This window comes from Halichoerus grypus, chromosome 10 (genome assembly GCF_964656455.1).
Source record: "Halichoerus grypus chromosome 10, mHalGry1.hap1.1, whole genome shotgun sequence".
NCBI lineage: Eukaryota > Metazoa > Chordata > Mammalia > Carnivora > Phocidae > Halichoerus > Halichoerus grypus.
Window position 1 is genome coordinate 133,310,373 of NC_135721.1, and position 122,501 is coordinate 133,432,873.

The 122,501-nt window shown below is 52.4% G+C and overlaps 1 protein-coding gene across 2 annotated transcripts; it reads right to left on the reverse strand.

The window, feature by feature from the left end:
- Positions 1–29,837: 29,837 nt before the first annotated feature.
- BMP7 (bone morphogenetic protein 7) lies at positions 29,838–121,325 on the reverse strand. Of its 2 annotated transcripts, XM_078057322.1 has the most exons (7): positions 120,386–121,325; positions 88,173–88,365; positions 60,088–60,236; positions 45,403–45,600; positions 36,781–36,857; positions 35,210–35,320; positions 29,838–31,914 (listed from the first exon to the last, which is right to left on the reverse strand). In XM_078057322.1, the coding sequence occupies exons 1-7, from the start codon at positions 120,801–120,803 to the stop codon at positions 31,765–31,767; spliced, it is 1,296 nt and encodes a 431-aa protein (XP_077913448.1). In that variant the 5' UTR covers positions 120,804–121,325; the 3' UTR covers positions 29,838–31,764. The 2 variants fall into 2 exon arrangements, with proteins under 2 accessions (XP_077913448.1, XP_077913449.1); XM_078057323.1 differs by lacking the exon at positions 45,403–45,600.
- Between the last annotated feature and the right edge of the window lie 1,176 nt (positions 121,326–122,501).

A 122,501-nucleotide genomic window follows, 5' to 3' on the forward strand; every position in this document is an offset into this window, starting at 1 on the left:
ACTGAGGGGAAGGAGGAGGACTGGGCAGGTGCCCGGAACACCTGGGGACAGCCTGGACCAGATACCCCAGGCACGTCCGAGGCTGCGTGATCTCCCCAAGCAGCACTCCAGAGAAAGGAGGAGCCCAAATCCCTAAAGTCAGGTTTCTGCCACCTGGCACAGGGGGCTTGGAAGAGACATTAACTTCGGTTGGAGCTACAGCCCCTGCTTACCAGAGACAGAAGACCGAAGTTCACCGTCACTACAGACAGAGACCTGATTTAGTCCCTGGGCAAGGTGGCCAGCTTGCTTCAATTTTGTGTCTCCGTTCCCATTGGGCTAGACCAGGGTTGGCAAACTAGGGCCTGTGGACCAAATCCAACCTACTACCTGTTTATGTAAATAAAGTTTTATCGGAACAGCCTTGCCCGTTTGTTTACATACCGTCCAGGGCTACAAAGGCAGGACTGAGTAGATGCAAAGCTGAAAATGTTTATTATCTGCCCTTTGCAGAAAAGGGTTGTTAAGCCCGGCATCAAAACATCCCTGTCTTTCTTACCAGCTCCAAATTTGAAATCCCCGTCTACTGAACTCGGCTGCCATTACAGTAAACTCAGCAGAGGCTTGGGAATGATGCACAGCATTAACAGGAATAAAACTGGCTTTATAAAAGGAAACCAAACCCTTCAGTGGGCCAGGGAGCTATTTCCCACATACCACAAAATTCTTCAGACTTCCCCCTCCAATTAGCCAACGGGATGTGTCAGGGGCCTGCCTGGATCACACCGTGCTTATACCCACTCCTGTCCAAGAAAAATGACTTTTCCTCTCACTGTTCGCACCCCACCCCCTCCCCAGCGCTCCTCACGGTCCTTCCTCACCCCAGTGTTCTGAGGGAGAGGCCGAAATGAGAAGTCCCAGGGTTTGAGCTGCTCTGGCCTGACTCCACCCAGCCCTGTGGATGCCAGCAGAAATGCGAGGTTTGTCTCTATTCATCACAGGCAGAATCTGCAACTTGAGCCCCCATGCACCAGAAATGAATGGAAAAAGTGCAACCTGACCACAAAAGTATTATTTTATAAATAAGGCCCTTCAGTAGTGGCTAATTGGATACACATTTTGTAAGATTTGGGGAACATTAAAACTATCATACTTGCATTGACTGGCTGGGTTCGTATTACAGCAGTGACCATTTTCCACGCAATGTCAGGTCCCAGGTTGCAAATTCTAGCTCAGAGACGTTATTTTTCCCTCAAGGATGTCACTTCTCCACCCCCACCCTTCCAAAAAAAAAAAAAGGCAAGCAGACTGACTTAGTGTATATTTAACAGCTCCATAAATCACTCAACATGCTTGAATCTCATCAAAATTCTGCCAGAAATGATTTCCCTGCAGCAGATGGCCTGTTTGGGAAACTAATTTGGCATAATTTTATTTCCACCAAATTTCGATGAGCTCCTACTGTGGGTCAGCCTACACCTAGCCTGGAAGGAACCCAGGGGAGCTGTGTCCAATTCATGGCTCTGTATCCCAGAGGAAGCGAACCTGGCACACGCCTGAGGTAGAAGCTATTTAAGGAGACAGGCACCAAGCTACGAAGATCATGAGATGCAGGTCACACTCCCATTTATTCTGAGGCCATTGAAAATTCACACACTTCTCATGGGGACAGAAGATCAAATCCAAGCCAGGCATTGAGTGCCATCTGCCCTGTGCGAATTAGTGCTCTGTGGGTAGCACGAGGACAGTGAAGGGACTCGGGTTCACCTACAGGGCATGGACTGGAAGGAGCGGTGGCTTGCTGGGGAGGCCAGAAATGGCACCCGAATTGTCTCGTTGATTCCTCAGAATGACTCCACAAGGTAGGCACAGTTATGATATCCAGTTCACAGATGAGAAGACCAAGTCTCTTGGGTTTCTCAACGTTTCCATCACAATGCTCCTGATAGTGCAGGAAAAGGAATACAGAAGCTGGGGATCTGGAGGGGTTTCCCAAATCCACCTACTGCAAAAGTGGCATTTCTTTGAGTTTCTGGGGGTTTTTTTGTTTGTTTGATTTGATTTTTACATTCTGCTCTGTAATATAGTTTAATATAAAAATGGTTTTAGTTGTCTATCCGTGAAATCCCACAAACTTTCTTTCAAAAGAACTTCTAAAGCAATTAACTTTCCCAGAGGACATTCCTCGTTTCTTCTGAGTTTTTCTGACTCCTTCACCCACTGACTGTACCTGGAGGCTAAACATGTTCCAGTTTAAGAAGCTCGGCTGGAGAACAGGGCTTGTAAACCAGTGGCCTTTGGGCCCTTTGGTTTTGTTTGGCTTATGTAGTATTTTTAGGTTTTTGTCAAAATAAATAAATAATCCAGATTTCCAGGTTCTCTTGAAAAATGGTCCTCAAACAGCCATTGTATGGCCCTGAGTAGTGGCAGCCCCTTCTGGCTGGGCATGGGTTCCGCAGTGTGCCTCAGTCCCCACCACTCCCTAGTGTCTTATATCTAGACTATGTCACTGGTTTATATGCTCATTTGGATCCTGGAGGCACTGAGGATGCGTTTTTGTCTTGGAATGACTGGTATTTGGGGTACAAAGTGCTGACCCTCCCTGGGGAGGCAGAGAGGGCCACAACAGGAAGAGAGCCAAGTCCATTCACAAAGAGCCTTGCAGGGGCATGTCAACATAGATGGAGGAGGAAAAAAGCCCAAATGATGCTCAATGAAGCCTTTTTATTTTCCACTCAACCTCTGATGCTGCTTGAAGTGATGGATTAGGGAAGCTCATTTCCTTTGGTTGCAAAAAAAAAAAAAAAAGACGGAAGAAAGAAAGAAAACCAGAATGCAAAAGAAAAAGGCAGTGTTTAATAAAACACGGAGGAATGACGCAACGGTGCTCGGAACCCTCGGGGTGGAGCTGTTAATTGCTTCCTTCCCCGGGATGCTGGTTAGCCCTTCTCTGGTGGACTTGGATGTGTTTGTCAAAGAAAGTATCAACCCCCCATAACTCTCCGAAATGATACAATACATCACTTGAAAGTAAGCTAGGATCAACACTTTGTTAACTGTTTGATCTCACAAGTCAGAATTAATGATAGGTATTTTGCACAAAGAGAAAAAAATGAATGTTAAAAGCCTATTTATGTTAACTAAAGACATCCCTGCAGCATCGGGGTTGAGTTGGAGGCGATTTCCTGCAGCACAGCTGTTCCACGTTTGTTAGTCTGCGGGTGGGTGGCAGCAACCGTAATGAGAGCCAGATTGAGGGTGCAGGAGCTGAAATCAAGGGGGGACATGGATCTTCAAATAGTTAAGTCCCAGTGACCACCTGGAAAAAGGGGGACCCGCATTAGAATTCAGAGCAAACCCTTTCAGAACTTTGGGGAGAGTAGGGGATCAGTTTCTTTACCTGAAAAACTGACTTCATTCATTCATTCTGAAAATACCTAAAGAGCCTGGGCTGTGCACGGGGATCCAGCGGGGGGCAGACCAGGTCCCTATCCTCGTAGACCTTACATTAACCAATAAGGAAACAGATTACCAAATAAGAAAACTCCCAAGTCATGATGAACAGAGGAAGATGTGCCCAAAACGGATGAAGATGACTGGTCAGGGAAGGTCTCTCTGAAGAGGTGACGCTGGGGTTGAGCCCTGAATGAAGTAAAGATGGGGTGAGCTAGGCAAACACTCTAGAACAGGATGTTCCAGCAGAGGCCGAAGCTCATGCAAAGGCCAGGAGGCAGGAATGGGCATCGGGGTGTTCAAGCTACTGCCAAGTGGCTCATGTGCTGGAACTAAGGGAGGGAGGAGGGGGATAGAGAAACAGGGACAACAGTGTGAGGCTCCAGAGGCAGAGTCTAGCTGCTGTTCTGAGGGTGAAGGTCCCATTGGAAGAGTTTGGACAGAAGACTAATGAGATCCGATTTTCATTTAAAAAATCTCTGGGGCTCTGGGTAGAGAATGGGTTGCCGGGACTGGGGTGTGGGGACGATGCAATCAGGGGGACCCGGTACAGGTAGGGGCATTGTCCAGGCCGGGAGGAGGACTGCATGAACTGGGGCAGGCAGCCCAGGACCAGCACACACGGAGCCAGGCTCGAAGAAGGGGGAGGCACGCGAGGTACCCACATCTCCAGTGCCAGGTTTAAGATGGCGGAGAGCGACTGCCAAAAATCTGAGGAGTCAAGATGAATAAAGACATGCTCGGTATTATTGATTTTTGTTTCTGCCTTAGGTTCTGGGATGGGTTGGCACAGCCCTGTGACTGATCTTGTCTTTATTTAAAGTTTTGATATTTTGTTCATCGTGGATTTTTTTTTACATTACTTTTGATTTTATTTTTTAAACACAGCATCAAAACATCGTTTATCTGGATGAGCGCAGTTGCGGTGCCCCCTCAGCCCTAACTGCACCCCTGCACTAAGCAGTCAACAAATGTGAGCAATCGCCGTCCTTGCTGTGGTTACTTGCTTATAAGCAAGTATGCAAAAGCTCACTTGGCTACCGGGAGAGGCAGATGCACAGTGGCTTCTGGAAGCTTCCATGCTCCTCAGCCCCTCCAAGTTTATGACTGAGGTGGAAACGAGCAAAGCCTTTAGAACCAGGTTGGTCAGGAGTCCCTGGGCTGCGAGCAGCGGAAGGCACTCAACCGGAGCTCAGGTGGAGGGGAGATCTGTGGGAGCGAAACTGTCGGGCAGCTGGACCTGTGCTGGCCGCACATGAATCCTCACCTGGGGAGCTTCCCAGTTATTCAGGTGCTCGGGCCACACCCCAGACCTATCAGTGAGAACCCCGGGGCCCTAGTAATTCCAACTTCCAATCAGGTCGAGAAGGTAAGTCTGAGCAGTGAGGCCTTCATGGGGACCTCCACTCTTCTACTTCCATTCAGGAAAGATTCAAGGGGTGTCTTGGGGGTACGAGGGCCTGCCCAGGCTTGGTGGGGGGAGATACAGCTAGGAGGAGGGACAGACGCATCACGGGGACCTTTAGGAAGGCTTTCAGCTCTAGCTTCCCGGCTCTGGGTCGCTCAGTTCAAACTGCAGAGAGCGAGCCTCTGATTGGACCAGTGGGGGGGTCACATGTTGCCCGTGAGCCAATCAGCTGTGGCTACCCAGGCTGGCTCTGCGGCACAAACATGGCTGCCACGGGGGCGGCCACCCTATTGGGTGGGAGTTCTCTGAAAAGAGAGATGTGGTTTGGGGAAGGGGGGTGCTCCGAATGTCTGTTTTTACAGCAGCATTCCCTGCTTTCCGGGGAGCTGGAGATTAGGATTTAGGAAAGGCTGGGGAAGTTTAGAAAAAGCCGTATCTGAGAGGTGAAGGGAGAAGCTGAAGCATCTCTGAGCCGCAACATCCCCCAAGGAGTCGCCTTCTTGGATGAGCGAGCCCGCTTCTCCTGTGCTCCTTCCTCCCAGGGACTACGAGGGCCTTGCTCGGAGCACCTGTAATCTCCTGGACTCAGCTGATTTGCGGGGCCTTTCTGGAGAGCCCCGGGAAGCTTGAGAGGGCTTCCCAGCCGGTCTGTCCACCCAACAGCCCTCAGGTGCTGAGCCGCAGCGGGCCGAGACAGACGGAGGGCGATGAGAAATCTGCATCCCAAGTCATACCTATGGTGATGAAGAGCCAGGACCAAAATGCTGGATTTTTTAAACTCTTGGTTCAAAAGTCTTGTCACCGCCACCAAACTGAGAAGTCATCTGTCACCCTAAAATGTGATTTTTACAAACTCACCCCAATATAGTGTTTCTCAACACTTCTCTAGAAGCAGAGGGAAAAAAAGAAAAACCCAATAAAGTGTGATGACTGTCACTTTGTTCCCATTTTTCCTTCTATAACAGTGTTTCTCTGGGGCGCCTGGGTGGCTCAGTTGGTTAAGCGACTGCCTTCGGCTCAGGTCATGATCCTGGAGTCCCAGGATCGAGTCCCGCATCGGGCTCCCTGCTCAGCAGGGAGCCTGCTTCGCCCTCTGACCCTCCCCCCTCTCATGCTCTCTCTCTCTATCTCATTCTCTCTCTCAAATAAATAAATAAAAAATAAAAAAATCTTTATAACAGTGTTTCTCAACCAGGGGTGATTTGGCTCCCAGGGAACATTTGTGGTTGCCGCGAATGAGGGTGGGGTGAGGTGAGCAAGGTGTGGATAGAGGCCTGGGGGGCTGCATAACATCCTACCACGCACAGGACAGACCTCACAACAAAGGACTCAGCCCCAAATGTCAATCGTGCCAAGATTAAGAAGCCCCGATGCCTCATCTCTCTTCACAAAATCAAATCTCAGACGGAAGGATTAGAAATCTGCCTCTCTGTTCCATTCCTGAAGTTTGCCCAGAAATTAACTTTTTTTTGGCTAAAAAATAGAGAAAAATATGATATGAATGGCAATCATATAATCTTGTCTTTAATAAGAGCTAACGGTTACAGAGCCTTCATGTTGTGCCAGACACTGGGCCCGAGACGCTGCAGGTGAGCTTCACACCCGCCTGCTCAGGGAGGTGCAGAGGAGGCGTCTGAAGGAGGCCCCACAGCCCCTGCCTGGGACGCAGCATCTGACCCAGGGCAGTCGGTGCTCTCCACTCCACTGTTACCCCAAACAGCACGTAGCCTAAATTGTAAGATTATATATTTTCTATGGGACACACTTTAGTGATTTTCATTATTAAACGGGGAAAAATGCCACACAAAAGCTTTTATTTTTCCTGAGTTGGTCTTCATGAAGAAAGAGGACACACCGCTGTTCCAGATTATTCCCTTTATTGCGGTTACTTCCCCTGCAATTTCCCCGTTTGGCCTCAATTTCCTTTTAGTCCTCAAGTGCCACGTAAACTAGATCGGAGGGGTTCGCAGAGAGGGCTTCTATTCCAGGACACATTGTCAGCCTTTCTGAGTGAGATTCTCAGGTTTGATGGCGTGAAGAAAAGAGATCTAGAACCATGCAAGTCAAGCATTTTCCTCCAGGGAACTGAATTCAGGGAGTCCTTATTATAGGCCGGGTACTGTGCAAACACTTCACAGGTGTGTCTTCATGTCAGACCCAGCTCTTTGGGGGTGCATATTGTTTGTTTTGGGGTTTTATTGAGGTGAAATTCATATAACAAAATTCAGCACTTTCACCATTATGAACTGTGCGATTTGGTGGCTTTTCATGCGTTCATGATTTTGTCAATCAGCACTATCTCATTCCAGAACATTCTCATCACTCCCCAAAAAAGAAGCCTCATGCCCACTAAGCAGTTGCTCCCCATTTTCCCTCCCCCAGCCCCTGGCAACAGTGAATCCACTTATTATCTCTAGGGACTTGCCAGTTCTGGACATTTCCTATCAATGGAATCATATAATCTGTGGCCTTTTGTGTCTGGTTTCTTTCACTTAGCGTCATGTTTTCAAGGTTTATCCATGTTGTAGCAGGTGTCAATCCTTCCCACATTTTTGTGGCTGAATAATATTCCACTGCACGGATAGAACACAGTTTGCTTATCCATTCGTCTGTTGATGGGTGTTTCCGTTGTTTTCACTGTTTCGTTATTGTGGATAATGCTGCTATAAACCTTCATGTATAAGTTCTTGTTTGAACACTTGCTTTCAGTTCTCCTGGGTATATTGTCTAGGAGCAGAATTTCTGGGTCATCGGCAACTCTGCGTTAGATACGGCGGCCAGCCCGCTCTAGAGAGGAACAATCTGAGTCATGGTGTACACTTGCCCGATGTCTCAGTAGTAAGCGTTAGGGCTGGGATTTGAACATAGGCCACAGGGCCATAACCTCTGGCCTCCCCTGCCTGTCACAAATGAGGCTTGGGAGAAACTACAGATGAATCGCATGACACAAATCCTTATTTGTTTCTTTTAACTTTTATATTTTTCAGTGTAATTTTATTTCATTGTAAAAGTCGTGTGTGCTCATTGCAGCATTCCAAATGATTTTTAAAAGCAAGTATATTAAAAAAATACATGCTTGATGGTCCGCAGGCTTTAAGCACCTCTCACATTTGAGCTTCTTTCTATCATCCGTAAATGCTGTATGATGCAATATGCCGACAGAGTGACACTCAGGTTTCATCGTTTTATTTATTTTTATTTTTTAAAGATTTTATTTATTTATTAGAGAGAGAGAGGGGGGAGGGAGCATAAGTAGGGGGAGTGGCAGGCAGAGGGAGAGGGAGAAGCATGCTCTCCCTTGAGCAGGGAGCCCGATGTGGGGCTCGATCCCAGGACCCTGGCATCATGAGCTGAGCCGAAGGCAGATGCTTAACCAACGAGCCACCCAGGCGCCCCCAGGTTTAATCATTTTAACCTCTGGGAAGGAGGGACTGATCCTCAGCGGCCAAGGGCTATCCCATTCCCATAGATATGAGTGGTGGGGACCGTCAGGGTCTGAGCCAAGCCACCCGGGGAAGCTCTGTGCCCTCCGCAGCCACTGAGGCCCGACCAACAGCACTGGCGAGCCTCTGTGGGAGCACCAGCGCCCATGTTAGGGCAACACCATCCCACCTCCATTTCATTTTCGGGAAAATGGCTCTTTCCCTCCCGTTTTTCAGATGAGGAGACAGAACCTCAGACATGTGCGAGTCCAATCCAGCTCTTCCTGACCTGGAAGGCAGAGAGGCGTATTTAGTGTATACTCTCTGCCTTTAGATGCATTAGCATATTTGATTCACACCCGTCCCAAGAGCAGATACTTTCATTACCCCCATTTTGTAGACAGGGAAACTGAGGCTCAGAGAAAAGGAGTGATTTAACTGAGATCATTTGGTTAAAGATAGAGCCGGGCTTGAACTCTGATGCCAGATCTGAGTCTCTTTTTATTATAAGAAAGAGTTTTCTCGCAATTCAGGTGTTTATGAAATGCCTCTTTGGCATTCCATCTCAGTGTTAAAAGCTTCTAGGTTTCCACCTTGATTAGCTGGGTGGGCTTTGGTGTCACACAGATGGGGCTTGGTTTCAAACGCCGGCTCTGGGCAAGTTGCTTAATGAGAAGTCAAACGAAAGAAATTAAGGTGTATATATTCCATGGAGAAATGATAAAGAAATAACCAACTTGTCCAAAGAGCTTATTGTGTGCCAAAAAATGGGCAAAGCCCTTTCTGTGTATCAATTAATTCTCACAATGACCCTTTGATCTAGGTTCTGTAATTATTCCTATTTCATAGATGTGGAAGCTGAGGCACAGAGAGGTTAAGTGACTTGCCTGAGGTCCCCCAGCTCCCTGCCAAGGCTAGAATTTGCAATCTAAGCAGCTTGGCTCCAGAGCCTGTGTTCTCAGCCACCATGGCTTAAAATCATGCTGGGAAACTACATCCACCACCACGGAAAACTCCATGAGTTCAGCTTAAAAAGTAGGTCACAGATCAGTACGGATGGGCCTGTTTATTTTAAATTTATATGTAACGCTATGTTTTCTGGGTGCGGACTATATGCTGGGTGCTGAGGCCAGCACTTGGACTGTATCGTTTAGCTTAATCTCCAAGCAGCCCTTCGAGGAGGGCACTCCTCTGGACATACTCAGATGCAAACTTGAAGACTCAGAGAGGTTCAGTCACTCAGCAATGGTCACACAGCCCTGAGAGTAGAAGCCAGGATTCAAACCCAGACGCTTGGGCCTCCAGGATGCACCCACATGGACGCATCACTGACTGAGGGGCGTACAGCCCACTGCCAGGAGCTCTGCGCTCCTTCTCCACCGGCCTGTGGCCGGCGGCTCTGATCTGTGGGTGTGCGTTGTGGTCCTGCACTATCTTTGAATTCCCATATAGATTTTAGAATCAGAATCTTAGTTTGACCTTAAAATCCTGCTGGCATTGGTTGACCCTATAGATTTAAAGGTAGAGTTTCCCTTTTAACACTACTAAGTCTTTCATTCAATGAACATGGTATATCACTCCATTAGTGATATACTTCTGCAAGGTGCTTTTCAAAATATTTAACAACACACAGTTGGAGGGTGGTGCTGGCCGTCCTCACGTGCTGATGGTGCTTCTTTGGACAATGAACTGGAGGGGAAGGGGGGGTCTGGGTTCATGGGAGGGGCACTCGGGGGGCTCAAAGCAATGCTTTTTGCCAACTTGCAGCTTTTTGCTGCAGCCCTGTTGAACGCTGGCCCCCTTCTTTTCCCTCGAGAGCCGGCTGGGTGCCAGGGCTTCCTGTGTCTTCCCAGGAGCTGCCTCCGGGCCCTGACTCCACAGCCCCTCTGCAGGGAGAGCCCCAAGCTGGAATCCAGAACATGGAAGATGTTGGGCCCATGAACGGCTCTGGAGAAGTGGCAGAGGAGACACGGAGCAGGGACAGGCCCAGATGCCCACCCCTCCATGTGTAGGCCAGATGCAGGACGGGAAGCCGAAACCACATCAAAGTGACAGGCGCCCAGGCTGGAGTGGGAGGGGACCAACGAAGTGTACAGCATGGTGATAAAAACCCGAGCCCTCACGGCCACCACCATCTGCAGGCACGGAGCTGGGGCCAGCAGAGGAGGCCCGGGTCAGCCTTGATCCACAATGACACTGAGACTTGGGGCTCCCTGGGTCGCGGAGCTGAGAACATGGGCTGGTTTGCCAGCAAGACCAGCGAACGGGTGGGGCCCGGCCCAGCAGAGTTTCGGAGCCCTGGCTGTGGACCCAGAGGGTATGGGTAAGAATCCCAGCTTGACTGATCGCTAGGATTATAACCTTACAACAGTTATTTAGCCTCTCTGGGCCTCAGTTTTCCCATCTATAAAATGGGCAGAATACCTTAACTACCTTATGGGGTCGTGGAGAGGATTCAATGTGTTTCGCACAACACGTGGCACGTAAGCAGGGCTCTGGGAGTCAGCGCCCCCAGGGGAGTAGCCCTCAGCTAGGATGGATTGAACTGGTGGGTAAATACCCTAGTTTCCACATGGCTCTGAAGTGCAAGCTCCACACTGTCCCCTGGAGTCCCCAGCAAGATAAAAGCTCGGCTGCCCACAGCCATAAGCTGTCCCTGTGTTGGCTGCCTCCCCTCCCTGCCTGACTTCCCCAGGCTCCCACACACCACTGCTTGCCTCACAGGGTCAATGCCATCACCGTCTCAGGGTGGGCTCTGGGGAGAACTAAGTGCACGACATGGACCACGGCCAATGTCACCAACTCTCCATGCTGTGAGGCCTCAGTTCAAATCCTGCACTGCCCCTTGCACGCCGAGACCTGGGACAAGCGATGCGGGGTCTCTGAGCCACCACTTCGCATCTTTAAAATGCACACCATGATGGCATTTCCCCTCTGGGTTAGTTTTAAGACTTGGGACGTTCTGCAGGTCATGTGTCTGGCATAGGCACATCGTCACCACTCAATAAATGTTAGCAGCGAATATTATAATCAGGGAGACATGAGGCAGCTCTCTGGGCAAGAGAGCTATGTGTCACAAGGTCCCTGTCTGGTTTAAGGCTCTGTTTGTCACCGTCTTGAAATCCACAATGATTTTTGAACAAAGCATTCTGTTTTGTGCATTGGACCCTGCAAACGAGGTAGCCATCCCTGGGGGTCCTTGTCGGGCCTCAGTTTCCTCATCTGTAAGGTGGGGGTGACAACAGAGTGAACCCTACTCTGCAAGCAGTGATGTGGGACAGAAGTGTGGGTCTACAGAAGTGCTTTGCTAATAACAGACAAATAACCCCACTGGAACAGTGGCAAAGGATCTGAAAAGATATTTCTTCAACGAAGTCGTGTAAATGGCCAAAGGCCCCTGAAAAGATGCTCCACATCCCTAGTCATCAGGGAAATGCAAATCAAACCCACAGGCAGATAGCACTTCACACCCATTGCAAAGGCTAGAATCAGAGACAGACGAAAGCAGGTGTCGACGAGGGTGTGGGGAAATCGGGACCCTTATGTGTGGCCGGTGGGGATGTCTAATGGTGTGGCCGCTCTGGAAACCAGTCTGGCAGTTCCTCAAGAGTTAAAACATAGAGTTATCATGACCCAGCGATTCCACTCAGGGGATAGCCAAGAGAAATGAAAACATGTCCACCTAAAAACTTGCACATGGATATTTATGACAGCATTAGTGGAAACAACCCAGTTACCCATCGACTAATGAGTAGGGGAACTGCAGTCTATCCCACAATGGAACATTGTTCAGCCATAAAAGTGAGGGAAGTGGGGGTACTTTGCTTCAGGGTGGATGAGCCCTGAAACCGTGACGTGTGGGGAAAGAAGCCAGACACAGACCGCATACTGTGATTGCACTTATGAGAAATGTCCAGAAGAGGAGGACTCCGTAGACACGGAGGCACATTCATGGTTGCCAGGGGCCGGGGCTGAGGGGGTAGGGAGACAGAACCGGCGAGTGGCTGCTGATGAGTCTGAGGTTTCTCTTGGGGGTGAGGAAAACACGCCCAGAACCGCTGTGATGGGTGCACGGATGCGAATACACTAGAAACACTGACCTGTGTGTCACAAGTGGCTAAGTTGTCTGAATGGTATATTTTGGTATATTTTTGCCAATTCCAGAGTGCTGGACAATGGCTGTTGTGATGATCACAGCGCAGTGCCCCTGCCTCCACGCACGTGCGCACGCTCGCTTGCACGCCCGCGGTCCTAGCTGTCTGTGTGCCAGGCCTGCACCACTCCCCTGCTGTGTTCTCTGTGTTTATTCTTCCTCTTTAGGAAAATACATTCACTGCCAAGTCCTCCGGGGAGAGGCCTCGAATAAATATACCAACCAGGAGGAATCCCTCCTTCCTGCTGCTTACTCCATTCGGCATTCCGAAGCAGAAACTGAGGTCACAGAGAGTCGCTGGTGGGACATGTGATGTGGGCCCTCCAGACCCTCCTTAGCACTTTCTGACCTTGCCAAGGAGGTGAAGAGCCCCCTCGCCTTGTTTCTGGCTGCGGATGGCAGAAGGCTCAGGACAGTGGTACCCAGATGGGGGGCCCCCAGAGCAGTCAGCATTCAAATGAGGTTGTGCTGACTCATGTGGCGTTGTCTCCCCTCTTCCTCTCCCTCTCTCGCTCTCTCTTTCCCTCCTTTGCCTTCTCTCTCCCTACAGTGCTTGTGTGTGTGTCCCTCTCTGACCGTCTGATTCTCTCCCTGTCTCCCCCCGTTTCTCCCTTCATCTTCATGTTTTTCGCCTCATAGCTGCAAGATGGCAGCTGAGCCTCCAGACATCACACCGATGTTCCAGGCAGGAAGAAAAGGCAGAAGGAACATTCATCAGTGCCTCAAAGTATTTTACCAGGTGTTTGTGACATACCTTCAAATCGGTGAATGTTTGAATGCTCCTTCTTTTACCTAAGTACCCCAGAATCACCACCACTAAAAGGAATTTTATATTTCGCTTGCTCAATGTTCTCCTCTGTTCCATGCTCTAAACACAGCCCAGGTTGTTCCTGGGCTTTTGTGAAATGGAAGTGAGGGACTGACAGGGCCAGGGGGACTAGGAGGCAGGAGGCACAGGAGGGAGGGGGAGGGACTTGCTTAGTTTGGGAAGTCTTAGCAGTTGTGTGGGTTCTGGTGCTCAGCCTTGTGGACTCCCACCACACCTGTGCTTACCCCAACCATAGCAAATCTTTTAGTTCATCGTTCATTCTTTCTCCCACTCCCTCATTGACCCCCTCCCTCATTTCCACGAGAACTGTGGGCCTGACAGCCTGTGTCAGTCTCCACCTGAGGCTGTGAGCTTGAGTTCCTCTAGGACCAGGGCCAGGGGGGTGGGTGCTCCGCATGCTGCATGTTTATCAGACAAATGAAGGGATGTGGGGACTGTGCCACGGTGCATCCAGAGAGGGACGCAGGCTGGGAAGAGCTCAAGTGATCAGAAATCTCTGAGCCAGAGGAGATGGAGAGAATGAACGTGTCTGATCACCTTTCTCCATGACCCCTTGATGTTGGACTCTTGCTGTGATGCCCTGGTCAGTCTGGCTCGCCTCCGCAGTGACCCACACAGCTTGAGCGGACCTCCCTTTAGTGCCTGTGCTCTTGCAGAGCCTGGAGCATCACTTCCAGTGACGGAGGCAGGTGGAGATGCTTCCGGGAGATTGGCTGGGCTCCACCCTCTGTCAGGACCTGCCGGGCAGGTCCTCGCTTGTTCTGCACTGGTTGTGGGGTATAGACACGTCAGTGCCAGGAGAAGCAGGATCTGGGTAAATGGGCAGGCTGCTTCGTTGAATTCCAATTAATCATGGTCTCACTTAGCTGAGGCTGGCTTAAGATCTGCTCTTTCCCGTGCCCTCTGTCTCAGGTGGTGGCAACCTACAGTGGGGTGGGGATAATTTCCACTGGCAGAGTCAGGTGGGTCCCTCGAAGAATGGCAAAATAAGCCTGATAATTATAGTAACACTGATAGTAACACCAGTCATTGTGCGCTTATGATGTTCCATAGTATCATAATATGCCAAGCACATGCTGTTGTTTTTCTTTTTAATCTTCACAGCAGCCCTATGAAGTAGATGCTGTAATTATACCCATTTTGCTGATAAGCAAACCGAGGCTCAAGGAGGCCAAAGAACACAGCCAGCAAGGGGGTGGAGCTGGGACTGAACTGCAGGGGCTCCACCATCAGGGTGCACACCTTGGTCTTCCTTCCCCCAGCTCCTCTCTGCTGCCACCCTCCCACTTGCCCTCTAGCAACTGCCTTGTACTGAGCTTCCTTCCCTCTTTGTGTAAATTAATTTCCTCTAAGGTGTGAGTGGCTGCTGAGCTCGACTCAGCATAGCAATATTTGCCTTTTTATTTTAAGTGCTAGTTCTTCCAAATGCACGTTTAGTCAGAATTTAGAGAAGCCTCAACCAAGTAAAAGGGCCCCTCCCATATGCCTGTTCCTGTGGGGCAGGCTGGGGGTGCTGAGGGACACCTGCTGCCCCTTCCCTCTACAAACCCTATTGCAGCAGAGGCAGTGAGAACATCACCTCCAGCCCTGCCCTTGGCCGTGAGTAAGTCTTTCCAGGCTCTTCCACGGCGGCTGTTAACCTCCAGCCCTCACGACCAGACTGTGCTCTGTACTTCCAGGTCTTGTTTGGACTGGAACAATTTAAAATGCTTTCTTCTAATTACAGAGGTAGAGCAGGCGGGGGCTGCACCGCCGGGAGGCCAGTGGACTTGCACGTCTCGGCTGTAGCTGGCAATTTCAGTAATGATAGTCATGCATGCCGGTTATCTTTGGGGTTTCCAGAAATACAGGGACTTTTCCAGACACCCATGAGTGTCTGTGATATGAGTGATGCGGTCTGCATCATTCTCTGAGGCTGTGAGGCCTCACTCCCTGGATGAGCAGGGACACTGTTCGTGGCTGTTCGGGGAACGCTGAACTCAGATGGGTGCAGACAATCCATGGGATGGAAGACACTCAGAAGCTACAGCTGGAGAAGGACGGTGTCTCAGGATGGAGGGATCTCCTGGGATGTAGGATTTTGAGTTTCAAAACCAAGAATGTCTTGGGCAAATCAGGGCAAAGTTAGTCACCTCATTCCCAGTGAACTCAGGGAACCGAACACGTGTGTTTTCCTTTGTTCCATCCGGAGCCCCGGCTACAAAGGTAACACATTTTTAAATAAAGGTATAAACCTAAGGAACAATAGGGATAGAAAGAGGGACAACAGCAGATAAAGGACACCCACAAAGGTCTCAGAAATGGAAACCAAATGAATGAAGACAACCCGCTCAGCCCAGCAGGAAAGCTGCCCTCTGAGACGCAAGGGGTGGGGGGAAGGCAGGCAATGACAAGAGGCCCAGAGAATTAGCCTCCTGGATCTAGCCCCTCTCTGGAAGGAGATGGGAAGTCTACCCCATAGAGACACGAAACACGGGACTCTCCACAACCAGGGATGCCAGAAGGGAGAAGACGGGGTGACCCTGTGGTGAAAACAGGGCACTTAAGTGCAAGTCCATGTGGGGAATGGGGAGGCCTCCCCCTTCACCTGCCACAGGGACTGCCTCTATATCAGACCCAGAAACCAAAACACACACGTAGAAAACAACTGAACATGCAGGAAACAAAGACAATGCAGAGAGAAGAAATGCTCTTGAGAAGAACACCAAAAAGCTCGGTTGATATTCTCACAGGGATAAAAGATTGAATTTGTACAAGAAATGCGATTTAAAAAAAAAAAACAAACAACTTTTGGAGAAGCAAGAATGTCCTCTTGTAAAACTGTAATGAGAGAGTCAGTACAATAATTGAGGGATAAAAGTAAAAAAAAAAGTATCCCAAAACTTGGCGTAAAAACCTGGAGATGGAAAAGTAGAAATCAGAGGCTCCATGGTGGGACCTGGCTCACAACTAGTAAGAATTCTAGAAAGAGGAGATAGGATGGAGGGAGAAATTATCATAGCATTAACAATTCTTGGAAAACTGGAGATAAAAAGGACATTCCAAGTTTTCCCAGACAAAGAGGGGAAAGTTCATATACAAATAAACAGAAATCAGAATAGCCCCAAACTTCTTAACAGCAATCCTGGAAATGTTGCAACTCTGAAGAGCATGAGCCAAGCCCTACTAGGCCTTCAAAAGTCTGGAGGAAAATTATTCTTAAATGAGACGTTTTATATTGAGCTAAATTATCAAAGTGTGAGATAGAACAATGTTTTCAGATACTAGAAGTTTCAAAAAATTGCCTCCCATGTATCTCATCCCAGCAGCTTCTGGAGGACTTGTTCCAAACATACAACAGCATAAACTGTGAAAGACGAGGGCATGGGATCCAGGAACTGTGGGCTCAGCACAGAGGGGAGATGAAAGCTCATCCCCAGGTGGTGTGAGGGGAAGTTCCAGCCTTGTAGCAGGCCTGGAAGCCACTGAGAGAGAGCCAGGAATAACTGAAAAACCAAAACAAAAAGAAAGTCACCCAATAGATTATCTGATGTGTTTGTGTTGAAAAAAATTTAGAATTCTTTCGAAGAGTTTGAGAAAGACATAGTTAAAAGCACAAAGAAAACTGAGCAGATTATTTTCTAGAGGCAATCATAAACTTCAGGAAAAACAAACGGTTGTGCAGGAAAGGAAACAATGCCTAATATACTACATGGCATCGAGGTAAACAGTGTTTCCATGGCCATAGTTATGTAAACGCTAAATGTTTATTTCACCAAAAATTGGGATCAATAGATCAACAGGATGTGGTAGAGAAGTCTATATATGGAGATAGTGTAAGGTGTTCAGTCCTCATGTTCTGTATGAGAGGTCAGTGAATAATGTTTAAAATAAGAAATCAAGAAAGAACAGTATGAACCTATTTTGTAGAAATACAAAGGTATATGAGAATAAAGAGTCAAAAGAGTAAAAAAAAAAGTGCTTTCTTCTAGAAGGCACTAATGTCCACATTGCAAGTGCTCATCAGGTGCCCAGTGCAATAAAGTTCAGAATGGTGGATACCCTTCTGTATCCCTTTCTGAGAGTAGGAGTCAGTGCCGGAGCAGAGGCTAGACTACAGATGCTCTTTATTATAAATTTGTATTCAGTTTAATTTTTTATTTACCTCTGCATAAATAGAGATTAAATGTAAAAAGTGACAAAGGCCCAGTTTTCTATGGGAAGAACAAGTAATACGAGGAATTCATTGGCGTACACATCTGCAAAGCAGGGGTGGGGGTGGCCTGCTTTCAAGTACAGCTGGATTTGGCAGCTCACGTGGTGGTACCAAGGGCTGGGGTGGCGGACTCAAGTCAGTTCGCCTGGGACTTTCTCAGTTACAGTACCAAAATTCCCACCCTCTGAGGAAACCGGTCAGTCCTGGGCAAAACCAGGACGGCTGGTCACTCTAGCGAGGGCCCAGTGTTTCTGTTTCTCTGGTCTGCCTTCCATGGGGTCAGCGTCATGCTCACCTCCCACGGGGTGGCCCCTCGAATATTTGTGTGGTCGTCCCATCCCAGGTGCCAGGGCCATTATCTTCACCAACCGCTACTCCAATTTTATTTTTAATCTTCCTATTTTTCATATGTTTAAGCTTTTTGTTAAGCCTCCCACAAAACCTTTTTTTTGGGAAGCAGTCCATCTATAAATCCTAAATAAATAAACACATCACTCTCCTTTCCACAGCTGTCCTGGCAAGAGCGGCGTTCCCAGTGGACCTGCCAGGCTTCCCGTGGGTGGGGGCTGCCGCAACAAAGTGAATTCTTTCGCCTGAATTATCAGGTTTGCTCATCTAGAGTGGTCAGTGAGCAGGAGCCCTGCCAAAACCCCTCTTCATGCTGTGCTTGGTAGATGACCAGTGAGGTCACTTGTTTTTGTTTTAATTCATCCACATACAGGTTTGGGCAAGAAGCCGTTTCCCTGGATTCTGGTTCATGTTCTCGGATGGGGGGCTCCCGCATTGGTGATGTTCAAAGCCGGAAAAAGGTGGGAGGTCAGAGCAGGATTTAAAGTGCGACAGACCTGGGTTCAAACCCCGTTCCTGGCTGTGTGACTACAGCAAGTGACTTGCTCTCTCTGGGTCCGATTCCTTTTCCCTGGGGCCATTTCTAACCCTGCCAAGCGCCTCTGTGTGAGTAGGGATGAGGGGGGCCTCCTTGGTAGATGTGGCCCTCCACACATTCTTGGGGGACAGTCACAGCATCTCTCTTGCGGGGTGGACTGGGACAGTGAGTGTAAATGCCCCAACCAGCACCTGGCCACGGCGCACGGGGCAGCAAAGAGGAGATCTCCCCCTCTCGTAGCAGCAGCTCCTCCTTCAGCAGAAGCTGTAAGCTGCCACGTGCCCACCAGCAGAAGAATGGGTAAAGGAATTTGCTACATTCACATAATGGAACAGGACAGAGCAGTGAAAATGAACAGATGACAACTAAACACAACATTACCAACATAATGTTCAGGAAAAGAGGCCGGACACACGAGAACAGGTATCATTCTATTTTGTTTGCGTAACTTTCTCTGACAGGCAGAACCAATTTTGGGGGTGGAGTGAGAATCGGGGCAGTGGTTACCCTGGGAGGCGGGGCTCTCTTGGAAGAGGCCTCTTGGGGCCATGATGCTATTTCTTGATTTATTCCCAGTGCAGAGACCATTGCTCGGGGTTCACTTGGTGAATATCCATGCTTGCAAGTTTGTGCCCTCTTCTGCATGGATGTCATCTTTCAGTAGAAAACCCAGAATAAATGCAATGATATGACCTTGACTGTGTTTCCCTTGTCCAGGGGGTGGCGGAGGCCTGGGCTGATGGGAACTCCCCTTGGCGTCCTGTCTCAGCTGAAATGTCACCTTCTCAGAGGAGTCGTCTCTGAAAACCTGTCCTAACTCGGCCACAGTAACCGCCATACCCCCCCCCCCGATTGTCCCTTTGTCCCCAGCCGCTGTTTCTCCTGTGAGCCACTTTCCGTGGTTGGTGGGCTGCCCCTCGCTGGTGTGGGGCATCAGAGGATGGTGTCTTCTGTGGGTCACTGCCCAGCCTGCTGGCGTGTCTTCCCCGCTGCGTGCTCGTTTTCTGGGCCGGTGCCGGGCGCGGAGGCAGAGAGAAGTCCCTGCGGGTGTCGGGTGTGTTGAATGGACGAGTCAGACATTTATCAACAGATCAGAGGAACGGAAATGTGCGTAGCGTTTTATGTCCAGTGAGAGGAGAAGGTTGGATATCTATGCGATGTTTTACCTCTTCCGGTGAGCTGCTGTTTATTTCCAAGTCTAAGACGAGGAGTCATCCGTGTTCAGCGCAGGAGCATTCTGACGCCGCGCCGTAGGCAGCCAGACTAAGGTTTCAGGCTGATGCTGAAGGTCACAGCTGGGCAAAGGCGGGAAGAAATGCCGTCCAGGGTGAGTCCACCGAGCATCCCCGGCGCCCAGCGGCCCCACTCTGGCTCAGGACACGTGGTGAGGAACAGTGGCAGGTCTCTCTGCACGCGTGACCCCGAGGGTGTCACGGACCCCGTGGGCCAGACTCTGCACCAATGTCACGCCCGCACCAGCAGGCCTCCAGCCCCCTGGGCTATTTATATCCCTGGAATGTCACCAGGCTGGCTGGGAAGCGAAGACCCTTGAGGTGCATTAAGCCCACAACCACCCCATCTCAGTCTGGGACTTCTGAGAAGACCCGCTCAGCGTTATCAGCAGGCCCACTCCGAAGATAAGGAGCCTCCGCTTGGCCCCACTAATGGTATTATTTTAGGGACCACTCGGAAGGACAGGATGGGATGGGGCACAGGCATCTGTCATCCTGTCCTTCATCAACACGCTACACAAGAGTAGAACAAAGACCGGTGCTTGTTTGGAGAAACCATCCTCCCCGAAGGCAGCTGGGGGAGAAATGTGCTCAGAGTGATTATTTCCATCCCCTTCCTAGCACCTTTGGGCAACCCACCCGCCCCCAGGCCCAGGCGGGGCACAGGGTGGGGGTTGGTTGGGGGTGGGTGGGCAAAACCTCTGCTCTTCAGCTCCGGACTAGATGGAATGTGTCAGAGGACTTCTGCTAAAACCTCCTAAAACAGAGAGATCCGGGATCTGGATTCGGTTAGAGGGTCAGAGCTCAAATATGTAATTTTTCTGTTGGCTTTAACAATCAAAACCATTTTTATTCAGCATTTCTATAACTTAATTAAGTTGGATATACACCACTGAGGGTCAAGTACAAAGGTGCAGGCCTCTGAGCAAATTGTGGTCCACGTGTCCTTCCCCCAGTCCCCCGCCCACTTCCACCTTGGTCACCACCGTTCCCCCCACCCCCACCCGACACACGCACAAACTGTTCTTGGGAAGAGAGCAAGGTCAGATGCATCGTTCCCAATTCCCCAGCCACTCTCTGTCACAGAGCAGGAAAAGCAGAGAAGACAGCCGCGGGGCTGGGATGGAAATCTGCGAGAAGGTCCACTGCTCCGTTGGTGCGCCTGGGCACACCTGAGAAACTTCTTACTGATGATCCCAAAATGGGGCCAAAGGTGCCCATCAGGTGAGGCTGACTGAGAGACCCCTGGCCCTAGCCTTGATCTGAAAGGGAGGGACGCAGAGGGCCAGGGTTAAGGCCTCCCCAAGTTCGTGCAGCTACGAGGGGCAGACCCCGTTTGATTCCAAGCCTGTGAATGACAGTAATGACATGTATTCCTCAAACAAGTCAAGGGAGCTCTGCTATGTGCCAAGCTCTGGGCCGGGCCCTGGGGACAACACAGCGACCAAAACAGACTAAAGTCCTTGCCGTGAGTAGGGCTGCTCCTACACCAGGTGACCTGGGGCAAAGAACTGATGCAGAGTAGGGAACAGCCTGCCGCTGTCTGGAGGAAGGGCATTCCTGGCACGGGGCTGGAACCAGTGCAAAGGCCCTGAGGCAGGGCACGCCTAGGGTGTTGAGAAGGGCAAGGAGGGTGTGCAGCTGTAGTAGAGTATGTACAGGGAGAGGAGATGGGGTGAGGTGCGGGAGCCTGAATAATGTCCCCTCAACTCTGTCCACATCCTAATCCCTGGAATCTGTGAATACGGTACCTCGCAGAGGTGACACATGCTACTTCGTGTCAACTGTTTTCACCTACAACACTTCTGACACCAAATGTGGTGGTGAAGTGAGGGAGTCCCCCAGACCAAACAAGTCTTCAAATCTTCGGTGTCCTCTGATGCACTTCAATTCTGGTACTCGTTACCCGGAGCCTGGGCAGACCCGCGGGCTAAGGGCTCACCCGCAGACTGCCCCCACGTCGGACAGTCCCAGGGAGTCACCTGTACTTCTGACCACTGGCTATAAATTGGGGGTTCCCACAGCCCCTCCTCAGTTTTTTTTTTTTTAAGATTTTATTTATTTATTTGAGAGAGAGAGAGACAGAGATAGGGAGAGAGAGCATGAGCGGAGGGGGAGGGAGAAGCAGGCTCCCGGCTCAGCAGGGAGCCCGATATGAGGCTCAATCCCAGGACCCTGGGACCATGACATGAGCAGAAGGCAGAGGCTTAACCGACTGAGCCACCCAGGCGCTCCCTCAGTTTTGATTGTTAGCTAAAACAGCTCGCAGAACTCACGAGTTACTTACGACTACCGGTTTGTTCTGAAGGATACGAGTCAGGAACAGCCAAATGGACGAGATACCCAGGGCCAAGTATGGTGGGGAGAGGGGGATCACAGAGCTTCCAGGCCCTCTCCAGCACACCACCCTCCCAGCACCCCCCTATGATCACCAGTTGGGAAGCTCCCCAAACACCATTTTTCAGGGGATTTTATGGATGTTCCATTAAGTAGGCAGCATTGGGTCAACCATTGGCCAATGGTCATTAACTCAATCTCCAGCCCCTCTTGCCTCCTGGAGGCCAGGGCATTGGGCTGGAAGTTCCAACCCTCCAATCCCAGGGTCCGTCCCTCTGGTTCAGGCAAGAGTCACCTCATTGGCATAAACTCAGGTGCGGCTGGAGGGAGCTGGTTATGGGAATCAGACATCTCGAAAACCCCTTCTTCCCATCCCTCAGGACATCCCAAGGGTTTTAGAAGCTCTGTGCCAGGAACTGGAGACAGAGGCCAAATATTTATTTATTTTTTAACCATTTCCCACCTCGCACTGGGGATTTTGCAGGTGTGGTTAAGGATGTGGAGATGGGGAAATCAGACTGGATTATGTAGGTGAGCCCAACGTGATCCCAGGGGTCCCTGTGAGGGAAGGAAGCAGACCGGAGAAAGACGTGAGGGGGTTTGAAGATGCCTTTCTGCTGCCCTGAGGCTGGGGGAAGGGGCTGCAGCCGAGGGGTGATGGCAGGGGCACTCTAGGGGCTGGAAAAGGCTGGAAAAGGCGGGCGCCCTCCAGGCTCTGGAAGGAACCAGCCCTCTCCTGAGGCCTGAGAAGCCTCCTGACGCCCAGAGCCGGAAGGGGTAAGTTTGTGCTGCTCTAACGCACTGAGTTGCTGGTCACTTGTTGCAGCAGTCCCAGGAAACCGCGGGACGGGCAGATGCTCTGGGCCTTTTGGGTTATTTCACTCGAAGCGGCACGGGGCTTGGGGAGGGTCCTGAGCAGAGGTCTCTTGTTTAACAGGATCGCTCTGGCGGCGTCAGTGAGCCAGGCCCTGAGGTACGTGCTCGGCTTACAACCGCTCCTTTAATGCCCCCAACATCCCCAAGAGGTTATTACTACTGTGCCCATTTTACAGAAGAGGAAGCCGGGGCTTCGGGGAGCTATGTGGTCCCTATGTGGTGCTTCGAGGTGTGCCCGCTCGCAAGAGGCTCACCTTCTTCCTTTAACAGGGAGAGTCCTTTGTCCAGCGGCCCCACCTGCCGTAGGAGTTTTCCTTCCACTGTCTCCTGGAATAAGTGCCCAGCTGTCTACTGCCCCCCCCAGCTGCCTCCCGCAGGTGCTCACGGCCCTCCCGACGGGGCAGACAATGCCAGAGAGCAGGCTCTGTCACCAACCCAGCAGGCTGGACATCACGGGGGTTCTCCGGAAGGCAGGAGGGGGCTCCCGCCCCTTAAACTCTCCCCCGAGCTGCCAGGCTCCTGCCGTGTTGGGATTGACTTCAGTTTCTCTCCATTGGTGCCTCTCAACCGGGAGCATTGTGTTCCCAGGGGACATTTGGCAATGTCTGGGGACATAAGTGGCTGTCACGACTTGGGGGATGCTACTGGCATCTAGAGGACGGGGGCCAGGGATGCCGCTAAGCATCCTACAGTGTACAGGACGCCCCGCAACAGAGAATGACCCGCCCCAAATGGCAGTGGTGCGGAGGCTGAGAATCACCCCCTGCCCACACACGTCTGCCGGCCTCGTGTCTCTCCCTCGGGGTCAGCGTGCCGCCCTGTAGGCATGGGGCATTACACGCGGGGTTTCTGTACATTCTGCCCGCACACCCTTGTTACACCCCCTTTCTGATGCCCTCCTCAAGGGTCCTGATTTGAGTGCCTTCTGTTCCCCTCTGGGCCCCCCACTGATCCCTACCCAACACTCACCGTTGTCAGCTCCTTTCCTTGGTTGCTTATTTGCTCTCCTCTCTCTCTGCCCGTGGATGTGCTAAGAGCATGGTGTATCCTGTGCTAAGAGCATGGTGTATCACCCCGTCATGGTGTATCCTCGGTGCCCAGAACACTGGCCACAGCGCGCCGGGGCTCAAAATGCACTCGTTGAATGGCAGAGGTTGGGGGCGGGGGGACTGAACTGGACCCCGGGCCTGACATCAGAGTCTTTTCTACTCACCAGGCACGGGATGGCCCGGCTGGGGATGGGGCAGGGGGCTTGCTTAAAAGGCAGGAAGAGTTGTGTGGACGGTGACTACAGCACATCCAACCCAACAAAGGGCCATTTGGAGCCCAGAACCCCGTGTGGCTGCCTCGGGCGCACGGCACGGCGGCGGGAGGGGTTGGTACCATCTTGCAATGACCGTCACTGGTCACCAGTGTTGTGACAAGATTAGTGGCCACACCTCAGGGCATATAGCCCTTCAAGGAGGGCCAGCTCTGGGACATGCGCTCCATGGAGCTGGGGGGGGCGGAGTCTGGAACCCCTGCCCCCCGGGCCGCCTCCTGGGCCTGCTAGCCGGAGTCTGAGACTGAGAGACGGCCACCCGCCGGAGCAGACACCGCCCCCCGCCCCAGGCCAGGTGCACTTCGCCTCCGTCCAAACAGCTGTCTCAACTCCAAAGGCTTTGGAGAGCTCTGTGTTTTTCCTCTTCTATTTTTATTTTCTCAAATCTAAGACCAAGAGAGGCCAGGGCCAGAGTTGTGAAGCCATCTGAGCCAGGGTGAACTGATCCGCAGGCGAAGGGAAACGTGTCTGGAAGAGGTCACTGCAAGTATCCTTGGAAGGGATGGACAGACTTCAGTCTGAGGGTGGGGCCGAGTCGCAATAAGGACTGGGTCCCCTGCGAGAGGGTCCGTCCCGCTGGCAGAGGCCCCTGGACTCAGGGCTGGGGCAGGCCCAGGAAGCACTGCTTTCATTGACACCCCCTCTGATAAACAGCGCCCCCTGGAGGTGTGCAGGGCCCAGTTCACCAACATCCAGCAAACGTGTCATGGTCTCCACCTCCCGAAAGTGGGAAGGGCAGTTAATGTATGGCTCTCAGGCTTGCCCCGAGCATTCAGTGAGCTCAAGCGTAAAGCGCTTCATGTGCCCTGGGCAGGGGCCCTGGCCCAGAGGGGGCGCTCCAGAGCTCGTACTGTGTTTTGCAAAGATCCAGACAGGTCAGTCCATCGTCCTCCTCAGGCACATATGAGAGTAGCTGAGGTGATGAGTGACTTTACAAAGAATTTGGGGACTGCAGGTAATGATTCTGGGCACAACTCAAATTGTGCCACTCATTTGGTGGGGTGGGGGGTTTCTCAGTGGGAGGACCCTACCTTCAGCTCTAGTCATCGCTCTCTCGTGTGCTACTTGCCAGGGAGCATCTGTGTCCATGGTACCTTTAACATCCTCTGTAACCCGAGGCATGTAGTGGAGCTTAGGTGAGACGCAAGGAAAAACGCTGACGTAGCCCCCCAGATTTCTGCCCAACATATAATGATCGCTCCCAAAGATGAAGGGATTTTGCGGGTACAATCAGGACCCCTAACCGACTGATTCTGAGTTAATCAAAGGGTGATTATCCTGGGTGGGTCTGACCTAATCAGGTGAATCTTTAAAAGAAGAGAGATCCTCCCACTGGCTTTGAAGAATGAATTGACCACGTTGTGAGAGGTCCACTTATAAAGGAGCTGAGAGTGACCCATGGCTGACAGCCAGCAAGAGAATGGGGTCCTTGGTCCTACAACTGCAAGGAATTGAATTTGGCCAATAACCCAAATGAACTAGGAAGAAGACTCAGGCTCCAGGTAAGAATGCAGCCTCCGTCACATTGACTGTAGCCTTGTGAGCTCCTGAGCAGAGAACCTAGCTACATCTTGCCCATACTTCTGATCCACAGAAGGGGTAAGATAATAAATGGGTGATGATTTAAGGCAACAAGTTTTGGTAATTGGTAGGTAGCAATAGAAAACTAATAAAAATAGCTAATTGCTATTTAGGATGCTCCAGCCTCCCTAAAATTCCGACAGAAATAGGACCCTGACTGCTGATTTTTGACTATGTACATTGCCACCTAGAATAAAAGACTATAGTTTCCAGTCTCCCCTACAGCTAGGTGTAGTCATGTGACTGTATTTTTGTTAATTGGAGGTGAATGGGTACTTTGTGTCTACTCCTTAGGATGGCTGCTGAAGGGAGCATTCAGCCCGGAATACGGATATGATGGCTGGTGCTCCAGCAGCCATATTGGACCATGAGGTGAATTGTGAGGATGGAAGACATGAATTAGGATGACAGAGCAGAAAGGTAGAAAGAGACTAGATACCAAATGGTACAGTGGAGCTGCCATCCTGACCTTGCACAGCTGATTTTCAGGCTTCTCTTAAGTGAGAAACATTTATCTTGTTTAAGTCACTGTTATGGGGGTTTCTTTGTTATATACTGCTGATGCTAATCCTAAATAATCTAGGTGAGCACCATACCATCTCACAGATGAGGAAACCGAGGTCACAGAGATGGTAGAGAGTTGCCCACAGTGAAGGTCCCACGGCTAAGTAAGTCACTGATCGCAGGCCCCTCTGCCCAACACACAATGCTGCTGACTCGATGGCATGAGACTTCTCCTCCATTCCAAACAGATATTTGTAAGAAAGCAGGGGAGGTCTTCCTCCAGAGCAGGGAAGTGAGTGTCCTCTCAGCGGCCTCTAGCAATGACTTTGAGCAGGTGTCACTTTTCACCCCGAACACCGGGTGAGGGCATCTGCCCTCACCCCACCTCCAGCCTCAGCAGACGAGGAGGCGGGAGAGGTTCAACTGGGGCCTCGGAGCCTTTGTACATGCTAATCCCCCAGGCAGAAATGCTCCTCCCTACAGTAGCTCCATTGCCTTTCACAGGCCTGCTCTGTCCTTCCTTTGGAGTCTCAGCGGCAAGGGCCCCCCTTGGAGCTCTTCCTTGACCGCTCCATCTGAGGAGTTTGGCTGCCAACCCCTCACTTCCTTCCCCCGTGCACTGTTTTCTTCCAGATCCACATTATTACCTGCCACTAAATCGCTCACCGTGAGTGCCATTTTGTCCATCAGGCACCGCAGAGACAGTGCCCAGGGTTCGTGGTACCTTCAGGGGCCCACAAAATGGCTTAACGTCTTTTAAAATCAGAAGGTAAGAAATGAACGTGATTCCGCCTAACTTGTATTTGTCTTTGTTCCAACACAGTCATAAAAGCGAATTTGCATTATTTTGCATGAAGGGAGGGGTCCGCACAGCCATGCTGTGGTGCCAAGTACCGTTTCCTGTGCTCCCCAGGTGCAAGCTCTGCGGGGCGGACACCTTGTCCTGTCCCCCACCTTCAGGGCCCGCAGCAGCGCTAGGGTACAGTGGACACCTGGAATTAGCACATGAGCAGGTGAGTGGAGGAAGGCTTCTGGCCAAAGAGGAAGGTTGGGCTTCTTCCAAGCCGTCCCCGCTCCTACAAAGGGCACCGAGGTTTGGCCGCCCTCGACGGTGGTCATCCCTGTGTATGGTCTGCTGGCTCCTCCAGGGGTGACCCGGCCTGGACCCCTGTGCCGCATCGGCCCCACTGGGGGTCAGTGCCTCCAACAGGGTGTGGGCAAAGGGTGGGAATGGGGGGGAGCAGGGGTTGGGCTCCCAAGCCCCTTCTCCAGCCACGGGAGAGCACAGGAAGCTGCAACTGTCACTCCACCAGCATGCACGGCCCGAGGCATGTTGTGAGGACCCACTGAGGCTGGCTAGAAAGTTCTGTCAGGCCCCAAAACTTTGTGGCGGGAGAGGGGAACAAGGTCTTGTGAGAAGGACAGGAGCTGCACTGTAATAGATTGAATGGTGGCCTTAAAAAAGATCTGTCCACGTCCTAATCCCACCTGTGACCTTATTTGGAAAAAAGGTCTTTGCAGGTGTAATTAAAGGATGTTGAAATGAGATCATCCTGGATTATCCAGGGAATCCTAAAGCTGATGACAAGTGTCCTTCTAAGAGACAGGCACAGGAAAGACACATAGGAAAAGGCAGAGGCCACGTGAAGACAGAGCCGAGACTGGAGTGAGAACAGCCACAGGCCGAGGAAGCCAGCAGCCCCCGAGACCGGGAAACAAGTGGCAGGGCTCTCCCTGAAGCCTCTGCACGGGGCACAGGTCTGCAGACACCCTGACTGGTGACTTCTGGCCTTGGAACTGTGAGAATACATTTCTGCTGTTTTAGGCCCCCAGTGACGGCAGCCCCAGGAAATGAATACACTCACCTTCTCCAAAAGATCTGAACAGAGGGAAGGACTCAGAATGTACGTGTGAGAACTCTCGGAGCAGATGGCCTCCGTGACCACCACTAACCAACCCCCCAGCCTCCCAGGGAGGCCCACACAGCCTCTGTCATTGGCAGGCAGGGGAGGACTCATAGGGAAGGTCGCCGGCCCCAGCCCGGGAGGGAGCTTCGAGTTCAGCAGTGTGCTCGCAAGGGAGGGCCTCGGGCAGCGTGGAAGCAGAAGGGAGACCCAAGGCCTGCACTGGTGGTCCGGGAAGTCGGCACTGGTTCAGGGACTGACACCTGGGATTGGGGGACCTCTCTGCATCCGCTCAGTGTGGCCCTCAGGGACGTCAGGCCAAGCAGTGGGAGCCATGGGACCCGATGCAGGAGCTCAGAGAGCAGGCAATGAAAAACGGCTCCACGGTGAAAACGAGCAAGATAGGTGGAAAGCAGGAAGGGAAATGTGAAGGCAAAAGATGAGGCCACGTGTGGTGCTTCAGCCACAACACACCTGCCTACAGGGCCCCTGATAGGTGCCAGACCGGGGGGGGGGGGTGTGTGTGTGCCAGGGATGAAGAATGTCTGCCCTCTCTGCTTCTTCCTGAAGGTGTGGCCCTCTCTGCCCAGCTTTTACCTTCCTGCTCTTAATAGACACATGCGTACAAATACCCAGCCATCTGCAACTATTAATACAGCAACTGATGTTCACCCCTTCGTGAGAGAGGCAATTGGGAGTAGTGAGGACTATGGCAACAACCACTCTTTGGCTCCAGCCAAGAGTTTCCATGCAGGAAGGTGGCCCAGGGTAGCCAGCTCTGCCCATTTCTCAAGGGAAGCCAGAACTGGGGATTTTTTTTTCACCCCCAACCTTCTGGTTCTCAAAAGCATGTTGGCCATGAATTCATTTTTTGAAGATGTATAAACACCACGCGGGGGGGTGGGGGAGAAGACACGTCTGCAGGCTGCATCTGGCCCTCTGGTTTGTGGCTCTGGTCTTTGGCCTGGAAATAGAACAAAAGCTAACTTGCGCATCGGGACAGTGACAGGAGGGTTTGGAAATCACAGGGGCTGGAACTTGTTAGGAGCGGCTGCTTCATTGGAGGCAACAGGGGAAGAGCGAACAGTCTGGCCAAGTAACAGCTGCGGTTCTAACATCCATCAGGTGACCTCAGTGTGCACTTCAAAGCAAGAAGGAACCTGAGCTGTTGTTCCACACTGCATGGCTGAGTGCTGCTCTGTGCGCAGTTAGGCGGCGGGCCCCGGGCTGCCTCCACCAGGCCCCCAGGTGTCCCTCCACAGCTTGAGCCGGGAGCCAACAGCAGCCCCCAAACCACTGAGATAATTTGCACTGGACAATGTTGGCTCTGGGCTCTGTGCTGCCTTAGTTTTGGGTGTACACTTCCCCCACCGTGCCTTTTTTTTTCTTTCTTTCTTTCTTGTGCCTCTATTTTATTGGGATGACTAAATCTTTAAACTATGTTAGCAGTAAACACAGCTAATTTACCCCCTGCCTCTTTGAAACAGCTGTTGACAGCTGCACTGTAATTCAATCAAGGATCTTTGTAGTGGAGCCTACCAAATTCCCATTTGTTGTTGGGTTCCATCTCTCCTGCCTGGAGCCCCACACAGCTGCACCAAACATTGACGAGCGCCCCTTTCTCCCCAGAGCCTGGATGATAAACAGCATATTAATGGTGGGGGCCAAGGCAGAGAGTCCTTAGCAAACCAAGAGAACTCCAATGTCCAGGAGTTGAGAGAAAAAACAACACACACAGACATACACAGCCCCAAGAATCAGAACCAAATGTCTCCTTTTATTGAAAAGTCAAAACCCTTTTTATTTTGTCTATTTATACAGAAAATTCACGGAAGACTGCTCTATGCAACAGCTGAAGGTACATTGGTCTGATCATTAATAAATAGTCTTAAATAAGAAAACAAACAGGCTGGGGGAAGCGAGCTCATCATCCTGAACAAGGGATCGAAGGAGGGTGTAAAATGAGCTTCCAATGGACATAAATAATTTCTTTGTTTTGTAACAACTATTTACATGTTTCAATGTACAAAGGATGCTAGCCAGAAACCAGGTGGGGCTTGAGTGGTGAGAAAACTTGCACCAAGAGGGAACCATACAGAAATCCCCAGGTCTGCCAATAGATAAAACAAAGTACAGCAAAAACAGTGACTCTTCCCCATTGACCAGGCAGAGTGGAGTCTGTGGCCTAAGCTATTGAAGAAGAAAAATAAAAGAAAATAAAAACGGGGCCCCAGTGTTTCTAGGAACCAACTTAATCAAGGTGGAGAAACGATTTCCTGCTGGACCAGGTTCCAGGGGCATAGGACTCGTCTGGATAACCCTGTTATTTGTTCACAGACAGCCCAGAGCTCCACAAGGCCTGTGTCACAGCCAGAGGCTGGGTGCACAGCATTTAGGGGACCCACTGGCCAAGGCAAGGGAGGCTCACGCCAAGAGCCACATCAGAGATGGCACCTTTGAATTGGAATGCTCAATTAGGACATCACTCTCAAAGCAGTTTCTAGATCCTTCCATTTGAGATTCATGTCCAGCATACCCTGCACCTAGCAGTTCTCCACCATGCCATCCGCTCCTTATCTCAAGGAGCTTATTGTTTGCAGAGCCCTCAGTAGGGGTCAGCCAATGAGAACAGGTGGCTACAGAGGCCCTGGTTGGAACCCAGACTCCAGGGTGCTGCTGCCAATCATGACCAACAGGGGAGCCCAGCTAGGGGAGGGACAGTAAGCCTGCCCATCCTACCCCTATCTAGAGCGAGGTTTCGCTGGCACTTCTTTAAATAGGGCCACGTTAGCTAGAGTTCAGGGTCAAGTTGTGGGTTCTCTCCTGATTGCTGTCCCTTCTGCCCTGTCATTCCACATTGATTTTCTACCACTAGGAGAGCTGGAAAACCAATTCCGAATGTCCATCGGTGCTTCACATGCCTAATTTAATTTCTGCCACCACACACCCAGCTGAAGGATGGAACATATTTTTCCTTCAAGGTCAACACACCTCCTCCTCCAAGCAGAAATTTGCCCTCTCCTTTCCCGGTCAAATCTTGGATTTGGGCAAGTCTATGTAAACAGCGGGCCTCTGCAAGCCTCAGAATGAAACCAGAATGGAACAGAGAGGGGGCCTCCCCTGCCTCCACTGGCCACAGCTTCTGTTTATGAAATCAGAGTAAACCAAGAAATGGGGATAAATTGTTTAGGAAAATATATCTGTAACATCCTAACCATTTTCATTCATTCGTTTTATTGTGACATTTATTACAGGAACTTCCGTGTCAATTTTCCTTGTGCACAGACACAAACGTGCCCACCCCTGGCTGTGCCCCCTTCCTCCCGCTGCTGGGTGGCCTGGCTGAAGGGCGCTCCTAATTACCCCTGGGGACGAGTCAGTGCACGGCTGAGACGTCACAGCCAATGATCGTGGCTGGGCAATTTTTCTTTATATATTTTTTTTCCTTTAGGTTTTGCCTGCCGCAGCGTGTAGCATCTTGTCCATAGGAGGCGGATGAAAACCTGATCAAAAGGCATTTGCTTCTCGAATTCCTTAATCCTCCTACGCCCTTAAGGTTGGGGACGGGGGCAGGGCAGGTCTCATGAAAGGCAGTTGCTGTGCTGGGCGGTGGGAGGCACTGGGCGGTGGGAGACCAAGAACCCCGAACAGTGTGGCGCCGGAGGGTCTGACCTCCAGGAGGCGCTAGTGGCAGCCACAGGCTCGGACGACCATGTTTCTGTATTTCTTCAGGATGACGTTGGAGCTGTCGTCGAAGTAGAGGACAGAGATGGCGTTGAGCTGAGTGGGGGCACAGCAGGGCTTGGGCACCGTTTCAGGGTTGATGAAATGGACCTGGAACACACAGCAAATGGCGGCAGTGGTGAGAAGCGCTGGGTCCCTGCTCCCTGGCCTCCTCATTTCTATGAGGACCGCCAACTGCTTGGGCAAAGTGACCGCACGCGACACTCCCCCCTAGGAGTGACTACACGTGACACTTCCAGTTCTGGCCCGTGACGCATAACCTCTGTTGCGCAGACCAGGGACCCAGAGCATAGAGGTGTCCGCAGCACACAGCTGGGAAGTCAGTGGCCAGGTCGTTCTCCACTGCCCCTCGGTCCTGTGCATTGAAGAGTGTTTACCAGCGTCCCCCACAAGAAGCCAGAGGCACTCAACCCCCAACCACGACCACCAAAAATGTCTCCAGACATTGTCAAATGTCTCCTGGGAGGCAGATCTGCCCCAAGTGGAGAACACCTGGGGCAGACAGGGTGGGCCAGCAGGCCAAATTCTGTGCTGCTGCCTGGTTTTGTGAATAAAGTTTTATTAGCACCCAGCCATGCCCATTGGTTCCCTAGTACCAAGGTCTTCTTCTGCACTACGATGGCCGAGTTTAGGAGCTGCAACAGAGGCCTTATGACTCACAAAGCTAAAAACATTTACCATCTGGTCTTTTTCAGAAAAAAGTGGCTGACCTCTTGGCTAGACCTGTCCTGTCCAAGAAAAATACAATGCAAGTCACACTTGTAATTGAAAATGTTCTAGCGGCCACGTTTGAAAAGAGGAAAAGAAATAGGTAAAATTAAATAATATATTTCATTTAACCCAGTATTTCAAATATATTATCATTTCAATACACACTTACCATAAAGAATCTTTTTTTTTTTTTTTTGGCACTAAGTCTTCAAAACCTAGCATATTTTAGACTGACAAAGCATCTTGATTCAGACTGGCCGTATTTCAAGTGCTCAAGAGCCACATGTAAAAGTGGTTACTGTATTGGATGGTGCAGGTCTAAATTATACCAGACGATTCTGCCTCTTGAGCAGTGAAACTAGGACAAAACTGGGCAAACACCTGGGTGGAAGTCCACGAGAAAGAAGAAGGTCTAGAAAGGAGGAATGAAGGAAGAAGCCAGCTAGCCGCGCAAGTTTGCTGCTCCTTCTTGCTCGTGGGATTCTGTGTACCTTACAGGGGACGAGGGCCAGGGGCAAACAAACTCAAAGGCCCAAAGGGGCCAGGCAGGCACCACTGACGAGCAAAGGAGGCGAAGAGTAAGACAAGAGGGAATAGTGAGGGTTGGGGCAAACCCGAGGGCGGATGCTGCCAGCTAACTGCAGCCAGCCAAAGTCAATGCAGTTGGGTGTGCCGAGTGTCCAGGACAGGCCAGAGACTTAGCTCTGCTTTGTTTGGATGTGAAACTTCCAGGTTTCCAACACACCGCGTGTGCCAAGTAAAAGCATTCTGGAAGCCTCCAGCCTGTGACCTCTGACATAAGACAGCACACTCAGTAGCTTATTATGGACGATTTCAAACCTTACAAATCTAAACCTTCCCCCCACCTCCTCCACCCTTGAATAATTTGAAAGCAAATCCCAGACATCAGCTCATTTCCTCTGTTTTTCACTAGGACTCCCAGAAAGCAAGGACTCCCCCCCCCACCGTTTTTTTTTATTTGCTTCAGAGGTAGAATTTAGAGATTCATCAGTTGCATATAATAATACCCAGTGCCCATTCTGCCAAGTGTCCTCCTTCATGCCCATACCCAGGTTACCCCATCCCCTGCCCACCTCCCCTCCAACAACCCTGTTTGTTTCCTAGAGCTCAGCATCTCTTAATGGTCTGCCTTCCTCTCAATTTTCATCTTATTTTATTTTTCCTTCCCTTCCCTCTTTTTAAACATGACCACAGAACCTCTTGTTAGGATAATCAGACAGCTCCTTCTGATCCCAGAGCTCCCTAGTGACACACAGACTGAGTGGGTGATGAGGGGACAGCCAGGCTTCCGCTGTATGGGCCATGAAGCAGGGGTCGGAGGGCAGAGGTGTGCCCCTGGCAGCCTGGGAGACCCCCCGGCACCTCCTAGAGGCATGGGGCAGGACCTTAGGGGGCACGCGGGCACAGGAGAACAGGCCCAGGCCAAGGAACAGGTTGGGGGCACTACTGGTTTCCAGCCCAAGGACTTTCAATCCTGAGCAGGATGTCAGAGTTTACCCTTGGGGAAGGAAGGGCCTTGGAAAAGCATGGCTAGAAGAGAAGCCTTCACTCGAAGGGCAGAGCGTGGTTCAAATGAAAGGACTAAGGGAGTTTTTTCTCCAAGACATAACACATAGGGCAGGAACAAGTCTGCCACTAAACAAAAGAAGCCAAAAGCTTCAGAACAAACAGAACTGTGGGATGGCCACAGAGGCGATAGCCCTGGGTAGTGAGCTCTCTGTCACCAGGAGCATTCAAGCCAGGGAAAAGCCCCAATAATGTTTATGGCAGGGAGCTAGATAACCAAGATCCCTGAACCTCAGATTCTAAGCCAAAGAACGAAGTTCCTAATTTTTATCACTGCTGCTATTTTCAGTAGAGTAAAAATCACTTCTATCAAGGGTCACCAGGGCTGGGTATCCTGTTAAGAGCTTATCTTCTTATCACAGTGAATCCTGCAAGGACCCCGTGGAAGTGCAGCCTGAAACAGCCCCCGCCCTGCCCCGTCTCTCTGTCCTGTCTGCCTGCTTCCTACCACTTCCTCCTCTCACGCACCCTCCGTTGTTCACCTGACTGCTTCTCTCCCTGGAAACTGAGGTCCCAAGGGCAGGGACCAGGTCTATGCTGTTCCCGGTGGCATCCTCAGCTCCCAGTGCGGGGTCTACCTGCAGGAGACGCTCTTGGATGGCCGAACCCCAAAGTTCAAGGCTAGGGGGCAAAGACATGCGCTCAGGGAGGCAATGGGCTCCCAAGCCCGCCTGAACCCAGGAAAGCCCAGACTTTGGGGGCCAGGGGTGGGGACACCGATGGATGCAGAACAGACACGCGGACAACCAAGAACAGGCGCCCAGAGAGAAGCAGGGCCAAGGCTGACTTCACCGTGACGCACAGTGACCATGAGCCAAGATACCTTTAGGAGCCCCTGAAACGGTTCTTATTTCTTTTTGAATTAGGAGAAATCCGTAAACTTTAGGGTCGGAGATTACACACATCTTTATGCCAATGCTGTTATAAAATATGGTTTTTCATCTTTTTTCGTTTTTATGGAGGAAGGGGCCCACGACAGGAGGAGCGCCCAAGGCCTGCGAGAAGTCAGGGCCCCAGCCTGGAGGAGCGCAAGGCAGGGCCCGGAGCGCCCCCACCACCCCGCCCCGGGCACACAGGCCACACTCACCAGCGTTTGCACGATGGCGTGGTTGGTGGCGTTCATGTAGGAGTTCAGAGGAAAGGCACACTCGCCCTCACAGTAGTAAGCGGCATAGCCTTCGGGAGCGATGATCCAGTCCTGCGGGAGGGAGAGCGTGAGCCCCACATGACCTTTCTCGCCCCAGCCCGCTCCTGCAGGCCAGACTCTGTGCTCCCAGGGGACCAAGCCGCGGCCCACACCGTCCCGAGCAACTGGGGGTCCCGCAGAAGCAGGACAAATGAGGCTAGGCTACCACGGTCCCCCACAGAAGGCAAAATGAGGGAAAGACCGCCCAGGGGCTGGGCGGAGCCCAGAACGGATGCTTGCACGGCCTTACTGGGAGGTGGCCCAGACAAGCGTGACCGGGGTGGCATCAACTCTAGCACTACGAGGTGCTTACACGTTGGCAGTTTGCTTTACACAAAACCTCCATGCTTCAGGTCACCGACACGGGAGAGAGACGACTAACCCACAACACTGAGAATTAAGTGACTGCAGATGAGCCAGCCAGCGCCTGGTGCATGTGTGCGGCTCAGTGAAGGATGCCCCCCGCCAGGCCCGCCTTCAGGGCTGGGTTAGCACGGGAATACCGTTCTAGCAGTATGTACACCCCTCACGGGCTCAAGTCTGTGGACTCCCTGCAGAGGAGCTGGAGTCTGGGGCTCGGTTCCAGCACCAGGGCGCACGCACGGCCGGGCGCCCCGCGGAGGACAGAACCATGGGAGGGCTCCACGCTGGCCGTACGCTAATGCCCTGATAGTGCGCTTGGGCACGATCCCCGGGGAAGAACCCGGACTCCCCCACCGGACCACAAGCTCGCTGAGGAGTGGACAACAAAACCAGTGGCCTTGGTGATCTCAACGCCCCGTTCGGGATATTTGAGCTCCATGAGGGCAGGCACACGGAAACGCTCCCTGCTGCATCTCTAGGGCCTGGAAGAGCGCCCAGAATGTCACAGATGCTCATAAACAGGCATTAGATTGTATGACCCTCGTGCCTGTCCTAGGATTCATCCCCTGCCCTTTCGCCCCATTCCATCCAAGTGGTTCCGGAAGGAGCCGTCATGGTCCTATGACATGATCTCATCCCCCAAATAGCTGGCTGGTGCAGGACCAAGCACCTGACCCGAGCTGGGCCAATCCGCCCCTGCCCTGGGAAGGGGAATCACGGAAGAGGGAAGGGCAGAGGGTGGAAGGCGGCCCTGCAGGCAGCTGGGTTCCAGCACACGGGCTCCACCACCTCTGAGAGAAACAGGCAGCTGCAGGGTGGAGATAAAGTTCCCATGGAGAATGAGGCTTGGAGTCCAAAGTGTTGGGGCTCCTGGCTCTAACTGGAGTCTCCACCACATTTCTGCCCTTGCATGTCATGAGTCATCCCTGTATCCCTAACCTGACTTCTCTACCCTAGTTAGGACACTAGGTTCTGGAGTCTTCGCTGAAGTCGATGAGAAACATGGCTCACTGCCCACACGGGACCCAGCCCCGCTGCCTTGGGGGGTGTGCGGGGACACCCACACCAGAGCCCCCACCATCGGGGCCGATCCGGCCACCCGTCCTTACCTGCCAGCCCAGATCGCGGAAGCTCACGTACAGCTCGTGCTTCTTGCAGGCCTGCCTCTGGTCACCGCTGCTGTTTTCTACGTTGGCGGGAGACGGGGTGCGGGCAGGGGAGAGGAAACACGCACACATATTAGGGTTTCCTCAGCCTAAGGCAGTGGTGTGAGCAGTCAAACTCAGCTGGAAGGCGACCTTTCCGACACAAAAGCCACTCGAGTACCTGTAGCCTTAAAACTCATTTCCATCCCTAGCTAACGGCCTCCGTAAGAGGCACCACCGTCCCCACCCCTCTTGCGCCACCTTAGCTCCTAATGCTCTCTGGATCCTTAGGTGGACACTGGCCTTTTTGTACACACGTGTTCTCTGGAGGCTGACCTCTGCCCGGATTCCATATAGGAATCCACGTGCCACCATGCTGGCTGCGGGAGCCTGCTCAGAGGGGACTGCCTCTGGCCAAGCTCACCTGCTGAGGCCAGCCCACCTCACGATGCTCACCCCTCTTCAAGGGCAAGAGGGGGCACAGACATGGCCTGGGACAAAGTCCCCACCACCAGGAAGAAATGAGAGGGCAGGAAGTCAAATCCCACTGACCTCCCAGAGAAACACACTACTGAGGTTTCTTTGAGGAGTAAAAACTATGCACTGGGGTTTTCCAGAAGTATGTAAGGTTTGTAGGCATTTGGGTTAGGGCTTGAGCACTTGTAAACACGTAGAAAGCTCTGCCCCCCTCTCTCTCCTCTCACACACACACAGACACACACACACTCTGGTGCTCCTGCACAATTTTCCATCCTGCAGCTATGGAGATTATTATTTTTTTTTCTTTTCTTTTCTTACCCATGACTTGTATTTCCTCCAGCTAAAACTTTCTAAGGGCTTTCTATCATGCTTAGAGCAATGCCTCAACTCCTGCCCTTGGCCTGTATGGCCCTATGTGGCCCTGATTCCTAAGCCACAGCCTTCTTTCTGTGCTGTGTATGTACTGCCAAACCTGTTCCTACCCCAGGGCCTTTGCACTTGCTGTTTCATCTACCTGAAATGCTCCTTTTCATAATCTTTCTATGTCTGGCTCTACTTGATACTCAAGCCTCACCTCCCATGTTGCCTTTTCTAAAGGTCTTGTGAGGTCACCATTGGATCCCCAGAGCCCAGTGTCCACCCATATTTGTGTAGTTAACACACAAATAAAGAAAACATCAATGCCTCAGCTTCTGTCTACTGCTGTGATCCCTCCAGCCTCAGAAGGTAATGAACACCAGTGGGTGAGGGACACAAGGAGAACTTCTCGCAGGTTGGAGAGGAAAGCCCAGGAGATGACCCAGGGTTGCCTGCTCACCTGACCTACACTTGGGAAGCATCCAGATGCACCCATTTCCCCCTGCCTGGACAGCTCTCTCAGATGGCCAGGTGAGTGGCCCTCCTGGTGGCCTCAGGGGCTCATGGCAACCCCAGCCCTTGTCAGTGACTGGTTCAGACCCAGGACTGAGCTCACCAGCTCCCATCTCATCCTTGGAGTGAGGATTGGCTCAGATAAGAGCAAATGACCCCATCCAAGCCAAAGGGACACAGGTGGAAGCATGCTGGGGGCTTCTGGAAAAAGTTTCCTAATTCCTAAGAAAGACCCATGGGAAAAGATACTCATCTCTTGCCCCTATTGCCTGGGAACTGAAAAGGAGTAGAGCTGATGGTTACATGCAGCCACAGCCTCGAGGAGAAGCCAACACTGAGCATGGTGGGCAAGGACAGGAAGCCAGGGCTTTCATTGTCCTTGACTTTCTGGATCAACCAACCCTCATGCCCACCCAACCTTGGCACTGGGAGCCAACAGCTTTCCTAGTGGTTGAAGCCACCTGATCTGTGTTTCTGAGACTTGCAGCCAAACCACCCAGGGGGTCCTACCTGGAAAGGTGCATCCCGGTGTGGGGGTGGTAGTCAGCTGGAGCCCAGGGATAGACTCCAGAGCACACCAGCTCCCAAGTAGAGTCTGGCCAGTGGGTCAGGACCAGGTAAGGGGGTGCCGCTCCAGCTCTGGAGTCAGCCCCTGGTTCTCCTAGACCTTGGACTCCTCATCTGCAGAGCGAGGAGAAAGTGCCTACCAGGGAAGCCGTGCATGTTCAAATCAGTTTAGCACGACGCTAAGCTCATGGCAACAAGATGCTGATGATCATCCTTCCAGCCCACCTGCGAGGGAAGGTTAAAACTATATGCAAACTTCATTCCCACACACACTCTTTAACCATTTGGAGTTAATGACTGCTTCCTCCAAACCTGATGACACGCCATGTTTGGAAGAAGCGAAATATCAGTTTCCTGCTGTCCCCTGATTCACAAGAATTCTATCTGCATGGCTTCTAGGTTAATGAGAAACAGTAAGATAAAAAGGATATCACTGAATTCCCTTCCCCAGACCTCAACTTCCCCATCTGTGAAATGGGTGTGAGAGTTGTGTAGGAAGCCACATGTGGCGACCATACACTGTAAGTCAGGAAGATCTCCTTGGGCACCTGCTGGGCGTTACGCTGTCCTAGAAGCCCTGAATGTACAGCCACTCGGACTACTCTGAGGCTAGGAACAAATCTGAAATGAAATGGTGCGGGAGGGGAATGAGGGTGGGAGGGAGAAAGAGAAGGAAGAACGGGGTTGAGGAGGAGAAAACAGGGAGGGCAGCAGAGAGTGCAGCAATCGGAAAATGGTCTCCAACAGGCTTTCCGGAAATGCGTAGGTCTGAGATGAGCACGTATTCATGGCTGGGTGGGTTCAATCCCATGCAACTTCCACCTCCATCAGCCTCTGTGATTATTCCTGATTTTGTACATATCTTTATATCTATAGTTCAGGAAAGCAATTTTTAAAGATTTGCAAACCAACGAGGAAAATCATATTGTATTCATTATGACAGAATTGTGTGTGTCTTTATAGGAGGGATCCTGGCCCTTGGGGACACTCAGAGCTCCTGAGATGACCTCAGTGAGGGTGGGGTGGGCACAGTCTCACCACCTGGGTGCCTGGTGCACCATCCATCCATCCATCCATGCATCCATCCATCTATCCATCCATCTATCCATCCACGCATCCATCCATCCATGCATCCATGCATCCATGCATCCATCCATCTATCCATGCATCCAGCCATCCATCCACGCATCCATCCATGCATCCATCCATCCATGCATCCATGCATCCATGCATCTATCCATCTACCCATGCATCCAACCATCCATCCACGCATCCATCCATCCATGCATCCATCCACGCATCCATCCATCCATCCATCCACACATCCATCCATCCATGCATCCATCCACGCATCCATCCATCCATGCATCCATCCACGCATCCATCCATCCATCCATCCATGCATCCATCCACACATCCATCCATCCATCCATCCATCCATCCATCCATCCATCCACGCATCTATCTATCCGTCCATCCATGCATCCATCCACACATTCATCCATCTATCCGTCCATCCATGCATCCACGCATCCATCCATCCATCCATCCATGCATCCATCCATGCATCCATCCACGCATCTATGCATCCATCCATCCGTCCATCCATACAAACTGTTAATGAGTGTCTACTGGTTTGCAGATGCTGTTTTGGGCATTAGAGCTACAGGTAGGTATGAACAAAACAAAGCCTTGCTCCAGGGGCACTTATCTTCCAGTGACAGAGGCAGGCAGTAAGTCAGCAAGTAAACATAGACTACATCCTGTCGAGATGGAGAATAGTAAGGTAGGAGAGGAGGGTGTGCTTCCAGGGGGACTGTGGGATGGAGGGTGCTAACATAAGGATCTTCTGAGTAAGGGATGTTTGTGTAAGAACCAAAAGGAAATGAGAGCCAGCCAGAGAGGCGTCCAAAGGAGGAAAATTCCAGGATGAGGACGTAGGGGAATGGAGAGGAAGGTGCCTTCCATGACTGGAAAGTCAGCAAGAACTCTAAGAGCAGTGGCTGCTGACCGAGGGACAGAGAGTCAGGCACTAGAGCCTTCCAGGAATGAGGAGGCATGAGCAGGGCTCAGCAGCAGGCAGCGTGGAGGGGGCAGAAGGTCTACTTTGCTGGACTGAGCTCCAAGGCTGGGGGCCAGGGGAGGTTGGGAGGACAAAGCAGCAATGGGGGTCCGGGGTCCCCCTTCCCTACCTCTCGGCCTGGCAGCCCGAAAGCTGAGACAGGGAACCAGCTACAGGGGTAGCAAGGCCTCCAGAGGGCCAGGGGGTAACTAACATGTGAAGGTCGAGGTCAAGGGAACCATCAGAGAAGAGCTCCAAGAAATCTATCGGACCATTCGCAATACTGTCCAGAATGCACTGAGTGGAAGTCCAAAGATGGCCTCCATCGCTGCGGCAACGCCCACGGTCGCAGGAAGCAACGTCAATGCGCAGCCTCCTTCTCCCCCTCGCTGTAGGGAGGTGGAAGGTAGAGGGGAGGGAGGAAGAGCATCCCTCAGCCAGTGATGCGTGAAGCAGCCTGAGCAAGACAGAGGACCGAACACGTTAGCTTGGGACAGGGACGTGGCAAAGAAGCTTCGGGTCAAGCACCAACATTTCTGGCTGCTTGATGTCCTAAGTAAACCAGGATCCGAAGCTTTGTGAGGCTCAGTGAGAAGAAGGTGCCACGACTGATTAGTAATGTCTGCCATGGGCGGAGGCGGGGCAAGTATCGGCCTGAGTGCCACTTTTCCCAACCCTGTCTTAAAGCAAAGCAACGATATTTGGCTTCATGTTAAAACCCAGGCCCAATAGACGAAGGCAGCGAGCAGCTTGTGAGTCCAGCTGTGGGTGCCAGCAGGGGCTGGGCACTGGCCCTGTCACCAGAGACACCTGCACCGCCCCTCCGGGCCTCCTTGGATCGTGAGGCTGCTCTGGGAGAGAGGTCAGAAGTCCTGTTTCCTGACGACTGCGTATTAGGCGAAAGACTAAGATAGGGAAGAAGAGCTGCCTGTGAAGGAGACTCCCAGCTCCCCTGTCCCTCTGGTCTGGCCCCCCCAAACCCATGCAGCCACTTCATCTGCCTCGACCGGCCTCTGCCTGAGCAGCTCACAAGTTACAACCCCCAGATCATTTGGGGACAATGCCTAATTCCCAGGGGGTTGGGTGCAAATGTGGGTGGGGAGAAGAAAGTGGGACCCAGTCTCTCAACCCCAAACCACATGCTCTAAGAGCAGGTGAAGGCTCTGGGGCAGGGTGATCAGCCTACAGGGAAGAAAGCTTTGCAGTGGACAGGAGGTGGGAGCGTGAGTATCCCTCCCACACATCAAGGGCCGCCACATGAGAGGATTCAGCAGGATTCCCAGCCATCACATGAGGTAAAGCCCTTCAAAAGGGTATGTATGTGTGCATACACACACATTCAGACATTCTGGTTTACCAAGCCTGGGGTGCGGCCCAGGCCTTGGTATTTTTTTTTTTTAATTAAATTTCCGGGAAGGGTTGAGATAAACTGCAAAAAGGGCCGGGAAGTAGAAAGTCCCAGGACGGAGACAGATTCCAGGCAAGCTAGAACGGCTGTCATGTGAGGGAGTGAGAGTCCCGTCCTGGGGGTTATGTAAATGGAGTGTTTGGTGGGGATGCAGGGGGGGAAATTGGGTGTCGAATTCTAAGACTTTGAGGCCTGGTCTCTCTTCCTTCATTACACCCGACAGGCCTCCAAGACGCTGGGTCTGCGAGCATGGAATGTACCAGCACGTCCTGCCTGGCTGATATGGAAAGACATCTAACAAGTCTCCCTCCTCTGACCCTCCCTGAGCACCCCACCCTGCTCCCCACCATTCTCAGCGCTGCCAGAAGGATCATCTGATCACCCCTGCCCCCACACCATAGCTTCAAACTCTGCAGAGGCTTCCAAATTTGTTTTGGATGAAGTTCAAACTCAAGATGTGACTCTGAAGAGGACTCTTGATCTTGCTCACCTTGCCAGCCCCACCCTCCCCTTGTTCCACGGCCTCCCTCTCCCGTCAAAGGAGCGCCGCCGCCTCCCACCCTAAGCCCCGTGCCTGTGGGTCCCACTCCCCAGATCACTCTGGTCAAGCCGACCCAGCCAGGCCTCAGGGGCACCTGCTAGTCCCTGAGTTCTTGGCGGGGCAGTCTTCTCTGCAGCTCCCTCCCCCAGGACGTGTCAGTGCTCTAGTCACCATCCTCTGCCTCTCAGGCCTGTTAGTAAGTGACAGCCACATCCAGCCTGGCCCAGACCCCGAGGGCGGACCATGGCTGGCTTTCCCCAGGGGACCCCAGCTGCTAGAGCCAGCACAGAGGAGGTTCCCACTGCAAATTAAGGGATTCTGTCGGATTTTCGTTAGGGGGCCTTACAGAGCCTTCCAAGAAGCCTAAAAAAAGAATGGATCCACCTGCCAGTGAAGAAGCCCTCCAGAATCCCTGCACACAAGCTTCAGACACTGAAGCCCATGCAGGGGCCCTGGGGTCAGGAAACCCTGCTCTAAAAACTTCACCAAGCACAGCGACCGGTCCTTTCTTCGCCTTCAAAAAGGAAAATGAACAGAAATAGGAAAACTGGCTACATGAAGCCAAAGAAGCTGATGACAGTAAAAGGTTAGTCTGGGGGTGGGGGCTGCTTGGCCGCCGTGTGCCCCCCGTGTTCCCCTCCGGGCACAGCTCAGCTCAGAGCTGCCCATGCAGCCGGCAGGCTGATTCCGCTGCAGACCCTGCCTGGCCTCGCAGCCCACCCAGGGCTCTGAGATGGTGCAGGGGCACGCGGAGTAAACCACTCTGCAAACGTGGTGGGTCCACTTCCTACGGCTGCTTTAACAAATTATCACAAACACGGCGGCTGAAAACAACACCAGTTTATCATCTTCCAGCTCTGTAGTTCAGAAGTCCAACACGGGCTAAATTCAAGGGGTCAGTGGGGCTGTGTTCCTTCTGGAGGCTCAGGGAGAAATCGATTTCCTTGTCTCTTCCAGCTTCTAAAAGCCACCCACCTTGTCGGCTTGTGTGCCACACCCCGCCTCTATCTTCAAAGCCGGTGACATCACACCTCTCTGCCCTCCTCTGGCCTCACACCTCTCGGACCACAGCGAGGAGGGATTCTCCGCCTGGAAGGACCTCCGTGATTACAGTGGGATGCTGGGCCCACCTCGACCATCCCGGCTTATCTCCCTATTTTAAGGTCAGCTGATGAGCAACCCACATTCTATTGGCAGCCTTGGCCCCCTTTGCCATGTAAGGTAATGGATTCACCAGTCCTGGGGATTAAGACCTGGACATCTGGGGAGCTGAGGGAGCACCACTCAGAGAGCAGTACAGCTGGTCAAGGTGAGGGGGCAGGTGGTTTCTTTCAGCCACAAGCTGGGCACCTTGGATCTGGGTGGTCATTTCCGCAGTCCATGGGGAAAATGGTTTGTCGGTGAAGTTAATTTATTTGCAACTTTCCTTTTGGTCTGGGGGAACATCGAGGTGCATCTTTTCAGAAGTGGCACTTGACATGCAGGAGACCATGGGGCGGGGCAGGGCAGGGTGTGGGCATGCAGTGTTGAAGAGGCCAGTCCAGGCCAGCCCAGCCCCCAGACTCATCCCAGCAACCCCAGGCCACCAGATGCCAACAACACCCTGATGCCTGGTCAGCCCAGAGGGAAAAGGACCCTGTTGCAGCCAAGCCCCAAGGCTGGCAAAGGCAGGCCCACGCGGGGCCCAGCAAATGCCTGGTGAATTGTGTGAAGACAGTTAACAGGATTGTTGGGGGGCCCAGAGCTCATCAAGCAGACACCTCCTGGCAAAACCAAACAGGCTCAAATCCCAGGGCTGCCACTTACTTGCTTTGTGCACTTGGACAAGTTACTTAACCTCTCTATGCCCCATGTCTGTCTCCACTATCAAATGGCAGGCCATCCTCCTCAGAGCCTCAAGAACCACAGAACACCATACACCCTACAACAATTACCTAAATGTCTCAAGCCCTGGAGGTTTCCTGGAGGGAATGCACTAACCAGTATTTTCTATTAAATCTTTGAATTGCTAGCTATGAAAATGCTAGCTTTATTTTTAATTTGTTTTTACTTATAATAATGCATCATGGCAATGAACCTAAAAGTATCCCCCAAAATACACTGAAAAATCTAGTGCTCATTTTTTTTACTTATAATAACAAAACATTTCAAACAAACCTAAAACTATCCCAAATAATACACCAAAAACTCACTACGACCCATATTTAACAAAGTAGTAAAATGAGCCATGAGTTTCAAATATCTTTCACTTTAAGAACTAGAATTGAAAACACAGCAAACTCCCCCATTTTTTTCTCCTTTTCACTCCCAAGCAGCGGCCTCCCTGGGGAAGGTGGTGTGGTATCTTCCCACTACATGTTTCTAGAGCTGTCTTTCATTTATTTGTAGCCATCACTTTGTCTCCTGGGAAATTTACACGACGGGCATCTTGTTATACTAATGTTTTGCTATGTGCATTTCTAAATGAACTTACTACTTTTATACAGTTAAGGCGGTGAGCTCTGCGCAGGATGGGATTTTGTGGGGTTTGCTTCCTGCTACGTTGGCTCGAGGATCATCTGCGGGGCATAGGAATGGATTTGAGGCACGCCCCTACTGGGGTCCTGCTGTGGGTTCCTGGGGTCCGTGCACTGACCCCCCCCCCGCCCCGGGGCGTACCTGCCACGTTGGCCACCCGCAGGGCTTCCTGGTTCTTGGGAGTCTTGGAGCGGTTCTGGCTGCGCTGCTTGCCCCCCGTGGAGCGGGTGCTGCGAAGGTGGACCTCCGTGGCCTTGAAGAAGGCCACCATGAAGGGCTGCTTGTTCTGGGGTCCGTGCCGCCCGATCAGGCCCGCCAACTTGGGGTTGATGCTCTGCCCTAGACCGGAAGCAGTCAAACGCACAGAAGATCGATTACAGCAGAAGCGGTTCGCGGGGAGGGGCTGCGCGCCGTGATTTCTATCCTCGCCTCCATGGTTCACTCATGCACCTGCTATTGTCCATCCAGCAAGTACTTATTCAGCATTTATGCCAGGTTGTTCAGGAGCTTGGAACACAGCAAGGAAGCGCACAGAGGTGTCCTCTGGGCATGCATGGGGTGCGGGGGGGTGCGGGCAGGCAGCTCTGACCACGGTAGCCCGTGGTGATATGTGTGCGGGGAGAAAAACGGAGCGGGGTGGGTTAGGAGCCGGCTAAGGTTTGCGGGGCTTGGGCTAGAGGAAGTTCCACTTACATTTCCTTGGCCAAAGTGGGTCATGTGATCCACCTAATTTCAAGAGGTGGGAGAACCCTGTTTGCCCAAGGAGGGTGGGAACCGTAGCAAACAGCCCCAGTGACGACCACCTTATGCATGGAGGGGCCGTTTGAGCAGAGGACTGGGTAACAGCGAGGGAGGGAGCCATGTATGTGGGTACTGGGGACAGGCATTCCGGGCAGAGGGCACTGCAAAGGTAACTGCTTGGAGGTGGGAGCGAGGCTGGTGTGTTCAAGCAACAGGTAAGAGACCAGCTGCCAGGTTAGAGCACTGACTGGGGTGAGCAGGGACGAAGGAGGGGTCAGTGGGATAAATCAAGGGGGACTATCGGGAGCACAGATCATGTAGGGTCCTGTGGGCAACAGCAAGCACTTTTCCTTTATTCTTTTTACGGAATTGAACAGTGTCCCTCCACATTCATGTCCACCCAGAATCTCAGGATGTGACCTTATTTGAAAACAGCATCTTTGCAGACGTCACTAGTTAAGATGAGGTCATACCGGACTTGAGGGTGGTGGCAGCTAACCCAGTGACTGGTGTCCTTAGAAGAAGGCCACGTGAAAACACAGAGACACCGACAAACACACACACACACACACACACACACACACACACAAACGCACACCCCCGAGGGAAGGAGACCAACAAACACCAAACACCAAAGAAGCCAAGTAAGGACTCGTTCCTCAAGCCTTCGGAAGGGGTACAGCCCTGGGACTTCTGGCCTCCAGACTACGGGAGGACGAAGCCCTGCTGCTTTAAGCCCCGCAGTTTGTGGACCAGGGACTGAGACGGTGGTGTGAAGTGGCAGCCACGGGGTGTTGGAGCTGCGCAGCGGGCACCCCGAGTTGTCTCTAACAGAGCATCTCAGGTGCCCCCGGAGCGCCAGGGGGAGGCTACTGGACAGTCCAGGGAGAGGGACAGGGCTGGCTCCAGGCAGCAGCGAGCAGGGCTGGCCAGAGACAGATCCTCAGTGATTCATTTTTCAAATCCGTCTTAGGAATTTACATTTAAAGTTTTGTTTTGAAATGATTACAGATTCACAGGAAGTTGCAGAAGAAAATGTACAGGGACGTGCCCTATACCCTTCCCCAGTTTCACCCCACGGTCACATAACGAGAGCACATCCCAAGCTGGGAAACAACAGAGCCTGGATCCACCTTGAAAGAAACATCTGGCAGAATTTGCTGAGGGACTGGACAGAGAGGCTGCGAGAAGGTGCAGTCACACCTGACTTTCGTGCTCTGGGCCTGAGCACCTGGAAGAAGGGAGGGGCCGTTTATGGAGGTGGGGAAACTGAGGCAAGGCTGGGGGAGGGTGGAAGGCGGAACGCAGTGTGGTTCAATGGCTGCCATTTTCGGTGTCCACCTGTCGCCCGAGGGAAGCTGGCAGGTGGGCAGCGGACCATCTCAGCCCGGGTGCAGCTCCTGATCTGGGGGGAGAGACGGACTTTGGAACCACACGTGCTCTGGCCGGGCGCCAGACTTCCCGAGTTCAAGTCCTGCCTCTGTCACTCAACACACAGACGCTTCCCAGAACAGAGCTTTGCACGTTGGACGTGCTTGATAAATGTTGGCTCGGGGCATCGGTCGGGGTGACAGGGAGGAATTCCTCTGGGGACAGGGTGTAGCTGGACAGTGGCCTGAGGGCCGAGCCCAGGCACCCTGACTCCACCACTGAGAGGTCAGGGCTTGCATCAGAGTGCCCTAAAGTTAGGGAGGATCTGGAAGGATCTGGAAGGATCTGGAAGAAGCTTGGGGAGGAGGAAGGAGGGCACCCAGAGGGTACGGGGCCGGAGAGACAGACAGGAGAAAGCGGACGGAACAAGCGCCATGTCCTGTGCTCTGCTGCTGGGCAGAGCGGGCTGGGAGCTGAGAGCAGGCTGTCAGCTCAGGCCACTGGCCAGGGTGTACTTACTGTCATGCCGTATGGTGATAAATATTCCAAAGAAAGATAAAGCAAGAGACAGGGCAAAGAAAGCCGATCTCACTCATGAGAGGACAGCCCAGAGAGGCCGAATAACCTGCCCAAGGACACCCAGCTTGGAAGTGACAGAGCAGAATTTGAACCCAGCCTGTGTAACCGGGACAGAAATGCATAACCCCCAGTTAGGTCGGAGGGTCAGAGGCCAATGAAAGTGGTGCTTCTGGAGGCCCTGGGCCCATCCACATCTGGAATTAACTTCACCTGGAGCCCCCCAGACGGGCCCAAGTCAGGAAACCCAGCCTCCCGGGGACCAGATCGGCACCAGGGGGTTCGCTTTGGTTTTTTAACAGCTCATGTTTAAAAGAGCAAACGTCCCCCAACCACCACTGTTTTACCTTCACCCCCTTGAATGTTCGGCTTTCCTGCATTCTTTAGCAAGGGTTTCCTCGAGTTCATGCATTTATAATTCGAACGATTCTATAAAAGAAACCATTAAAGCTGAGCCCCTAGGAATTGTATCTTGCCCCCACCCCCACCTGGAAGGCTTTTAGGGCAAAATAAAAATGCCTCGCTTGAAAACCTGATGCTGTTCCAGATACAGTAAATCCAAGGGCCGCGAGCACCAAGGGAGGGGGTCTGGCTGGCTCTTGCAGCTGTCAGGACAGACAGGTCCGGGGACCCACAGCCTCAGTGGAGCGATGGGTGGACAGGGGGGAAAGAAGAGGAACTTCAAGGGGTTTAAACCTACATCTTCCACCGACCACCTTGTGTGGGCTAAGAAAGGTAAAGTTGGATGCTGGGATCTCGATGGCCTCATCTGTAAATTGGGGATGATGCTATTTGTCTCACCCGCGCCCCCTTTCCTTGGTACCCAACCCAATTTTCATTTCAGCCTCTGTGCCTTAGCAGACCCCACAGGGGTGGGCCTGTGGTCTAACGGACAACAACTAATCCTCTAGCTGCAGTGATTGGCTCAAGGACGGACACAGGACCCAATGCAATGAATGAATGGAAGAGAGGCACCCTGGAAGTTTCTGGGAAAGAAACTTCCCACTTTAGCATTCGAAAACAACCTTCTCTCTCCCTGGACAAGATTGAGGGAGGAGGAATGGATGGAGCCCCAGAAATGGCCACCAACCAGAGACCACGAGATGTTTACATTTTCAAATGAGGCTGACCTGGTGGAAGGAAAAGCAGAGAGACAGATGCGGAATTTCTGGTGACGTCGCTGAGCCACTGGATCAAACCAGTCCTGAAGCTCGGTTCTTGCCCCAACCACCAAAATGAACAAACCCCTGTGATTGTTTAGTCTAAGCTGCACGCATGTGTGTCTACAAAAACACGTGTGTGCAATTCCTCATAATTGGGACGGTTACTGCTGTTTCATATAAACCTGGCTTTTATGCAATATACCGTGACATCTTTCCACATCAACGAAGCACACTGACCTCATCCCTCGTGGCCACAGAGGAGCCTAGCATCTGGAAATGCCTTTACCTTATCCTCTCCTACCAATGGACACTGAGGTTATGTGTCCCAGGCTTGAGCAACTACCCTGTTATTGACCCCTTAGTTCATTCAGCAATACTGACGAACACCTACTGTGTGCCCGGCTCTGTGCGAGGTACAACAGTGAGCCAGAACAGCCCCCCAAAGCACCGCTCCCCCCCGCCCGGGGGAGGGAAATAAGCTCAGGGATGCAGAGTATTGTGATTGATGGTGGTGATGGCCACGAAGTAACTAGGACCGGGTCGGGGGCAGGGACAAGGGGAACTGGTCAGGGAAGGCTTCTTAGGCACGGGGGTTCTGGAGGAGGAATGTTCCGCAAGGAAGGAATGGCAAATGCCAAGTCCAGGAGACAGGAACACACATGGTGTGTTTGAAGAACAGGGAGGAGGGGAGTGGAGCTGGAAAGAGGGAGGGAAGGGAGGCTGGTGATGAGGCTGGGTCACAGAGGGCCTTCTTGGGGGCTCTAGATCACATTCTAGGTATGACGGCAGCCACAGAGGGTCTGGACAGGGGAACATGGCCAGACTTCTGTGGTGAGAGACCCACTCAGGCTGGTGTGGGGGGCAGATGGTGGTCCAGAAACAAGCCCCCTCCCACCAGGCTCTCCTCTAGACCCTTGCACTTTGGGTGGCCTCTCTGGGTCCTGCCCATGTTTTGCTGCCCTCCCACGAGCCCCACAATTCAGGGCAGGGTGGTGCCCTCCACCCACTGCCCCAGCACAGGACAGGGTTCTAAGACTGGCCACAGCACGTTGACCCAAGAACGGTGGCAACACAGTGGCTGGTCCCCAGCCCCCGGCACTCAGACCACTGGGGGGCACTGGAGGATGTGCACAGGTGTCCTGGGAGCACCGCTCCCCCGGAGCCCTGACGACCACAACTGTCTCCACACATCGATAAGTGTCCCCTGGGAGGCCACACATCCCAGGTGGTGAGCCACGGCTTGTCACACCCCTCCCTAAAACAAGCGCCGCTCCTGGACAAACACACAAAGGTAAGTCCTCACAGTCAAGTTTTTAACTGTAAAACGCTAGTGACAATGTGGCATTTTATCCAAACAGTTAGTGGACCAGGCACCTAAATAATTCATTCATCTTTTTACAAATATTCATCGTGCACAGGCCGGGGCCAGGCACTGCTCTGTACCCTGGGGGTTACACCCAGAGCCTGGGGAAGGAAGTGCAGAACCAGATACAGTGTGATCACATCTTGGAGAGAAGAAATTTAAAGCATATACCAACATATGAGAGTATGTATATACATAAGGTTTTTTCTTTTTTGTTTTAATACCCCCAAAAGGGGCCAAGAAGCATTTTACTGGAGGAGAGGACATGTGGGTTGTCTGGCAGAAGAATTCTATTTCATTTTATGATATCACAGGGTATTGGCTTTACTTAGCACGTGCAAGGGCAAGTATCTGTTTTGATGGTGTGTATCTAAATGTCCAGGGTGAATATCACCGAATAGGGAGCCAGGCCACATGCACGAGGCAGAGGGTTGGAGGTAGGAGTAGTAACTGATCGAGGCAGGGAGGAACAAGAAACATAATACTTTAACCATAAGGTCTGTGTCTTCAGGGAAGTTGGAAAAGATGTATAGTCTAGCTAAGAATTAATAGGTTAAAAAGAAACAAACCTACCTGAAGATTTGCCCAAGAACAGGGTTGCCAGACTTTGCAAGTAAAAATACAGGATGCCTGGTTGAATTTGAATTTCGGAGAAATGAATAATGTTGGCAGTATGTGGGACATACTTACACTAAGTAATTATTTGTTGTTTAGCTGAAATTCAAATTTAACGGGGTGTCTTGTATTTTAATCTGCCCAGAGGTGCTCCTCAAGTGAGGAGAGAAAGGTCTTCCCGATGTAGCATTAGATCTGATCCCCCTGTTGGCTGCAGCAATACGTGATGGACGAAGGCATCTGGTCTACCCGGTAGGCAGGTGCGTGGGCTCAGGGCGATGGCTTCGCTGCTTTCTTCCTCTTTAGTAGAACACATGGCTTGCCTCTTTGTGGGATGTTTTAATTCTGTTTTGGTTTTGAGTTTTTTTTTTTTTTTTTTTAATTTTAGTGCTTAAACGAACATCTTGAATACAGATGTGTGAGTCTTCACAAATGTATAGACTGATGTGATCACCACTTCAATCAAGATGCAGAACGGCTCCAGCGCCCCCCAGAACTCCCCTGTGCTGCCTTTTATCTCAGTGCATTGAAACTGGAGATGTCTCTGCTTCCCAGGGACATGTATCAAGGTCTGGAGACATTCTGGGGTTTTACGACTTGAGGGAGGTGCTTCTCCATCTAGTGGGTAGAGGTCAGGGATGGTGCTAAACATTGTATGGTGCTCAGGATGACCTCCCAACAGAGAAGGAGCCAGCCCCAGATGTCAACAGTGCTTTCTAGACCTGTTTTTGCCCACTCCCACCCTCTGGCAACTAGTGACTTGTTCTCATCCCCATAGCTTTGCATTTTCTCGACATTTCATGTACGTGGACTCTCACTGTCTTCTGCTTCAGCTTACTTCCATCTGGACGTCTTTGAGATTCGCCTCTGGGGTTGCATGTTCCAGTTGCTCATCTCCCTGTTGCTGAGTACTATTGCATAGTATGGATTTGATCCCGTCGCTGAGTAGTATTCCACGGTATGGCTCTAACCCAGCTTGTTGATCCATTCACCTAGTGGAGGACACCTAGGGGTGCTTCCAGCTTGGATGGTCATGAATATGAGAAACATTCACCAACAGGGTTTGCATGAACCTACACTGTCCTTGCTGTGATGGAAAGCAGAAGCGAAATCCTCTGTGCTGCTCATTTCCCACAGCCTTCGCACATTCCACGTGTCCACCTGTTCCCAAATCATCACACCTGCTATCTGAAAGGCCAACAAAGCTGTCTGAGCAGGCTCTGCTCCCACTCCAGAGCTGAGTGGAGAAGGCCCAATCCTATAAGTGTTCAGTGAGGCAGAAGCGGCTGGCTGTGGCTGCACATGCCATGCCCAGCCCCTTTGTCCCTGGCCCTCCTCCACACGAGGAGGCTGCAAACAGACACTTCCTGGTCTCACATACAGCTCATTCTAGGATGGGTGCTGCAGGCTTCTCAGAGATGCTCTCCTCCCTAAAAAGGCAGGCAGAAGGAAAGAAGATCCTTTATCTAGTCCACCTGCTTCCTTCCTCCGTGCTTGGGGATGTGGAGGCCACCATCTGGCCAAATGTGATGTGATGAGTCTCAGGACACAACATGGGGCCAGGAGGGAAAAGATCTTGACTATTGTTGATTCTGCCAACCCAGGGGTTGGCAAACTACAGCCTGCAGGCCAAATGCAGCCTACCGCCTGTTTTTGCAAATAAAGTTTTATTGGAACCACCTTGCACATTGGTGCACATATTTACCACCTGCTGTCATGCTCTAATGCCACAGTTGAGGAGCTGTGACAGAGACTATCTGACCCACAAGGCCTAGAACATTTACCATCCAGTACTGTATAGGAAAAGTTTGCTGACATCTGCTCTAACCAACCCTGGATCCACATACTTCCAGACTTGTAAAGGAAACCATAACTGCCCCGAGATAAGGCACTTTAATTGTCTGTTATTTGCCCATGAAAGTATTCCTGACAGAGTTGGTTCTACCCATTGTTGGCTCACAATAAATATGAGAAACCACCATTACTGAGCGTTTGCTCTGCGCCAGGTACTGTGCTGAGCCCATTCCTCCTCACGTAGGCCTCCTGACCCCACATTTACAGATGGGGAAGCTGGCTCGAAGCTGTGAACTTAACCACCAAACCATCACTGAGTCCAGGTGGATGGAAACACAGGAAGGAAAAGATTGCTCGGGCGTGAATGTGGGCAACCTACAGAGCCTCCACACTATAGGAAGGATTCCCCAAGGCATGAGGAGGAAGGTCTTCCAAGAGGTGAGCCAGTGGGTGGTGGTCTGCAGGACTCTGGGCGTGGAGGACAGGGACAAGCCCGTGCATCAGGCCACCGTTGGCGGATCCTGGAGAGGCAGGAGCAGAATCAGCACGCCCAGCCCAGGGGAAGCTCCCCAGGAAGAGGCATGGAGCCCAAATGGGGCCTCTCAGGAGAGGAGAGAGCACAGCCCAATCACAGAGAAGGCGACATCTTCGTTTTCTTGTGGCTTCGTTTTCCAGGCCCAGAGCCACTGGATCCCCCGTGGAGGCCCACAGCAGCAGAATGCTCTTCGCCGATTGTACAAAACACATTAATTCCGGCCACTTGTCTCCGTGGACCAAGGCCCAAGTGACAGGTGAGAACGTAGTTAACACTTGTGACATCTGCCTGGCCCCAATGACCCAGTGTTGTCCCAGTCACTGCTGCCCACCCAGCCCGGGAAGGACCCATCCCAGCCTCTGGGTCATCAGGGCCTCCTCCTGTCTCTCACTCGGCTTCTGAACAAACAGGATGTGAAGCAATCACAAGGGTGACGGCACCTTGGAACCAGCTGCGCGCTGTGGGCGGATCACTCGCCAACCTCGGCTTTACGGGGCTTGGTCTGCACAGCTGCCCTGGGCGAACGGCTCACCTCGCGGTTCCGTCCCAGCCGCCGCCGCCGCCGCCGAGCATCACACCGGGACAGCAGATGCCCTCTATCCTTTAAATGCCTTGCAATCCCATTCAATCCCGTCGGGGCTGGTGAAGAAGAGGGGCACGTGCTCCCGCGCCCGAGGAGAGAAGCGAGAGGCTCCCTTTCCGCACAGACATCCAGAATGCATGTGTCTGACTTCAGGAAGCAGACAGGGGGCGGGAGCGGGGAGACCAGGCCTCCTCATCTACGAGCAGCGGCTGGAGGCAAGGAGGCCTGAGGGGGGGGCAAATGAGGCTGCCAGATTGTCTTCTTGGATTAGAGAGGTCGGGTTTTTCGACACCGCCCTCCTGAGCCTCTGAGTGATTTCTTCTCTGGACAAGGGAGAGGAGGAGGACCCTAGAAACTAGGACAAGAGGCTGGAGTCCTTGTCCTGGGAACAAATGACCAGGTGTTTGCACGTCTGCAAGGACAAAAGCGTCTCAAGCCCGAAGCAGTGTCTTCGTCTGCCCGCAGCTGTGGGACGGAAGGTGGCAGTGGAAAAACCATGGGTATGGATCCAGGGAGCAGCTGGAAGCCCTCCTGGGAACCCCAGAACTTGTCTTCACAGCCTCCTCCCTGACCTTTAGAACACGGTCTCGTCACTGTCCACGTTCTGACAAGAACGTGGGCAATGTGATGGCAAAATCCTTCAGGCCCTACCCCAGTGCCTACAACAATCTCGGGCTCATCAAATGTTTGTTGAGTGAAGAAATGTGTTTCCAGTGCAGGTGGAGGGGCTCTCGACTATAGGAAGCTGGTTCTAACACCCAGGTGCTGGGGCAGGGAGAGGCCAGCATTGCTCCCCGGCCTGGGACGCAGGACCCGGGGCCATCCTGTCTGCAGGTACAGTGCCCAGGCCCATGGTACTTTTAGGGGCCCATGAAAATGTTTTCATTTTTAATCCAGCCAGGATTATATTCATCTTTATACCAACATTGGTCATAAAACATCATTTTTACTATTTTTTTTTTTTTTAAATGGAGGGAGGAGCCCACAAAAGTCAAATGCAGCCCTGGCCACTTCTGTTGGTCCTGCGGGAAGCACACTGGCCTCTGGGTTCTTTCTCAAACCCTCTCCTTCCCAGGCAGGAAGCAGGACGCTGTAGGGTCCCGAGCTGTCTGTCGGCAGGGCCCAGCCATGTACCTGGCAGGCGCTCATGGAGTACACACTCCCCAAGCCTGGTCCCTGCGGACCACATTCCTCGGAAGGCGTTTCAGCGAACAGCGAAGTTAGGGGGCTGGAGTCAGAACCAGCGGCGAAGCCCAGGTCTACCCAGGGAACTGGGCGACTTCAGGCAGGTGGCTCCCCCTTCTCGGCCTCGGTTTCCTCGTCTGCTAACGTGTCGATGCTAACAGCCGCGCTCCCTGGGCAGGTCCCCGAAAGCACGAAGCTCGTCAAAGGCAACCATGATGATCCCATCGAGCATGCAGGGAGCATGGATGGGGTGCCAGGCCCAGGGCTCAGCATTTCACAGGAATTCACTCTTCTGCCCGACCATTATTGCGCCCGTGGAACAGAAGAAGGGACAAGGCATCGGGAGGCTGGACCTGCTGCCCAACACGACATGAGGCTGCCCGGGAGCAGGGACTGGGCTGCTGGCTCCGGGCGGGACCCGTGTGGGTCTGTCCCTATTCTGCACGGGAGCCCCGAGCCAGCAGCCTGGCTACGGGGACAGCCCCCTTGTCAGCTGGCTAGCCCTCCACCCGGGGGGAGCCAGAACGCGTCAGCACCCCTCCATTCGTGCCTCCTCTCCTCTCCCACCCGCCCCTGGAGCGCAGAACACCGCCTGTGTGGCTTGGGGGCAGCTGCCTCTCCTCTTGCCTTCTGTACAAAGGGAAAGACAAGTAGACGCCAGCCCTCCTTCCCACAGCGTCCTGTCCTCGGATGAGACAATGCTCCCCAGTTGGCTCCCGATGAGCCACAGGTGCCCGGAGCGTTTATGGGCTTCTCCCCCGCACAGGCACGCTCTGTGCTGCTCCCCAGGGGCACTAACAGGAAGGCGCAGCTGGAGGGAGAGGGAGGTCTTCCTCCTGGGTGGTCTCAGGAGGGATTTGGAGACCCGTTGAGCAGGAGGCTCCCCTCGCACCAGACCTAAAGCTTCTCAAAGAAGATCTATGACGTCTGTGCCTCACTAGGATGGAAGCAAGCTCACCAGTACAACTACCATCAACATGCCCATTGTAGGGGTGTGAAAACTGAGGCCTCTTGAGAGGGGACAGGCTCCATATTCCAGCAGCCACCTAGTGGCTGCAAGATGCTGCTAGGGTCTGGACAAGGATCAGACGCTGTACCTGACTCGGTGCCCCTTCTCCTTTCCTCCCAGAGCGGGCACTGGGGGCTGGGCAGGGGTCACCGCCCTGGAACTCGGCTTGCCCAGGTGCTGTAGGCAGCAGCGGGGCTCACTGAGTTTAGGTGAATGCCAGCAGGAGCCCCCGGGGCAGGGGCCCGGCTGCTTCTACAAGAAACACAGCTGTGGTGTACCAGCAAACGGAGCCCCAAGTCCACGGACTCCCCAACAGGCTCTGCTGGTCTTTCACAGGTGCGGGCATTTAACATGATGGGGTGCTCAGCCTGAGCATCATCTTATTAGCACGTACCCCAAAATATGGGGCATGACTTTGCCAGCATGTCAGCACTGGGCCAGGCCCCAAGTTACTCAGGGAGCTCGTAAGAAAAGGCAGCTTCCTGGGCCCAATCCTCAGGGACTCAGCATCAGCGGGTCTGGGGTAGGACCTGGGAATCAGGAAGTTCAACATGCCCCCCAGGGGATTCTGAGGGACACCGGGGTCGGAGGGAAAGCAACCGCACAGCCAGGAGCCCCTGGTTTCAGAAACGCTGGGCTCACTTGCTTCTTATCTCATTCCCACAAAGATCCCGAAATTCACACCCCCCAGTTAGCCATTGTACCCTTTATCCTTCTCTGATGGTCTGAGTGGGTGGTCCTTCCCTGACCCAGGCCACCAGGCCAAACTTGCTTCCTGGGCATTCACAGTGCCTGGACAGAGCAGCCAAATCCCTGGGTGGTGGCATCCATGCCCAGCTCTGGGTGCCCCGTCTGGGAGGGGGCGGGAGGGGAGGAGACAGGCCCTGAGTCATGCGTACAGCTTCTGATCCTTGCCCGGACCCTGGGCTGCATCTTACGAGCACTAGGCTATCCTCCCCATAGATGAAGAGGGGTCCCCAGGTGGCTGCCAGAACATGCAGCCACACACCTGTCAGGGGCCTCCTGTCCCGTGAGGATCTTACTGGTAGCATCTGCCTTGTGGCTCATGGTGGGAATTACAAGAGATCATGGCATAAAGCACTGACTCTGGGCTCAGTGGCTGCCCCAAGTTGAACAATTAAACTCTTCACTTGCATGAGCTCATCTGATCCTTCACCACCACCCTGGAAGGTGGAAACTATTATTAACCCCACTTTCCAGATGAGGGACATTAAGTGACTCACTCTGGATCATGTGGGTAGAAACAGTAGAGGTGAGGTTTGAACCTGGTGAGTCTGGCCTCCTGGGCCCAAGCTTTAACCATCAGGCTGTGCCATCTCAATGAGTGCCAAGCCTTACCTGCATTCTGGGGGGAAGCAGAAGCTGGAGGAAAGAAGGGCACAAAGCCCCAGACTTTGGGGGAGAAAGGTGATGGCAAGCCTGACACTAGGGGAACTGGGTTGGGTGTCACTTAGAGAAAAACCAAACTTGGGCCACCCCAAGCCAGCAGGGCAGACAGGGCAGAGAAGCACAGGACCCATCAAGGTCAAGCTGGAAGATCTAGACAATATCCACAAGTCCAGGGAAATGGTCACTCTGAAGAGAGGAGTCAAATCTACCATAGCGCCATTTTTACTTCATCTCCAGTATGTTCCTCAGGAGCTTGTAAGTGAAAAAGAAGAGTTGAATGACTCTATTGTCAAGTAAGTTTAGAATTCCTCTATGCTCTATTCCCCATCAGGAAATTCACAACGGACATTTGCAAAATAAAGGTTCTGAGAAGTCCTGCAGAGAAACCTGCTTAGTTTATCCAACCTGGCCTTTCTCACACTTAACTGATCATGAATGCTTCCCTTCCCCCGGGACACCCATCGACACTTCATGGGACACAGTTTGAGAAGTTCTGGCATACAAGAGGGATTGCACACTTTGTCTATAAATAATCATCTGAAAATAATAAATCTTTTCAACTTTGTGGACCACAGAGTCTCTGTCATGACTACTTAACCCTGCTGTGATAACACAAAAGCAGGCCTAGACAATACGTAAATGAGTGAGTGTGGCTGTGTACTAATAAAACTTTATTGACACCAAAACGTGAATTTCATATTATTTTACATGTCATGAGACGGTCTTCTTCTTTTGATGTTCCTCCCCCATTTAAAAATGTGAAAACTATTTTCAGCTCACAGGCCACAGAAAAACAGGATGCAGGCTGAATTTGCCCCTTTCAGGAATTTATCCCAGAGCTACACTCAAGTGGACAACGACGTGTGCACTGAGGTTTTCCACTGCAGCCGTGTTTGTAAGAGCAAAGGACCAGAAAACACCTAACATGTCCTTCCCAGGGGGGCGTGGATAAGTCAGGAGCAGTAATAATAACACCAACACCATTAATAACAGAAGCAACAGCCCTGGTTCAGGGCGTGTTTCCTGGGCATCGGGTCTAGACTCAGCCTCTGTTTCTCAACGCACGGCCCGGGACCAGCCGCCTCCATGGCAGCCTCCCCTCCACTCCAGACCTGTTGAATCAGAATCTGCATTTTAATGAGATGCCTGGGCGTTTCCTATGCACACTAGGGCACTGTTTTAAAACTCCTTCTGTGTTAATGCCCCCTACGGCCCTGTGTGTTGGAGACGAGGAGGCTCTGGAAGGTTAGGGAATTTGTCCAAAGTCACATGGCGAATGAGTGGCAGGCTACATTCACTCCGCACGTATGCGAAAACACAACAGCCCCCGAGCAAAGAGGGCAGCTCGTCCACGGCTGCAAAGGGCCAACCTTCAAGGTAAGTTGTCAGGTGAAAAAAAAAAAAAAAGCAAGGCAGACAACACCATATACACTATGTCACTACTTGCGGGAGGAATAAAATAAAAGCAAAGCAGAATCTATGTGCAGTTGTTTAAACACCCAGAGGGCATTTCTGAAAAGACAGCCAGGAATGTGGAAACAGCAGGTGCCCCCGGGATGGAAGTGAGCAGCTGAGGCGGCGGCCCCGGCGAGAGCTGCACCCTTGCACGCATCTGTAACTTGCCTTTTAAGCCACTGGTAAGTATTACCTATTCTAAAATCAGTGTGTTTCTAGTTTGGGTTTTTTTTCCTGAAAGCTGGTGTAAGGAAGAAGCCACCCACTCCAAAGCGATCCCCCACTTAATAAGAAACACGCTTTGGGGGCAGGCATGTGCGCAAGCAGTCCCACCCTGGTTCCCACTCGCCTTCTGGCCACCCTCGTCAGAGCAGGCGGATGCCCGGCAGAGAGAGTGGGAGGCACAGGGGGACGCAGGCCAACAGTGGACTTTCCAAGTATTTGGGACTCAGAACCACATTTGGGGTCACTTGGGAGGGGCTTCGTGCCTTCCTTGCACCCGTGCCATGGTCCTTAACCAGGGGCAGTTTTGCTCTGCAGGGAACATTTGGTAACATCTGGAGACATTTTTGGGAGATGCTACTGGCCCTAGTGGGTAGAGGCCAGGGCTGCTGTTAGATATCCTGCCACGCACGGGACACATGTCCTATGTCTCCAGGTTGGGGTGCCTGGGTCAGCACGTCTCAGATGGCCATGTGTTCCGCCATCACCCGGGGCCCCGGTTAAAGTGCTGGTTCTAACGTAGCAGGCCTGCATTTCCAAGAGGATGCCAACCCCGCTGGTGAGGGCCTCACTCTGCGCAATCAGGCCTCACCCAACCCGGCTATGGCCAACTGTGTACTCTTCTCTTGCAAAGGGGGTAGGTGCTACTTTTGCTTGGGATCGAAAGGCTGGACAGTGAGTACTGGCTGGTGGGGGCTGGGGGGCCCTGTCTTGATGGAAACAAGCATGAGCTTGCTGAGCTCCTACGTGAATCCCAGAGCACAGGCTGTGCCGGAACCAGTGCGGTGGTGGCCGGAGACCTACCGTCCAAGGTCTCCACGCAGAGCTGCAGGCCCAGATTGTGCCGCGGGTTGACCACCCAGTGGTTGCTGGTGGCGGTGATGTCGAATACCAGCCAGCCCTCCTCCGAGGCCCAGAGGGTGCGGCTGTCCAGCAGGAACAGGTCTGACTCCCTGCAAGAGAGGAGGGGAGACACAGGCCCCAGGTGAGCAGGTCATGGCTCCATCACCCCGTCACCAGCCAGCCGCTGTTGGAGAGAAGGACCATGTGGAGTAGGGGAGGTAGGAGGAGGGCCACCAGGCCCCCAAATGTGGGTGCATCAGAGCAAGATCCAGGCCTGGAGACCTCTTAGTAGCTGTGATGGGAAAAGGGAGTGTGTTAGTGGCATAAAGAGATCCACACAGGGGACAAGGAGCTGCTCCGAAGCAAACTCACCCTTCACCCTTGTTAGGGGGGCACACCAATGGGATAGGGGGACAGGAAGGTAGGAATTTACAGCCTCTGTGTTGCTGGGAGTCTCAGGGAACAGAAGCCCACATTTGTTAGATTACTCACCATGTGCCAGGCACCACCCCAAATATTCTACACACATCATCTCATTCAACTGTCACGACCCTACAGTGTAGTGATATTATCATCTCCACTGGCTATGGTAAGACCATGACTTGCCCCAGGTCATTTAGCCAGGAAGTTACTGAGTTGGGGTGTGAGCTCAGGTAACTGAGCACAAGTGCAGATGCTCTTCATTTCCATGCCATGCAACTTCTTCATAAGTCCACCAAGTATTAGGAGGTGAACTCCTAGACTGACATTATTAATAGAGATAAGCCTTTAATCCTCTCTTCCTCACATTTTGCAGTAGCAAAATGGGTAAAACGACTACTGATGTTGTAGTGGACGGACAATGGATGGGTAGGTGGATGGATGGAAGGGTGGATAGATGGGTGGATAGATGCATGCATGCATGGATGGATGGGTGGATGGGTGGGTGGATGATTGAATGGTTGGATGGATGGATGGATGGATGGATGGATGGATGGATGGATGGTTAGGTGGATGGGTGGGTAGACAAATGGATGGATGGGTGGGTGGGCATATGGATGGATGGATGGATGGATGGATGGATGGATGGATAGGTGGATGGATGGATGGCTGGGTGGATGGCTGGGTGGATGGCTGGGTGGGTGGATGAGAGGATGGATGGGTGGGTGGATGGTTGAATGGTTGGATGGATGGATGGATGGATGGATGGATGGATGGATGGATGGCTAGGTGGATGGGTGGGTAGACAAATGGATGGATGGATGGGTGGGCATATGGATGTATGGATGGATGGATGGATAGGTGGATGGGTGGATGGGTGGGTGGATGGGTGGATGGGTGGGTGGATGGGTGGGTGGATGGGTGGATGGAAAGATGGATGGGTGAATGGGTAGCTGGATGGGTGGATGGATCAGAGAGTAGATAGGTTGGTGAATTTTTACCTCTGTTAAAGATAGCAGAATTCTAGTATAAAAGGTCTCATAACATCTTGGGCAGTTTTACTTATAAACATTCAAAGTTTCAATATTTTGAGTCCTTCAATAATCAGTTAAAATATTTGTGCCCCCCACATTGTGCCAGACACTGGGGTACAATGGTGAACAACACCTAACCAGCCCCTGCCCTGGGGCACTGACAATCTCCATCCCATCATACCTGAAGTGATCTAATTTTCCTGGGAATTAAGGTGAATTTTCTCTGACTATTTATGGAGCACTTACCGTGTGTCAGGCTCTGGGTTGAAATGCCTGACCAGCGTTATGTCAGCACTGAGTCCTTACAACTACTCTGTGAGGTGGATAATATTACCTGGGCCATTGTGCAGACCCCAAAACTGAGGCTCAGAAAGGCACAGTTGTTTGCCTGGGGTTATTAGGGGTCCCTGTGTGCTAAGACAGAGCCAAGGCAGGACCGAAATCCAATGAGATGGCCTGTAAGCCCAAGCTTGCAACCACACATGAACACAGTTCTTCTGGATACTATCTTTGCTCAGGTGTGACTATCATCATTTCAGAGCCTTTGGCAAATCAAACTCATTGTAATATAAGCCATTAAGACATCGGCTGGAGCCGAGGAGCAGATGCCCCCTTAGATGAGGCACATATCTCTTGTTGGCCCCCATCCCCGATTCTCCTATGACCAGTCATCCCCATTCATCTCTGTGGCCTGGAGACTCCACGTTTGTGAGGTTGCCGAATTGTAATTCTGCTGCATGCCATAACACACTGACGTTTACCAGTCACCTTCATGTGTATAAGACTTGTGAGAAGGCACGCAGAAAATAAATCAGTAATTTTAGCCAGTGTCTCAAATTTCCTTGAATGCAGAACCCACTGGAGATGTATGGAGAGAGTCACAGGTCCTCAGAGAGGCGTACACAGGGCTGGAGAACCAGCCTCAGATAGAGCAGGAGCCAAGGCAGGTGTGAGGATGCAGGGCTGTCTCATCAAGCACAGCTATCGAAGGCAGGAACTTGGGTTCCATTTCTCTCTAGGCATCGCTCCATCCCAAAGCCTGAGAGCAGAGAACCTAGCTGGCTTAGTCAAGGGGGTGCCCAGCCCTTGGCCATGGGAGGGCAGGGATGGGACAGCATCACCGGGACCACAAGATCGAAAGAGGGGTTATCCGCATCCACGTCCCTGAAAATCTCACTTTAGGTGATATTCAACAATGGCCAGAACCTGATTGAGAAAATGCCGAATTATATTACGCAATGTGTGCGAATGAACCATGACTGGGGATCTCCTAGCCAACAAAACGTAGCTGCAGCACAAGACAGTGCGTTGTCTCCTCGCCAGCCCCTCTGAGCTCACGCCCCTCTCCAGCACAGAGAGATGACAGAAGATGATAGAAGCAACGATGGCTTTTTAGAGCCACAGAGGATACCGAAGACCCTAACTTGGACCGTCCTGTCCCAACGGAATAATAACGAGACGGTCTTTCACGACCACCTCTCTTCCACTTCTTCCCTGGGCCCCTGGACAGGCAGTTCCAGAACCGGCTTGGGGGATGTCTGCACAGATTTTCAACTTACAAACAAGAGTTTCCTGTTGTCCCCGTCTCCAGTTTGCCCTGATGACTACCCTGGCTATGGAGCGCCGCAGTCAGCAGTCCACAACAAACAGCAGAGAAGAAACGCCACTCCAAATCCAAACAGCTCCCCCGGCTCAGACAGGCTCCCCGGGCCCTCGTAGGAAGCGTCCACACCACAGCACAGAAGTCACCAACCTGGGTGGTGACTTTGCTGGAAAATGTTATTTGCAGGAAAATGTGACCAGATATCTGGATAAGCCCTTATGGGCAGTAAAACAACGAACAGTAACTTGGGGCCCTCGAACAGTGGTCTTGCCAAATGATACCAAACGTTCTTATTACCGGCTCGCCTTGACTTATCCCGTGAATCAGCGGGAACACACCAACTCCCCTCCCCCCGGCCTCGGTCTGGGTCTGTTCTGGGCCTGCTTGGAAGGAGCAGAGCCGCATTCGAAGGCACCGGGGCAGGAGAGCCTTGGAGAGGCGGGAAGAGCGGGATACTAAAACGGGCTTTGCTTCTGCCCTGAAGGTCTGGGCATGAGGTTGGCCCACATGAAGAGGACAATGTAGAAATAACTCTGCAACCAAGTCCATGGGGACAGGTGGGAGAGTGGGCTCTTCTAGCTGCCCCCTTGAGCATCTCATTAGAGCACAATGGTTCTTACACAGGGGAGGACATCTGTGACATGTTATTTACCTTGAACACGCTGGCTTCCCTGACCCAGCCCGGGCGTGAGCAGAGGCGGGAAAGGCTCAGGGTGACGGTCCCCCAAGGAGCCCGGCAGCACTCCCCCACCCTCAGCCCTGCTGGAACTCCAAGTGCTTCCCTTGCGTCAATTCTCCAGGGTCCCCAACGGTAAGACTGTTGTTCCCATTTTACAGATGAGGATAGGGGGCTCCAGGGAAGTGAAGCCAACTGTCTACGCTCAGTGACCTTGTAAGGGACAGAACCAGGCGCAGCATCGGAAGTCTGACCCCAGAACTTGAGCACGTGAGCCCTGTCACTTCCTTAACTCACCTCTCACCAAAGGACAAGAGACACAGGAGGTGGTTGGATCCTACGTGATGCCTATTACTGTCACAATGGTGTGTGGAGCAGAGAAAATACTAGATAGGTATGAGATCTGGGGGGGTGGGGAAGAGAGGAGAGTAGGTCGAGCCAGCTGATTCCTGGGCCTCAGTTTCCTCCTCTGTAAAATGGGGATAATGCCACCTTCTTCAGCAAGTGCGGAGACCCAAGGGAAGACCAGCTAGGCAGCAAACTCTCCAGTTCCCTGGGGCATCTCTAGAGTTACACGAGGCACACAGGTACGGGCGCACATTCCCTGCTAGATCTGTTGGGGCCCCCATGTTATGTGACCTCCCCAAAACCCAACAGTCAATAGTTAATAGACTACCTATCCATTCGAAGAATGTTCACTTTGACTCCAAAGTTCATCCGACAAGTATACTAGGATGTTCAGAGTCGTAGACTTTCTGCAAATAGGGCCACCCGCAATTCCTCCCACCTCGGTACCCACAGGCAGCTCTGCCATAAATCAGTGGAGTCTGTTCCCCACCTCTGAAGTCCGGGCTGACCTTGCACCTTGCTGTGACCAGTAGGACCCAGTGGAAGTGAGGCCCAGCTCTGTCCGAGGCTTAGCAGTTCCGTTTTGGCTCTCTGGGAAGCTAGCCATGGATCAAGAAATCGGATTGCTGTGCTATAGAGAGAGAGAGACTGCACGGCAGGGGGCAGAGACTATGGGGCAAGAGGGTCTAGCAAAGAGAGAGACAGAAACCAAGCCAGCCCCCAGCTGAGCTGCTCATCAGTGACCGCGGCAGACACTGTAGAAAGTACAAGAACCACCCAGCTGAGCCCTGCCCAAATTCCTGAGCAACAAAATGACTGTCGATTTACACTGTGTTGTGGGTAGTTTGTCCATCACAGAGACAGAACCCAAACCATAGTTGTACTGTTTATTGCAGAAAAACTGAAAACCATCTACTAAGAGACACCGGTAAGACATGGTGGTGTGCACAAACTTCCATATAAATCAACACTTCTTGATGAGGGGAGATAGGGTATCAAGCGAAAAGGTGTTATAAAACAGAATGTGTAGTGTGTACATTTCTGGAGAAATACAAAATGCTAAAAAATGGTGAAAAAAAGAAACAGAAAATTTCAGCCACACAACATGCATTAAGAATTGAAATAGAAATGAAAAGCCTTTCTCACCTCCCCCCATTCCTAAATGGCTTTGTACTGCGTTTTTACTAAAATCACCAAATTATCAACAGACAATTCCTGTCTATACAAATTAGTCAAGAAAATGGGAGAGGACAAGGTGGGAAAAGCTAGTCCACCATGGCCTCCAACAACGGACAAGGCCAATGTGAATAGACCTCTCTATAAAGATATACGAATGGCCAGTGAGCCAATGAAAGGAAGGCCAGCATCATCAGCCACCAGGGACTCAGAACCACAGTAAGATAGCACTTAGCACCCACCAGGATGGCTAAAACCAAAACAGACAGTAACAAGTGTTGATGAGGATTCACAGTAACTGGGCCGCTCATACACTTCTCATGGGAATGGGAAATGGTGCAGCTGCTTTGGACAACAGTTTGGCAGTTTCCCAAAAGGAGAAACACAGAGCTACCATTTGAGGTAATTTTACTATCCAACAGAAAAATGAAAAATAGATCCACGCAAAATCTTATACACAGATGTTCATAGCAGCATTATTCATAATAGCCCTGGAAAGCAGAAACAACTCAAATATCCATCCATTGATAAATGGATAAACAAAGTATGGTAAACCCACACAACGGGAAATTATTTGGCAGTAAGAAAGAATGAAGAACTGACACCTGCTACTCCGTGGATGAACTCTGACATCATTATGCCGAGTAAAAGAAAGCAGACCACATACGGTGTGATTCCATTGATATGAAATGTCCAGAGAAGCAAATTTACAGAGACAGAAAGCTTAGTGGTTGCCATGGCTGGGAGGGGGTGCACGGGGGGAGGGTGGGTGCTAATGGGCACGGAGTTTCCTTCTGGGCTAATGAAAATGTGGAATAGTGGTGATGGTCACATAGCTCGGAATAGACTAAAACCACTGAACTGTACCCTTTACAAGGGTGACTTGTACAGTATGTGAATTATGTCTCAATAAAGCTCTATTTTTTTAAATGGATAAAGCCCACTGAAGCCTAAAATACAGAACATAGAGCCATTATGCTAATAAGATGTGTTCCCCCCTCTGCACGTGTTCATCAATAGCGTCCCAATGCAGCGGCACCTTCTATTTCTGAAAGAAGCAAGATCGACGTGGGACAGCCTATTCCCATGTTCCACCCGATCTGCATTACGACCCTGGGGGAGGGGGCTGGCCCGGCTCTCAGCCCCCTTCCGTGGGTGTGGACGACGTGCCCGCTCATCCAGGCTCACAGAGGGGCCACCGAGCTGGGACGCAAACGTGGCCTCGCCTCACCTTCTCCTGCTTCTCCCGATGGAAGCAGCAGTAGCAAGACCCCGAAGGTCAACTGCTCCCTCCTGAAACCCAGGTTGCCCTGAAGGCCTGCTCTCTGTGAGGCGTGAACCGCCGGTGACCCCAGCGTCGTGGCACGGAGGGGTGTTAATATTTAACCACCAGCCTGGGAACAGGGTGGTGCTGGGGCCGGCGGCCTCCTGCTCCTGGGGACAACCCTGGGAACCAGCTGAAATCTAACCCACAGAGAGAAGCCGGAGGACCGCATGCCACCACAAGAGCTGCTTTCCAGCGCCTCACAGCCCCCCTTCCCTGGAAAGTTCCACCGCGCTGGAAAAGTGGGTATTTTTAAATCTCCAACGTGGGAAGGTGGAAAGTGCTTTTTTTTTTTTTTAGCCCTCTGGCTCCTTAGAAACGATTCCGAGACTGTGATCCCAAGGGCCTTCACCACGACCCACTCCCAGAGCGGGATGATCCCATGCGGGATGTGGGGTGCCACCCCCGGACCAGGGCCTCCGGGAGATCAGCGCGCCACACAAACGCAGCCCCAGACAGGACAGCCCTGGAACCGGCAGACTGGCCAGCTTGGAAGTCTGAGGGTTTCTCCGGGCCAGTGCAGGAGCTACAGGAAACAGAGAGCCCAGCTGCGCCCCCCCAGTGCCCACTGCCTCATCACTGGAGAGAGCCTCCATCCCACAGCCATGTGGGGACGACGCCTCCTCCCACCTTCTGCCAGCAGGTCCCAGCGATCTGGGGTCTTAAGGGCTGAACGGGGCCTTGGAAATCTATTCCCGCGGCTTTAATTTTCAGCTCGGGAGGCCAGACCTTGTGCACGGGCCACTGGTGGCCACATGGGGAGAGCCAATTCTGGGCCTCTGTCTCGGGTGGTATGATGGAAAACACTCTTGCCATCCTGGCCTGAGACCCAGCTCAACAGTCGTCCCCCGCCCCCGGGGTCCCTCAGACACAGCCCATCGCCTTCAGGGAGCTGGGGTTTGGAAGGGCCACATCTGGAGGCACCAGGGTCTCTGCAGGAGGCCTGGCTGGCAGCTTGGGGTCCCAGCACCAGAACACTAAGGCCTGGGCCACGAAGCTCGAGTGTGGGATATTCTCTCACCTCATCCTCCCTCCTCCAATGGGGTACATGTGGTCACGACCCCCACTTTATAGACGAGACAGTGGAGGTGCAGATGAGTTAAGAAAGTGTCCTCAGCCAGTGAACGGCAGGCCCCAGACAGGAAGCCACACGGAGCCAGCCTTCCCATTGGGACCCCCAGCCAGGAGTCCTCCCAGGGGTTAGAGGGCGTGGAGAGAATCCAGGAGAATGTGGCTAGCTCCGTGCCAAGTGACCCCCATCAAAGAAAGAGAAATGAATTTCAGATTATGTGGTGGGCAGAATAACACGTGTGCGTGCGTTTCACGCACGCACGTGCACACACACACACACACACACACCGGAAGTCCACATCCTAATCCCCAGAACCTGTGACTTGTCGAGGCAAGAGGGCCCTGCAGATGCGATTTAGGTGGCGCCCTGTCATCACCAGGGTCCCTATAAGGCAAAGAGGGCGACAGAGACAGAGGTGTGAGGATAGAAGCAGAGTCACAGGGAAGTGACTGCTAGCCGGAGGGCATGAGCCAAGGAATGGGGGTGGCATCTGGAAGCTGGAAAAGACAAGGCAACGACGGATTCTCCCCTGGAGCATCCAGAAGGGGCTCAGCCCTGACACACCTTCAGATTAACTCAGTGAGATCCATTAGAACTTCCGACCTCCACAGACATAACAGCAAATGGGTGCTGTGTCAAGCCACGAAATTTGTGATTTGTCACAACAGCCATAGGAACGAATGGAGTTCCATTCCTGAAACCAACCCTGAACACCCCTAGGTCCCAGGCGCTCTGTGAGCAGCCAGAGATGGAGCTCTGACTCCAGATGAGCTGAACGCATCACACAGTGAAGGCTATTAGACCCCGATCCGGGGGCATGAGGTGAGGAAGGAGTCCTCCGGGGCAGCAGAGGAAGGAAAAGCACTCAAGTGTCTCCTGAGGCAGGTCAGAGGGATGGGCAGAGTTAATGAAGCCAGGAGGGCAGGAAGGGCATTCCAGCAGAGTATGCAAACCAAATGAGAGAGGCGAGGGGAGCCTGCAGCCATGGGAAGGTTCTGGGCCGAAGAGAACGGGGAAGCTGGGAAGAGTCTCCAGCAGGGGTAACCTGCAGACTCCCCTCCCTCTCCCCTGCTCTGACCCTCACCCCCACCCTCTGGCTCTCTGGAACACTGCAGGGCTGGGCGCTTTAAAACTCTGCACACTGTGAATTGCTGCGGGGCCTGGAGAACATGCCCCAGAAGACAGAGAGCAAGAGTGAGTGCGGTGGGGAAGCCCCAGCTTTCCCGGGCTGACGTGATGTCACGGAGGGGGAGCAGGCATGCTGCTGCTCAGCTCAGGATGAGTCAGGCTGGGAAGCCAGCAGCCCCCGTGCACCTGGAGTCCGACCAGCACGCAAACACCAGGCCCGCAGGGGAGCCGGGAACGAGATCAAAGGGCCCACGGAGGAAGTCGGGTGTGGTGCTGCGGGGAGTGCCCCTCCAGAGCCCCAGGCTGGGGAGGACCCAGCCCAGGTCCCCAGCACCCCACCTGGGGCTCCAGGAATGCCATGCCCTCTACCAAGTCACCCGAACAGGCCCTGGCATCCCTGGAACAGGAAGATGAAGTCGGGGAGGTCCAAGGCTTTTTTTAAACACACTTTCTTTAAGACTACGCATATCCAGGAAGGCTAAAATTAAGTCATTTGGGAGGAAGGTGGAAAAACACACAAAGAAGCATGATACCCTCCACCCACGGCCAGAGCATGAGTCGCCAGCCCACGGTTTCCCCACCCCAGGACCATCTGTCTGTCTGCCTCTCTCTCTCTCTCCCCCTCCTCCCTTCCCACCCCTGCCCTTCACCTGGGCATTCACAGGATGGTCAACAACACTCCTGTCCACAGTCCAAGGAGGCCCCTGTTGTCAAAAGTCAGGAAGCAAATCAGCAGCCATTAAGGTCAGGGCCTCAGTTTCCCCATCTGCAAGAGGAAGGGTTTGGAGTTTACCAAGTTCTCAAGAACTGCCTCCATTAATCGAATACCCAAGAGAGGAAAATGAGAGGGTCAAAAATTAAAAGGCTCTGTATTCAAATAAGGGTAGAATGCACCACATCACTGCTCCTTGAGAAATTTCATAATGTGCGTTAGCTCTTTAAAAGCTCTGAGAAGTCCTGCTGCAAAGAAATGTCTACTCTGGCTTTGGCATGTGATAAAGAGGCTCTCAAACATGTGTGTACACATGGGCCATGGGGGCAGGAGGTGGACAAGGAGGAGCACAGCTAAAAATAGAAGGTCCTCCCCTATCAGGGATACAGCAACCAGCAGAAGAAAACAATCAGGAGGTCTGAGTGGAGCCCAGGATCCTCCTTGTGAAGAAGCCTCCAGGTTGGTCCTTGGGTCACACTTTGGGTGGGCAGGGACGTGGGCATTATAACACAAGGCTTTGGGTCTTAGGAAAGTTAAATCCTAGTGGAGTGACCCTGGGCAAGCCAACTTCTGTCCTTCAGGTTCTTTTATTTATAAAGTGGGTTAACTATGAGGATTGTTCTCAAAATGGATTAAATGGGATGATACAGTCATGAGGCCAAGCCAGTGTCCAAGGCTCGTGGCTCCAGGTTGGAGCAGACCTCAAAGTCAATGTGAACCTCTGCCCCCCTCCAGATTTAAGCTACTCCAGCCCCAAAGCAAGGAGCTCACAACGAAGTTCTGACCCTCACTCAAGATGCAACGATCTTAGAGCAGACCTGGCTCATGACACCAGGAGCGCTTGCTCATTCACGATACCTGAGAGGCAGCTGCTGTGGTCCCTATCCACAGGTGGGAGGCTGGGGCTCAGGGAAGCCAGCAATGCTTCTGGTGGTGAAGGACCCCAGGGGGTCCCACTCCCACCCTCCCTGACCTGCCCTCCCCTGTCCCCAGGAACCTGCGAGGCCTTTCAGAGCCTCCTAGCTGAGTAGATAAATGCCCTGCCTTCAACCCTTTATTAGCTCTTAGAATAAAAAGCCCAAACTCCCTAACATGTTCCCCCTGCCTCCCCGACACCCCCTGTCACCCCACATTCCTCCTGCCGGCCCCCCTTCAGGCTCTCGTCTGTGTGGGGCCGCAGCCGACCACAGCTGCCACCTGCTACATTGTTCCCGGTCCTTTCATCTCCATCACACCTGTTCCTCCTTGAGCGCCCCAGGGAAGCTTCCACCAACACCCTGAGGCACGTTGTCTTTAGACATGCTCAGAGCCTCTCCTTTCCAGCGCTCAGGCTGGTGTTTAAATTTGTTTGCAGAGTCCTTTGGGTTTTCCTCTTTCCCAACCAGATTCTGAGCTCCTCGGGCCACAAGAGCGAGGCCTGCTTTGCCGGCCGCTGGGGTAGCCCCAGCCCCTAGCACACAGCGTGGCACACAGTAGGTCTCGAATACCTGCTGAGCGAACGTGCTGGTGCCTTCAGAGGCCTGCCACCAGCCCAGGGGGTCTCTGGATCACGTTCTGTCGTCTGTGTTAGTTAAGGAGGAAAAGCGAATGTTTTTGTTTTTCAAATGACTAGTGTTTCCAGCAGTGGATTCACCCCCAGTTCCCGGGGCCTCGGCCCACTGCTCCCTCCTACCCCAGTGCCCCCTGGGGGTGCCTGGCCCCACCACCGGTCAGTCCCAGGCCCCGCAGAGCCCACCCTCCCGGGCTGCCTGTGTCCTCGGGGGGCTGCCGGCTGGCCCGAGCAGACCCCCGCGGGAAGCTGCCGGGGGCGCGGGCTTCCTCCTCCATTCCTGTGCCCTCAGCAGCACCAGCTCCTTTATCGGTATGTGTCCGGGGGGACCAGGAGGACACGGACGGCCAGGAAGCCGCAGCTGGGAAGAAAGCCAACGGCAAATTTACTTTTGGACCCGACTCTTGTTCCCCTTTGCTTCCAGTTTCCAGGGTTTGGGCTCCCGAGTTTCCGGAAACTGGAGGCCCTGTCACTCGGTTCAACTGAGGCACAAAGCACATCGACACCAAATGACAAGAGGTAAGCCGCGCTGGTGACATCAGTCACCGGAAGGCCTCGGCGGGGGGGGGGGGGGCCCAGAGAAACTGGGCCTGCTGGGGAGCGCCGTGGGGCTTCGGAGGTGGCTCTGGAAACCCACTGCTGGGCGGCTGCGTGCATCTGGCTTCGTGGAGGCGGGCGGGCGAGGTGCCACGGACGGCAGACTCATCTTCTGAGCCTTTCCCTGGTTGCCCCGTTTCCTCCAGCGCCAGACCAAAATAGAATGAGGTCAATGCTGCCTCTTCCACGCACACTCAAGTAATAAACAAACCAACACAAACACAGCTTTCATGCTGGGTCATCTTCCCTACCTTTCTTTCTTTCTTTCTTTCTTTTTTTTTTTTTTTGAACCACAGGCTGTTTTAAGATTCCAAACCCAGAGGCGGAGAAGTCAAGTGAAGCAGGCAGTGGACGGAGAAGGGAAGTGAGCCTTGCAGCTGGGTTTGCGGAAGAAACAAGGATCATGATCGCCAAGGTCAAGGTTTTCAGAAACAAAGGTCAGATCAGAGCGCCTCGATGCAGAGTGGGGCGGGGTGTCTCGGACTTCACTCTGACCGCGGATCCTTCAACGGAAGAGCGGTGGCCAGAGGGAAGGCTGAGGAGACAGCTCGCTGGGCCTCACGCCACCGAGCCCCCCGACGGCCCTGCCAGCTGGGCACCCCGTTGTATCTTCCGTCGTATTTTGGGGACCTCCCAGAGGCAGATCCTGAGTCAAGGACTTAAATGCAAGTAGCCTGAGAGGTGCCCCCCACCCCGCCCCGGGAACCACCTGGACTTGAGGGAGAATGCGAGGCAGGGATGGAAAAAAGCCCAAACAGGACACTGTGTGCATCTGGGGCTCACACCCTCTGGGCCCCCAGGACGCAGCGTGAACACCGCTCCACGCGGTGCTTCCCAAGGTGACAGGAAGCTGCAGGATTTATCTACCAGTCCCTGACTGCCAGCAACGGAGGGCTGCTCCCGGGAGCCTTGGCTCCTCCATGGGCTGCAGACATTCCCAGGGTCAGAGAAGACCCTCGGGCAGGAGAGGTCAGTGCCGGGCGGAAGCATCCGGGTCTGCGGCCACCTCACTGAGGAGGGACGGAGGCTCTGTCTGAGGCCACAGCTGGTGAGGCCAACACGGCAGGAGTCATCCCCCCCGAGGTGGCCAACAGGCGCTGGAGGAGAAAGACTCAGGGCAGGGACACCCACTCAAGACACCCATGGCCATGGGCCAGCACGAGAAGACAGTGATGAAGAGGAAGGAAGCAGCTCCCTTTATTGCCCAGGAAGCAAGACTGTGGGGGTCACAGGTTCTCCTGGGAATTCAGGGTCTGGAGATGTACCCCGGGCCCTCTGATGGGAAAGGGATCTGAAGCAGGACTCTGTTAGCAAAACCTTTCCAAGGAGAATCCCCATTTCCTTTCCTTTGACAATAGGTTTCTCTGGAGGCTCCTGGTTCTGACTCTTAGTCCTATCTGCCTCACAAACCACCCTGCCCTCCCTCCTCCACGCCCCCCACCCGTGCGCCCAATCCCTGAGTCAAAGGTTGAGTGCAAATCCCCAACCTCATGACACTGAGGGGAGAAAAGAAGTCTGCTTTTGGACCTAGGTATCATCTTTCAAGAGTCCTTAATTAGGCCCTAAAGAAGAGTCAGAAAAAGAAATCCTATTCCTTAAAAGGCTCTTATAATCTAGTCTTCACTCAAGAAGCAAAACTATTGGGCGCCTGGGTGGCTCAGATGGTTAAGCGTCTGCCTTCGGCTCAGGTCATGATCTCAGGGTCCTGGGATCGAGTCCCGCATCGGGCTCCCTGCTCCTTGGGAGCCTGCTTCTCCCTCTGCCTCTCTCTCTCTCTCTCTCTCATGAATAAATAAATAAAATCTTTAAAAAAAAAAAAAAGCAAAACTATTTGCCCTGTGCCAGGCACTGGAGGGATGGTGGCTGAAAGCCCCAAAAGTTACAAGGTGCTCGACTCCCAGCTGTCCCGGTTCAAAAGACAGTGAGACCGTGCCATGATGGGGGTCTGAGCTAGATTTTAAAGTATGCAAGGTTGTGGGGGCACCTGGCTGGCTCATTCAGAGGGAGCACAAGGCTCTCGATCTCGGGGTCGTGAGTTTGAGCCCCACACCGGGTGTAGCCATGACTGAAATAAATAAACTTAAAAAATAAAAGACAAAGAAAATATAAAACTACAAAAAGAGTCAGATTTAAAAAAATAATACTAATAGGGCACCTGGGTGGCTCAGTTGGTTAAGCGACTGCCTTCGGCTCAGGTCATGATCCTGGAGTCCCTGGATCGAGTCCCGCATCGGGCTCCCTGCTCAGCAGGGAACCTGCTTCTCCCTCTGACCCTCCCCCCTCTCATGTGCTCTCTCTCATTCTCTCTCTCAAATAAATAAATAAAATCTTTAAAAAAAAAAAAACTAATAAAGTAGGTAGGGTTGAGACAGACTAGCAGTAGTGGGAAAGGGTTATGTACAAACACTCTGTGAAAAGCTGGTTGAAGGGCAAGGTCATCAAAAACAAGCAAAGTCTAAGAAACTCATAGGAAGAGGTGCCTTAGGTGACATGACAAGGAAAAGTCATTGGTGTCCCGGATGGGATCCTGCCAACAGAAGAAAGACATGAGGGTAAAAACAAAAGGAATCTGGATAGATTACTGACCTGAGTTAATGATAATAATGCATCAACATGGATTCATTTTTTATAGCAAATGCACCATACTAATGTCAGATGTTAATGGGGGAAGCCAGGTACAGTGAGTATGGGAATTCTCTACTATCTTCTCAATTTTTCTATGTCTAAAACTTCTAAAAAAAAGCCTAATAATAAAAGTAAATTATATTTTTTCAAAAAGTTGGTTTGGGGGTATAGGTGTGGGAATTAAACTAGAGTAGACTGGACAAACAGGGAGATGGGATGAGAAAAGCAGGGGCTAGAAAACAAGATGTTTCCAGAGCAAAGCGGTATGCAAATGCCAACCTGGCCACACCAGAGGGCACGTGTGTATGTGTGTGCATGCATCAATGTGTGTGTATATGTCTATGTGTTTTGTGTGTGTGTGTGCACGTCTGTGTGCATCTGTGGATGGGCGTGCCTGTGTGTGCATCTGTGTGTGTGCATGCCTGTGTGTGTATGCATGCCTGTGTGTGTGCGTGTGTGCATGCCTGTGTGTGTGCACGTGTGCATGCCTGTGTGTGTGCGTGTGTGCATGTGTGTGTGCATGCCTGTGTGCATGTGCACACCTGTGTGTGTGCATGCCTGTGTGTGTGCGTGTGTGCATGTGTGTGCATGCCTGTGTGCGTGTGTGCGCATGTGTGTGTGCGTGTGTGTGTGCGTGCCTGTGTGGGTGTGCACGCCTGCGTGTGTGCACACCTGTGTGCATGTGCGTGCCTGTGTCTATGCATGCCTGTGTGGGTGTGCACGCCTGTGTGTGTGTGCATGCCTGTGTGCATGTGTGTGCATGCCTGTGTGCGTGTGCACGCCTGTGTATGTGTGTGCATGCCTGTGTGTGTGCGCGTGTGTGCATGTGTGTGTGCATATGCCTGTGTGCGTGCATGCCTGTGTATGTGTGTGTGCATGCCTGTGTGTGTGCACATGTGTGTGCGCATGTGTGTGTGCATGTGTGTTCATGCCTGTGTGCGTGTGTGTGTGTGCATGTGTGTGCGTGCCTGTGTCTGTGCATGCCTGCGTGTGTGCACGCCTGTGTGCGTGTGCATGCCTGTGTGTGTGTATGTGTGCATGCCTGTGTGAGTGCCTGTGTGTGTGCATGCCTGTGTGTATGTGTGCATGCCTGTGTCTGTGCGTGCCTGTGTGTGTGCGTGCCTGTGTGTGTGCATGTCTGTGTGTATGTGTACATGCCTGTGTGTGTGCGTGCCTGTGTGTGTGCATGCCTGTGTGTGTGTATGTGTGCATGCCTGTGTGAGTGCCTGTGTGTGTGCATGCCTGTGTGTATGTGTGCATGCCTGTGTCTGTGCGTGCCTGTGTGTGTGCATGTCTGTGTGTATGTGTGCATGCCTGTGTGTGTGCGTGCCTGTGTGTGTGCATGCCTGTGTGTATGTGTGCATGCCTGTGTGTGTGCATGCATGCCTGTGTGTGTGTATGTGTGCATGCCTGTGTGTGTGTGCATGCCTGTGTGTGTGTGCATCTGTGTGTGTGCATGCCTGTGTGTGTGTGTGCATGCCTGTGTGTGTGTATGTGTACATGCCTGTGTGTGTGCATGCCTGTGTGTGTGTGCATGCCTGTGTGTGTGCATGCCTGTGTGTGTGTGTGCATGCCTGTGTGTGTGCGTGCCTGTGTGTGTGCATGTCTGTGTGTGTGTGCGTGTCTATGTATCTGTGTACAGGAGACAGCTGGAAATGAGGCTGGAGCTGGACTGTGGAAGGCATGCCCCTGGATTAAAGTCCTGGGATTTCAAGGTATAGACGCAAGGTGTCCATCTGAATATAGATACCAACAGATATGCATACCCAGAGAGTTGGCAGGGCCAGCTCCACGGGCATGTGACCTGTGCCGTCGCTCCGGGTCCCACACACAGACGGACTCTGTGGATGGTTTAATGCTCTGCCATCACTGTCTTGAAATCCATGGTACATTTTTAGCAAGTAGACCCACATTTTCATTTTGCACTGGGTCTCACAGATGATGTGGCCAGTCTTAGGTGCTTGTTTTTAACAAGTAATAATAACAGCCACATCGTGTATGGTTCCAGCTATAGGACACTCTGGAAAGGGCAAAATTATTAAGACAATAAAAAAAACCCAGGAGTCGTCAGGGTTTGAGAGCGGGGAGGGATGAACAGGCAGAGCCCAGAGGATTGTTAGGGCAGTGAAAATGTTCAGGATGACATCATAATGGTGGACCCGTCATTATACATTTATCTAAGCCCATAGAATGGACACCACCAAGAATGAACCCTAGTATCACCTGCAGACTTGGGGAGATATGCCATGTCCATGTGGGTTCATCCACGGTAACAGTGGTCCCACCCTGGCTGGGGATGTTGATAATGGGAGACGTTGTACATGTGTGGGGCCAGGGGGTGTAAGAGGAAGCCTCTGTACCTTCCCCTCAGTTTTGCAGTGAACCTAAAATTTCTCTAAAATAAGATTTAAAAAAAATAAAAAGAATACACACGAAGACTTCTAGTTTCAACACCTGACCTGTTGGGGTTACAAAGGAGAATTTCTGTTTTGTTTTTCTCTCTCTCTCTCTCTCTCTTTTTTTAAAGATTTATTTATTTTAGAGAGAGAGAGAGTGAGAGTGAGTGGGGGGGGCAGAGGGAGAGGGAGAGAGAATGCTGAAGCAGACTCCCTGTTGAGCACAGGGCCCAACACAGGGCTCGATCCCAGGACGCTGAGATCCTAACCTGAGCCGCCCTCAGGAGTCGGCCGCTTAACCGACTGAGCCCCACAGGCACCCCTCTGTGTTTCTCTTTAAACCCGCTCCCAGGTGGTTCTGAGGACACCTCAGTTTGGGCCTCACCATCCCAGACCACGGGACCGAGAGAACCCGTGAGCAGGTGCGTGGCAGGCACCGAGCAGTGTTTCAGGGGTGGCCAGAGGTAAGCAAGGCGAACAGGAAGGTCGGAAGAAGACAGGGATGGTGAAGACCTTCCTATTCTGAGTGTACATCAGAGCCAGCAGCAGCCCCTGGGGCCCGTCCAGACCCCCAGCCTCTCAGACCCTCCCAGGTGGCTCCACAGGCCCCAGGGAGCCTCCCTCCCAGATGCCAGCACCCACTTCACCGGGCAGCATCCAGAGTGGGAGTGTCCGGGGGCTGCCATCCCTCCCTCCACTCCAGTGCTTCTCAGCCAGGCGCCGTTCTGCCCTCGGGGGGGGCGTGTGACGACATCTGGAGATATTTGGGGCTGTTGACGCGTGGCGGTGACATCTCACAGATAGAGCCAGGGATGCTGCCCAGGATGGCCCAGCTCACACAGGGATCCGCGGTCACGCCGCGGCACGTCAGTCTGGCCAAGCCTGAGAGACCCAGCCTTCGAGCCTGCTGATGGAGGTGCAACATAAACACATCAGCCCCTTGGGCCCTGACTGGGGGTCAGGGGTGCGACTCTGTCTCCCAAAGGCCCTGCAGGATGAGGAAGCCAAAGTCACCCTACTGAGACTCTCAGTGGCCTGGCAGCCTGCCTTTGCCCACCCACTTCCCGGTGCCCCTTCCTGTGCCGGAAACATTTCCTAATTACTCACTTGCACACATAATCCTCGTCTTGGGGTGAGCTTCCAGGAAACCTGACCTGCGACCAGTGGCCAGCAGGCTTCACTCTGCAGCAACTCACTCAGCCAGCAAGGGCTGCCTCACGGCCTGGAGCCCGGCAGGGATCAGGCAGGAGGGAGTGCTGCAATCCATTAGCAATGCCTGCCTCGGATCCCGCAGGGGGAATGCAGGCCGGCTGTCAGCTTTCCTTCCTCCATTTCTGGAGTGGCAAAACGGAAGGCCATGGGCATTGTGCAGTGCTGGGGGGTTGGGAGAAGAAAATGGTGCTGACAGGTTGGCAAGAAGACGAAGGAAGAAGAACCAGTGTTTGCAAGAACTTTGAGCATTTGCCCAGATGCCTACTTCTGCCACAAACTTGAAACAACCAAGGACTTCCACGAGCATGGTTGATTCCTTTAAAACATCATCTTCCTGGTAAGCCTGCCCTCCCCATCTTCATTGAGTTCATATTTGAGCAGGCCCTTTTCTTCCCAGCTACAGATGACCGCTCACGACCAAATTGAAAAATATTAATTCTCTTTGTCTCCTGCCAAAAAGGCTAAAGCAATTACAGGGCCTGATATGAAACACAGATGTTAATACATTTGGAAAAACAGGCTCCTATAGGCGAGCAGAGGTCCAAGTATGAAGTGCTTTTGGAATTAAAGCGCCAGATCAAGTTATACAGACAGCCCCCAATGTGAAAGCCATTCTCCCGAAATTCATTCCAATGTAGGAAACCCAGGGCCACAGCACACAGGCTGACATTTCCCCTATTTGCAGACGAGAACCAATCTACCCTTGGGTACCCACTGGCACACAGCTCCAAATAATATAATTATAATCATCACAGGGAAACTTCCCTAAGATCGAAAAGTATTATAATTATGGGCAATTTTCACTTTTTTGGAAATTGGGCTCAAATGCCAGAGAAAGATTGCAAACAAGGCCTTCTCAAGTTTCAGTTCTGGAAGAGAGAACACACTGGAAGGTTTGCTGGGACGGACCAGTCCAAGGCTGGAGGAGCTGGGAGGAGCTGGGAGAGTGCAAGGCCGGACCGGGCCTCCTTGGCAGCCACTCCCTCAGACAACAGGGCTGTCCCTTGTGTCTTCGTGCCAGGCCCTGCCTCGGAGCTGGGGATACCTGCAGGCAAGAGGCAGCCATGGTGCCACGATTCAGGAAGCCCACGCCCTAGGAGAAGGCCGGACACGCTTTCCTCCCCGCACACACACAGGTTTTACAGAGCACCTGCTGCGTGCCAGGCTCCAGGCACAAAGAATAGGACAATGGGCAAAATACAGCCAACTCCCGCCCTCCCATCTGCCCCTGCTCAGCCGCTGGGCAACCGTCAGGGTCTCTGCAGCTCCCAGTCACATCATCGGGGAGGCTCCACCAGGGTCCCTGACCCACCCAGCTTCCAAGTGGCGGGATGGCGGTGGATCCAGGTGTCTCCAAAGCCCCCGGCCTTTCCCTCTTCATTACACAGGATTGTGGAATACGCTGGCCGGGTCTTTTGTCTTCTCTGCCTCAGTTTCCTTTCCCCCACTATTACCTGATTCCTAGGATTGCCGTGAAGGGAAAGGAAGAGGCGTATCTGTCAGCCAAGGAAGAAAAACAGATGGGACTGGAGAGGCAAGCTTCCTTTCCTTAATCCCTAACCTGGCACCGTGCCTAAGTTTCCCTGTCTATGAAATGAGGTGGGTGGTGGTACCTCCCTGGGGGGGGGGGGGGGGAGGTTGTGATGGGAAGGACTACAGAGTGCTGCACGGCAAGTACTCAAGGCAATTAGCTCTGTCATCATCACCGTTCCAGAAGGCCTGTCTCTTCTCTCTGTTCAGAGAGGTGTCCTCAAGAAGGGGAGGGCAAAGGTCACGCACTGGGAAATGGAAGGCATCAGCCAAATGGATGCAGATGGACAAGCAGCAGCCCTTACCCACAGGCAGGTCTGCAAGGAGACCACTTCATGGGGACATTTGCTCACCTTGACCTTAGCAATCAGGCATGAAACCCACCTGGAGGGATCAGAACGGGGCAGGGGCGGAGGAGTGCCCCTTGGTGGAATCACTTGGGTCTTCTCGCAGAAAGATGGCCGGACCCATCCACTCACCTCGGGAACCCTACTTGCCACTCAGCTGCACGGTGCACAGCCCTCGAGCCCCTGGGAGGGGAGCAGGACAGAAGTCTGCCCCCCACGGAACGGATGAAGTGACTCATCCAAGGTCCCGCAGATCCTCAAAGGAACAGGAAGGGCAAGTCCACTCTGGGCAGCTTCAAAAAATATCAGTGTCAAGGTGACACTGGGACCAATTACATCAGAATTCTACAGGTGGGACCCCAGCACCCCAATTGTTACTTATTACCTGGTTTTGAATTCCGCCTCTAGCGTGTGACCTCAGGAGGGTCATCTGACCACTCTGCCCCAGTGGCCTCATCCGCAAAATGGGAGAATATGGACTTCTCGAGGGCATCGTGAGGAGTAAGGGAGGATGCGAGCACTTGCAAAGCACTGACCTGGTCGGTCCCAGGCACGGAACCCGTGATCATTGATTCCCTACCAACCCTACTCTCCCCAAAAAGCCAGGCTTGGGATGAATTATAGAAGGAAACAAAAGCACAAAGATCAGAAAAACCACCAAGGCCCACCAGTCAGCCTCAGCCTGCAGGACCGGAAGCCAACGGCACTAAGTGGACCGACACAGTCTCTGCCCAGCAGGTTGTCCCTGCATGCAGGCTTCTTCCAGAGTGATCCCTCTGGACACAGGAGAGGACCCCAAGGGGAACCAAGGGGGCATCGGGGGCCCCTGTTCCTGCCCAAGCAGCTCCGAGCTGGGATTTGACAAAGGCGCTAAGGAAACCTGCCAACGTGTCCTTGACCAGGCTGCCCCGGGCCTGCTCTCCGCTGACCTTCCAGAACTCCGGTGGTGCCCAGGCAGCCAGCTGCTCCTTCCCTGCCCTTTGGAAAGGCTACTAGGGAGCTGAGTCGGCCACTCCTGAGAAAGCAGCTCAAAACCAGAGCTCCCGCCCTGGGGCTGAGGTGTAGTGGCAAGATGTGCAAGCCAGGAGACGGGGAACCAGGCACGTAGGCCTTCAGGAGCCGCAGAAAGGCTCCCGGAAGCTTCTGGAGCCAGAGCCCGAGGGATCCACACCCTCAGCCAGCCCCTTCCCCGAGCCCCTGAGATTGTCAGTCAGGGTCTGGACTGCACTTTGGGCTTGGTCCTGTGGAGAAAAACAGCCATCTTTGAGAAACCAGGCTAAAGGGAACATGGGGACCTGTACTAGAGGGAGTCTGTCCCTTCTGTCTCTCGGCACGTAAGACGGCTCACCGATGAGAGAGAAGAGAGCTCTTGATCACCAGTCCACAGCCTGCAAGCTATACAAAAAGGCCCAGCCCCCCCCCCCAAGACTCTGACGTATCAGGAGTTAAAAATCCGCCCCCCACCCCACCCCGGGGTGATTCTAACCCACAGGCAAGGGTGAGAACCAGAGCTTGGGAATCACAATCACCGTTCGAGCCCCAAGTGAGAAGCACCATGGTGCCGCCATGGCCAAGGACGTGAGCCCTGGAATCCCAGAGACCCGAATTCAAGTCTCAGCTCTGCCACTTTCTGGCTACATGACCTTGGGTAAGTTACTTCCTCTCCCTGAGCCAGTCTCTGCACCTGGAAAATGGGGCTACCAAGTTTTCCAACGATCATTTCCAAGGTACATAGGAAGCAGAAGTGCCCGGCACATAGTCACATCCAGAAAGCACCAAATGATGGCAAGCCTAGAGCAGAGGGTGGGGATGTGCTCTGGTGTGTGACCGCGTCCCTCTGCCCAGACATGTTCATGGTGATTAAAGTCAGAAAAAAGTCAAAGTCTTGCTACCAAGTCCTTAACCTTTACTTAGCATGAGGGAAACTGGGGAAGGGACCATGAGCTGCACCCCAGAGCCGTCAATGCTCTCCCACGAAGACGGTCCCTGCACCCAGCACCCACGCACCTTCTTGTCCGTTTCCCTGGATGAAAATCATGAGGGCATCCCCGGGGAGCTTGTCAGAAATGCAGAAGCTCAGTGCCCCCACACCCCGGCCCTGCAGAAGGCAGACTCGACTGCATTTTCACCAGATCCCCAGGAGCCTTGTCACCAAACTATTTAAGGACAAGGAAGTTGCTGGGCTTCCTTCTCGAGAGGGAGAGGTCAGAGCTGTGGCAGGTATGAGTGTTCCGGGAGGGTTGTGGACACCGACAAGGAGCCCCAGGACGCCCCCTCTACGAGAGGAGCCGGGAGCGCTGGGGGCTCCCAGGGGGGACCACTGGGGGTCACAGAGCCCCCCCCGGCAACAAAGGGGTACATGCTTGCCTCCCCTCTCTCCTCGTCTGCCAGCTGCCTTGGCAAACAACCCCTCGGCCCCCACTCCAGCCCGTCATGGGGAGAGCTCCTTCTTCCTCAGTGACTCAGGCTGCAGCTGATCCAACCTTGGCCCCGGAGACCACTCTGAGGTCACCCTCCTGGCAACCAAAGTCCCTGAGACAGACCGAGGGACATTTTTCATCCAGCTGCCAACATCGTATCGACCTTGGCAGTGACTGACACCCTTTGAACAGGTTCTGCTGCCCTGACAAGCCTGTGCGCCCCCCCCAGGGGTATCTCACAGAGCACCTACATCCCCCACAGATGGGGCAGTACTGGGGGAGCAAGCTTGGAACCTGCAGCGGGGAGGGGGGGGTGGTGAGGATGGAAAATGCCCAGCCCAGTTTCCATGAATGAAACTGGTTAACTAATGCGACCCCCTATAAAGCCAGGCCCCAGCCGGTCCGGCCTGAGGCCTGGGGTTCAGAAGAGGAGGGAAGGCTCTGATCCCTTGCCCCCCCAGCATGGCCACTGAAGCCAAAGTCCCCATCCCTAGACCTGCCTCGCAGCCCCACTTGTCCCACAGCCCCCCAAGGGCGGCTCTGGCGGCCTCTCCAGCTGTCTGGGGCCACGTTGCGAGCAGGGCCCAAGGGCCGTGGAAGGCCTCCAGCTCGGCGCATTATTGGAATTTAATCTGGATTCCAAGAGATCAAGAGGACTTGGTGGAAAGTGGCTGCCATAGGGGGAGAGATGCTGAGGCTAACCCAAAGCCAGCTAATCCCTGGCACCCCAGAGCTTTCCAATAAAGCTCAGGCAGAGGCTCGCCAGAGAGCCAGATGTCCCAGCCCCACACAGCTGGGCAGCAGGCAGCAGCAAGACCCCAGACCCCTCGGCAGAGGGAGCAGGCTGGCCACACGGCAGGGTGGCAGGGACAGGATCTGGGCTCCTCTGGGGATCAGATCAGCCGCAGGCCTTCAGCTTGAAGAAGATGCATGTCCCCTCCCCCACCCCCCAAGATGGGGAAATGCAAACAAGGGCCCCACCTCCACACAAGCTTAGGCCTTCATCCCACTGGAGACTGCAAAATGAGACATTCAGCAGAGATGGGGGGAAAGCACTTGTTGCAGACAAAACTTGGCGCCCCCCCACCCCCATTTTCCTTTGAAGGTCTTTGCATTCCCTGTGATGATGGTGATCTTGGTGAAGAAGATGGTGGTGCGGATGACGTGACAGTGGTGGTGATGGTGATGGTGATGATGTAGGTGATGGTGATGATGTAGGTGATGGCAGTGATGGTGTTAATGGTGTTGATGGTGGTCATGGTGGTGGTGGTGATGGTGGTGTTGGTGGTGGTGATGGTGGTGGTGATGGTGATGGTGGGGGTGGTGATGTAGGTGATGGTGGTGGTGATGGTGGGGGTGGGGGTGGTGATGTAGGTGATGGTGGTGGTGATGTAGGTGATGGCAGTAACGGTGTTAATGGTGGTGGTGGTGGTGGTGGTGGTGGTGGTGGTGATGGTGGTGATGATGATGATGGTGGGGGTGGTGATGATGCTGATGGTGGTGGTGGTGGTGATGGTGATGGTGGTGGTGATGTAGGTGATGGCAGTGATGGTGTTAATGGTGTTGATGGTGGTGGTGGTGGTGATGGTGGTGATGATGCTGATGGTGGTGGTGGTGGTGATGGTGATGGTGGTGGTGATGTAGGTGATGGCAGTGATGGTGTTAATGGTGTTGATGGTGGTGGTGGTGATGGTGGTGATGATGCTGATGGTGGTGGTGGTGGTGATGGTGATGGTGGTGGTGATGTAGGTGATGGCAGTGATGGTGTTAATGGTGTTGCTGGTGGTGGTGGTGGTGGTGGTGATGGTGATGGTGGTGGTGATGTAGGTGATGGCAGTGATGGTGTTAATGGTGTTGCTGGTGGTGATGGTGGTGGTGGTGATGGTGGTGATGATGCTGATGGTGGTGGTGGTGGTTGAGCACTTACTATGTTCTAAGGAAGTCTGTTAACCCACTTTATCCTCAGCACAGCTCTGGGAGGTAGATGCAATTATTATCCCCATTGTACAGAGGAGGAACCTGAGGCTCCGAAGGTCACTGCTTCCCAAGGCCACGCTGGTATGTAGTGTCGGGATTTGAATCCACACTCTAATTAGCCAGATTATCCCACCTGAGGAATTACGCAATAGAATCATTTTGCTTCTGGATTAAAAAACAAAACAACCCACCCAGAAAAAATATGTAAATAATTTAAAAAATTTTTTAACCTTTTAAGTTCTGGAGAATGAAGGTCTCACCTCCTTTCAGGGACAGAAAGGAAATTTAGACATCTATAGACAGCAGCCCCTTGCTCTCCCTCCATTCCCTGCCCCTTTCATACTTTGCACCTGCCATGTCATCTGGAGGGCGGGGGCGTGGGTCTGGCTACTTCCGCCAGTGCCTGGAACACAGCAGGACTCAGACATTGCTAACGAGGGACCTGGTCTCCCAGCAAGCCAAATGCCCCCAGAGTCAGGAACCCAAAGCAAGGCTCGCGGGCCCAGAGATGGCCGGTGGCCAAGCGCTCACCGGGGGCAACCTATGATGCCCACCCTCGCCACCTGCCAGAGAGCCGCAGACAGCCGTCCCGCCCATCCCGCTTCCAACCACAGTGACTCAGGCCTTCTTCCCTCCCCGAGGGCCTCCGGATCCACCGCACGGAACGGAGACAGGGTCGAGGAGGGAGCAGCCTCAAACCGTGACAGGACACGTGCCCGCGATGCCAGCAGGCTGACACAGGCAGAAAGACAAGCAGCTGCTGGCTGCCTGCTGGGGAGGCCAAGGCTCGTGTTCCATTAAGCAAGGACCAAGTGGCTCGCCCCGTCTGGGTATCATCACATCCCTCTGTCCTCCCTACGACCCGTGCTTGTCCCCGCCTTAGGACCATGGCCTTTGCCGTTCCCCTGCAACTTGCTCTGTTCCAGCCCACGCCCCATTGCCAGAGGCTTCTTGTCATTCAAACACGCCCAGCTCAACAAGGCCATGGCCATCCATGACTACTCGATCGCTTCATGAGGCCAGCTCGTCTGTTTCCTTGCTTCCTGGTTTCCTGCCCTTCTTCTTCAGCCCCTGATATGGGTTGGAGTGTATCCCCTAAAAAGATATGCTCGAGTCCCACCCCTGGTAGCTGTGAATGTGACTGTATTTGGAAAGAGGGTCTCTGCAGATTAACTTCATTAGTTAAGTAAGATGAGGTCATATTGGAGCAGGGAGGGCCCCTAGGTTTCCTTCTAAGAGGAGAGAGGTGCACAGGAGAAGGTCCCGTGAAGATGCAGGGCCACGTGGCAACAGAGCAGAGAGTGGACAGACAGATGTAGCTAGAAGCCAGAGCACCGACAATGGACAGACACCCCCGGAAGCTGGAAGAGGCAGGAAGGACCCCCACCCCCACCCTTCAAAGGTTTCCGAGGCAGCATTGCCCTGCCAACACCTTAACTTCCGACTTCCAGCCTCCAGAACCATGCGAGAGCACATTTCTATTGTTTTAAGCCACGCACCTCGTGGGACTTTGTTAGCGCAGCCCAGAAAACCAGTCCTCTCCTCAGCCACCATTTCAGATGAGGCCCCTGGTCCCATAGTCCAGTCCCAAAGCCAGCGCCTGGCCTGTGGGTACTCAGGGGGGTGGGATAAACACATGGCTGGGCTCACAAGTCTCTCTCTAAGTGCAGTGGCCTCTGACCCCCACAAAGGAGGTCCTGTGCCTGTCACACCAGGCTTGTCTGTCTCAGGGCCCGGTGGGTGGCAACACCCCTCACGAGAAATGGCAGCATCCCAGCCAAACTCCGGGGACACAGCAGTGGCCGGGAGGGCAAAGGCATTCCTGCCTGGGAACTCCAGAAACTCGGAGAAAGAACCGCACAGGTGACACGAGCCAACCCTTGCATTCTCTTCAGCCAAACCCACTTGGGGCGGCCACATTCCTGAGGTGAAGCCTCTTGCCGGAGACTCCTGAGGCAGGTGTGGGGAGCCTGCCAGGAGGGGTGGGGAGGGAGCAGGGCTCGGCGTTTGCACAAGTGGGCCGATGGAGTGCTATTGACGAGCTGCCTCTGGGTACCTGCCTCGCCTCCGACTAATCAGCCTTCAGGAGAAAAGGCAAACATATGTTTTTGTTCAGGAGTCCTGGGGGATCTGTCAGAACCCAGAGCAAATGTGTGTCACACCCCCAAAATGAACTCGATGCTTCTTCCTATAATTGGGTCTGGGGGATGGGGCACAGATGCTGGGGTCCAGTGGGTCATCATAGGGTTTGGAGGTGACTGCCAAGACCGCGTGCCACCTCCCCCACGGCACACCCTCCTTCCCGGTACCCTCCCCTCCAGGAGGGTCTGCGGGCCTCTCTGTAATATAGGGTGAGTAGGGCTGTGCATGCAAGTGGGGGCTCTAAAATGCAAATTTAGTCAGCACTAAGATACCATTTGTCGCCCATCAGACCGACAAAGACCAAAACCGTCTGATCAGAGATGATGTTGTGAGCACATGAGAAACCGGCCTGCTCTTAGCTTGTTGGTATCAACTGACATAACCTCCAGGGACAGCTGTCCAGCAAAGTCGATCAGTTACTGACGCGTGCACCCTCTGACCCCAGGACTCTACTTCCGGGGCTGTACCTGATAGACATGCACCGGCGTGAAATAACGCTGTCGACAAAAATGATGTGCCTCCCGCCTGTAACCCAGAAACGTGGAGAACCCACCAGGGTGGAGAACCTCAAGGAGCGGGAAGCAGAAGCTGCCTGCGGGACGGGCACCGGGGCTCAGAGCCGGGAGGGAGCCTTCCTGTTCACTGTAGCTGCTTTTCTCTTGTGAATGTGACTACGTGAGCATGTCTTACCTTCGCAAAAATCTCTTTTCAAAAGAAATACTTTTTGTACGCCCAGGCTCAAGTCCCAATTTGGCCACTTTCTCCCTGGGTGGTGGCACGCAGATGACACACCCTTTGGCTTTCAGCTCATGACTCTCCCTGTGTCCCAGAGGAGTGGCCACCTCACAGGGCTGCCGTGAATACGAAACCAGGTAACAAGGGCAAAACAGTGGAAACCCTCAGAAAGAGAGGCTTGGTTTTCTTAGTCTTTAAGAAGACGACCCCTGACATGGTGGTGCTCGTGAAGGAGGTGGTGACGTCTCCTCTGTCCCCAGGGTGGTAATGGGTCCCCATTCCCGCTGCAAATGCTGAGACTGTCCATCAGGAGGCGCCCAGAGCACCTTCCCACCATTCGTTACTGAGGAATGGCATCCAGCCATGACAAGAGTCATCCTGAGCCAGCCCTCGAGTCAGCCCCTGGGCAGCACCACTGGGGTTGGTCACAGTCACCTCTGGAAGGCACCACGTGCTCGCTCGAAGCTCCGGCCCATCTCTGAGTCTCCTGACCTCTCAGGAGACCTCGAAACTGAAGGGTCTCAAGACAGTCAAGTCTTTCGACACAAGATCTGGGTTCCCGACCTCATAATCCTTAGAAGGCTGAGTTCTCTCTCTGCCTGTTTATTTCTGGGTTGGGGTTTTTATCCTGTTTTATGACAAATGGCCACCTTCACCGGTTGCCTGATGTCATGTGCTGGGTTTCACGGTGAGCAATGGGAGATAGGTAGACCCTCAAAAAATGCTCCTTCCTCTTCCCTATCCCCATCCCCTCTGTGCCCCTGACCCAGACCACCCATAAGTACCCACACGGGCTCACCTGGCCGTCCCCTCTTCCTAACTCGATTTGCTGACGGGGAGAGTTTAAAGAAATAGCAACCCACACCACAGACTTTCTGGACAGAAGAGGTGCAGTGTGGGGCCTGGCAGGTGGTTGGTGGCCCCAGACGGAAGCGGCCCGGCCCCGGCCCGAGCCACCGCCCCCTCCTCCTCTGCAGCCGAAGGCAGCTCAGCCCCCGGCCCGGCGCCGGCCCCAGCACCCACCTGCCCAACTGCTCCTGCAGCACCTGGTAAACGCTGATCCGGAACGTCTCATTGTCGAAGCGCTCCCGAATGTAGTCCTTGTAGATCCGGAATTCGGCTGCCGTCACAGCTTCTCCTTCTGGGATCTTGGAAAGATCAAACCGGAACTCGCGATGGTGGTAGCGCGGGTAGAAGAACTCTTTGTCGTGCTCCACTGGAGAGGGAAGAGAGCACACACCCGCACCGACCGCTCATTAGTTACTGGCTTTCGCTCTCCTGGCGCAGAGCCCAAGCATGCCCACGGCCAGAGACCCCTGGGCCCGACTGCCCCTTCCTCGCTGGCCCACGGCAGGCTGCAGACACACAGCCTCGGGCCCTGGGGTCACCTTGAACGAGAGCAGTGACTCTGAATCAACCCACTGGGAAGAGTGGGGCACCGACCAAGCCACCCCAGAGGCCCTGGACAGACGCCGGGTCATGGACGCTCAGGCCCGGGTTCAAATCCAGGGTCAGCCACCAACTAGCGGGCCTGCACAAGGTACCATGTAATCTATCTGGACCCCCATTTCCTCATCTAAAAATGAGGATAATAATACTGCACGGGTTGTTGGGAGAGCTAAGTAACTGAACATCAACAGCTTGGCTGCTGGGAGGGCTCTACGACAGTGAGCTATTATGAATGCAGACAGACCGCACTCTGCCTGTCCTGGGGTCCCTGAGGCCCAGCGGTGCTCAGCCCTGGCTGTAGGTGGGAATCATCATGGGGGCTTTGAAAAAACACTGATGCCCTGTCCCAGCGGTGAGCTGGTAAATACCTAGGAACTGGCTCCCTGGGACCTTATCTGTTGTGTTTACCAACTTCCATTTTGGCAGATTTCGAGCTACCGACGTGAAATCACTGAAGATGGAGGTGGGAGACTGGCACATGGGGGGGGGCCTCTGGCACCCCACTGTGCTCGCCCCTCCCTGAGCCAACTGACTCAGTATCTTTGGAGAGGGGGTCCAGAAACCCATACTTCTTAAAGCACCCCAGATGTTTCTAACAGCCATCAGGGTTTCCAAACACAGCCTTAGACTAAAAGCAGAAAAAGTGGTGAATGGCAAGGTTGGGGGATGAGGATTTTTAAAATGACTTCTGGATAAAATAAGGCAAAGGCCTCAAGTCTTCTCCTTTATACTGGCAGTGAGACTAGACTAAGAGATTATGCCCATTTCATTGAAAATAAATGTTGAAATGGACGTAAGCCCAAAAAGAGTGTTTCTGGGCGTGGGCCTGTGATTCCCAAGGATCACGCATCCTCTGATCCAAAATGGAACAGGGATGAAGCTGGGAGTCATCAAGTGCTGGAAAGATGCAGAATGGCTAAGTTCAGGCAAGTGTGAAGCATCTGCAGATACCTTTCCTCTCCTGGGAGAAACAGCTCCATCTCCGCTTCCTGCCTGGGGGAGGGGGGTGACCAGAGACACAGGGAAAACAGAGGAGAAACATGCCCAGCTTCACCTCCAGCTTCAGCTTCCTAAGCCCTAGAAGCTCTCAGGCTGGATCAGGGCTGCCCAGCTGCAGGCAGGGCACGAACGCCTTTGAGGAAAAAGGTTCCCAACACTGGCAGCCCAAAGGCCCTTCCTACAGGCCTTCATTTAAAAAAAAAAAACAGAAACAAAAACAAAACTGTTTTAAACCTTAATAATACTTCTAAAAGATACTAAGATGAGGGCAGGGGTGTTGATGAATTATCCACTCATCAGGCTATTCCCTGTTGGGCAGAGGGGGCAGGTAAAGTCCTCAAGGCCAGGGGACTCTGGCTGGGCACAGGAGTGACCCTGCCTCTGGAGAGATCTCAGGAAGGTGTCCTCTGAACTTTAGCTGCTGGAATCTTGGGCCACACGTGGAGAGCTGGCCACAGGAATGACTTCTCCAGAAACTGCCCCGTGGTCCCTGTAGACTGCACCTGTCCTCCTCACTTGTTCTGTCCTTGACCCCCACCCAGAGCACTTGGCCTTCTGACCCAGTCTCTGGGAAAGGCTGAGCTGGGGGACAAAGAATGCTGATGGGGGCGTCACCAGGCCCCCACTTTGATTTATGCAGAAGGCAGGTAGGGGAGGGGTCTTTGTGGCAGCCTCTAAGAAGTGAACCTCAGGAGGGGACCTCAGAGTGAGGGAGCAGAGCAAAAAGCCTTGCCCCGGTCACTGTGGAAACACCGGGGCCAGGCCTCTGTCATCCTTCTAGCTCACTCAACCTTCAGGTCACCCTAGGAGGTGAGCCCAATGCCACGTTGGTAGGGGACGCACCTAAGACCCAAGAGGTGCCAAGTGCCCTGCCCAGGGCCAAAGAGCTGGGCCTCAGACCCAGGCCCCACCAAATCTTAGCCACGCATCTCAGGGCCTGAGCCAACAGCTCTGCAAGGGCAGTTCTTATGCTTGTCACCAGAACTTTCTCGTTGTGCGACAGCATGCATATGGCGTGCACACGAACTGCTTGTGTGAGGTTCTGTGCCTCGTCACAGTGAACCTCCCCATGGGGCCTCCTCCCAGATCAAGAAACAGAATGTCGCCAGCAACCCTTTCCTCTCCCCCAACTTCTCAAGCCTTGGGTTGGTTTAGCTCGTTTCAGAATATCATAAACAGGAAATAATACGGTACATGTCCTTTTGTATGTGGCTTCTTTAATTCAACAGTGTTTGTGTGGTTCATCGATGTGCTTGTGGATGTTCATCCATCCTTGGTGCTGTATAGTATTCCATGCTTGGATTTCACCATGATTCACATATCCATTCTGCAGTTCATGGGCATTCGGGTCATTTCCAGTTTGGGGCTCTCGGAGCAGTGCATTCTGGTACCCGTGTCCCCCATATCTTTGTGAATGTGGGGAGGCATGCGCAGAAGTAGAATTGTGTGTGTTCACCTTTAGTCCTATTGCCGAGCTGTTCTCCCCAAGTATTGCCCTGGGAGCCTTTTCAGAGTGTGCCAGGAGGGACAGCGGAGAAACACAAGTCTGTCCTATTAAGGAGATGGGCACAGTCCGGGGCCCCTCAAGGGCTTTTTTGCCGGGGACTGGCTGAGAGTGGTAAGGCAGCCACCCCTGGAGAGCGGCCGCCCACCCCAGCGAGCAGTCCGTGCATGCACCCATTCAGCCCCCACCCGGGCCCCCTCACTGAATGAGCTCCCGGTGAACACACCCGAGCTGTCCCCCAGCCCCGCCACCCCACCCGACCTGAGGTCACTGAAGACCATCTCATAACTAAATGGAAAGTTTGTTTAATGGCCATGATCTTGCCAGACTTCCAGGTAATAGCATGCAGCACTTGGTTCTTCCTGCCTTCGAACACCTCGTCTTCCTGTGGCTCCTTTCACCGTGACCTGCTAGCTTTTCCCCCAACTCTCTGGCCACTCCTTGAAACATCCCCTTAGACAGTCCCACTGAAGTCCCCTGGAGCTGTGGAAGAAGAGGGGAGCATTCCACAGGCCACCCCCCTTCCCCGCATGCTGATAGACTGCACAAATAAAGTCTCCGTTTCCAACCATCTGACTCTGTCCTCTCCCAGAGAATGGGGGTGCAGAACCCCCTGCTTACAACGAAGAGGGCTAAAGAACCCAGAAGTACAAAAAGGCATGTTCATGGAGCACTTGCTCTGGGTTGGGTCCTGCTCTGAGCACTCTCAGTCATCATCTGATGGAACCCGTGAGGCGGGATTGATCCCCATTTCACAGATGAGGAACCTGAGGCTCGGGGAGGCAGGTGACTTGCCCAAGGTCACAAGTTTAGTGAGTGGCTGGGCTCCAAAGCTCACACTCTTGACCTTTACACTTTCTGGAGCCAGGTGCGCTCAGCCTGAATCTGTGTCCCTATCAGCTGTGCGGTCTTGACCGAGTTACTTAAACTCTGCATGTCTCCCCTTGTCCCAGGATCATAATAATGGCCCTTTCTGTGTACAGAGTCGGCACTTACAGCAATGTAAGTTCACGTCTGCCATGGTCACGGGGCCTCTCAAACAATGAGGCGGGAAAATTCCAATCAGTACAGAAGAAACCTTATGCGCGGGTAGGTATTTGCATAGTTTGGCTATGACAACTGTATTTGAAAAATATCATAGTCAGACCAAACACTAAAGAAATGTTTGAAGGAGCAGGACATTAACACAGGTGCAACCACTGAAGTCACACCCAGTGAAGAAAGAAAACCCTGATACATAATCACAAAAATAAATCTGTTGCAGCAGGTGTATATATAACGTCTTAAATGAATAAGATAAAATGTATCTTAACTTTTAGTTAAGATACCAGGGTTATAAGGTTTCTTTTGTTAAAAAGATATATGCAGAGTGTCCAGCTAAATTTCTAGCAAACATCTGCAGGCTCTCTGGGACAGCTTTCTGTGTGCATCGCCTTCATTAATTATCTTAAGACAATGAGCAGTATGAACCACGTCAACCTTCTTCTCTTCCTGAAACCACATCACCGTGGGTTCTAAAAATAATTCTGTAATTTATCAAAGTCAGATAATCATATTTTTAAAAACAGCAGTTCATAATTCAAAGTCCAAACCAAATTCCAAATCTCATCTCTCCGAGGCGTCCATTTTATACAAAAGCCACCCCACTGCATGGAATCCACACCGTTTCAAGCTCAGGGGTCCAGGTGGTTCAACTGTCACCACTAAAGTAGATAGAAGCATGAACTTTTAGGGAGAAAATACAGCTTTATACTTCTTTCTTATATTACCATAGCTGATTACCCAAGACTTGGGTTTTTAAATAACTGTCTAGAGTTGGTATCTCCCTTTGTCCATAAAGAGAAGCTTTCTAAAGGCAACCCAGACCCTAGGAATCCAGCTTTTTCTGCACCGCCCTTAACATTCCAGCACCCCACTGGCTAAGAGAGCTCATAGGCATTAACGAAGACTTTCATCTTCAAAAGATTAAAAGGGCCCAAATCCCCGAGACCAAAAGATAAGTCCAAAGAAAATGGATTCCGGAAAACACCATCCTGACAGCAACCAGCCCCGTGACTGTCCCCAAAGCCGACTCTAGTGTCCTTTTACAAAAGCCTGGAATAATGACCCCAAAGCTGGTCCTGGGAGGGGTCATTCTGGGTTCGAGGGTGTCCATAAAGGGTAGAGGCAGGTAGAAATCGGAAGCCACCCACCTGGGCGTCCCCGCTCATGGCCCTCGGACACACCAGGGGAGACCTCTGCCCCACGTACAAGCCTGCTCCCCTGCATCCCCCAGAGGGTTTCTGCCCCCTCTCAGCATCTGGGCTCCTCCTCCCACTGACATGACACAAAAGGTACAGACATACCTCTCACTAAGTTAGTGTCCTCTGAACAAAGGGGTTATGATAACCGAATGGAACTTGCCATATAGACTTGCCAAGGGCAGCACATATTTAAACAGTACCTAAGCGTAGGTATTGAGAACCATGCTTTGTAGAACTGTATTTAACCCTGTAAAATGAGGGGTATGGACCCCCCAATATATTTATACTTACATCCATACATAATAATACACCCCAGAATACAATAAATTCTTACAAATGCGAGAAAACAGAGAAGGTATCATGTAACTTTTGCTCCCGCTGGGTGGGCAAAGTGGCTGCAGGACCGACCACTCACAGTGATGTCACAAGAAGGTGCCGTGACTGTACCATCTCTTTCTCTTGGAAAGCCTCACTGGGGCTCTCAGTCAAGCCACGTGAGCCCTGGGGAACTGCCATCTTGTCCCATGACCCCTTTCGGCAGAGTTGAGGGATGGGAGGGAACAAGCCCCAAGCTGGGCCAAACAGGGATGTCTTTTTTTCCCCTGGAACCTGGAGGGAAAGAGCCCCTGTTTGTCTTCTCTGCCTTGAATTCTACGGGTGTAAGTCAGCACTGTGGGCAGCCACGAGCCACTGCTGTGCAGAGGAAGCTGGTCTGCGATAAGGTAGATGCCAGGCAGGGGGTGCAGACATCAGCCTTGAGGAGGGAAGCCTTTCAGGTTTGATCCTTTGGTCTGGTGATCCCCATCCTTCCTGAAGTCTGGGGTTTCAATTCTTCCAACTGCGAGTTATGTGGAGAATCCCCAAACAAGTCCCCCTTAAACTAAATGGAGTCAGCTTTTGCAACTTGATAGTTTGCAACCTACCATTTGCAGTCAAAGCAGTTCTGAACAAAATAATCATGAGCCCAGTAATATTCCACGTCTGGGAATGGATGGGCAGGGAAACAGGCCCAGATAATCGTGGTTATCTCCAAGTGACCACTTGCCATGAAAGCTTCATTCTTTAGACTTGGATAATTTCCAAATACAAGATGACCCCTTGATCTAGCTCTGTAGGAGGAGGGGCCCTGACTGACCCCATCGTGAACCCCCAGTGCCCAGCACAGCCTGACATATAGTAGGGCTCCATAAGTCTATTGGATTGAATATATTACTCTTCGTGTAATTTCCTTCTGGTCTTTAAATAACATGCATAATGTAAAGCATACAGATGCTAAGTGTTCACAAAGCTCAATTAACTTTCTCAACACAAATACACCCAGAGCGGGAAATAGTACATTCATTCCTCGGACCGAAGATGTCTCCACAGGGCCCCTCCTGAACGCCAGCCCCTCCTCCCCAAAGGTGACCACCATCCCAACACCTGGCACAGACTCAGTCCGCCTGCTGGATGCTTACCCTTCTGTGTCTGCGTCCCTGTGGTTGCGTGTGGTGGTGGATCATTCATTTCCACTACTGTATGGAACCCTGTTGCAGGAATTGGCCACAGTCTATTATTTGATGGGTCTTTGGATGGTTACCAGTTCCAGATAGTTACAAACTGTGCTATGAGGAACATCCTTGTACATGCCTTTTGGTGAACACATTTCTATTGGGTCAACACTTTAAAGCAGGACTGCTGGTCAGAGGGCAGGAGCGTGCTCATCTTTAGTATATGCATCTGACTGTTTCCACATCAAGAATTTGGGGGTAACAGGGAATGGGGCCAAAGGAGACACAGTCCCTAAAGGAACATCATTTTCATTTATTCCATAGACCCCAATGCATTTGTTTAGGTATGAGGAAGTTCTTCATGGGAAAGATGTTGAATGCAGTCTTGAGGAAGGATGGAGGTCCACCAGCCCCAGAGAAGAGGGAGAGGAAACAGACTGGTTCCAAAGACCTCCAGTTATGAACCTCTTTCATGAGGATGAGGCTCTGGGAACCAAGAGAACCAACCAAAGTCCACAATATAACCAGAAGCTAGAACTGAGCTTTCAAGGACCCTTGACTGCTTAAGATCCTGTGTCCCAGAACCTACCCCCATCCGGATTTAACTCCAAAACTTCCAACGCAGGCTTCCTTTCTTTCCTACGGGGATGCAATTCATCCAGAAGTTTCTGGCATATGCCAGAATTCACTGGAGCTGACTGTGACCAAGGCAGCTTCGGAAGGCAATTTATGGTGGCCCCGCAGCTTCGGGGATGTGAACCTCGATGATGGCTCTTCATTCGTTCAAAGATTTACATGGCGAGATGAAGGAGCTTGAAAAAGCCACCAGAGGCATGCCATAAATTGGGAGCTCTGGAAAATGGACCGGATGTACCCAACTACTCTAACAGGAAAATGTTCTCTTGGGAACATGAGCGTTGACGTACTCTGCAGCGCAGCTGTCACAGAAGAGAGGACACTGTCCTAAACCCATAGGAAAGGACTATCACATAAAAGTCTAAAATGATACATGCTCCCAAGAAAATATCTCTGCGTGTCCTCACACCCCAGTGTGCTCATTCAGCAAGCGCTTCTTGACCACCCCAGCAAGGAGCGAGAGCCCTCCGTCAACATGCGGTGGGACAAAGACAGATAAAAGCGCAGTCAGATTGCAGCTCTGGGGGCGCCTGGGTGGCTCAGTCGTTAAGCATCTGCCTTCGGCTCAGGTCATGATCCCGGGGTCCTGGGATCGAGCCCCGCATCGGGCTCCCTGCTCAGTAGGGGGTCTGCTTCTCCCTCTGCCTGCCGCTCCCCCTGCTTGTGCACGTTCTCTCTCTCACACAAATAAATAAATAAAATCTTAAAAAAAAAAAAAAAAGATTGCAGCTCTGTCACCTGCCTGACCCCTGAGCTGGCTAATGGCTACTGTTTTTTCAATTTGATTCTTAATTGTAGTACAATATACGTAAGATTTACCATCTTAACCATTTTTGTAGTTCAGTCATGTTAAATACATTCACAGTGTGGTGCAACCAATATCCAGAACTCTTTTTAATCTTGCAAGACTGAAAGACGCATTAAGCAAGCCCCCCATTCTCCACCCCCAGCCCCTGGCACCCACAATTCTATTTTCTGTCTCTGTGAATTCAACTCCTCTAGGGACCTCCTACCAGAGGAATCTTACAGTACTGGTCTTTTTGTGTCTGGCTTATTTCACTGAGCATCGTGTCCTACAGGTTCATCCACATGGGAGTTTGTGTCAGGATTCCCTTCCTTTTCAAGGCTGAATGGTATTCCATTGTGTGTATAGACCATGTTTTGTTTATCTGTTAATCTGTCGATGGACACTCAGGTTGTTTCTACCTTTTGGTTACTGTAAATAATGCTCCTATGAACATGGGGAGGCCAATATCTCCTTGAAGCCCTGCTTTCAATTTTTCTGGGTCTGTATCTAGAAGTGGAATTGCTGAACCATATGGTAATTCTATTTTTAATTTGTTGAGGAAATGTCATTCTGTTTTCCAGAGAGGCTGCACCATTTTACAGCCCTCCCAACAGTACACAAGGGCTCCAATTTCTCCACATCCTCACCAGCAAGAGTTGACTTGTTATTTTCTGATGTTTGGTTTTGTTTTGAGAGTAGCCACCCGAATGGGGGTGAGGGGGACAGTCACGATTATAAAGGCCCTCCCACTGTCCTGGACGTCTCATCACGTGTCACACACAACATCTCACCGAATCCTTATAAAAATCCTACTCACAGGTAGGCACGTGAATCGTGTCCATTTTACAGATGGAGACACTGAGGCTCAGAGACGCAAAGTCACTTCCCCATGGCCACACGGCTGGCCTGAATACCCACACGATCTTCACCACTCGGCCATGCCGACTCTCTCCCTGACACTGGACACCACCGCCGACTTCACAGCCATGGACATAATCAAATAAGGACAACCCCAGAGTATCGCAAGCTCTTAGCACACATGTGAACGCAACAGCAATCTCCTTAAAAGCTGCACTCAGAGAGCAAAGACTGTATTCGACTCAGGTCCCCCTTTGCTTTGCAAGTTTTGCTCCTGCCCAAGGCCAGAGTCGCCCTGGAAAGAGGGTGACAGCTTAAAGACAGCATAGCATTAATCTGTCTCCCCATCCTCCCTCCCTAGCCCCCAACATCGGGGTGGGGGGCAGGGCCCTGTCTGGCGGAGGGCACACAAGCAGCATTGTCTCCCTGCCCCTGGACTGCTGCTTCAACTCTCGAACTTTCCACCAAATACTTGGGCTGCCAACAAGACCACCTGGAGTCCCAGCGCCGGGCGCTCCAAGAGGGTCTTCGGAGACACTGCCTCCTTGTTAGATGCCCAGAGACACAGGCGCGGAGGCCAGGCCACTGGGCAGGCCAGGCATTTGTCATCGGTGCCGCGGCACAGATGTGGGGTGGGGGTGGGGCAGGGGAATTACTGTACCGCAAGATTAAACACTTCAGTGTCAACATGTGCGCGGTATTGCTCGAACAATGTTATCATTGTGAATTGAATGGACCAAAGGGTTTAGGGGATGGGGCGGAGAGAGGGAAAAAAGATGGGTTTAATTATCTCTAGGGCTGAAGCCAGTTGTTTGCCTAAAGAGACCCAGACGCTGGTAGAGCTGGAAAGAAACATGGGCTGTAAGCACATGTCGATCTCTCTGCCATCAGCCGAGGGCAGCCATCCCTCATTCATGGGCGCCCCATCTCCGTGCAGGGAGGAACCCAGCCCCCAGGGATCCCTGGGTCCCGATGCCATCCCCGGCCAGCTGCAAATGAGGGAAAAGAATGGAAACTAGCTACTATTTTCAGCTCAACTAGTAATTCTCAACCAGGGGTGATTTTGTCCTTTCCTAACAACCCCACCAAGGGATATTGGGCAATGCCTGGATTCATTTTTGTTTGCCACAACTTAGGGGGTGTGTGCTACTGGCGTCTAGTGGGTGGAGGCCGGGGACATTGCTAAACATCCTGCAAAGCACAGGACAGCCCCCCTCCCCCAGGGAATGGTCCAGCTCCAGCTGTCAATCATGCCAAGTTGAGAATCCCTGAGCGAACAGATGAACAAACCTCAAGAGAGTCTGGGAGGGGCGCCTGGGTGGCTCAGTCGTTGGGCATCTGCCTTCGGCTTGGGTCATGGTCCCAGGGTCCTGGGATCAAGCCCCACATCGGGCTCCCTGCTCAGCAGGAAGCCTGCTTCTCCCTCTCCCACTCCCCCTGCTTGGGTTCCTTCTCTCACTGTGTCTCTCTCTGTCAAATAAATAAATAAAATCTTTAAAAAAAGAGACAGAGAGTCTGGGAACCTGGGTTTTGGCCCCATCTGGGCTCTCAGCGAGGGGGGTGGGGCCCCAGGTTCACAGGGCCTCAGTTCTTCCCTCTAACAAAGGGATGGGTTTAATTGGTCTTGCCCATTCCCTGCACTTCTATTAGGTTGCACCCTAGAAAGTCGCCAACATTCTACCCATTTTGACCTATCGATGGTTCAGCCTAATACCTCCAAACCTGGATTCTATATCTGTGCTTCTGGTATGACAGCCACGAATGACATATGTCTACTGAGCACTTGGGACGTGGCTGGTGTGGCTGGGAAGTGAACATTTACATTTATTCTGGTTAATCTGAATCTAAACGGCCACGTGAAGCTAGTGCTCCCATCTTGGACAGCACAGATCCAGAACCTGTCCATCACGGCAGAAAGTTCTATCGGAACTTAGAGCAACGCTCAGTAGTATCAGTGTGCTGGCTTCTTAGAGCAACACGATGACAGGGAGAGCTTACTGCAAACCAGGGTCTGAATACACGTTCTCAGAGGCACAAGGGGAGGGTCCCCCCCACAAAGACATCCCCATGGTGAGAAATGCCATGGAAGCAGGGAGAATTTAATCCTGGAGCTGTGTGTGAGGCCTGGGATGGAAGCTGGTGGCTCCGCGGCTCTCGGTTCTATCTGTAAACAGGCATGATGGCCCCCTGCTCTGGTCACAGGACCACCGGGAACCTGTCACTTGGTGAGTGACATCGCGCACTGGATAATCATCAGACACACCAAGTTCAGGAACACGGGGCCGGGGCTCTGCTCCAGGTCCAGCTGGGCACCGTAGCCCCTTCCCTCTTGCGGAGCTGGGCTCAACCTGACGGTCACAGCCCGACAGAACCACCGTCCCTTAACGTCCCCTCCCCACTAGCCCATTCCGTTTCCCTCCTAGAACTTAACTGCTCTGATTACTGTATTGATTGGTCTGCTGACCTGTCTATGACCTGTCTTCTCTTCTAGATTTTAACCCCAAGAGCACACAAACTGAGCAAGGGCACAGAACAAAGCAGGTTTCAACCATGGAGCGAGGCCGGGGTGTGAGTCCCCGCTCCGCGGCCACCGGGGGCTTAGCGAGTTACTTCTCATCTGTAAGATGGGAGGATGAGAATACTTACTCCATTGGGCTGTTGTTGGATTAAAACAGACCAGGGATTCACACACCCCGGCGTGCTCCGGAATCATCTGGGAGCTCGTTAACACGAGACCACTGGGCTGACTCCCAGCATTTTAAATTCAGGGGGTCTGGGGTGGAGCCTAAGGACCGGCATTTCTAACACATTCTCAGGAGATGCCGAGAGTCTGGGGACCCCACTTTGAGAACCCCTCGCACAGAGGCAGTCTGTGGCGTGCCGACACACAGGGAGGTCCTGAACGATGTTAGCGGTCACTACTTGGTTGTTCTCCACTGTTCCATCTGCTATACCCACTTGCCTGGCACTTGGCAGAGTCTCAAGTATCTTAGTGCAGAGTCTCCAGAAACTTCCCCCACAGGAGCCCTTGCCTCACTCAGCTCAAGAAGCAGTAGAAAGCTGGGGCTCGGGTGGGCCATGGGGCCTGATGGCCTGGGTTGGAACACAGGCTCTGCCGATCGCCAGCAGGGACTCAGGACAAGTTAACCCAGCTCCGGGAGGCTTAGCGTCCTCCCTCTATAAAATGGAAATGTGAAGGGGCCTCCAGTTATGGGGCTTTCTGAGAATTTGAGGACACAGAGGCTAGCAATCATGGGGCATGGCGGGGGGGCAGGGGGGAGACGCACGTGTACCCTGCCCAGAGCAGACCCCAGGAGCAGCCGGCGGTGGGGAGAGGAGCTGCCGTGGGACAGGAGGGTGCCTCTCCAGACCTTCCCCCAGAGCAGCCAGACTCCTGGGTCAGCTGGGCAGGCACAGCTGGTTTAAGGTATTTTAGAAGCAAATCAAATCAAATGAGAATTTATAATCCTTCCTGAGGTCTGGGTTCCATCAACCCGAACTCATTAGGCCATGGCCATGCAGGTGCAGCTAAGGAAGAGATTGTTCTGCGTTTCCTTCATGCTGGGCTCCCATCTCCCTTTCAAAATAAGAGTTTCTGCAAACCCTGTACTCGGACCAAAACACCACAGAGCCATCTGCACTCCTTCTGCACACAGGATGGTGTGGAGGGAGGTGCGCGAAGCCTGTTCCCAGGGGCTGGCGGGGGAGGTTTGCTGGAAAACAGCAATCCTCAAGAGCCTGATCCATTTGATATTCACATTTTCAAGTTCTTTTTTTTTTTTACATTTATTTATTTTTAAGTAATCCCTACACCCAACGAGGGGCTCAAACTCGTGACTCTAAGACCAAGAGTCCCAGGCTCCACCGGCTGAGCCAGCCAGGCACCCCGATATTCATATTTTCAACTAGCTGAACTTGGATTCCCAAGCTGAACTACCAAAACATCCTCAAAACTGCACTGTTGTCCTTTGAACACGTTTCTGGTAAGGGAAGGAGAACCCACCATCAAACCAAAGAATGCCTTGGAAATCTGCGGCACATAATCAGGAGGGATGCCAATGAGCTGTAAAGTGAGTCTCCAGCTCACGCTTAACAGTTCTAAATGGGGTCATCTTACAAATCATTGGAAATGATTAGTAGTGATTTAAGAGAATTCCTGTACAATTAAATTTATATAAAATTTAAAAACAGGTGAGACTAATCTACGCCATTAGGACAGCAGTCACCCTTTGGGAAGAGTGCCAAGGGGTTCTGGGAGCCGTTCGTGTTCTGTTTCTTGAGTCGTGCGCCGTTCTGTACCCGTTTACAAAACCATCAATAAACAGTGTTCGTAGTAAATGTGGGCTGGGTTTATCCACCTTCAGTTCAACATAAGAAGTATTTGTCACCATATTTCCTCTATTGTAAGAGGTGTGATCAATGTCATGGCAGCTCTTAGGGGAAAGGCACCTTTATCAATTTTAAGACATTTTGGTTTCAGAAACACTGATCATCAAAGAAATGGGGGATGATGCCTAAAGCAGAGTTATGTGGCTTCCACCTGCCCTCACATATGATCCGCCCATTAGCAAGGCTGTTCACTAACCTGCTCCACACCCATTTTTGAGCCTGAGGAGCACTTCAGGATCAAGCACTTCAGGAAGTCGACCTCCAAATTCAAATTCGCTTCCTGGCTGTGTATCCTGGGCCAGCTACTTGCTTCTCTGTGCTCAGTTTTCTGGTCTATAAAATAGGGAGGATAAGAATGGCCCCCACCTGAAACGGTTGTCATGAAAATTCATTAAGTTAATTTAGGTAAAGAAAATAAATTAAGTAAATTTAGGTAAAGTTAATTGGCACATAGTAAGCCCCTGACAAATGTTACCTGCTTAGATTATTATCATGATGGTTAACACAGCTCTAACTGAATAGTTGCTACACCCCCACCCCCACCTAGCCACAAGGGACCAGAACCTGACTCCCAGCAACCTTATTTATGTAGCGTGATCCACCTTCTAGACCCAACTGATGCATGCATGAACATGTGATTCGAGGTGCCGAAGAGTCTCTCCCCAGAAATTTTAGTTGGGTCCAATAAGTCAGTCGTGTCATCAAAAACCCAAGTTTCTTCTGTCTCTTTGCTCTGCTATTGATAATTTAATCCTTAGGCCTGTTGCCTCATGATCACAAGATGGCTGCCATGACTCCAAACATCACGTCTTCACAGAACCACATTCAAGACAGAAAAAAAAAAAAAAGAAGAAGAAGAAGAGTACAGAGAGTTCTGTTTGCTCAGCTGTCACTCATCTGGAAGCAAAATATTTTTCAGAAGAACCACCTCCTATCCCATTCCTCCCCTAGCAAATTTCCTCCTGTGTCTCACTGGTTAGGACAGCATCCTGTGGCCATTCCAACCTGCCAGGGAAGTTGGGAAAGCAAGTATGTGGCTAGCCAGATAGTTGTAATTACAAGTTGCTGTGGGTGGCCTTCTTTCTCCCAATCGGCAGGAGAGCAGATGAACCCAGTGAGGCAGAGAGGCAGGAGGGGCTGTTCAGTGACAGATGAGGGACATGGAGAGAATAATACTTGGGTTCTCTACGGACCTGCAAGTTGCCGGCGTGTCCTTTCCTCAGGCTTGGGGATGCACTGATTTCCCAATTTTTTTTTTTTTCACTTAAGCTAGTTCGAGTAGATTTATTTTGCCCACAACCAAAGAATTCTGTTACATGTACTTTTGTTGACACCAAACAAACGTTGCCCAAAAATAATCCCTGAAAATACCTTCTACCTCCTTTTCCTCTGATCAATTCTAATTGGTGAACCTAAGGATACACTCAGACCCTCGCGCCTTACTCTCTCGCAAACCAGCAGCAACAACCCAGGTGCCCAGAGCCCACCTCCTGGAAAAAGTTGTTTCAGGCTCTCAGTGTACACACAAGGTTCCACCAGGACAGGCAGGCCTTCCCTCCAAGCAGCTCTCCACCCTTGGCTAGCAAACAATGTGACATGGATTCTTATGATGCCTTGAGTATCTTGATCTATTCGTCCTCTACCCAGAGGGAAACAGGAGCTTCCTGTCCCACAAGCAGAACTCAGATCAAGCCCCAGCCCGGCCTCCGCTTCCTCCCAGGTTACAAGGACTCCTGACCTTCTCAGGTCTTTTCAAATACTTTGGCCCCTTGTCTGAAGAGATCAGGAGGTCAAGTTGAGCTGATAAAATAAAGTTTGTTTTCTGCAAACAATTGGCTGTTGGCTAGAGTCCTATGAGGACTAAAGTTGTACTGACTTACAGGTTTGAGTTTAAAGAGAAGCTCAAGTCTCTCCATGGGCTGCAGAGGGTCTGAAATCATGTCAGCATGCCACCAATCCTCCGCTTACATTCAAGTGCCAAACTGTTATTTGGAGACCAGAAACTAGCTTAGAGCCTCTATCTATCATACAGAGGAGCAAAATCATGTGTACAAATAATTTATGTAAATCCAACTATATAGCACATAGGCAATAACAACAAAGAGAAACAATTTAAATAAATTGAATGTGGCTACCCAACAACCTCTTCCAATCCACTTTTCCCTCACCCACCTCCCACTGTGTTGGCCAGAGGCCAGTTTCATACCTTCCCATCCTCCCTTGCAGCAAGTGCTGGCCTTATGAACCAGCCGGGCTCATGGGACATAAGGAGAAGTTTTCTAGAGACTTCTAGGAAATGAAGAGCTAGGCAAGCAAGGAGAGCTCTTTGAACCCACCCCCCTTCTCCTGCCTTGAACATGAGATTGTGTGAGGATGTGATGTCTGGGGCTGTAGCAGCCATCCTGTAACCATGAGGTAACAGGCATGAGGAATCTGAGGATGGTGATGGTTAAGGTATAAATTTCACATATACCCGAATGATATCACTGAGCTGCTGCCCCAAACTTGCAATCACCTCCCTGAATTCTTGCTGTTATGGGAGATAATAACATGTTTTTAACGCTGAAGCCACTGGTAGCAAAGGCAGATGTTCTGTGACTTAGAACAAGTCCTAAATGAGACATCGTTTCTCTCCACTGAAGCAGGGAGCAGGCTTTGGGAGGCATATACCTCACAGCATCTGCTGTCCTTGAGGGTGGTGCTAATGGTTAAAGATAAGTGCTTGGGTCCACTATGGGCCCTGAACCTCAACCAAGCATTGCACCTCATGTGCAATGGAAGCAGCAGCAACGTGCCCCACGTTGGAAAACCGGCTCCGGGTCTTCGCACACAGAGACGGAGTGTGTCTATTTTCTGTGTGGCTTCTTAAGGGATTTCAAGGATGATTTTCACTCTGCTCAACTTCTGTCCAACCCGCTGCCTTCAGCCTAGCCCCCACGGAAGGGGGGACTACAGCATCACACTTTTTTTCAAATGCCCAGGCCTCTTGTCAAAATCTGTAATGGGGGGCACCTGGGTGGCTCAGTGGTTGAGCATCGGGCTCTTAGTTTCAGCTCAGGTCACGATCTTGGGGTCATGGGGTTGAGCCCTGTGTCAGGCTTTGCAGTCAATGGGGAGTCTGCTTTAGGATTCTCTTTCTCCCTCTCCTTCTGCCCCTCCCCCCACTCATGTGTGCACGTGTGCTCTCTCTCTCTCCCTCTCTCTCAAATAAAAAAAATAAATCTTTGGGGGTGCCTGGGTGGCTCAGTCGGTTAAGTGTCTGCCTTTGGCTCAGGTCATGATCTCCAGGTCCTGGGACGGAGCCCTGTGTTGGGCTCCCTGCTCGGCGGGGAGTCTGCTTCTCCCTCTCCCTCTGCCCCTCCCCCCACTCGTGTTTTCTCTCCCTCTCTCTCTCTCTCTCATTCTCCCTCTCAAATAAATAATAAAATCTTAAAAAATAAATACATACATCTTTAAAAAAACTGTAATGGGAATTGAGTAAAAAAACATGAATATAATTTTTAAAATGTGAAGTCACCTACAGAAATGCAGTCTTGGATATGAGGGCCCGGGCAGGGTTGGGGAGGGCTTCACGGGCACCCCCAGGGAGCTGCAGCTGGCTGACCGATCACCATGGGCTAGCCCAACACCACGTTCACGGAAGGGCCTAGAAGAGACTCTACAGCAACCCAGGCCATCAGTTCTGCTGAGAGCTCACTGCTACTATCTGGGTTGGTCCCACAGGCCCCGAGCTCTGAGCCACCCCACCTTACAAGGACACTAGGGATTGAATTGTGCCCCCCAAATTCACCTGTTGGAGCCCTAAGCCCAAAATGATGGAATTAAAAGATGGGGCTTCAGGAGATACGAGGTTTAGATGAGCTCATGAGGGTAGGTCATGAGAGGTAGTGTCCCCACAAGAAGAGAAAGAGATGGGAGCTCTGGATGCTCACAGCGGGTCGTCTACAAGCCAGGGAGAGAGACAGAATCCAACCACGCCGGCAGGCTCATGCCAGACCTCCAGCCTCCAGCATTGTGGGGGAATAAATGTCTGTGCTTTAAGCCCCCCACTGTAGGGTACTCTGTTCTGGCCCAAGCTGACTGAGGCCCTAAGCGCTGGGCTGCTTCCAGTGACCCGCTTGAGGTCACACACCAGGGAGCTGGGACTCGAAGCCGGATGGACCTGCTGTCCCCAAAGCTGGACAAGTGGCTGGTCATCCCTGACTTCCCCTCTCCTCACACGTAGTAACAAATGTGGGAATCATGCTAACGGCTGGTGTGGGTAGGACCTCACTTAAGATGGAGAAATGTCAGGTATTCCTATCAAAAAATGAGGGGACACAGGAAATGCCACCCCACAAAGTCTGACATCAGTGGAGTTCAGAAAAAAAAAAATCAAAATACAAAAAACAGGTGCAATTTGACTTTGACTTTTTCATTAATTAATTAAGAGTAGGCCAGCCCACAGTCAAGTGTATACATGTGAGGGGCTGTTTGTGCCCTAAGCTGGTGGACACACGGAGAGCTGGGTCTAATGATGGTTCGGTGTTTCCTTAAAACTCTGCTTCGATAAATACGGACTGGAATCAGCAAGAGGCAACTTTCTCGTGTAACAGGATTTGTCATAAGAAAACCAGCTTCCTCGTTCGTCTCGTGTCCAGTTAACACAGTCGAGCTTTCCGCTGCACCGTGGGCTATCACAGCTAAGGGTGGACCACCCTCAACCCCAGCCCCGCAGAGCTCAGCACGTGGGACACACGCACATCCCCCCCCCCCCCCCCGTCACTTCCAGAACCAGCCGGCGCCCTGTCCCCCTGCCTGGGACGCCCAGAGGAGCTGCACCCATGGCTGGCGCAGGCAGGCCCCTCGGAGTGACCACATCACTGCCGGCAGCTACCGGTCCTGGGCGCCTCATGCCCCGCGGGCACCGTGCTTGGCTCTCCTCCTGCCTCCGCACCGGGACTCCCCCCACCCAGGAGCCAGAGCTGGTCTTAACTACCACCTGAGATGTTGTAGGAGGATTTTTGTGTTATTTTTTTATTTTTAAAGATTTTATTGATTTATTTGACAGAGAGAGAGACACAGCAAGAGAGGGAACACAAGCAGGGGGAGTGGGAGAGGGAGAAGCAGGCTCCCCGCGGAGCAGGGAGCCCGACGCGGGGCTCGATCCCAGGACCCCGGGATCATGACCTGAGCCGAAGGCAGACGCTTAACGACTGAGCCACCCAGGTGCCCCAGGAGAATTTTTTTTTTTTAAAAAAATGGAATATGGGGAGGAGGCTACTAAGACCAGCAAAAATGCAACCTGCTACAGCACCGTAGGGATTCACGATGCACGCCGCACAGTACGGATGCCGAGAAGCCATCCGAGGAGTAATCTGTTTAAATCAGAGTTTCCTCCAGCTAGGCGGAGCCCCTCGGCATGTCCAGGAGGACAGAGGGTGCATTGTGTCACTGGTCGTCTGCCAGTGGACAAAGGGGGCGTGTAAAACTCAGGCTTTTTAAATTTTTATCCCTTCCCAGGTAGAGGGTATGGACAGTCGAAAGCAGGGGTCGGCAAACTTCTTTTTTTTTTTAAAGACTTTATTTGTTCATTTTTGTGAGGGGGGGAGGGGCAGACGGAGAGGGAGAAGCAGACTCCCTGCTGAGCAGGGAGCCCCACACAGGGCTGGATCCCAGGACCCCAGGATCATGACCTGGGCGGAAGGCAGACGCTTCACCGACAGAGCCCCCCAGGAGCCCCGGCAGACTTCTACAACCTGCCAGATAGGAAGTATTCCAAGGCTCTCTGTGGCAGTGACCCCACTCCCGCGGCGGGGGGGGGGGGGGGGGGCGGGGGGGAGCAGATGCAGACGACACATCAGTGAGCATGTCCCAATCTAGCCTTACAGACACTGGGATTTGAATTTCATCTAACTTTCAAATGTCATGAAATATTATTCTTCTTTTGATCATTTATCACCCTTTTAAAAATTACATAAAAACCATTCTTGCTCCCAGGCTGTGCAAAACCAGACGGAGGTTCGGATTTGGCCCGTGGGCCATGGTCTAAAGCCAGCAGCTTTCCCTGAGCCAGCTACGGTGGCCGTGGCCGCACGAGGCTTCTCTGCTGCTTGCCTGCCCCCCGCCCCCCCGAAGTTACCTGCCAGCAGAGGAAACCAGGTAAGAGAGGTTTTTGTCCTAATTCCTCCTGAGGGACAAAAAAAAGAGGACCCACTTTGAAGGGTGTGTTTAACAACCTTTTAGTATCATGGGGCAAAAGGCACTGTAAGACTATTTTGGTTCCTGGGAGATGATGCTACTCTGTAGAGATGTGACCTCCATCTCCGTCCCTAGGGTGTTGCAAACCCAGGCAGCGCTGTGTTCCCAGGAGAGGGCTCACATTTTGATTGCAATCCGTGTTCCTTTTAACCGGAAAATAATCCCTCAGTCTAGAAATGCTGGCTTCCCCCAGTCACTCCCATGGGCCAATGGGTTTGAAGCAAAGGCTCTCAAATCAATTTCCAACTTTGAGGAAAGTTACCCTAAACCAGTGGTTTGCATTTGGAGGCAATTGTGCTCTCCGCGCCCCCTTCACCCCAGAGGGGGGGACATTGGCAACATCAGGAAACATTCTTGGCTATCACAGCGTTGGCTTGGGGTGCCCCTGGCATCTGGTGGGTAGGAGCCTGGACACTGCCCACCATCCTGTAATACAAAGGACAGCTCTCGCAACAGAGAACTGGTTCGGCTAAAAATGTAATAGTGCCAAGGCTGGGAAACCCTGTCCTAAATCTACCTAAAAAAGGCATTTCCCAGTTCTTAGTGTGTTTGAGCCACAAGAGACCCAGAGATTTCTGGGCCCCCCCCTTTCCCATTCCCCCTCCCCCCCAAGAATTTAAGACAATGAGGAGCTCAGGGTTCAAGTTGGTATAAGGCAAGTCGCTTCATTTATTGTTTCCTCCTCAAGGAAATGACCAACTGGTGCCTCTACCCTATAAACGTTTACTAGCCCTGGAAGGTTCTGAGGCCCCACTGCCATTTTTAAGGGCTTCTCTCTCAACAAATGTTAGCTCAAGTCAGTCAGACTGTGGAACCTGAGAAAGGGGAAGATGGTGGGGGGCATTTTACAAAGTTCAGGACCGGGAGGAAAACCGAAAGACCTAACACGACCTCCCCACCCTGTCTCTCGTGCTCATAAACGAATGTCTGCTTCACACTGGGCATCTTATGAACAGGGGCAGGAAGAGTTTTAAAGGTCTCGGGGCACGGCTGCTCGGGGTTTTCATTCGCCAGCTGAGTCCGCGTCGTGCTAGTGGGTCTGGAGATTGATGAGTTATTGGCCCTTGGGGCATGAGACCCTGAACCCACTCCAAGACTGGCTCTCCGGGAGGCTTTCCCAGTTCCTTGGGGCTTGGGAAAAAATGTAATCACAAAGAAGAACACAGAGGAAAGTGTAACAAATATCCAGGTACCCGTAACTGAGAATTAACAAGAATTAATATCCTGGTTGTTTCCTTTGCGATAAACTTTTTCTTTTAGAATAACTTCAGATTTACAGAAACGTTGCAAAGACGGTGCAGAGTTCCAGAGCACCCTCTCACCAGCTTCCCCCAGTGCCAACATCCCCCAGAACCATGGGACACTTGTCAAAGCGAAGAAATGAACATCAGTGTTCATTTCTACTTACTAGTAACTAAACTCCAGATTGTTTTTCAAATTGCACCAGTTTTTCCACGGCTGTCCATGTTCTGTTCCAAGATCTGATCCAGGATACCACATTGTACTTCCTAATGGTTTCTTATTAAGAGAAAGAAAAACTGAAGGGAACAGTCAGTTTACTTAAAATTTCTCCCCAATCACATCCCGCCCCCCGCCTCCCTAGAGGCAGCTGGTGTGGGTCCTGCGGCCCGTGTTATGTTCCTCTGGCCTGACTACCTATGTATGGGCCCACGAACGACATATAATATTATCTGGTGCCCTCCTGAGTGTGTGTTTTGACACAGTGACAAATGGTTATACCCTAAACATCCTTCTGCAACTTGCTTTCTCTCTCTTGACATTGTTTTGAATCGGTATTGATACATAAGAAAGAAGTCTTTCCATTCCCTTCGGTTTATTATAAATTTATAAATAAATTTATTACCAATCTATTTCTCCAATCCCCTGCTCACGGACATTTAGACTGTGGGTGATTTCTTTTTTTTTTTTTTTTTTTTTTTTTTTTTTAAGATTTTATTTATTTATTTGAGACAGAGAGAATGAGAGAGAGAGAGCACATGAGAGGGGGGAGGGTCAGAGGGAGAAGCAGGCTCCCTGCCGAGCAGGGAGCCCGATGCGGGACTCGATCCAGGGACTCCAGGATCATGACCTGAGCCGAAGGCAGTCGCTTAACCAACTGAGCCACCCAGGCGCCCGTAGACTGTGGGTGATTTCATGCTATTACAAACTATGTAATATTTATTCTGGTATACCCATGATCTTTTCTATAGTGTCTTTTTTTTTTTTAAGATTTTATTTATTTATTCGACAGATAGAGAGAAAGCACAAGTAGGCAGAGTGGCAGGCAGAGGGAGAGGGAGAAGCAGGCTCTCCGCTGAGCAGGGAGCTGGACGTGGGGCTCGATCCCAGGACCCCAGGATCATGACCTGAGCCAAAGACAGCCGCTTAATCAACTGAGCCACCCAGGCACCCCTCTTTTCTATAGTGTCTTGAGGTATTGCTATTAAAATACCAATCTCTAGCTGCCTCTGGAATTTCCCCGTCAGAGGGGCATAAGGTGCATGCAGGAGCCCTAGTACATAGTACTCGGGACCCTGGGCCCTGACAATGGTTTGAAGTCATAGAGATGGAGGAGGAGGAGTTATCGTAAGCAGGATGGATAGCGAAAGAGAAAGGTATGCGCTGCTCATCTCTATATTCATTGTCAGTGCACCAAGCCCCAAGGTCAAGGGCTCAGTGTGTGTTTTGGTGGCCTCAACACCACTCTCCTTGTGTGTCCCCCCACCCTCAATCACATACCTCCGTGGGGCCAGGAGGAAAGAGTTTATGGCTTTACATTCAGCGAGAGCTGGATTCAAATGTCAACCCCACCACTTCCTAGTCATGCAAGCTTGGGCCCCTTCAGTCTCCTCCTCCCTAAAATGGGAATGAAACCACCTGCTTTGCAGAATGCTGAGAGAATTAAATGAGAAACCCAATAAAGAAGAGTATCATAAATCCATTACTGCTACAAAAAGATCTCAACCTTCCCACTTTATCACTATGATTTATTTCAGTGATGCATTCAGGTAATGAAGGACTCTCTGAATTCAGTTTCTAGATTCAGCCATGCAAGATTCTGCCTGCACTACGAATTGCCTCTGAGGCCCAGGAAGAAAAGGCAGCAATCCCATTCAGGGCAAGACTTCATGACAGGGCAATCACCTGCACGACCCACACCAATGCTGGCCAGGACAAGCACCTCTCCAGCCAGGACCAGAGGCAGCCTCATTAATTCTCTGGGTAGTGAACCAGACTAAGGCTGAAGCGTGCTTTTGCTGAAAGACAAGTCCCAAAGAAGCGAGTCATTTTACAAGTGGGAATAGAGAGAAGTGGTTATTCTCGTTGAACCATGTGAATACCTCAGTGATGCAAAACTTCTAGAAACCCTGGTCTCCAAAATGGGGTGCAAGCACTTGGGGGAGGCTAGAGGGATCCGCTGGGATATGGGGAAAATATTACAATCATAATTAAGTAGATTTCAAGGACTGATGGACATCGGGGGAAGTTGGAAAATAGTAGCCGAGCTTTGACAAAATCTCTGCGTAATTGGTGGATGAGGTTGAAAAGAGAGGATCTTGTTGCAGCCAACAAGCTCTTCGTCCCATTTCCACGTTCCTCCCGGGAGACGGCCTTCCTACCATAGTATGGCAGGCGCTGGTGCCATTCCCCGGCTCCTTCTGGTGCTCCCCTCTGCAAGCTCAGGTTTAGTGTCCCGCCCACCTTCGGTCTGGTGTGACCACCTGACTAGCTCTGACCAATGAAATGTGAGCAGAAGAGGGGCATTCACCTCCAGGTGGAAATTTTAAAATCCCAGGCACAATTCACAGAGCCTTTCCCTCTGACACGGTAACTGGTGACCTTCGAGAGGGGTGTCGGCCCCATCAGCCAGGGGACCTGAGCACCCTCCCACCTGATCAAAGTGCAGAGCCCCCTACCGACCCACCATGGAGCCATGACTTAATACAAGAGAACAAAGCTCTGTGGGTGGTTTACCCCACCCCCCCAAGGCTGTGGGGTCTCTGTTATCACGTGATAACTTCCTTTATGCCAAATAGACAAACGAAGGATGAAAATAATCAAAATGTAGGACCAGACCTTTAGCTCACGGATCCCCAACCGTTAAACCACGATTCTGAAAGACATCACATTCTATCACATAACATTAACTAATTTGTGAGAGCAAAATGAAACGTGTCTTGTTCAAGAAAAGCGTCATTTTATATTAATTAATAATCAATTAGTTAAAATGTGTATTAATGAACATCAGAATTTTATATGGTTTTTATCTTTAGTGCCTCCTCCTTAAATGTGTATTTCAGTCTACGTTTTTATAAGGTTAAAAAAAACTGTACTAAAACAGTAGGATTTATTTCTATTTAGGGTGTGGACCCAGAAATTTACTGGCGGGGATGCGAAATCAAAAAGCATCTAGAAGATGCTGCATTAGAACACCTTCCACTCATTCATGCTCACGAGTAGCCAATAGCCGAGCCCTGTGCCGTGAGAATTTGGCGAGGCAGCGCAAGAACAGGATAGTAAGAATGTCTGAAAAAACAGTCAAGAAAGGAGTCCTTTATCAAAGGCCAAACACAAGTCATTGAAACCACAGGATCACTCGCTTGCCCCCGTTGGCAACGTTCAATTGCCGGGCAGGTGAGCACTGGGTCCGTGATAGAACCAGTCTAAGGCGACTGTCATGCTACGGGTTTAGATTTTTTTTTTCCCAAACTGCATAAAAGCAAGAGAGAGGCTGGCGTTACAAGACAGTACAGGCCTAACCCTGATGCTTAAAAACATGCAAGTCCTCGATTTTGGAAACAGTGCAAGTTTTTATTCACAGCCAAATTTAATTAAGCCAGACAACAAAAGATTGGAACTTGAAAGCTACTCTGGGGAGATAAAGATGTGAAAGAATAACACGTGACCTCAAAGACGCAGGGAAACCTAATACCCACCAAGTCAGATTTTTTCAAACAGTACAGAAAGAGCTGAAGGGAATTTACGGGAAGCCTTGAGTGATTAAGCCCACCCCTCGTCTCGGGGCCCTGGAGACATTCTCTTTCGTCCCTGGGTCTCCAGAGGCTTCTCAACGCACTGCATCCACACAGGGCTTCGTTGTGGCCTCGGCCCAGCTGGGGGGAGTGGGGGGCAGCCTTGCACCTGCTCCAATAAAGAGTGGGGAGGCTGTGCTGTTCTGTTAATGAATGCTTTGGGCTTGACACTCCCTTGAAGGAAAAGACAATTTGTACTTTGACCATCTTCCAGAAGGGGTGGGAAGAAATACTTCAGTCATGTGCTTTTTTTAAAATTAAAACTTTTTATTTTGGAATGATTTTTGACTTAGAGAAAAGTTGCAAGGATAGTACAGAGCGTTCCCAGACACCCCTCACTCAAGTTGCAGTTTGCCTAGTCATAAAATTTTTAAATAGCCATCGATGCTAAAAGCAAGAGAAAGAGTCAGCATTATATTCTATTTATCCTCAAGTAAGTTTGGTGTTCTCATTCAAATTTCAATGATCTCTGAAAGAAGGAAACGTGTGTGTGCAAACACACACACACACACACACACACATTTTGGGGGCCATTTTCTCCACATCTTTAAAATAACATAGGAGGCTTAATCTCAGTATTTTAAGATAAGGATTTAAAAACTGGTATTTGGGGGCACCCGGGTGACTCAGTCGGTTAAGGGTCCAACTCTTGGTTTCGGATCAGACCATGATCTCAGGGTCCTGAGATGAGCCCCCCATGCACCTGCACTCAGCGGGGAGTCTGCTCGAGATTCTCTCTCCCTCTCCCTCTGTCCCTCCCGCTCGTGCGCTCTGTCTCTCTCACTCTCTCAAATAAATAAAATAAATCTTTAAAAACTGATATTTGGGGGCGCCTGGGTGGCTCAGTCGTTAAGCATCTGCCTTCGGCTCAGGTCATGATCCCAGGGTCCTGGGATCGAGCCCCGCATCGGGCTCCCTGCTCAGCGGGAAGCCTGCTTCTCCCTCTCTCACTCCCCCTGCTTGTGTTCCGTCTCTCCCTCTTTCTGTCTTTCAAATAAATAAATAAAAAAAAAAAAAAAAAAAAACTTTAAAAAAAAAAATAAAAAAAAAATAAAAACTGATATTTGGACTGATACAGCAGAGTGAGTAGTGACGCGGTCGCCACAAGAACAACAAGAGCCACCGTTTATTGTGCCCCTACTGCGTGCCAGCCTCTACGCACGCGTGAGATGCTTTTGTCTTCGTGAGGATCTGGGAAGGAGGGGAGTCTTATCCACCTTTATAAAATGAGGAGACCAACTCAGAGATGTTAAGAAACTTGTTCAAGGTCACACAGCTAATATGCATCCATAGTGGAAACAGACGCACGGGTTTAAGCTGTGTCGAAAGAGAATCACTGTGGATGCCGGTCCATTCGCCGTTGCCAAGTCACACCCTCGGCTGTCACCGAGAACTTCCGTTACACGGCAGTGAAGTCCCCCAACCCCCACTCCATATATCACCCAGAATTAGCTGCAAAGTGTCAGGAAACTTGGCCAGGCAGCCCCAAGCATCAGCGAGGGCTGGAAGCCTTCACTGTGAAGCCCTTTATAGAAAGCCGCAGTTGGCAGCCCCCTCTCCTGCATGGGAACAAATTAACATTGGCATTCCAAACACAGGAAAGGAAGGAAATTGGAAACACAGTTCATACTTGGCCAGCCCTTTGAAATACTGTACCATGCTACCGACATCAATTAATGGAAAGCAGGGTTGTGCTGAGAGGCTCTGGTTTGGAAATGCATTAACACACGTTAAACATGTTTGTACAGGAACCGGATTATAAGCACCCTGGCTGCAAAACAATAAAGCAATTACCCTAAAACTGGGGCTCTCAGAGTTGTCATTAATTCAATCCACTCCACGCGGATCAGCAAAGGCTTTGCGCGGCTCCCACCAATGCCTTCCACCACAAACGTTGAAAGGACACATCGCACACGCCTTTCAGAGTTGCACGTAAGTGTCAAACTCCATGCGCTCCTCGTATCCCCCAAATCATAAACACTCCACTTCGGAGAGGGGAAGAGTCCACAGCGACAGCGCCCGTGTTGGTCCACGCCGGGTTCGCGCAATCTCTCGTCGGGGAAGGTTAACTACAAAATACCTGTTCCATATTAAGAAATACCAAGTCACATTTTTGTCAAATATTATTTGTCAAATACCAGTTGCTGCAAAACGCAGAATTCAATTGCAGCCGAACACACAGCTAATACCAAACGGTTCACATAATAGCCGTGCTCATACATGGGATCGTTTGCAGCGAAGGAACGCCCCCCCCCCCCTTCCTCTATAAACTGTTTCAGGAATTGGAAAGAAAAGCATCTGAAGCTCTGGAATAAATAAAGTACTGTGCCTTGAGCTGCCCCGTACAAAAGACCCAGCATGCTGGGAGCGAGGACTCAAAACGACCAAAGAGGCAAGTGCCCGCTTACGGATTTTGTAAGAACGCTGTAGAGGGAAGGTTGTGGACGATGTGGGTGAACCTCACCGCTTCTGGCGCGCAATGAAAGAATCGGTGCGTTTCTTCAAAGACCAGCCTCGGCCGGCGCCTCGCCCACGGACGTGCCCACCTGCGCGCGGCATCGGGGGGCCCGGGGACCCGCCTTCCCGGGGACCCGCCGCCCCTGCTCCCGCGCCCCGGTGACGTCCCGCCACGCCACGCTGCTCTGGGATCCATCAAGTCCGAGCAATCTGGGTGTGTAAAGCTAAATGTGTTATCATTTTCACCGCAAATTAACAGTTTCTATGTAAATATTGGTATTTCCTCACCCCATGAAGGCGAGAGGAGGCAAAATGGCACCGGCGCATTTGATTTAAACTAATTAAAAGCAGAGGGTCATGCAATTCAATATATTGATTTTACCAGTGGGACTTAAGTCTTTTATAATAAGTGTACACAGCTGCCGCGCTCTCCCACCACCACGTTTTAAAGGCTAATCCTCGCATTCCTTCTGACAATAACATGACAGGTCCCACACATCCCTGCCTATACCCTAACCCCGGAGACACTGCCAGAGTGCATTAAGGCGAAGCGTTGCAGCAGCCTGCCAAAAACAGTGTGTCGACAGCCCCCAGCTAGGTCTGAAGAGTGATTGCGAAAAAATTAACATGGCCAGCCATTCGGGCTCTCCATTCTCAATATTCATCTGGCAAAATGGATGGGCAGGCTGCGGAGGGTGGGGCCTGGGGGAGCGTTAGGACACTCTGATTCTTGCAAGGGGCCAAATATGACCTTACCCAATAGGGAAAAAAGATATTAAAGCGATAGGGGTGATCAATCAACTTAGATGGGACTCTCCCCGGAATGAAGTCATCACTTGCCTCTGAGTTCAGCAGACATGTGATACTGGCTCACATCGCAGGCATTCCGGCGGTCAGGGGATCGGACACCAGCTGTGTTTATCTTGCAGAGGTTACAGCCCTACTACGCGACCAAAGGCCCCCCGAACCGCCGCTCGCAAGCCCTCTCTTCTCTCTGAGCATTCAGAGAATCATCCCTTCACTGCCTGCAAATCGATTTTTATCTGGGCCACCTCCCTTACACCTTGGATGGACCACTCCACAACCAAATGAGAGCCCTTGGAATAAAAACCAAAAATAGCCCCGTAGGCTGGCATCCAGGGCTTGGCCTTAACCTGCCTTGATCCCAGAAGGGAAATACGAAGAAGATCAAAAAAGTTCAAATCTGGGTCACATATATCCTTGGGAAAAGGGGAATGGGGTGGGGGGGGGGAGGAGAAGCTCTTTGATTTAAGAACCAGGAAAATGAGGTTTAAAAGAAGTGATTTGGAAAGGGTTGCTAAAAACACAGCTGTTGGTGCACTCCTATAGCGAAGTCACTCTGCAGCAAGCAAGCAAGCAAGCAGGGGAAAAGCCCGTGTGACATCTATATTAACCTCTGGCTGCTTACAAGTGAGGGCCGTTGCTCCAAGTGCTGGAATGTGGAAGAGCCCCTTCCAAATTTTAACACAAGCCAGGTTACAGCTGCAAATGCCTGCAACCCATGCTCCTTTCCCGAAGCACTCCCTGAAGGAAATTTTTTTAAACTGTAACAGAATCTTTTTCTAATACTCTACAGTGGTAGGGCCTGTTCTTAAGGGGCAAGAGGAGAGATCTTAATGCCAAACACTTGTCAACAAAAAGGACAGCCAGATGGTATAAAGCAAAAACTACACAGCCTTCTCCTGACTCTTCAGCTATATTAACAAAAGCCACTTTTATACACTGAGTCCAGTAATGACCGGTTTCCAAGTTTTTATTTTTATTTTTTTAATTTAGCTTCGAAGATTAAAACAAATTTGCTTCTTTCCTAACCTGGGCCAGAGAGGAACATGCATCACACGCCCCCTAATGCCAGGCGGCTTCTTTTTGGAGATCCCAAAGGAACTGCTGGATTTCCCTAGAGGGGCCAGGGGGGCCGGGGGGGGGGGGATGGTAGGGGGCTCTGGCAGATTCGGTCTGCAGGACTCACATCGCCTGGGTTCCATTTCAGAGAGGGTAGCCTGTTTTGAAATCCAGAATTAAGTCTACACAGAGGAGTCGAGGGCTTGTTCATCCAAACCAGCTTACAAATCTCGCCATTGAACCCAAGGGGCCCCGGCCGACGAGATGTGGGTCCCCCGCTGTAGCTCAGCTAGCAGCACACGGGGCTTCGTGGGACAGGCTGGTCTTTGTCATAAGGTGGGGTCTGAAGTCCTCATTCTCCGCATCTGGTTTTCTCCCACATTCTCCTCTAGCTCCCGCTCTAGTTTAGATCCCACTCAGCCTGGCAGAAAGCTTGAATTCCAAGGAGAAGGACTTAGAGGAACAAAAACCAGTTTGGCTGCAGACAGAGGGAAGAATAAACGCACCAGGTCTGCAAAAGCCTTCAGAATCTGGTCAGAGGTCCCCCAAGCAGGGCAGGACAGCAGCGGTATGCAGTGGAGGGAGGAGGGGGGCATGGAGAAAGTCAGCAGCCCCCCAAAGCTGCCCCCGCGCCCCCCGCGCGGGTTACCAAATAATGATCTGATACGGACGAATGACATTTTCTTATTATTGGATGAAGTGTGAGACTAAATGCACCTTTAGAAAACTTTGTATGTTACAGATCAATTATGATTTGCAGTCCAAGGAAAATCAGTGTGCTTCCTCAGCAAATTTAGCTTCCAGATTAATCTCCTACACATTCCCCTCCACCCCCACTGCCACCCCCAGGCCCCTCCTATGGAGAAATTCCGGAGCCCTGGACAGAATGGAAGGGACAGGCGGTTTACTCCTGTGCTGTTGCTGAGCAGAAATGAAAGGCCACCCTTAAAGCATCTGTAGGAGGAGTCTTGCCAAACTGCAGGCCAGGTCTTCACCCAACTAATGACCTCGAGTTTTAGGGACAGCGAGGGAAAGAAAACAAGGTCAGCGCACTCTGTGAAAAGCCACTGCGCCATCTAATTTGGAGTGATGTTCCAGAAAGCAAGACCTGAGAAAGTCAGGACTGTCCCACAAAGCCCAAAGCCAGCCCGGCTGATTAAGAGGCTCAGACAAGCCGGTCTTTGTCCTTTCAAGATGAAAGAAATGGGGCTAACGGGTTGAAAGGTGTGTGCACAGGCGGAGGAGAACCACCCAGCTGTGGCCTTCTCAAACAAGTCCCGGCTTGCTCCCACCACCCAGGGGGAGCGAACAGCCCTGCCCCAAGGTTCCCAGAGGCGCCCAGTCAGCAACCTCCTCCTGCTCTGGGCTGGGGGGAAGAAGCCCTGACCACGCTGCTGCTCCATAGAAGCAGGGTGCTTTTCTGCACTGGGTTAGCAGAAGCCAGGGCTTACAAATGCCTTTTTAATGACCCCAGCCTGGCTCTGAAGACCACCAGTACCCGCTGCATTCACGGGGAGCCATGGGTACCCAACAGAACAGAAGATACCATAAATCCCTCACCAGAGAAAGGGCCTGGCCCAGGCTAACCACCGGCTTCAGTATGGCGACAGAGCCCTGCTTTAATTTACATATATGTATGTATATATATATTTGGAATTTTTCTTTAGTTTCTGGTTTAGGTCATAAATACACATTGTAAAAAAAAAATTAAAAAAATCACACAGACAAAAGTGCAGACAATGAAAAATCAGAAATCAGACCCCAGGTCCCACTCCTAAGCCCCAGCCCCAGTCCTGCCCCGCCCCCCAGTAAAGTCTATTTCCAGTTCACGGTGTCTTCTTCCAGTGGGAACAGATGATATACAAGCACATACGTAACCTCACGGATCTGCACCTTGCTTTTTTCCACCTCATACATCCTGCAGATTGTTCTAAACCGGGACATATGGAGCTGCCTCCTTCTAACTGGCTGCTTAGTATAATTTAAACTTTCTTGAAGTTGTTTTGGCATCTAAACCTCCCACCCCTTGCTCGCTGAAACTCGTTGCACTATTTGATTTTTTGGCTATTATTAAGGGCAGACAATGGCGACCCGGGAACTCGCGCGCCTTATCTGGGGCTGGAAGCTTTGGGGTTGATCCCCGCTTCCCCGCTCCTCCACCCACGCCCCACGCCCCCAGCGGGGGGCTTCGCTATCCCGCCGCTGTTGACAGGGCGCCCGTGGGCGTGAGTTTGCTGTCTTGACTCCGTTCGGATTTTCGCAGCAAGTTACACACGTAGAATGAAATCGGCTCAGGAACAGCGCTATCGGGGCGTGTTATCTCGGAAACCAAATATTTGATCATCAGTCCTACAGCGCGCTGCCGGGGGTTAGTTTGAGCAAGTCTGGTGAATGTGCGTGCACGGAGGGAGGAGGGGCCACCGCGCCCCCGCGGCAGCGCCAGCCTCGGGTCCCCGGGGCCCCTGCGGCTCCGGGAGTGAGCTAGGTCCCCCGGCCGCCCCCGGCAGCGTCTGCTCCGAGATCCCGCGCCACTCAATCGCCCAAAGCCGTGGTTTGCGCGCCACACGTGATAAACGCTGAAAATGGATTCTGCCCGCCTGGGACCTATCATTAAATATTTAAAATAGAAAGCTCGCAATGGCACCGTTTCTTCCCCAGCTCCCGCCGGGAGAGCTGAGAGCCGGGGGGGGGGTGGGGGGGTGGGGGGGGCGCCGGGTCGCAAGGAGAGGGGCCCGGAGACACTGGCGGCGCGCGGCACGCTAAGGCGGGCGCACCGCGAGGGGACAGGTAGGGCTGGCCAGGGCGGGGAAGGGGGCGCGACGCCTGCGCTGCCAGGTCCAGACAGGGCTGAGAGGGGCCCCGAAAGGGCGGGAAGGCGGCTTCGCCCAGCAGGGCCCTTTAAATCCAGGTAGCAGGGGCCGCGCGGGCCCGGCGCAGCTCACATGACCCAGCCCCGCGCTTTGAACTGAGCCGCGGCCGGCCCGGCGCCTCCAGCCCCAGAGGTGCGGCCGCCGACTTAACCCGGAGGGGGCTTCGGACCAGCCCTTTCCTCCGCCTCACTCCCACAGGCCAAATGAGCCCGGTTCGCCCTACCTGGGGTGCGCACAGCTTGGGGTCCCCTGGGGCCGGGAGTAGGAGACCCTCGGCCAGGCACTGCGGTTTTGCAAACGGCCCGGAGTGTAGAGATGGGCGGACTGGATGTAAGAAGTGGCCCCCTCCCAGTCCCAAAGCGCCTCCTGACCTAGACGCTCCCCCCCCCCCCCCCGCCTCCCTCCTGCCCTCACTCACCGAGGTTGACGAAGCTCATGACCATGTCGGCGTCGGTGAGGAAGTGGCTATCTTGCAGGCTGGCCAGAGGGGGGCCCTGGGTACTGAAGACGGCCTTGTAGGGGTAGGAGAAGCCCTGGCCGTCGGGCCCGCCGCCCTCCTCCACCGCCATGGCATTGTACAGGTCCAGCATGAACATGGGCGCCGAGTTGTGCTTGCCCTGGAGGTGGGGGCGCGGGCGATGGGGCAAGCCCAAGATAGAGAGGATCTCGCGCTGCATCTCCCGCCGCTCCTGGCTGCGGAGGCGCCGGTGGATGAAGCTCGAGTGCACCTCGTTGTCCAGGCTGAAGTCGGCCAGGGCGGAGCGCAGCAGGAGCAGGGGCGCCCAGAGCGCCACGAAGCTGTGCGGCGCCGCGGCGCGCAGCGAGCGCACGTGCATCGCGCCGGCTCTACGCGCGACCCGGCTCCGGGCACCCGGCACCGGGGGCCCCGCGCCGCCCCAGGTGGCGGAGGGGGGCAGGCGGCCGTCCACGCCGCTCGGTCACTTGCTGCAGACGGGCCCCGCTGCGCCCGCGCCAGACATGGCCCCTCCCCGGCCGGCTGCGCTCTGCCCGGACCCCCGCCCCCCGCTCGGCGCTAGCCCCGGGGGCCCCTCGCCCGGCACTCGCCCGGGCGCACCGCGGGGCTTGGAAACCGGCTGGAGCGAGCGAGCGAGCGAGCGAGCAAGGAGGCGGGCGCGGGTGGGAGGAGCAGCCAGCAAACCTAGGAGCCGGGAGAGCGAGCGCCGGGGAGGCAGCGAGGCGGCGGGCGAGCGAGCGCTCCTTTCTCCCGCTCCGCTCGGGCGGCGGCGACCCACTCTCTTCCGAACTCCGGCGCGGAGAGCAGGGGCCGCGAGTCGCTCTCCCAGCCGTGCGCGCCCTTGATCGCACGAGAGGCCGCCTCGGGAGCCTCAGACTGGTACGCGCTGGGGCCTGGGAGGAGGAGGAGGAGGACGGGCTTCCAGGGGCCCCTCCCGCGCCCGCGGCCTCCCACCTGCCCTCGGCCCCGCCCTCCCCCCAGCTGCGCCCAATGGGTTCATTCATTCCTTCTAGTGCGCTCTACAAATATTTACCGAGTGCCCACGCGGTGCCCAGCGCCCGGCCGAGCGCCGCGGGGATGCGGAGGGAGGAATCCGAGCCGGCCCTGCCCTCTCGGGACTCGAAGTCGGGACGGGGCGGAGGCCTGAGCGGGACCCGTGCGATTCGTTTCGGGCTGAGGTGGAAGAAGCTGGGGGAGTGCGGAGGCAGCGCAGCAATCGGAGAAGGCTTCCCGGAGGAGGTGACCCCAAGTCCCTCTCGTCCCTCTGCTCCACCACCGCCCCATTTACTCCAGCCAGGCGGACCCCTCCGCGCCTCCCGGAACTTACGGCTGGCTTGCCTTTGCACTTGCCATTCCTTCTGCCTGGAATTCTCTCCCTTCCGTTTAATCCCTCCCACCCCCGTCTGTGCCTAGCTCCGACGGCCAACCCTCCACCTCCCGGTGCCGCTCGGGTGCCACTTCCTCCCGGACCAGGAGAGACAACGTCGCCTCCCCTCCTCACCCCTGCGCGCATTTGTTTTATTTACTTCAACTCCCCTCACCGTCTGGAATTACTGTTTGAGTTATTCGTGCCTTCCTTACTGTCTTGTGTCCCCCACCGGAAACGGAGCCGAGGCCGGGGGGGGGGGGTAGGGCGGGTTTTTCTCAGTCTCCTGTGCACCCGCAGCACCTTGAACCCAGGTCCTGGGAGCGGCTGGGGCTGCACCATCAGTATTTGTAGAAATGACTGAAATTGTGCGGACTGCAGGATTTCTCCCCCTCTCCTCCCCTTGTGCGCCCGGCTCATTTCCAAGCACTCCTGGGCCTGAGCCTACATACCCTGTCCCCTACCCCACTCCTGCGTCTGCCCTTCCCCATCAGCCCCTGGCTGGCGGTGTCTGAGAGCCCACAGCCCCCCTTGCATCCAGTCCACCTCTGAGGCGCCGGGCCTGAGACCTCCCCAGACAGCTTCTCTGTCTTCCCTCCCAGCATTCATTCATCCCGGGAGCATGCTGAGCCGCTTGGAGCCCAGCATAGACTGGGCCCTACAACTTGGAGCATGCTTTGAGACCTTAAGTGA

Coding starts and splice junctions, on each gene's coding strand:
- BMP7 (XM_078057322.1), bottom strand. CDS start 120,803: ATGCACGTGCGCTCGCTGCGCGCCGCGGCGCCGCACAGCTTCGTGGCG. Junction 35,321..36,780: donor TCCGCGATCTGGGCTGGCAG/GTAAGGACGGGT, acceptor TCCCTCCCGCAG/GACTGGATCATCGCTCCCGA. Junction 31,915..35,209: donor ACGCCATCGTGCAAACGCTG/GTGAGTGTGGCC, acceptor TGTGTGTTCCAG/GTCCATTTCATCAACCCTGA.